Source organism: Scleropages formosus, chromosome 9 (assembly GCF_900964775.1).
Source record: "Scleropages formosus chromosome 9, fSclFor1.1, whole genome shotgun sequence".
Taxonomy (NCBI): Eukaryota; Metazoa; Chordata; class Actinopteri; order Osteoglossiformes; family Osteoglossidae; genus Scleropages; species Scleropages formosus.
In genome coordinates, this window is record NC_041814.1 from 4956534 (window position 1) to 5100712 (window position 144179).

Here is a 144179-nt window from a genome sequence, read left to right on the forward strand (position 1 = left end):
AGTTAAAGGTTACACATATAAGAATAAGAATATGCTACTCAGTATCTGAAGCTGATTTTTCCAGCCAGATGGAGGTATCAGACAAACAAGCTGTGCTCTGATAATTCCAGTGTCTGGGTCAACAACTCTTTGTCTGTTGTTAATGAACTTTTCTTTACTCTTGAGTTGCGTGTCTCTTTGGAGAAAATAAATGTAAATGCAGGGAGAAAGTGAATGACAACTATCAACAGAATCCAGTAACTATGCATTTATATCTCTGTAAAATGTTAACAATCTCAGGTCTCATGAAACCTTGTAAGAAGTAATGAGTAATATATTGACAAATTAAAACTTTCTGAATTTCGATCAAAAAGTATAGAAAACAGAGGTAATATTAGAACTGATTTCCTGTTGTCAAAACAAATTGATATTTGGATATGAAGCTATTTTCCCATCACGTATGATGTATATTACATTAGATTGTAACAAACGCTCTTATAATGTACACAATCAATTACTGAAATAGACGAGTGTCCCATCCAAGGGTGTACCCTGCCTAGCCCAGTGCCTTGTGATTCCTGGATAGGCCTTGCACTAACATGACCCTGCACTGGACATGTGATTAAACGAAAATGAGTGTTTGACTACATAGTAAATTAGATGATAATGAACTTTATTTACACACTTCACAAGAAGCAAATTGTCTTTTTGGTTATGATGTACCCACATTTTTTAATTGAAGGTTAAATTGTAGAGAATACTAGAAAGGTACTGGAAAGGTACTTTTCAAAATGATGATATACTTCCAAACTAAAGAAACTTGGTCAAACACAGGAGTACTTGGAGCAATGCTGACTATTCCAAGAGCTACACACACACACACACACAATGTCTACAACCACTTGTCCCGAGTGGGGTCGTGGTAAGCTGGAGCCTAGCCTGGCAACACAGGGTGTGGGGGACACACCCAGGATGGGATGCCAGTTTGCTGGAAGGCACCCCAAGCAGGACTTAAACCCCAGATGAGCCACCCAATGCATCGCTGCTGCCCCCCACCCCCGCTCAAAGGAGCTACCGGAGGTCATTTCTACTAGCAGCAATGAGGCACTACAGTGAGTCTTGTCGCTGTGAGGGGGTGAATGACTTCTTACTAACCGAGTGACACAGTGTTACCCTGCTGTCTCAATACAACTTATAGCAAACCTCTCTTACGTAAATACACTTGCTCTCACTTTTCCCAGTTGCTGAGAACAGTTGATAGTGTAGTGGTTACAGCTGCTCTTGCCTTTGGACCCAAAGGTTGCAGGTTTAAATCTTATGTCTGGCTATAGCACCCTTGAGCAAGGTGCTTACCCTAAAAGCGGTCCAGTGAAAAGTTGCCCAGCTGTATAAATGGGGAGGTAATTCTAAATGCCTTGAAATTGGAAGCTGCTTTGAGAAAAACATCAGCTCAATAAATAGATGTTTATTTATCTACATCCCTTATATTCATTAAGTTATCTTCCTGTTTGACTGTCTTTAATGTTGTTTTGTATGTATATGTATGTATGTTGTACAGCAAAAAAACATAGCTTCCCTTTGCGATCAATAGTTTCATTAGCTCAGCTCAGTTCAAACACTAGCTGCCCATGCAAAGACCCCCGCAAAAGCCAAGGGCTGTGTATAATGGCACTTTATTTCAGAAGTCAACTCTTATTGTTTGCCCTGGGGCGCCATTTGCATTTTCTCCTCTCACACATCCTCTCAATAGAGAAACCGGGAACAACAAAACAGAGCAGTTTAAAAACTAAAAAAATCTGCAGTGCCCAACGGCGTTCTACACAAACACTGGGGGACGCAACAATCTAGCCTCAACATGTGGAACACGCCCCTTCCCACGAGTTTCTCTCAGCGGGGTTAATTGAAGAGCTCAGTCACGAGGTCCGCTATAAATACGGCGCCCGCGTCAGGACGCTACAGACTAATGTGCTGTAGATTGCGCCCCAGGTGGACGGAGTGTTGTTGTTAACAACTTCAGTGTTCCGTCAGTTATAGTGCTGGTTGTCGTTAGTTCGTACTCTGTGTAAAACTGGTAAACATGGTCTGAGCCCGGGAAGACAACTATCATCCTTTTCCATTGACTTAATGCAGACGCGGTTTAAGTCCTCAACCGTTATTAATGCCTACAGTCATTTGCAGACGGCTCAGGCCAACTCTCCACAGTGCCCCGACTATGGATATTGTGTATGTGTGCCCTTGGCACTCCTTCACACAACAGTTTTTTTAAAGCTTTTTCAATGGATTGTAACGTACTGTGTTAGTGTACAACGGATAAATTTGCTTTGGTGCGGTATGCATCTTTTTTCCCTTATTCTCCTGAAACCTTGCTTTGTCAAGGATGACTCTTCTTGTATTATATTAAATGTATGTAAATAAACTGTGTTGTCTTGGCTGACTGCTTTCGGTAAAACGGACACGCCATCACCGACGGGATAATCCTCACAGTTCATCATGCTCAAGTTAGTATAACTGCCGAGCCAAAAACTTGTGCAAGTAGCAGTCGGCAGTAAAATCACCAAAAGCAGCTGATATTTAAAGAAAAAATGAAAAGGAAATCGAGTAAGCCATACAACAACCAAGGCTTGCTTTTTAGAAGGCAGGTAAAAGACTTCTGTGTATCCTAAACAGATACGAAACAATTGGCAGGTGTTTCCCCAGCCTACTCCGCCTTTGCTCGGACTTCTGTGACGTAATGGCCAAGGTCGCGTAGTAATGACATCACAAAAAGCGACAACTGGGGTTTCACAGAGCGAAACATGGCGATATTGGGGCTCTTGTTGTTTTGTATGTGGATGGATAAACGGTACTTCTAGACACCCCATCTCGTATCGACACAGCTCGAACGATATTTGTGCACTCCGTGTCGGTTCAGCGGGTATGAGGAGTGCTTTCCTCGGGGGACGATGCTGAGATCCACCGGTTTCTTCCGCGGGATTGACTGTCCGTTTTCCACGGAGAGGAGTGACGGAAGCCGATGCGATAGACCGTACTGTCACTTCAGGCACAGTGGGCACAGGAGGGACTCGTGCAGCACCAGCAGTAACCGAGGCGCCAGAGAACCGTTCTCCCAGCACAAGGGTGAATTCCTGCCTCCGCCGTTTGTGTGGAGTGTCAGTGGCGCAGCGCTCGCGAGTGCAATTCACGAAGAACGTTCACTCTGGACAATGTGTCCATTTGTTATTTTAAGTACATTCTGGTGGACTTAATGCGAGATACGTGCTCGTTTTCAGACACAACTGCAGCGCGACACAAACACACTGAACACTTACACAGACACCTTGTCACTTACATCTGATGTACAAAATCAGTATTCGTGTCATCATGTCATTTCTGTTTCAGAGCTATTTATCATTTGTATCATGTTATTTAGGAAATTTGCACAACTTAATGACATACATGATACAAGTAATAAGGATGGCATGGTGAAGAAATGCTGTTTGAAGTGAACAAGTTTAGTAAATTTTGCTCAGAAAAATTATTTGTATTATAACATATTTAATAAAGATTGTGAAATAACTAATTAAAGCAGTTTTTGACTGGTTTTGTGGTGTTTGAATAATTCAAGTAATACTCTGTCTTCATACTTACTACAGAGCAAGGCTACCCTTACAACCCAGAGGTTGAGGACCAGCAGAATGGAGAGCCAGTGTCTGACCCCTTGGCTGGAGTGCTGGAGCTGGAGCTTGTCAACCGAGCCATTGAGGCTATGCGCAGTGAGGTTGAGCGTGAGCAGAAGAAACTGTCTCGTATTGGGGACCAGGAGTATGATCCCACCACCAGTAGAATGCAAGCAGGTGCCAAGAGGCTCAAGGCATTGGCGGTTGCCTCTCCATTTGAGTATGATCCTGGGAGCTACCAAATGACCCCAGCTGCCAACTACAATCCAACGCCCTGCTCCAGCAAGTACACCTTGGACTCAGATGAGCAAAACAGTTATGCAAATGCCCTGGAATATGTCCCCACTACTGTTGTCAAGCCAGCCACAAAAAAGCTTCCCCCCTTCTCTCAAACTCCTCCTTCCAGCCCCCCATCCTTCCCTGCCTCTTCCTCTAAGTACACACTGGACAACTCCAAACCCCCCACAGACCTAGAATATGACCCCCTCTCTAACTTCTCAGCACGGCCAGGGAGCAAAAACAGCAGAAGCCCAAAGGAGCCCAGATCAGTGGGTGTTGTAGGAGCTGGAACTCTGGCCAGTAACAAAAGGCTTCACTCTGCCATTGTGGAAAATCAGACAACCGATGAAGGATATGTGCTGTCTCCCAAGAAGTCAAGGCAACAGCCACTGCCACCTGCAGTCATAGACTGTAAAAAGTATTCTGCAAGCTTTTCTGAGTCTGACGATGAGAGCTCTGGAACAGAGTACCGCCCAACCACCATCAGTCGTCTGAAACAGAAGAGGATCAGCACAGAGTTAGCAGAAGACCCTTTAAGAAAAGGATGGGAGACAGGAGAGTTTGCAACAGCTGCTAAGGTAAAGCGACAGCTGAGTTTGGAAGATAGAGAAGAGAGGTCTGGTTTGTGTGTTGTGGAGGAGTCTGGGAGCAGTGATGTTGGCTTACCAGATGACCAAGTGGCAGGGAAAAAGCAATATAAAAATTGTGAAAAGAAAAGCAGCAAAACATGCAGTGAGCAAAAGGAGTCCTACAAAAAGAGTAGCAGCTTGAAGAATAAGGGAGGACATTCCGGAGGTGATGGGAAAAAAGCCGACACATTCAAGAAACCAGGCAAAGCAGAATTTAAAAAGGACGGTAGGAGTGAAGGAGGGAAGGTGGAAGAGAAGGCTCGGGTGAAAGACTGTGATAAGAACAAGGGAGGTAAGGGTGTGAAGAAGGCCAAGAGTGATGTAAAGGTTGAAAAAGGAGAGAAGCTGAAAGGGGACCCTGGGTCGAAGGAGAAGGAAGGAGGGGGAGGAACAACTGGCCCTAAAAGGATCAAGGTGTCTGATAAGAGTGGAAAGGACCCCTCCAGACTTCGTGACCAGAAGAATGGGAAACTGGAGAACCATCGAATTGGGAAAGACAAGAAAGTCACAGGCCATTGGACTGAAAGCAGCAAAGATAAAAAGATGCAGCCAAAGAGCTGTTTGGATGGTAAAGTATGTAAACCTGAGAAGCAGAGGTCTTTGAGTCATGCCGACCTGTTCGGAGATGAAAGTCCAGAGGAAGAGGAGCATGTTGTGAGGAAGTCAGCAGCTGCTTTCAAGAAGAGAAGTTCACTTGATAAGAGGACAGTCTCTGAAGTCACTAGCTCTTCCTCAGATGATGAAAGCAAGTCAGAGGACAGGACCGATGATGAGGATGTATATTCAAACCTACAAGGGGACTTGGACTTTGACTCTGATCCTATGGAGGAGTGCCTGCGGATTTTCAATGAGTCAAAAGATGTTAAGACTGAGGACAAGGGGAGGCAGGCAAAGCAGGTACTTTAATCATCTGTCTGCATCATCAGGAAGTTTTTGACAATTAGTCCTGTTCATTTATTACCAGTTGCAGCTAACAAACACTTCTAATTTTTTAAATATTTACTAAATACCTTTTCAAAGAAAATGATTAAGACTTGGAATGAAAGGCACGTTTGGGCTTCAGAGTGAATTGATTCACATTTATGGAGGGCATAATTCCCATTTCAGGTTTACAGACTTGAATTGGTTCTGACTGTGAGTTCTTTGTTACTGACCATATTTATTTGTGGACAGGATAGTGTAGGTTGGTGAATATCTGATCTCAGCTGTTGTAAAGCAGTTCCTACAAGCCAGGAGTAAGGGAAGCTAGCTATGTGTTAACTATTCATTTGGTAGTATATAGTGATAAAGCTTGATTGGGTGCCCCTCCTGGGACTTGAACCTTCAGGTTATGCTGCAGTTGCTGAGACTTAGAATGGAAAAGAACTCAATGAGCAATGAGCACTGCCTTTGATATAGAATTTTAACAGCTACGTGAAGGTAAAAATACAGTAAGTCAATACAGTCCTCCCCTCCAGGGTATAAGGATTCTAAAATATCAGAATTTTATATTAAGGCTGAAGAACCAAGAAATTGTGAAAAATAATTAACTTTAAATCATAGCATTTGTAGTTGTGTCATTAAAGGTAGTCTTGTAGATTTTATAGTAAAACTCTGTTTAAGATGTCTGCTAATTTTCTCTTTCCATTTTGGCTCAAATCAGCTAACTAAGGAGGCAGAAGATGAAGAAAACACAGAGAGCACATTAAGCACCCTCTTCCCTGGACAGAAGAAGAGAGTCTCCCACTTTATCACCAAAGGAAATGTGAGTGATAACAGCAATGCCAAGTATCAAGTGCCACATATCACCTGCAAGTATTAATCGTTGTGCAGATTTCAAAAATGAATGTTCTCAAATTAATAATGTACATAAAATAGTTACACAACACATTTTCTTAGCATTTCATTTTGCAGTATAGCTTTCATGACCAGTGCTTACCAACTGGTAGATGCCCATAAACTACACCCATATAGAAAAGGAAAGAAAATGTGGGGTCACCTTAACTGGATTTGCTTCCACAGTGTATACAGCTCCTGACTGTTGTTTTTAGTGTTAGTTAATCTAATCAAACTACAGATAATAAAAAAGCAGAAACTTTGAAGATGATGAGGAATGTTGTACATGAATCGGAACTTGAGTAGGAGTTTGTAAAGATGACTTTCATTTTCAGTAATTTTAATGTTTTTAATGTGGCAGGAAGTTAACAAAATAATCTTGGGACATCTATATTATTAAGCTTTTATTAAGTGCGACTTAGTACTAAGATTGAGTTACCAACAAAAGGAATTGTGAACAGTCTTCCGAATCCAATTGTGTTTTCAAGTTGAGGAGTCTGTGTGTGTGTGTGTGCGTGCGTGCTCATGCATATATATAGTTGTGTTCTTTTTTTTTGAAAATATTCAAATAGCTGGATTGATATTATGTATGAACTGAAAATAGAATCTGATATTTTTTTCTGTCAGGTTGAACTGACATCCAAACCTGTTGTGAGGCCTTACCGGAGACCAACGCCACAGGAAATCTGCTATCAGCGCATGCAGATAGCTCAACAGCAGGCTGCACAGTTGGCTGCAGCTGTCAAGACATCAGATGTTCTAGCTGGGCCCATCTCCAGCTTCAGTGGAGAAAAGAAGAGGGTGGCACACCGCCCCTACCCAGTGTCCTCAGCCGCAAACTCTGGTAGGAGGTTTCAGACATTTAATCATCTTTTTTCCATCCATAAATTGGAGTTCACAATACAGTCTTTGTCTTGCAGCTGTATACTGTTTATGTGGGTGCATTTCTGTCTGCAGGTGCTGCGGCGGGGAAACAGACAGCTGGCCCATTGTTCTCCCCCAGTCAGGCTGGCCTAGCGATGCCCTCTGTGAAGAAACAGACATGTGCTGGTATCCTTTCCAAAACCACTACCACGGTGCCGCAGAAGAGAGTAGCGCACACACCCACTCTGAAGGTAAACAGAGCCTGTTAACGAAGAACATACGCTAAACTTGCAAACAGTTCTTCAGGACCCCTGGATAGATACCTGCTGTTCTGCTTTTAAGAGGGATATGTACACTTTTCTTGTCAAGCAAAAATACCTACATGTGTAAATGAAAAACTGAGTAGTTAGCAGTATATACAATGCCATGCAAAATGATTCAACCCCTTGGCCAGTTTTCTCATTTTACCGAATCACAAATTAAACAAAACACCGAAACTCATTGTTTTAAGGTGATATTATTTTTATGAAAAAATAAAAAGTAAAATATTCTGTTTCTAAAAAATAATACTTCTGGGATAATTATGTACCAGCTTTGCACAATGAGTGACTTTTAGACCATTCTTTCCAGGTTGATTGCCATAGGTTGTTCAGATTTGTTGGATGGGGTTTGTGAACTGCCATTATCGAACAGTGGCAGAGATACTCAGTGTGTTTGAGATCTGGACTTTGTCTGGGCCACTGTACGACGTTCACCTTTTTATTCTTTAGCCACATTGTAAGCTATTTTGCCATTGTACTTTGTCCAGCTAAAAGGTGACCTTTTTAACCAAGCTTCACATTTTTTCTTAGCAGACTAAAGTAGGTCCTCTTGCAATATTTCTTTATATTTTGCTTTTTGTTTTAACAAGATGCAGAGTCCCTGCTGATTAAACGCAGCCACACTTCACTGTAGGGATAGTGATTTTTGATAGAAGAATTAGTTTGGATAAAACTGGATTTTGGATATAGAAATAGATTATTTTGCCAGGCACCGTATGTAGCTTTGTTTCAAGGCAATTTTAAGCATCTAGAATAAAAACATACTCAATCAAGTAATGTTCCAACCTTCAATTGGTGAAACGACTTCTCCATGTAGTTGGATTGAACAAATATAAGGGAAAGTTTGGAACCCCTTGACAAATGCAATAAATAGTTTGCCAGAGACATGTACAACAGCTTGACACATTTAGCTTTCAGCATTGACCTATGAACTTAGAATGCTGCTGCTTGTCTTTCCCCTCAGAGTTCCTCCATGAAGCGGCCCGTCATTCCCACAGAGTTTGGCGCTAAAGTGCCAACCAATGTCCGACAGCGATACCTCAATATTTTCATTGACGAGTGCCTTAAGTTGTGTCCCTCTGAAGAGAGTGCCTTCCAGATGGTAAAGTGCTTGGCATGGGAATCGCTATAGAGCGTCATTCACTGATTTAAAATATATATTTAATAAGGGTACTAAAGTTTAAGGATACGTTAATTAGGCCTTTAGGGTATAAGTTTGTGTTCTTTGTAGTTTGTGTGTAAGGAAAACAGTTGTGAGCTTGACAGTGAACTTGATTAATCCCATGTTGAAATGATTTGGAACTAAATCGGGCAAAAATCGTTTTTCAGGCTCTGGAAGAGGAAAAGGTTGCGTATGACCGCAGCAGCAGCAGGAACATCTATCTGAATGTGGCCATTAACACACTGAAGAAGCTACGTAGCAAGAGCAGCTCTTCTGCTCCACCTGTGACCAGTATGTTGCGCGCGTACACACATAGCACATGCATGCAGCAGATGCAAAGGCATGCAGATGTGAAAGCTGGATAGGTTAGGCACCCTTACACAAAATAGATGCGTTAGTTTCTTCATACATTTTAAACTCATGCTATTTATCTTATTTGCAATTAATTGAATGGGGGGAACGGTGGCGCAGCGGGTTTGGCCAGGACCTCTTCTCTGCCGGGTCTGGGGTTTGAGTCCTGCTTGGGGTGCCTTGTGATGGACTGGCGTCCCGTCCTGGGTGTGTCCTCTTCCCCTCTAGCCTTGCGCCCTGTGTTGCCGGGTTAGGCTCTGGCTCGCCGCGACTCCACTCGGGACAAGTGGCTTCGGCCAGCATATGTATGTGCGTGTGAATGATAGTGCCCTGCAACTGCTGGAAATCTATCCAAGATGTAGCCCAGCATATGCTTATCTAAATGGCAACTAGTGCTCATATCTAAAAATTATTATTCAGGCTGAAGTGTAAAACACCCTTGACTGGAACACTACAGGACAGATTTGGGCCACCACTGATGTTCGTTACTCTTCAGAAATAACTGAAACTCTCCTTTTAACTGCAGTCTGAAATGTGGTTTGCCTTCCCCCCCAGAGAAGCTTGCTGTGAATGCCAATAAGAAGTCTCTGTCACATGAGGAGGTACTAGGGGGCCGCTTGGCAGCCAAGACCAGTTTTACCATCAACAGGATGGGCAAGCAGCAGGAGGAAGAGCTCACAGGTGATATTCATCTGCTTTGTCCATGGTCTGAGATTCGCACTGCTACCTTTCTGCATTGGCTTCCATCAACCCCCTGATGTGTTAAAAGGTCACAACCATTAGGGCCTCTATAGTATATGGCCCTCTGAGGGTATGCTGAAGAGGGAAATTCATAGAATCTTAATTGACTGTAATTATAAGGAGTTTAGATTGATAAGGAACAAATCCGCATCAGGGTTTGCTATGTTTTAATATATGACTAGGTTTGCTTGAGACTATCATGTCTGCAGCTATGCCTCCTTCTCTTAATGTAATGCATCAATTGTACTTTTGCTGAGATGTACGTCGATTTGGACAAAAGCGTCTGCTAAATGAATAAATGTAAATATATTGTTGTTTTAGCTGACCATTTTTATCCATTTATGCAGATGTTTCACTGGACCAAAGTACATTAAAAAGCCATGCTCAAATGTATTACAGCAGGGTGTTTCCTGGATCTTGGCTGTGTCCTCACTAACTGTGCTTCCCGCTGCCTTGCTGATGCAGACATGTGGTGAGAGCACCATTTTGTTGTTTGTCTCAGATGCCACGCTATACCGGAAGCTGAAGGCTTATGTGATGACAGAGGACCAGTTGCAAGAGCACGGCTACCCCAGACCCCACCCTGATCGTCCAGGCCGAGCTGTAGTCCATAACCTGCCAGAAAAGAAGAACACAGACCGTGCGTCTCTGTTCTCACCTGAGGACCACCAGGGCTGGGTACTGCCTGTTGTGGCTCTCACGTTTTCCTTGACCTGCTTCTGTCCCCTTTCCTGTCTGTTACCCTAGCCTTCGCCAGAGTCTGCTCCCGCTGTGGGACAGAGTACAAGGTCACGACCAATGGCAACTGCGTGAGGAAAGAGGAGTGTACGCATCACTGGGGGCGCCTACGTCGGCAGCGGGGTGAGCCTGTATGTGTGTGTGTGTGCGTGCGCACACCCACATGTGCATCTCTGTCTGTTTATTGAAGCCTGGGTTCTCAAAATCCACTCTACAGATTTCATAATGCATTTCAATTAGTACTTGATGTGCATTTGAAACACCAGATATGCATTACTTGCTTATAAATAATATTCGGGAACACTGAGACCTGGTCAAAACCAACATATCCTACCTAACTGGGGCCTCCTGTGGTTAAAATTAATGACAGTTGTGCCCAAATTCTCAGAATTGTTAACATTTCTCTTCCACTAATTGGGAAAATCAGTGTGATTTACACTTTTTTAGTTTCTAAGACCCAGCTATTAATTGTCTCTCACAAATGGCGCATACTACAATGCTGAATTTTAATGCCTCTTAAAGAGACATTGTATGCTTTTTAATATTTTTCAGAAAGCAGACTTGGTCAGCTTTCTAGAAATGCATCCAAAATCCATTTTTTTGCATCACAGAAGGATATATTCTTAAGTTTTGAGAGTTTCATGTTTCCTTGAAGTAATCATCAGTATTTTAATGAGCATTTTAATATATTTTCCTATGTTTGAATGTATAAAAGCAGGACTCTTCCATCCCTTTTTCTTTATGATCAGTCTCTAATTCTATCGTGCTCTGTATTCACCAGTGCCGGGAGGCTGGGAGACCCAGTACAGCTGTTGTTCTGGTGTGGTGGGTTCCCCTGGTTGCCAGGTAGCCAAGGTAACTCAAATTTAGCTCTGTGTTCTTGGTCCATGATTCAAAGTGTTTTCAGTCACTGAAAGCCTACCATGAAATCTTGTCATCTTGTGATAATGACTTGATGATGCCAGTCTGAATCCTTTGTGTGTTTAATTTCTTTTCTTAGGCTTTGGCAGTACCTCTGAAAAATACTTGCTTTATTCATGTTGTCATCAGAATTTGACACAATGTTAGAACATGTTTTCCTCAGAAGTGTCTATTTACAAACACAGGGGGGCAGTATTATGGCAGGCTTTATATGGCTGTGTATCTTTGTGCTTAGCCTAAGGGACACCAGCAATTTGTAATACATTTTATTGTAAAAATCCTCCAGTTTATTTATTTAACGGTTGTGTTTTCAGTCTGTAGGTTGATGGGTGAATGTCTCTTATTAGGTTGTGGTGTCTGGAAGTCCTTGTCTTGTTGCTTGAGGAACTGGACTTGCTCTGTTGTTTTGCCTGTAGCAACATGTGCAAGATGGGCGAAAAGAGGCCCTAGATGGCTATGTGAAGACTTTCAGCAAGCCGCTGCCTGTAGATGGAAATGCTGGTGTCTATGCCCTAGACTGTGAAATGGTGAGTAGCATTTTATAAAATCTCTCAGCGCCTACACCAACAAAAGTGGAGTGATGATGGCATTGTTCCTCAGGATTTGTGTACAGGAGTGCCCACTATATCGATCTAAAATTGAGCGAAAAATACTGTGCATTACAAAATTAAATATAGTTATTATAGTTTTCCCATAACAAGTAAGCAAAACGTGGACTGATGTGACAAACATTTCAAAAGCACACAACTGTTCAGATTTTCATCTTTTTTGCAGTAGTGCATTACATTTTCTTTGATCATTTGTTTATTTAAAGTTTGGAATGAAAGATCAGAAGAAGTGGAAAAGCTGGGTCATACAGAATAAATGCACATTTAGCTTGCACATCTGATGCAATCCGTATACAGAGTGAACTGACGCTAAGGTGGAAAGCATGGGATTTGGGGAACAAGAAATCAACTCACCTTCATCTTATTTGTCCTGGCTTATGTTATTATTGCTGTTTTCAATAACTCTGTCCTTACTCTTAGTTTACTGTTTTGTTTGATATTAAATTGGTTCTCAAAGCGTATTTTTAGGGTGCTTGTATGTGCATTATGGTTTCAGAATGAATCTGAGGTAGAAGCAGAAAAAAAACATCTTGTCATTGATTTAGAAAACATGTAGTACTGTACCGTGAGCGATATTTACATTCTACTGCCTCACCAAAGTTCTCTATTTTTGCAGACTGAGTGCCGTATGTGTTATTTTTCTTTTATATTTGATAGTAAAGTGTTTTGTCACTTTAAACAAGTCTCTCTCTCTCTAGTATTTCCTTTAAAAACACTTTAATTGTAAAAGACTAATCTTTAAAAACATGTAAACATTGTTTTTGTAATATTCAGTTTTGAGTTACAACGTCCCTCTGCGGGTCTACTGAATATGGGATAATGAACCCATGTATTTAAGATGTAAATGTAAGATACCAGGATGTCATGCAGCTGGGACCATCTATGTTTCATAGTACAGAGAGGCTGTCACAGTAATATTTGCAATATTTTAAACACTTAATTCCTTCTTCATATGCAGTGTTGTGGATACTTTTCAGTATATGTATTTTAGTAGTTTTGTATAGAAGCTGTTGATTCAGATTAAACTTTGAGTTTGAGTAATAATTAGTGATAGGCCTTTATCTGAACAACATGTTTGCTTCCTCTTCCTGTGCAGTGTTACACAAAGTTGGGACTTGAGCTAACCAGGGTGACGGTCGTCAACTCAGAGCTGAAGGTCATCTATGACACGTTTGTCAAGCCCGAGAGCAAAGTGGTGGACTACAACACACGGTGCGCCATGCAGGAAATGGGTTCTTCTCTGCTGATATCAGCAAACTGAGACAACTTGTGGGGTGGGGTTGGAGCATGTAGGGTGATAGTTGTATGCTTGTCACAGTGACTTCAGAAGGCTCTAGAAGGTTTTCACAGAATGGCTTTTTTAAAATCTGAAGTTACTTAGCTCTCACTTGAGTGGCCAGGTTTATGCAGGATTTTGTCACATCGTGAAAACTAATCATGCTTAATAAAGCACTGTGGCCATGGGCGGCACGGTGGCACAGTGAGTAGCGCTGCTGTCTCACAGCACCTGGGTGGTGCGAGAGGATATGGGTTCAATCCCCGCTCAGTCTGTGTGTAGTTTGCACGTTCCCTCCGTGTCTGTGTGGGTTTCCTCCAGGTACTCTGGTTTACTCCCACAGTCCAAAGGCATGCTGGTCAGGTTTCCCCATAGTGTGTGAGTGACAGAGAGGATGTCTTCCATTGATGTATGGATGAGTGACCCATTGTAAGTAGTGTATCTAACAGTGTAAGTCAGTGTGTGGGCTGATAACACTACATTGAGTTCATTGAAGTCACTTTGAAGAAAAGCGTCTGCTAAATAAGTAAATGTAAAGCAGACAATGGCTTTCTTTTCTCTGTGTCTGCATGGGTTTACTCCGGGTGCTCCGGTTTCCTCCCACAGTCCAAAGACATGCTGTTCAGATGGATTGGAGACTCTAAGTCACCCATATTGTGTGAGTGACACAGAGAGTGTTTCATTGATGTATGGATGAGTGACCTGTTGTAAGTAGTGTATCTAGCAGCATAAGTCACCTTAGGTGAATAAGGGGAGTGGGATGATAACACTACATAGTCTTCATTAGAAGTTGCTTTGGAGAAAAGTGTCTGCAAAATGAAGTAACGAAAAGTAATATAAAACCACTCAAATTTAAATAAAAGGATGTATTTATCTACGAAAATCTACAACTTGTCTTTGCAAAACTAAACTTTTTTTTTTTGTACTGAAATTGCTTAAATTACTGTATAATGAGGACAATAGAGGGTGGCACCGTGGTGCAATAAGCAGGGTTGCTGCCTCTAAGTACCTAGATGGTATGAAAATGTGGGTTCAGTCTCAGCTTGTGGGGGCTACTGTGCGATAGACTTGAATTCCATCCAGGGTGTAGCCTGTAGCTTTGTGCCTAACAATTTCAGAATAAGCTCTGGATCACCATGACCCTGTTCAGGATAAGCAATTTATTGAAATTGGATGGATAAATGGATGGATGAGGACATTACTTCCTACAAAGGCATATACTGGGGCTACAGGAAGGGCAGTTAAGTACCCTTACCCTAGACATTCTAATTGATAGCTACAGCTGGTAACATGCTTGTGGGATTTTTACTTGTGGGGTAGTCCTTGAGTTATGACATGTGCGACCTACAACAACCATTCCATTAAACTTTTATTACGGTCATACCATTTAACACTGGCCACGCTGTCTGTTGTATGATAATGTCGGCTATGCTGCCGCATGGCATATTTCTTATTATCTGGGTCTCAAATCAGTGTTTGGGTGTCTAGCAGTGATTGCATTTTGTTTATAAAACTTTTTGTTGACTATTTACTTCAAGTCACCTTTTATTTAAGAAGCCTAGCAAGTCCAAAGCAAGTGTTCTGGTGGTACTAAAGTAGCAGAACACAATAGATTTAAAAACAAAGGTGAAAATAATAGTGCAGCTTGAAAATATAATATTGTATTTATTGTAATATTCTAGATTAGTATTATTTTAACATGAATGTGTGAAATAAGTTTTCAAAATATAGTGAAGCTTTGTTATACAAAGTAGCATTTATGCATGTTAGTTGTTTATAAGGGGATTTTTGACTTGTGACAGGGTTATTGGAACAGAATCGCCTGTATTTTTGTTTTGAAACTGGAATAAATACCCTGTAAATCCCATGAATGTAAATCAGACCCATTGGTTTCCGTGCACATGCGTGTTCAGTTGGTTCATGTATTCTCTCCCCAGGTTCTCAGGGGTCACGCCGGAGGACTTGGAGAACACCACCATCACCTTGCGGGATGTTCAGGCTGTGCTGCTTAGCATGTTCAATGCTGACACCATCCTCATTGGACACAGCCTGGAGAGTGACCTTTTTGCACTTAAGGTACATTCAAGAGAGGAACTGTGTGCTGTTAGACAATGGAACTTGATTAGTTAGCACACAAGATATTGCTGGAATTCTACAGAGGCCTGGGCTTTAATTTTTCTTTGGTGTTTTTAAAATTAGTCCCTTTATTTCTCAATCTATCCATATCTCCCTGTCTCTCTTGTCCTCTCTCTGTCTGCATGTTATGTTCCCAGCTCCTCCACAACACTGTAGTGGACACAGCCATAGTGTTCCCTCATCGCCTGGGCTTGCCCTACAAGCGAGCGCTGCGGACCCTTATGGCAGACTACCTCAAACGCATCATACAGGACAATGGTGAGGTGCTTAGATGTGACACAGTGGGGTGATGGTGAATTTATTTGTACATATTCATTTTATTGCATACATATACAGTATATGGAACTTATTAGACATGGGTTGGAAAGAAGGCAAATGCACAACTTGAGTCCTGAAAGATGCTCCTTTGTTCTTCTTGCCAGTGGAGGGGCACGACTCGAGTGAGGATGCCTGCGCTTGCATGGAGCTGATGATATGGAAGATTCGGGAGGATGCTAAGGTAAAGAGATGACCACTGACCCTAACAGCCCTGCCCTTGCTCCGCCAGAGAGGAGGACTGACAGCGTGTCATTATGTGCCTAGCCCTGAGGAACTGGGACAGTAGCAGATGGTGGGAATGCTGTAAAAATGGCCATTCCCAGATCAGTTGTGGGAACCCTGCACTTGTGACTTTGCACAACCCGTTGCTGAAGAGTCCTGTGGAGGAAGGGCTGGAATCAACAGTGTTTTTTCGATTGTTGTATTACTAGAACCATGCACTATTGTTGTTAAGTATTCATTTTTTTTTTTTTTTTTTTTTTTTTTTAAAGAAAATTGGTTCAGTTAAAGACTGAGTTCCTCTGCTAAAAATGAGAGGAGAGAGTGAAGACGTTTGGGTTGGGTGTGCACAAAGAAAGCCTCTCTGAAAACCCAAGATTTATCAGGGCATTTGTTTGTTTCTTTTGTTTGTATGTGAGAATTCCAGCTGTGTTACACAGAAGTCCCTCTAGGAAGTAGTGTGTTTGCTTGAAAGCAACAGGTAAAACGTAGATCACCAACAAAAACGCAAGGCTCTTGCGTTGAGTGGTATCCAGGATTGCACAGTAGCTTTTTGTCTCATTTTGCTTGTGATTTTTTTACATCAAAGCAAGAACCACATGCTGATTTGATTGTAACCAGTTTTGTTGTCAGGTGCTACGGCTGCTACATTCTTGACCTGCAGATTTGTACCCAAATTGCACTAGAAGGGACATCTGTGGGACAGTAATTTGTGAGAGCTTTCTCTGGAAAACAGCGTGTGGTCTGCCTACAAAAGTGACTTCTGCCAGTTCTCCAGCCAGATCACACAAAAGTCAGTCTTAAAACTAGCCGTAAACGGGGATTAGTTCTTGAAGCGTTACAGTACATTCACAAGGAGTCGCCTTGTGGCTGACAGTGATATTGAGCAGGACTGGGAGGAGAATAAGAAATATTTGAGCAAGATGATAAGTTTGGTGTAAAATAATTTTTGCTGAAAAAATGATTTTGGAAATGGCACATTCCCAAATGTGTTTTCTCCCCCTTTTTGTTCTGTCATTTAAACAGCACTGAAGTGGCACACCTGACTTTATACACTAACTTCCACCTGTATTCCTAGTCCTAGAGGTACCACTGCATATATAATGTAGAAATGCAATAAAGGCAGACATGAAATAATTTCTATAAAATATTACTTGAGAAGTCTGTACAGTCTTGTGTAAGGTACAGTAAAATCCACCACCGTAGATACTTTTGCTGTGTGTGTGTGTGTGTGTGTGTGTATATTATATATGCGCTATAATGTCAATTTTTGCATTTTTTGTTTTTTTTCTATTAAAACAGTAACATTAAAAAATTAACATCTTATTTTTCTGGATAAAGTCAATTTCGAGTTTAATGAAATCTAGCACTGCTATTTTATTGCACCTTGCGGTCATATGTGTGTTGTGTGCTCTGTCCCAGGGCTGTTTCCTCTTCTGTGTGTGTGTGCAGCCTTGTGTCCATCGCTCCTTTCTGGTGGTCCACACAGCCCATTCCTTTCTAACAGCTGCTCAGCTGATCAGTATCTGCTTCTCAGCAGATGTTAAATTGGGAGACAAGATGGAACACACAAAAAAAGGCAAAACTGGGGAGTCCCATTGTGGTCCCCCCACCAAACGGCAGCCCACTGAGTTGGACCTGTCACTTGTCAGCATGCATTTCCTTGGCCTGGCCCAGGGACCCCAGGTATTAAAGATCCAGTTAGTGAAGATCAATACTGGCACAATGTTAAGGTGGTGGGGAGGGGAGAAGGTTACTTGTGTTTGCTGAAATGTGAGCATGTGGTGCGAAACAGCTTAAAAGACCTTTCTCCTTCATTATCAAATTCGATCAGCTTGCTTCCCTCTTATCAGCTTTGACTGCTGGGGGTCGCTAGGGGTCGGGCCAGTGCATACAGACACAGAGAAAGGACTCGACCCCATGCTGTGACAGAGCCATATTATCCCTTATGGGCGAGAACAGCAGCTCCACTGCAATCCTTCTCAGACTTGCATATTTTCAACTTTTTACTGTATTGTTTTTCCACATAAACCCCTGTAAATCCTAGCATATTGTCTTATTTTCAGCGCAGAAATATAGTCTTTTTTTTAGGTGGTATAAATATTTTATTTTTTATCGTAAGAAAGAAGGAAGCAATAAAGTACACCACAAAAAAGAAAGGAGTAATGATTGAACCGTAGTGATATAATGCATACTACTACTAGTAAATGCTGTAGGTAATGCTGTGGTTAGTCAGCACCTTATATTTGAAGGACAAGGGCTTTGAATCCCACCTTCCTGCTGTAGTACCTTTATGCAAAGTACTGCAGATTTGCTCCAGTAAAACTTACCCTGCTATATCAATCATCATTGTATCATTTGTCTCATGTACTGTAAACTATGCAATAGTCTACCAGTTACTGTCAGAAATGCCCCGTCTGTCTCAGTCTTCAAATCCAGGCTAAAGACTTACATGTTGACTTGCGCATATCACTACAAAATGTAATTTCACTTGGCTGTGTTTGTTTTCCCACCTCTGTATCAAAACATATTAAACTAATTTCTTTAAGTTATAAACACTGATAATGTATTACACTAGTCTGTAGTCAATTGTCTTATGTGTTTCTTTGGCTGATGTTTTTCTTTGTCTTATGCCTGTGTTCAAGTGCTATGTGTCACTGCGTGAGCAGAGTGCGCTATAAAAATGAATTGAATTGAATCATTGTAAGCAGCTGAACATTGTAAACTGCTTTGGAGAAAAGTTTCTGCTAAATTAAAACTTATTAAATAGCTTAAAAGAACTTGTTGCGATAACATTGCTGCTGTTTCTGAATGGTACTTTCCCAAAGAAGCCTTTATTCAATTCAGTTCATTTTTATAGAGCACTCTTCTCACACAGTGACACACAGTGGGATAAGACAGATAAACAAGACAGTTATATATACTAGAATAATACATTATCCATGCAGTTATTAACGCTATAAGTATGCCTGCTGGCTACGGAAGAAAAAATGAAAAACTTACAACTGAAAGTCAAGGGAGAAAAAAAAAAACCTGGGGGTCCAAGTGCCAGTGGTTCCCTACACCCCCTGGCCATTCTAGATTAAAAAAGACTGAAGTCAGTTAACTTAACATTGTAGCTGACTGTTAACTTGATGTCCCAGTTCACATAGGTGTGTCTTGTTCATCATGGCAGGCAGTCAGCTTTAGTCAGCATGAGGTGCTTGTATGAAGTTCACCCAGCCTCCTTGGGTCTTATCATAGGGAATTCTCTCATTAAATATATCGTGTCTTGGAGCCCATTGTTAATGTAATCAATTCTTTGTTAATTAATGGCTGTGTCCGGATCACTTTTAAAATTATAGCTATAAGACTGTTACTAAAGATAATGGATCTTGACTTTAATGACCCATTTAATTACAAGAACTAGGAAGTAGAACCAGAAAACACCAGTACCTAAATTGCTGCATTGGCTTTCAGTTATGTTTAGAGTTGACTGTGAAATCTTACTTTTGACCTATAAGGCAGTAAATGACATTGCTCAGTCTTACTTTTGTGAGATTATTGATTCTTATGTTCCAAGACATCTTCTTTCATTGGATGTGGGTTACCTTAAAGTACTTGTGATCAGTAAGATCTCAGTAGGAGGTCATGTCTTTAGCTATAGAGTGCCTAAAATTTGAAATAGTCTGCGTGTTATTGTCAGGAATGCCCCATCTGTCTCAGCCTTTAAATCCAGGTTTAAGACTTAACATGTTCACTCTGGCATATTAACGAGCAGTGTAATTCCCATTTGTTACGTTTTTTGTCCTTTTTTTTTTTTTTATAAAACTATAATCTCATTAAGCCATCAGTTACTAACCTTTTATTTATTGTGGAGCATTGTTTCCTCATGATGACACCTGCATAGACTGGCCTTGATACCAGCATTCCATGTTGACAGAAACTGATGACTGCATGCCATGGTGGATGAGATGTACCTGTGAACCAGGACATCAGGTTATTAGCATTTAGCTACAATGTCATGTGTTTTTTAATCTAGAATGCCCAGAAAGGATGGGCAGCCACTGGCACTTGGATTTGCAGAGGTTTTTTCCTCCTTTGTCTTTTGGTTGGAAGTTTTATTGTTTCTTTCCTCTGTGGCCAGTAGGTTTACTTACAACTTTAATAATTACATAGTTACTGTAGTTTTAATACATAGTCAGTCTTTTTTTTGTAATATGCCTCTAATCCTTTGTTCAGGGCTCTGTCAGCATGTGAGAAGACCACTTTATAAAAATAAATTCCTGGGATGAATTGAATTCTGTATGACATTTCTATAAATTCACTGACTATAAAGCTGTAACTTTTTGTATTTATACCTACTATGTATTATTTTTTGTTCTCATTGCTAAAAAGATACTCATTTATGAAATGTTAGGTCTCTTAGATGGGTGTTCTGTTTAATTCTGTCATTGCTCCCCTGTGACTTGCAGCATCCTGGTCCATATCAATCTGTCATTAGCTCTGTGTCCTCTCTTCATGACCAAGCTGAGATCCAACAACCTCTTGTTACCCAGTTAAGGGGCTGATCTTTATTCGTCAATAAGTCTGCAGCAGACGAAAGGACTGGGTTCAAGACGCAGTTATAAGGGAGATATTGTATGAAATGGATATGTGTGCACAATGACCAATAACTGAGAGGAATTCTGGGCAACTTTTGTTCTGATAAATATTATCATGAGCCTTAACTATTCTCTGCAGGGGTTTTGACAAGATGTGTGAAGTTTAAAATCATGAAGGATAGAGGATCTGTGCCAGAGCTGCATCAATAAAGACAACTGTTGCAATGGAACCTGGCTGCCAGTGCAGTCAGACTGCTTGAACAGAAGCATAGAGGTGGGGAAAAACAGTTGGTTGAGTTGTGTGTGTCACTGATTGTCACTGTATGACAGCTTGGTCAGTGTGTTTGTGTACAAGTGTGTCTGCTTGCAACATGATCTGCCACTCTAAAAGTGGGGCTTGGGGAGCACTAGTGACCCACTGTTTAGTCTTGGGCCATAGGTCAACTGGCTTCATCAATTTACCATCACCCCCAGTGAAGAATACTTTATCCCCCCCTGGCATCCCAGCACCCTACCCCAGTCCTAATACAGCAGCCATTGGACAGTCTCAGTTGTGTTCTTCTGCGATCGATGGATCTGGTGTCCAAGGGGCCTTTGCTTTAAGCGGCTCTTCCACCAGTAACTGACAGCTACAAAGCTCCTCCTGACAGCCACTTGTCAATACAAATTTTCACTATTGATAAGTAATTAGAGAGAATAAGAGAAGCACGGGGAGGGAGTACCTGCTGTCCTCCACTTAAACATCTGTTAAACAGCCATTATGAGGTATATTATAGGAAATCTTTCAAAAGACAAAGTGAGCAAGTTACACCTGCTCCTGCACTCCATTGCTTTTAAAGGCAGTCAAGAATATTAAATACCACTGAGGAGTTTAAATAGGCTTTTCAAAGAAATAGTTATTTCTATATATTCTGTTAAACATAATCAACATGGGGCTGTCCTGCAAAATTTATATCTCACATTTTTCATAATTCAAGGGGTTAGTAATTTTAGCCAGTGAAAAGTTTGTTTTGAGATATTTGAAAAAACGATAACAGATCTTTCTAGCTCTGAAACTTTTAATCTCTGTCACCTTTATGCTGAAGGAAAAAGAAAATCAGATTACTGATAGTACATGCATTTTCAACCTAAAGTTTGTTTTCGGGGGAAAAAATGTACCTGTTGCACACATATATAAAGTACTTATAAGTGGAATATAACCATGCCTACATTTGAGAGATCAAATATTTAAACATAAAATGTATCACTTAGTATTTCTCTCTCAAAATTCCTAGAAGAGAAGTGCTATCACAGTATAGATGATGTAATTTATCTCTAAGCAGGTTTTCATCATATTTACTGAAACTTGGTCAGCTGTCCATTCGTAGAACTGATCCTTTCCGAATATGGTTAACAGGTCTGCCTTTTGTTTTTGTCGCAAATAATCCCTGCATGTGTAAGTGGATTCATTTGAAATGGGATAAACTCCATTAAGCTTTTTTTAAACACGACAGGGGGAAAGAATGAGCCAGAATACTCAAAGTACTTTCTAAAAGTAATGTTTCCCTAATTACACAGAACTCGTACCACATCAGTTAAAAAGCACTGTAGCAGTTGTCCAATGCATCAACTGCTGTCTTCAATGTCATAAAATTACCAAGTACAGTACATTCTACAGTTTGCTTTACTATAGCAAAAGCTGCAATTGGGTTCTTCCTCAGAGATTAAATGAGTTTAAGGTGGTTTAAGAAATGTCAAAAGGATGTTATATTGCTTGGAAGAATGCAAATGATCAAAGACAATCCTTGTTTACAGCAAAACTAAAGCGATGTGGGTACTGCAGAGGAGACAGGAGGGTGGCAACGGTATGGATTTTTGGAGGGGGGCACGTTGTGCTGGGGGAGGGGAAAGGCTTGTGCACAACTAGCCTCTTTGTGTGTTTTAATCCCCCAGCCAACACAGCTTTGGCCAGGTTTCGTGATGAAAGTGCCATGAAATAACTACTTTTTTTTTTTACTGGTAAATCTCTCCTAATCCTGCAGGCTGAAGAGACAAAGGCCTCTGGGTCTTAATCCTAGAGTTTTTAATGGGGTTCAGGGGCTGTGCTACAGAGCCTCTTCTAAATGACTTATTTTTATCGGACACTAATACAGCTTGACAGCCAAGAGTGGGGAAAAAAAAAAAGAAGCAGGAAGAAAAACAAATCTTTACACTTCTTTTAGCTGAGGACTGCTAATATTTCTGTGTCCATTAATACCGATGAATGTCGCTAAATATTAAGTTTGAAATTGTTTTGGAAGAAATATCCATTCAAAAATGCAGGTGCACTGTTTGTGGTGTCCACCTGTAAAAAACCTAAACAATTTGAAGTAATTCATTTTTGAAATGCAGGAGTAGGGTTGACAAAGCATTCATTGAATAATAAATATTTACTCAAAGAATGAACTTGCACTTATGAACTCCAGGTGAGGGCAGGTGCTCCAGAACCCAAACAGGACTTGTGCAATTCCTATTCAGTTCACATCAGCTGCAACCCTTATTCTATGATATTCTGAGGTCTTGAACTGAAAAATAGGTTTGTGCATATGCCCACTATGAAATGTGAAATATTTATGCTTTTACTTATACTATTAAATCAGAAAGAAATAAGAACTACTGTCCATCATGATTCCTTAAGGCACAAACATAAAGAAAGGCAAATGACAATTCACTGCTCAATACTATACTCAGCACTATATACTACCATCTTCACTAGGCTTTCTAAGGCAGGAAATGCTAACCAAAAAACTGTTCATGTCAAATACACACACACAGTCTGAAGCTGCAAATCCCAGGCGGGGTCATGGCAAACCGGAGCCTAACCCAGCAACACAGGATGCAAGGCTGGAGGGGGAGGGGACACACCCAGGACAGGACACCAGTGTGCCGCAAGGCACCCCAAGCAGGACTCGAATCCCAGACCCACCAGCTTGCAGGACCCGGCCAAGCCCACTGTGCTGCCACGCCACCGCACCCCCATTCACCTTGAATAACCATGGTAAAATGTCACTAATAAAATGGATGAGCAAGAAACTATTACTGAAACTTGGATTCTTTCAGAATTAAACATGCAGACTTCACACACACACACACACACACACACACACACACACACACACACACTTTCTGAACTGCTTGTCCCATACGGGGTCACAGGGAACCGGAGCCTAACCCAGCAACTCAGGGCGTAAGGCTGGAGGGGGAGGGGACACACCCAGGACAGGACGCCAGTCCATCGCAAGGCATCCCAAGCGGGACTCAAACCCCAGACCCACTGGAGAGCAGGACCCAGCCCAGCCCAGCCCAACCCACTGTGCCACCACACCCCCTATGCAGACTTCAGCTTTGCAAATATTAAGAACAAAATCATGAAATGTGCACATTTTACACACATTTTACAGCAAACATTTATTGAGGTGGTCATATTTGTCCTTCCAGATTGTTGCTAGTTTGGTGTTACTGTTATGTTGCTGAAAATGAATTTCCCCCAATGATGCATTGTTTGTGCAGCTGTAAATGGGGATGCACAGCTTGGCCAGATTGGTTTTATCCCATCGCCCCTCCTTTCTGCTTGACTGATGATTTTAGTCCTGGTATAGTCAGCTAAAGGGAAGAAACCATTCTGGGACTCTAGAACACAGCACTGATACTCGTGGGAAACAAGATCTTCCACTCCACATGCTTTACCTTTCTGCCTTAAGCGCCACAGAATTGGTCCTAAGTGGAATTTACATCATTGAACCATAGAGCCGAGAGCCAGAGCTGTTTTTACTGTAATGATTTTGTTTGTCACTGGGCCAATTTCCAGAGGTACTATCATAGCAGGGTGCTGAACTGAGCATAGTAGACTGTGAAAATAGACCTTTTATTTACATATATACCAAATGCTTCATTTGATTAAACATGTGCAGAACTTGAAGCTTTCTTAATTCAAGAGACTGCTTGTCCTGAGAGCCTGTAGCTCACAAGCTATATGACATCATTCTATTTCCATAAATTTGTTGGATCAGAAATGTAGATTGTCTTTATTTTCTAGGATATTAAACAGGGAAATATTAAGGCCTGAGACTTCCAATACCACACAATAAATATCTAAATGTAATTAAGATTTTTTTTTTTTTTTAAATTAACAAAATGTAGGTATTTTGTATAGTGGCATGGTTGAAGGTCTATTTTTATACATTTAAAGAAAGAAAACAACTCTTTGAGGAAGGCTAAAGCTGGCAGCACTGGACTTGGGGAATTGAAAATCAATAGCCAACCTCCAGTTTGCATTTCATGGGCTGACAGTCTACAGGCAAAAATACGGTGGCTGTTAGCAAAACAAACCATCAGGCAAACCCCCTCACAGTACTTAGACAGAGGAGAGAATGCGAGAAAGAGGTGGGGGGAAGTATCCGAACAAGGGACAATCAAAGGCTGTTATTTTAATCTGCCAGGCCTCAGAGATTTACGAACTGCATTGTTTTAATTGTTTTAAACAGGAGGGAGTGGAACGCTTGTGCATTGAGGGGAGATCCTTGCCCTGAACCGTCCAAGTTCAATAGTTTCAAAAACCTGAGCCCTTGGATCCCCCCCCCACACCCAGTCCGCAAACCTTTTTTCTTCTCATCCCACCTAATCCAGGCTAATACCTTTCTTTCTATTGGCTAATGGCTGGGGGAAACTGGAGTTAATGCTTCTTAAATAGTTCAGGGCGAGAATGGGTAAGGAAGGGCATTAATTCTGGCCCGAAATACACAGCAGGCCACTCAGGAGGAGATGCTCAAGACCAAGGGCCGACTTGCAGGACTCCTATAGCTGGGCTGCATCGAACCTGGAACAGTGGTCGTTTGTCTTCCAGTGTTGCCAAACTCAGTATGTATTTCCTTTTTCTAATGCACCACCAGCTGCTTATAATAACAGTTAAAATGAAATGCTGTATACAGATGATGTTTTTTCTTATGTGTTATTGTTGACTCCTTTTGGTAAAACTAGTTTTAAAAAATTACTCTGACTGTTACTACAGTGTAAAAAGCGGAAATACTGTGACATCTAAACTAACTGTGTAAGATCTTAACCAATTTGTAGCAGTATATTGCACGTAATTTAAGGATTATGCTGGGATGGGTTATTCAAGTAATTGTCCTAATTATGTTCCCCATGAAAAACAATTATAGACAAAAAAAAGCATAAAAACACATACTTTAAAAACACATGCAAACAACAAGGTAACTGTAATTACCTTTTGAAGGCTGACATATAAACTTTTCTTGTTTCACAACGTTATATTCCAGGTATTCCATGCAGGGCACGGAAGAAAATTTTACGGCACAGCGCACTGTTACTAAATTTTACTAAATATAAACCGTATTTTTTGAAAAATTAATATCGTTGGCAAGAAAAAGCTGCACTTTCAAACTATTAACTCTAATATATCTCTTTTTTTCAGAAATTTTCTCGAGGGTTATCATGTACTCGTACTTGTGCAGCAGTATAAATGAGCTTCCCAGCGCGTGTCCGCCGCTTGCCCCTGTGTACGCGCAAGCCATCACACTCAGCCTGCACGGCCTCGGCCCGCTCGCTATCCTGCACGAGCTTCAGCAGCAGGTGGCGGAGCAGCACCACGCAAGCACCGTGCCCAGACCCGGGTCCGTGGCAGAAAGGCTGGCAGGTGCGTCGCATTGAAATGAAGTGAAATGGGTGTGTGAGAAGCAGAATTTCTGTGACATTAGATTTTAAAGTTATTTAAAAAACCTACAAATCTGTGGTTGGTACCTCAGATTATAGAACAATTAGTTTATATCTATAAACAATATTGTGTGCTCATGTAGACAGTTCAGGAGGAAACAGCAGCCTTCTTACAACATGCCTCAATATTTACCCATTCTTTTCCTTTAACATACCCCTGCAAAGTATAGTTAGTGCTGAATATACTTAAGTAGCTATATTAAAGACACGTAGTTTGTGATGATTTGAAATTGAATTCAGTTTAATTATAATTTATGTCTGTGGTGTAACAGTTTGTCATATACTGTATTGGGGAACTAAAAGCATAATCAGTAATACTCAGAGGAATTATACACGAATTAGGCTTGCTGAAAGTGCTGGAAATGTTCCAACCTTCCTGTTATTCCTGTGACTGATAGCAATTGTTTGTTTTTAGACATTTATTTCATTATGCATAAAAGGTTAGGTTTGATGTGTTCGGGTCAGTGTACATACCATTTGGCTCCATAGGCTGTGTCCTTGCCTCCAGAGCTCATCCTGGAGGCGCGCTATGGAAACCCGCAGAAGCAGCGCCGCAGCCGCACAGCCTTTACTGTTTCCCAGCTCCAGGCTCTGGAGAAGGCCTTCCAGCAGACACAATACCCTGATGTAGGAATGAGGGAGCAGCTCGCTGTCTGCATAAACCTGCCAGAGGCACGCATACAGGTCAGTAGCTGCCCCATTCCTCTAAGAAAGTCTGTAGTATTTGTTTATGTTTAAGTGTGTATGTCAAATAACTGGTGGTGGCCTTATTGAAAGCATAATGTAAAAAGGAGAAACTTTATGATGCAGTCGGTGGCAGAGTAGTAAGAGCTGCTGCCTCCCACTCAAATGACTCATATTTGAATCGCCTCCTGCTATGATACCCTACCCTTCTTACCCTGTATTGCTCCTGTAAATATTACCTGTTGCTTTGGAGAAAAGTGTCTGCTTAATATGTAAATTAAATGTTTTCTAAGTACACCTTGATCTGCTTTTGTGGTTCCAGGTCTGGTTTAAGAACCGGCGGGCTAAGTTTCGCAAGGGCCAGCGATTTGGTCCCCCACAAAAGGAGGTGAACTTGGAGAATCTGCACCAGATCTGTGAAGGAAAAGAGGAGAAGAAGACTGGAGACAGGGACCCAAAATCAAAAAGCAGATTATCTCATCTCAGAAATACCAGCAGTGGCCCTGCTGCCTGTATTCCTGTAAACCCCAGGACCACCCACTCATACCCAGGATTGCACACATCCCCAGTGTCATCATTTGCTGGTGGGCACCATTGTCCCCAACTGCTGAGTCATCGTTCAGTAGGAGATATGTCAGGTGGTATACATTTCATTCCTGCATTCTGGCCAGGGTTCCAGCCACAGACCCCAGTCTTAGGTATAGGCCCAGTACATAATGACAGCAACCTCATGCTTCGGGTTGCACCCCCAAATACAGTTCTGTCTGTCCCCCAGCTGGCCATGTAGTGGCCCTCCAGGCAACACAAACTAAAGGGCAGATGATGGAAAAGATTCCACTCTATGAGGGAGACTATGAGCACCAGTCCTGGAATCTAGCCAGTTTTTCCCTCACAGAAGACTTCCACAGGGTATTGTTTTTAAACTCCTCTGACAGATTTTTTTATATTCCACATAAACCACCCTTATTTGGAATAAGTATGCACCATGTACTCGTCTGTAAACAAATCTCACACACACACACACACACACACACACACACACACACACACACACACACACACACACACACACACACACACACGCACCCCAAGCAGGATCACAGTGAACTGGAGCCTAACCCAGCAACACAGGGCACAAGGCTGGAGGGAGAGGGGACGCACCTAGGTCAGGATGCCAGTTTGTCACAAGGCACCCCAAGCAGGATTTGAACCCCAGACCTGTTAGAGAGCAGGACCCAGCAAAGCCCACTGTGCCACTGCGCTGCTACAGCCCCCTTTAATTGAATAATAAAGAGCAAAATACGTAGTTTTGCACTGCTTGATTTTTGGCACTTTTATGTGTAGCTTGCTTAGCTTACTCTTGCATTAATAATGCAGTTATGAAGCAACTCTCTTAAAACCCAGCCTTGTCTCTCACTTTGTAATGTAATGGAAATCAGAGCTTATAGCCCTGTTGAGTTCACAATGCACTGATAAACAGATGCAATGTAGACTTTAAAGAATAAAGTGTAACATGATGCTATTACAAATTTCTTATACTGTATAATACCAACTGTTTGCATTCTAAAAGGCAAAAATGCAGTTTGTACATTTCATCCAAATAATTTTTTACTCAATGAATTTGTATTTTTGCAGTATTTTAACTAAACAATTTTTGGGCTAAAATAAATAAATTATCACCCATGAAACATTGCAGTTTACAATATTTCTTTATTTTAGCTACCATATATGTCCAAGTCATTTTACAACTTTTGGTTTGTACACTAGACTACTGGCAATTTGCAGTTTTGCTACTAGCCATTTATTTGACTTATTTTAATGTAATATCTCAGGATAAGTACCTTGAACAAAGGGAATATAGCGGATTCAGACCTTTTGACTACAAGATAACAACTCTAAAGTCCTATGCTACTTGCTGTCCAAAATGCAAAATCCTGTTTTGGTGATATACTTGTTGAAAAATTATTGCACCTAAATAATACTAAAAATCTGCTGAAGTTACTGTGATTCAAATTTGCATTTACATTTACTCATTTAGCAGACACTTTTCTCAAAGCAATGTACGTCTCAGAGAAAATACAATTTGTGCATTACATTATAGCAAAGAGAGACATAGTTGCAGACATGTGAGTCTTAAGTAAACTTAGTTTCTTTCCACTTTACGGACCGATGTTCATCACACAAATTTTCAAATGAGGTTTTTATCAAACCACTAACAAGGTTACAGTGACTATAGTTTAAAAACATGGAGAAAAAGAATTCTAAATATATTTTCAATAAATTAAATCTGTTGTGTCAATTAAATTTGATATTTTCAGTCAGACAGTCCAAAAAATACAAAACAAAGATTGCTATTTCTGTCATTTAGCTAATGCCTTTGTTTGAGGCAACTTAAAATGTCAGAGTTGTTTACTAGGCAACTTATAATTATTTACTATTTTTACAGCTGGGTAATTTTTATTGCATAAATTCAGGGTTTGAGTATCTTGATCAAGGGTCATATAGGAGAAGCAAGGATTCAGACTCATGTGCATTGATAGCAAGGGGATATCAGTAACCTCTATACTACCTGCAACCCTGAATGAACATTTATTGTAATAAGACTGCCACTTAGCTGGTCCCTTTATCACAAGCAATTTAACAATGTTTATATATTGCTGTTTATACAGCAGGCTATCTATTCTGGAGCAGGTCAAATCAACTGCATTACTCAACAGCAATACAGCAGTAACAGGAACAGGAATCTAACAAAAAACTTTTAAGTTACAAATCATTATACCAAAATACTGCACTAGAGTCCCATAAAAAGAAAACCAAGACACAAATTAACACTATTCAAACAACTAACAAATGAAAAATTTCAGTCAGCTCACATGCTCAAAATCACAAGAGACATAAAACTACAGCTAGTTAGATTCTACAGACCAAGTCAAACTAATTTGGTAGTAAACTAGCAAGGCAACAGTTCAATTTCAGTTTCAATGTATTTTTATAGAGGCTCTTCTCACGCAGTGACACAGGCAAAGAAACAAGTTATATAACAAGTAGCAAGTAGCGTGATACAAATTTTTATAAAGCTACTGTATATCTATACCTACTGGCCACAGAGGAAAGGAACAAAAACTACCAACTGAAAATCGAAGGAGAAAAATACACTTCTGGGGTCCAACTGCCAGTGGTTGCCTACCCCTCCTGGGCATTCTAGGTTAAATAAGACTTCTAAGTCAGTTTACAGGTAACAATGACATTGTTGCTATATGGTAGCTTGATTTCTGAGTTCAGCAAGGTACGTCTCATTCATCATGGTGATTGCTCATCGTCTTCAGTCAGCATGGGGTGCTTCTGTAACGGCTGGCCAGCCTCCTCAGGTCTTATTGTAGGGAAACAATGCTCAACAAGAAGAAATTGTTAGTAATTAGTAACTTAATGAAAGAAATGTAATACATTTTGGTAAAGTGGATTTAAATTTCACAGTGATATGCTTGATTGAACATGTAAGTCTAGATTTGAAGACTGAGCCAGACAGGGCATTTCTGACAATAACTGGTAAACTATTTCACAGTTGGGGGGGGGCGGTGGGTTGGACCGCTGTCCTGCTCTCCGGTGAGTCTGGGGTTCGAGTCCCGCGGGGGGGGTGCCTTGTGACGGACTGGCATCCCGTCCTGGGTGTGTCCCCTCCCCCTCCGGCCTTATGCCCTGTGTTACCGGGTAGGCTCCGGTTCCCCGCGACCCCGTATGGGACAAGCGGTTCTGTGCGTGTGTATTTCACAGTTTAAGTGCTCTATAGCTCAGTTCATTTAGAACATCAAATTACGACTGAAATAAGCATAGGTTTGAACACAAGGTATAGGTATATACTGTAGCTATTTAATACAGCTGGTTACATGGTATCTACTTCAGCTATTTTGGTGATATTCCATTCCTAATATTGAAAATGAAGTTTGACACAGAAACAGAGCTTATTAGCTAACCAGTAAACAGATAGCAGGCTAGCCACACAAAAGAAGAGCAACTACTTCCTTAAATGATTTTTTTTAGATTAGATTAGATGTGCAGTTTGTGGACACTGAGATAAACATCGTTTGGCAAACAAGGATGATTATACAGGTGTACAGTGTCGGTGGATATGTGACCAACATAGCCTTTCAGAGTTTGGATAAATGAGTATTCAGTATACCTTTTAGGCTGGACAACCCACACATACTCAGATTGCTGGTCCCAGTGGATAGTAGTGGTGCGCCATAACAAGGAGTAACAGGACTTTAGTGGAAAAAGCTATTCCACTTCAGTACAAAAATAGGCAAAATAATTCACAGTTTTCAAATGTTCCATTCAGCATTCAGTTACTAATGGCTAATGAAATCCACAGATGTCAGTTAACTGTGAGGAGATGTCATTAATAGTGCAGTCTGCAATAAAACTGAAAATTAGCTTTAAGGAGACAATGCTTGAGTGCTGAGTGACATATATGAGAAATTAAAAAGTATGCAAAAGAGGTTGAAAATCTATCCATCTTCTTCCATCTTCTGTCCTGCTTGTCCTAAAAGGGTCGCGGTGGCAGCAGGGAAAGCAGAGAGGCCCAGCCACCCCTGTCCCCTGCAACTTCCTCCAGCTCAACCTGGGGGATCCCCAGCTGTTCCCAGGCCAACTGTGAGATATAATCCCTCCAGCGGGTCCTGGGCTGACCTTGGGGCCTCGTCCCAGTTGGCCGTGCCTGGTATACCTCCAAAGGGAGGCATCTGGGGGCATCCTTATCAGATGCCCGAACCACCTCAACTGGCTCCTCTCAATGTGAAGGAGTAGCGGCTCTACTCTGAGCTCCTCCTGGATGTCTGAACTCCTCACCCTGTCACAGAGAGTGAGTCCCAACACCCTGCAGAGAAAACTCATTTCAGCCGCTTGTATCTGTGATCTTATTCTTTCAGTCATCACCCAGAGTTGATGACCATAGGTGAGGGTAGGGACGTAGATCGACCAGTAAATGGAGAGTTTCGCCTTATGCCTCAGCTCCCCTACACCACTACAGTCTGGTATAGCGACCGCATTACTGCTGCCACTGCTCCCAGTCTGTGGCCGATCTCACGCTCCCTTCTTCCTTCGCTCGTGAACAAGACCCCAAGATACTTGAACTCCTCCACCTGGGGCAAAAACTTTCCCCTTACCTGGAGGGGGCATACCATCCTTTTCTGTGAGAGAACCATGGACTCAGACTTTGAGGTGCTGATCCTCATCCCCACTGCTTCACACTCGGCTTGCAAACCGTCCCAGTGCATGCTGGAGGCAGCCATGTGACGGTGCCAAAAGGACAACATCATCCGCAAAAAGCAGAGGCGTCACCTTCCAACTCCCACACAGAATGCCCTCCTGACCTCGACTGCACCTTGATATCCTGTCCATGAACACCACAAACAGGAGTGGAGACAAGGCACAACCTTGGCAGAGTCCAACACCTACATTGAACGAGCTTGACTTAATGCTGAGTGTGTGGACACAGCTCTCACGCCGTGTGTACAGGGATCGAATGGCCCGCAGTAGTGGCCCCGTTACCCCATACTCCCTAAGCACCTCTCACAGAATTTCACGGGGAACACAGTCATAGGTCTTCTCCAAGTCCACAAAACACATGTAGACTGGATTAGCAAATTTCCATGCCCCTTCAATGATCTGTGAGAGGGTAAAAAGCTGGCCCACTGTTCCACGGCCAGGGTGGAATCTGCATTGTTCCTCTTCAATCTGAGGTTCAATAATCGGCCGGAGCCTCCTCTCCAGCACCCCAGCATAGACTTTCCGAGGGAGGCTGAGAAGTGTGATGCCCCGATAATTAGCACACGCTCTCCGGTCCCCTTTCTTAAAGATAGGGACCACCTCCCCAGTTTGCCAATCCAAGGGCACTGTCCCTGAGGTCCATGCAACACTGCAGAGGCGTGCCAACCATGACAGCCCTGCAACATCCAGGGCCTTAAGCATTTCCGGGCGGATCTCATCCACCCCCGGTGCTTTGCCACTGTGGAGCTTACCAACTACCTCAGTGACTTCATTCAGGGAAATAGACTCTGATAGCCCGAAAACCTCTGGCCCTGACTCCTGTAAGGGAGGCATATCACTCGGGTTTAAGAGTTCTTCAAAGTGCTCCTTCCACCTCCCGACAATGTCCTCATCAGAGGTCAGAGTTTCTCCACTCCTGCTAAACACAGCCTGAGCGAAACTCCTCTGACCCCTTCTGAGCTGCCGGATGGTTCTCCAGAACCTCTTTGAAGTCGACCGATAGTCGTTTTCCATGGCCTCTCCAAACTCCTCCCATGCCCGGGATTTTGCTTCTGCAACCGCAGCCGCTGCTGCCTTTTTCGCCTGCCGGTACCTTTCTGCTGAGTCAGGAGTCCCCAGAGCCAACCAGGCCCTAAAGGCCTCCTTCTTCAGCTTGACGGCTTCCCTCACCACCGGTATTCACCAGCGGGTTCTTAGGTTGCCGCCCTGGCTGGCACCAATAAGCTTTGGCCACAGCTGTGCCTGGCTGTTTCCACAATGGAGGTTTTGAACAGGGTCCATTCAGACCCCATGTCCCCTACCTCCTCCGGGACATGGGAGAAGCTCTCCTGGAGGTGTGAGTTAAAATCATTCCGGACAAGGTCCTCTGACAGTCGTTCCCAGCACACCCTCATTAAACGTCTGGGCCTACTGGGTCTGTCCATCAGTTTTCCCTGCCATCTGATCCAACTCACCACCAGATGGTGATCAGTTGATAGCTCAGCACCTTGCTTCACCTAAGTGTCCGGAACATGTGGCCTCAAGTCAGCAGAAACGACTACAAAGTCGATCATTGACCTTTAACCTAAGGAGCTCTGGGACCAAGTACACGTATGAGCATCCTTGTGTTTGAACATCATGTTTGTTATGGACAAACCATGACTTAGCACAGAAGTCCAATAACATTTCACCATTCGGGTTCAGATCGGGCAAGCCGTTCTTCCCAATCAGCCCTCGCCAGATTTCCCAGTCATTGCCAACATGAGTGTTGAAGTCTCCCAGCAGGACTATGGAGTCTGTAGGTGCGGCCCTGTCCAGAACCCCTCCCACCTTCTCCAAGAAGGCTGAATACTCTGAACTGCTGTTTGGTGCATAAGTACACACAACAGTCAAAGTTTTCCTCTCTGCAACCCTAAATTGCATTGAGGCGACTCTCTTGTCCACCGGGGCAAACTCCAACTGTATGGCAGCCAGCCGGGGACTTGTGAGTATCCCCACACCCTCCCGGTGCCTCTCACCTCGTGCAACTCCTGAGTAGGAGAGGGACCATCCCTTATCGAGGAGTTTGGTTCCAGAGCCAACACTGTAAGTGGAGGTGAGCCCAACTATATCTAGTTGGTATTTCTCAACCTCCCGCACCAGTTCCAGCTCCTTTCTCCCAAGTGAGGTGACATTCCATGTACCAAGAGCCAGTTTTCGTCGCGAGGGGCTGTGACGCCATGTGCCACCCTGCCTCCTCCCACCGCCAGGCATACATAGCACCGGAACCCCATGCTGGACCTGTAGGTGGTGGGCCCACATGGCCCCCCCACGATGCCTTTTCGGGCTGAGCCCAGCCGGGCTAGGTGGGCTGCCCGGCCACCAGGCACTCGCCTAGGAACACTACCCCCAGGCCTGGCTCCAGGGGTAGGTCCCGGTGACCCTATTTCGGGCAGGGTAAACGTTCTCTTGTTTACTTTTTTCATGGAGGTTTTTGGATCGTGTTAGTCTGGATCTTCACTCCAGACCTGTTCGCCTTGGGAGACCCTACCAGGAGCATAATACTCCCGACGACATAGCTCTGGAGATCCCTAGATCACGCAAGCCCTTCTGCCACGCCAAGGCCCTGATCCAGGAAGGGGAGGTTGAAAATACTCAATAAAAATACTCATGTAAAAAAACTACTCTGAAAATTACAACTCCTCCAGAAATGTACTTACATGTAAGTACACGGAACAGTCACTACCCACCTCTGCACATACTTTTCTATATTATGAAATGAAGCGACATCACACAACCTCATTGCTTCGTAAAAAGGCAATAGTTAGTGGTCTTCACAATATAATGGAATGGTGTGATGAAGTCAAATGTAGTGAGGAGAAAAGTTTTCTTAATACTCATTCATTAATTACACACACACATTTTCAGAACCGCTTGTCCCATACGGGGTCACGGGGAACCGGAGCCTACCCGGTAACACAGGGCGTAAGGCTGGAGGGGGAGGGGACACACCCAGGACAGGACGCCAGTCCGTCGCAAGGCACCCCAAGCAGGACTCGAACCCCAGACCCACTGGAGAGCAGGACTGTGGTCCAACCCACTGCGCCACCGCACCCCCCACCAATTCATTAATTAATTTTTCAAAAATCAAAATTAATTTTTATTGAGCACTCTTCTCATGCAGTGACACAGAGCACTTTAACACAGGCATAAAGCAATAAAAGCAAATACATCAGATAAAGAAACAAAGAAGACACTTGACTACCGACTATCATAATATAATGCTTTGATAGAGCTATAAGTATGCCTACTGGCCACGGAGGAAAAGAACAAAGACTCCCAACTGAAAATCGAGGAAGAAAAAAACTCTGGGGGTCCAAGGGCCAGTGGCTGCCCACCCATCCCGGGCATTCTAGATTAAGTAACAATTCTAAGACAGTTTACAAGTGATAATGATATTGTTGCTATATGGCAGCTTGAATCCCCAGCTCAACATGGTACGTCTCATCCATCATGGCAGTTGGTCATCATCTTCAGTCAGCATGGGATGCGTCTGTGACCACTGACCGGCCTCCTCAAGTATTATGTAGGGAGACAATGCTCAACAAAAAGAAAGACCAGTTAGTAATTTGTAATTTAAACAAGTCAATTTAATATGCATTGGACTAAAGTTGGTAAAAACAAACACAGGCAAGTGGAATTACATTTTGAGGTGGAATGCCTGAGTAAACATGTAAGTCTTTAGTCTGGATTTGAAGACAGAGACTGACGGGGCATTTCTGACAGTAACTGGTAGAGTATTCCACAGTTTAGGTGCTCTACAACTAAAGGTGTGACCTCCTACTGAGGTGTTATTGATCACAGGTACTTTAAGTTAACCTGCATCCAATGAATGAATATTGTCCTGGGATATAAGAATCAATTATCTCACAAAGGTAAGCCAGAGCAATACCATGTACTACCTTATATGTCAAAAGTATGATTTTTTAATAAACTCTAAATGCGACTAGTATTTGAATCTTTATAATCATGCCTGCGGAGTGAATATTTACTTTCATTATGAATGAAATAATTTTCAAATATATTCTGACTTTACTCTCAGAATTTACAACTTTTTGAAGCTGAGATAAAACCATGCTAAAATAGCCCAAACACTAATGATTTAATTCTTCTGTAAAAACGGCTCAATGGAGACACCAAGGTACAACAGTGGTGGTGCCAGCTGTTTCTGTTGAAGGCTGCCAGTGGTGCTAACCATTGTGCATATTGTTCAGTGAATATGCATGAAATCAAACACAAATAAGCGCTGTGAATACTTACATAAATTTCTTTTACAGAATGTCAGATATTCTTCAGTAAATCTGTACATTTGACAAGTACGTGCAGATAATTATATCTGACAGATGTGATCTAAAAGGTTTAAGCGTTCCTGTAGAAATTAATGTATAATATTGTAAATTATCAACTGCTTATCCATATGCTATATATATATAAACACTATATTATTACATAACTTGCTATAATTATAGACCTACTTAAAGGAACTTTGTAACATTTATTTATTACAGTACATATATATATGAGAACAGTACATACATGTAACATGTTGCAAATATAATATAGTTCCTGTTCTGCAACAGAATTTCCTTGACGTAGGTTCCATACAAGATGAACTGAAATTTCTTTAATTGTTTTTATAAACAGCACGGCCTCAGTATGACATACAATTAGAGACAGTACACTGAGTAATTGAAAATATTTCCGTATTCACAGAAAAAAATTACCCCGTTATATATGTAAATGGGTAAATAGTTGTAGGCAGTTTAACATTGTAAGTTCTTTTGAGAAAAGCATCAGCTAAATGCACACACACACATTTTCTGAACCGCTTGTCCCATACGGGGGTCAAGGGGAGCCGGAGCCAACCCGGGGTGTAAGGGGACACACCCAGGACGGGACGCCAGTCCGCCGCAAGCGGGACTCGAACCCCAGACCCACCAAGAGCAGAACTGTGGTCCAACCCACTGCGCCACCGCACCCCATCAGCAAAATGAATAAATGCAAATATAAATGTACACAGAGTGAGGGCTCAGGGTCAGAACATAAATTTCCAATGATAAAGACAGTGATTTGTGACAGGGAAATTTAAATTGAACTGTACAGTATGACTTTAATTACTGTATTCAATGCTGTTACTATAGTCATTATAACTAATAGCCATGATCTGCCAAATTACTAATTGATGGTTATATTTTTTAATCAGTTTAATGGTACCTTGATTAAATTCGTTCAAAAACATAATTTCTTGGTGATTCTAAACTTTTGAAGACCAGTGAGTGTGAAACTTTCAAAATCAAGCTAAGTAAGTGGATAAGAATAATTTATGGATAGCCTTGGATAAGAACTAGACTAAGGGCAAAGTAAATATACTGAAAGACAACAAATGAAAAAAACTGCCAGTTATTTACATTCAAATAACTTAGTGGTAGTTTATTTGGAAAAATGTGCTTGGCAGAGCAACCCACTTGTTGTTGGGACCCAGCTGTGAGACTCGGTAACTGCACAAAATATAAACTCCCGTTTAATAAAACGTTGTTTTTATACTAACCTAAGCATATTCGTAAGAAGTTACCGCAAAACAGAACATTCTCTGAATTAGGTTTAATGCTGGACTTGGAGAACACACACACACACACACTTTCAGAACCGCTTGTCCCATACGGGGTCACAGGGAACCAGAGCCTACCCGGCAACACAGGGCGTAAGGCCGGAGGGGGAAGGGGACACACACCCAGGACAGGACGCCAGTCCGCCGCAAGGCACCCCAAGCGGGACTTGAACCCCAGACCCACCAGAGAGCAGGACTGCAGTCCAACCCACTGCGCCACCGCACCCCCTACTTGGAGAACACAAAATGAAAAATACATTAATGATATCGACACATTTAAAATTATCTAGCATGACACTGACTAACAGAAAAAGCCTTACTCAGAGAGACTGTGTGCACATGGACGCAGCTGAGAAGCTACACACGCCCTGAGTGAGTCTCCTGGATCTGGTTGGAAAATACATGATTATACAACGTTGCAACAGACTCTACAATTTTCTGCAGTTGCACTGTATAAAAGTGCAACGTTGTTTAAAAGTGTTGTATTCGGTGCAGTCTGTTCTAGTGGCATAGTGAAGCCTGAGCCTCAGGAACCAAATGAAACAACACAGTACTGTGTGATTCCGCATGCCCGATTGGCCTACGATAATAGCGCCGGATTTCACCAAATCGCCATTCCCATGACAGCGTTACGTTATCTCCGCAAGGGAGCCCCGTTGAGCGTGTGGGCGGCCAGTACGTTGATACGTCGTACTACAGCTGCGCACGACTTTCTCCAAACGGCGGTAAGGCTTTCCGATTCGTTATTCTCTAAACTAGATACGTTAATTTGTCGCCGTAGCGATAGCTATGGGACTAGGGGGGAACGACGAATGGCTGCTCGGGCACTGGTGAAGCTTAAAGAGACAACAGCGAGATTGAGCCAGGCAGGAGGATAAGAAATCGCGAAAATATTAGTACAGAGGGCAAAATGGGGATCTGCGTATGCTGATCTCGCATCAAGACAGGTAAACCGACCGTCTTATTCAATAGCTTGGTGTGTTGGAGCGCGCGCGCGTTCGTCAACACTACCGAAAGGCAAATTACGGGTCTCTGATGAAGGAGTTGCCCTCGATGTTGTGGTTTGTTCTGAACACAAACGCGGCATTTCGGCGCAAGAACCTGGTCCGCTCGGAACGTCTGAGCGGAAGCGCCGCGCACTCCCTGTAAATTTGTCGGTTCGGCAGGCCATTGTTGGCGGTGGGCACCGCGGAGTCGCTGGATTTTCGCCGTTGCCTGTCCTGTTTCAACTTGTTCCGGCAGCGACGGCGGCTCTGTGCGCATCATTAGGCCACGGGAGATGCTCCGGCTGCTAGCTTTAGCTTAGCGTGTGGAACGGAGCGAAACGGTGGAAGAACTGTGAACATGGCCGAGGAGAACAGAGGATGAGGCGTCCGTTAGCTCTAGTCTTGGTAGCTACTAGTCCACCTTCTTCCTGTAGTCAAGTAGCCGTGCCGCTGGCTTCTCGGGCGAGTTGTCCCTACTAAAACGCTTTTCCTTAATTTTCGCCGAACCGTATTCAGAAATGGCTCCGCTTGTGGTGTGTAAAAGTGCAGACACATAGTCATAGAGCTGCTACTTGGAAATGAATGCAAACTGGATATCGTGGTGTGGGACCGATAGCTCCTCGTAAGAAAGTTGCTAACAAAAGAGCTAACTGTTCGCTACCGGTCGGACTGCTCAGTCTGTTGCCTCCAAAAGTTAACCAAAGCCACGGGAACGTTTGAAAGTGGCATTATAGTAACGTGTTGTCGTTGGGCTCCGACAACTTCGCCGCGAGGTGTTTTTGTGAACTTTTTCTTTCTTTTTCTTTTTTTTTTTTTTTTACTCGAGCCGAGGGAAGTTCTTGCTTCATGCGACTTTGTTGGGAGACGTAAAACTTTGTGTCGTTGACGTTGTTGGGAAAATTATCCGATTGGAAATTAGCCATTTCAATTGATTTGTCAAAATTCATTTTGAATGCTTATTATGCGAAATAGTACTGGGCGGAAAGCTGAATTTTGATTGGCTGGCCTAAGGTTGCTGCATGAGATATAAACTAAATAATTAATATATTATTTGTATAACCTCCACAGCAGTTTCATTGATGAATACCCATTGATGGAGCTTACCGTGAAGAACAGCTGTCATGATTTGTTCAGTAACGCGAATGTGTGAACAGGCGGGGGTTCCACCGTGCGAGGAGAGTGAGGAGGTGTGTGCCCGTGCTGAGAAATTGAGGTAACTCCAAGATATTATTCTCTTTTAATTTTAAGAGAACTGAAATTTGATGTGTTCGTCGTTCGACATTAACATACAAAGTGCTACTTAGTGAAACAATGTAGAGCAGGGCTCTCTTTTCCCCATAACATTTAATGGAAAAATATTACTTGCTTAACTTGTCTTATGAACAGTTCTTAAGGTGGACGGATGTGACCATTAAATGACTCACATGTACACTGACCCATACCATTTACTTAGTGTTACGCTAGGTGTGGAACACTAGTATTTGAGCATGAAGGTTTCTTGAGTTTACAGTAATGTGCTTAACAATGTATGTATATGTAAAAATGTCTTAGCTGTACTGAGAAAATATTGAGCATGGCTAAATGACTTGTCGTCATATTGCTGTGTGATATATTATCAGTTAAATGAAAAATCAGAAAACCCACAGTTGCCTAGTTAAGCATTATGTATATACAAAATTGGAGTAATTTCACTACAAATTTAAGTAACTATGGGGTGAGTTGCTGATCTTTGTTTTCCATATGACTCAAGTGATTTTAGTTCATTTCAAATTGTGAATACTAAATTCTTTCCTGCCTCCTTTCATGAAAAAGGTGGTGATCCTATTTCTATGTAATCTGTTTCTTAATGGAGCAAGTCTTGCATTAAAAAGAAACTGCAGGGTAATTTTTAAAAATATATTCACTTTACGTTTTTAGAAAATTGGAGCAACAGGTGGTTTGTGCTCTGCAGGTGCTGAATTCTTGAATAACTTATTATTTATCTATTTACAACTAACCGCAGCCACAGGAGTGTAATAGAACGATTGCGGTCCACATGGAAGACCCAGGTTTGAATCCCATCTTCTACTGTGGTACCCTTGAGGAAGTTGCTTTCTCTGAAACGCTGAAGTAAAAGTTATCCAGCTGTCTAAATATATAAATAATTGTAAGTAGCTTAGTATATAAACCCAGCACTGTAAGTTGCTTTAGAGAAATGTCAGCAAAGTTGATAATTTAGCATTTTGTCTGCAAAACATGATCCACAGAATATAGAAGTGGATTGTATTTAAAGATTGAATGGCAGTGCTGATGTGTGTTGCCTTGATGGATAGGTACTGTTTTGCTTTTTAATATGTACTTATGAAGTAATTCATGGGTATTAGGAACATGCTGCTTGTTCTTGTAGTTGTCTTTTGCAAAATCAAGTTAGAATACAAAAGTAACTACCTACAGGTTTCAACTAATGTGTAAATTGCTTGCTTTGCACCTAATGGTGAGTTAAATTTGTATTCAGATTATATTTACTGTGTACTGTCCACCTGATAGCTCATGAAGTGTTTCCTTTGAGTCATGGGTTCTATGTTTATATGAGATGTGAGGAAGTACATTTATTAATTTAGCAGATCCTTTTCTCCAAAGTAATGTACATCTCAGAAAAAAAAGTGCATTGTATCAGCAGAAAGAGAGACTTAGATGCAGACATGTGATTCAACCAAGGTACATCACACGAGTAGCTGCATGAAGTATTGTAACATTTGCATGCATGCAAGGTGCCGAGTTGGAGCCGACTCATAGCGACCACTTGCGTAGTTTCCAAGGCAAGTCAAGGGAGGAACAGAGGTGGGTTGCCAGGTCCTTCCTCTGCAATTGTAAAATTTGGCTGTTGACAAGTTACACGTGTGTAAGGTGTGTGCATCTATCACATTGTTTGTACTGATGAGGTTTTTCAGTGGATGGATTGTGTCAGATGTGAATACTAGTTTTTTGATTTGTTTCAGATCCTTTATATTTAAATTTACTGATTTAGCAGATGCTTTTCTCCAAAGTGATGCACATTTCATAAGAAATACAATGTGTGCACTATATTAGCAAAAGGAGAGACATAGTTGCAGATGCAGGATTAAGTACAGTTAGTTTTTTCTCCATATGAACCAAGGTACATCACACGAGTAGCTGCATAAAACTTTGTCTGAATATCAACGATTCCTAGTCACCATCCTACTAATAATAGTTTTTTAAAATTTATTTAAACAGTTACGTTAAATTACAGGAGCTCCCTACATGACATTCATTTAACTCCAAGGGTTCCATGCCTCTTAAAAGTAAAATTATTGTACATGGATATGCTTATAAATGTGAAAAATTTTCCAACTTTGTCATAGACATAAACTAAAGAATTGTGTGTGGTTGAAGGAAAGGTTGTGTAGTAATGTCAGAATGTACTTGTACAAAACATGAGTTTGTAAATTGCTGTTTTTGGCCTTCATGTTCTCCCTGACTGAGAGCTCAGCAATTCAAGACTGCCTTTGTGACTCTTATAATTATAGTTTCATCATGAGCTACTTTCAGTTTTTGTTTGTACAAAAGGTCCTCTCAGCAGGTGGTTCACTTTTTTTTTTTTTTTTTTTTAAAACTTTTTACATGTGATTAAGGTTTGGTATATGTAGTGAGATGTTTTAAGTTGTATTACATTTTAAGGTGGATGTGGTATGCCTTTTTTTCTCTCCTCACAGGAAGTTCTTTGGTGGTATTCTAAGGTTTCTATGATGTATAATTAGTGTAGAAAGTATAATGTAATGGTTAGAGCTGCAGCCTTTGGACCCAAATCCCACCTCCAGCTGTAGTATTCTTGAGCAAGGTACTTATCCAAAATCCTCCAGTAAAAATGACATAATTCTAAAAAGGTAAATGGTTGTAACTAGCTTAACACAAAGTTGCTTTAGGGGGGGAATCAGCTAAATGATAAATGTAAATTAGGATACGTGTAGCCTTTTCAAAAGTCATGGAGCAATGTAACGAGTGTTTTGGAGGCTGGCTTTCAGATTTTCTTTTTGAGTCTCCAACACTACTCCTCCTTTTAACCAAATTCCAAGTGTTGCACTTAAAACTTGCCTTTGGCATCTGAATAATGTGAACAGTCAACCTTAAAATAATAGTACCTACCAAAAGTGGTCCAAGGGAAGACAGCCAGTGAATTGGTGACAGGGTCATGGCGCCCCGGACTCACTGATGCACGTGGCGAGTGAAGGCTAGCCCGTCTGGTCCGATCCCACAGAAGAGCTACTATAGCACAGATTGCTGAAAACCTTAATGCTGGCCATGAGAGAAAGGTGTCAGAACACACAGTGCATTGCAGTTTGCTGCCTAGCCGCAGACCTGTCAGAGTGCCCATGCTGACCCCGTCTACTGCCGAAAGCATATACAATGGGCACGCAAGCATCAGAACTGGACCATGGAGCAATGGAAGTAGGTGGTCTGGTCTGATGAATCACGTTTTTTTTTTAAGATCATGTGGACGGCCGGGTGGGTGTGCATTGTTTATCTGGGGAAGAGATGGCAGCAGGATGCACTATGGGAAGAAGGCAAGCCAGCAGAGACAGTGTGATGCTCTGGCCAATGTTCTGCTGGGAAACCCTGGGCCCTGGCAGTCGTGTGGATGTTACTTTGACACATAGTACCTACCTAAAGATTGTTGCAGACCACATACATCCCTCCATGTCAACTGTATTCCCTGATAGCAGTTGCTCTGCCACACTGCAAAAATTGTTCAGGAATGGTTTAAGGAACATGATAAAGAGTTCAAAGTGTTGACTCGGCCTTCAAATTCCCCAGATCTCAGTCCAATCGGGCATCTATGGGATGTGCTGGAAAAACAAGTCCGATCCATGGAGGCCCCACATTGCAAGTTACAGGACTTAAGTGATCTGCTGCTAACATCTCGGTGCCAGATGCCACAGGACACTTTCAAAGGTCTTGGGGAGTCTATGCCCTGACGAGTCAGAGCTATTTTGCCATCATGAAGGGGACCTACATAATATTAGGCAGGTGATTTTGATGTTTTGGCTGATCGGTGTGTTTGCGCTATGTTTATGTTTATTATTTGACTGAACAGAATGGTCATACTTTTGTAATAAACTAGGCTACTCCATCTATCGATTATCAATAACTACTTGTCCACTGCAGAGTTACGGATCCAGAGCTTGTCACAGGGTATGAGGTTGGGAACACCCTGGATGGTATGCAAGTCCATCACAGGGCATTTATATAAACACACTATAGACAATCGTGAGTCTCCAGTCCATGTGAAACATGATTTTAGATCATGGGAGGAAACTGTAGCACAGGGAGGAAACCCATTTAAACACTCGGAGATACTCCAAACAGACAGACTCACAGCAAAGGAGCATTGTAGTAGGCTGCTGATTATTCAAAATACAGCGAATCAATCATAACAATACATTCAAGAACAGAACTGAAATGTACATGTACACAATGTAAGCATGTGTGACTGCACGACTGAAAGCGTCGTTTAATTGCACCACTGCAGTTCTATGACATTCATGCATGCCATAGAAGTGCAAGTCAGTGCTAAAACTTAACCATGTGGTTGATGCTGTGACCAAACTAGTTAACTTGATTTGGGCAAGGTCATTGTTTAAGTGTAGTAACTGATAACTGAGGGGGGGAATTGTATCTCTAAACTTCTAAAGATGTGTTCTTATTATTTTTGTTCAGAAAATGTATTTCCTTGGATGAGTACAGTATAGTGGCAAAGCAGGGTTATTGAAAACCTAATGACAAAGTACCTTTCGCAGATTTGGTACGGTAAACTAAGTAACCAGATTCAGTTTGACATGTCTTTGTGAGGAGAAATTTATGTGCTATGTAGAATATAATATTTTTGATGACAGAGCTCACAAGATGTATAGTATCTGCATGTGTTTGGTTTGGATTTCTGATTTGGCCCTCTGTTTAAAAAAAAAAAAAAAATTATATATATTGCCCACCCCTATTCAAAAAGCTGAAAAAGTACATTCATTGTTTTTGAGCTTTAATCAGACTTGTCATTTGGTAACTCACCCTTCTGTGTTTGTGTAATCTGTCGTTTATCAATTTGTGTATGCATGGGTTTTAAAGCTAGAATCTGTTTTAACTACATTTGATTGTTCCTCATTATAATATTAACAGTGGGATACCACACCTTTTCCAAAGTCCCTGTATTTTTAATATCAGTCACTGTGTTACTGTGGGAGAAGAGCACTCTATAAAATAAATTGACTTGAGTTTTTGTGAATGACTGAATACTAGTCATTTGCAACATGTCCCCAATGTAAATAAATATACTGTTTGCTTGTACACTTACTTTGGTGGTAGCCATTGTTCAACTGAAGCAGACAATACTTTTATTCTCGAAACAATTAAATTCAGAAGCTCCTTATCCAGATCTTTATGCATCTAAAAGTGTATGGAAGGTGGCCAACAAGCCCACAAGTGTGTTTTAAAGTTTCATATGACTATGGCATACATGAGGGCTGCAGCAGAGGCTTTGTCCACCATGACAACATCATTCCTTCTTGATTTGATTCTTCATTTTGTAAACCCATTTGTTTCACCTTGTTACATGCGTACATACTTTTATTAAATATTTTTTTTTTGTATATTTAGCAAAGCATCCTTGCAAGAAAGCCATATAATTCTTGAAACAAGAGCACTAAATTAAGGAAAATTATGTTGAATAGTATGAAATGAGACCAAGGGAACAATTTTAATATGGGCATATTTAGGTTACAGCATTTGGATTAAAAATAAAAACAGCTGGGATATCAACTTCTTATTTGTGTTAAAACAATAAATTAATGTCTGAATGTCTGGAACTTTCTGCTTCTGCATATCATTCACAGGAGATGTTGATTAAAATATGAGTAACTTGACTGGTTGACTCAAGGAACTTGTAGCCTGCAGTTGCACATGAACTGATAGGCAGCCTGCTGTCCCCCGTTCCTGACAAACCCTTAGCAACTGTACTACCCTCAGGACTCCTGTGCTTCATCTTATTCTCTCAAATTTCTTTCAGGCTGATGTCAGCTTCAGTTGAGTCACATGGTGACATTAGAGAGAATGTAACAGCTTGTATTTTGTGAACTCAATAACATGTTTTAAATTTTTTTGTGAGGTACTCTAGTCTTACTTTCAGTGTCACTGGATTTCATTGTCAAATTCATAAAACATCCAAAGCAGAGCATGAATAAATGGGTTGGTAAGCCTGAATATAAGCTCTTATTTTGCAGTATATTTCCTTTGTGCCAAACTGATAGCAGTATATGACTGATCTACAAGCAGAAATGATTATTGATCAGGCTAAGCGCAAAGCCTGTTCATATGACTGAGATTACCACCACTCTTCCTGCAGGATACAGGACAGTGGGGCAACTGTATTTTTTGCTCACCTCAATCTGTCACATACTCATTCCTGCAGGTGTGCTGAATTTTTTTCAGCAAGGATACAGCAGGATACTGCTGAATTCCCCCCGATTACATATCTATTTCACTATAGTGGGTAAAATGTCTTTGTAAAACTTTGATGTAGCTTTTACTTAATTTTTGCCATTATCACCTAAATGCAACAAATGTACAGTAATAAAAGATAGAATTTCTTTGCATAAGTATGTACAAAGGCACATACACCCAATGGTAGATAGCGATGGCTGACTAGAAAGAAATATTACTGCCTAATACGTCACACTTCAAAGCATGTGGGCACAGCTTCTTCTGTTAAAGACTCACCTACTGTATATACTTCTTATTTTTCACATTGACCATCTCAACCAATCACAACCCTTGGTTAAGGTAAATATCACAACTCCTACTGTATTTTCAGAACTACTGTTTATTTAGCTGACACTTCTCTCCAAGGCAACTTACTGTTATGCTGCTTAGTTATTTATGTGTTTATACAATAGGGTAACTTTACTGGAAGAATTCATGGTGAGCTCCTTGCTGAAGCAGAGCATTTTTTGGGACTTGAACCAGTGACCTTTGGGTTATGCCTGTCTTCATCCAGTAGGCTACATGCAGAGTTACTGTACTAACTGAGTTAAGAGGCAAATACGTCATAGAGACATCACTGATTACACATTATCTGTAATCAGTGAAATGCGTGCAGCAGAGAAGAGGATTCTGGTTGCCGTTTCAGTATTACGCACTTTTCAGGAGTTCTTGTGGAGAGGATGGAGTTGTTGAATAGAGCCCTCTTGGTCTGGCCTGCAGCAGCAGAAGTAGTGTTTCAGTTTGTGAAGATGCATGCACCTCTTTGCAAGACCCCAGCCCTCACCTGATGTATTCTTAGACCTTGATTTCATGAATGGAGGAGAGAAAGTTTTCTGGAAGGGTGTTTCTGGCAGTCTTGTTCTCTTTCCGTTTGTGTGTTTTTTCTGTTTCTGTCTGCCTGCTGGTATGTTGGACCACTGATAAACCAAAGAAAAGCAGTGGCAATTACTTCTCTCTAGGAAAAATGTTGTCTACAGAAGACTAAAGTTCTGTTACCTTAGATCATTTTTTGGCAGATTTTCCTGTTACGGGGCACCCAGAGGCTGGTGCTTTTGGGTTATACTAAGTCAGCAAGTTGTTCTTTAATGCCTTCAAATTCTTGACCTCAATAATAAACTCCTTTCCATAGAGACCAGATTTCCAATAACATGATAAAGGTTGTTTATGAATGTGTTCTATAAAACAGTACAAATGTGCAGGTCATTATTTGGAGGCAGCAGCTGGAGCAGTTGTTAGAGCTGCTGTATTTGGAGTCAAAGGATTAAGGTTGGAAATCTTTTAGAATCACTCTTCTGCATCCTGATCTCTCCTTCTGTTGTATTTTTCTGTGAGATGTATGTACTTTGCTTTGGAGAAGAGGGCCTACTAAATGAATAAATGTAAATCAGCTTCTTGATGTAGTGCCCTTGCACAAGGTAGTTCCCCTGAACTACAGTAAAAGTTACCTAACTATGTGAATGGTTATTATACAGTATAGATGATACATGGTAAGTTACTTTAGAGGAAAAACTTAAGCTAAATTAATGAATGCCTAAATAATTTATGTTCCATATTGCCATTTTGAATGAATATACTGTCTAACTTTGAGAATGTATTCAACATACTTTTAAATATATAAAACCTTGCTGTTTTGTATCCAGAATCTGGTCAGGTAAATAAAGTATGTACTATGTGCTGGTAGTGTTAGAGCTATTGCCTTTGAACCCAAACGTCGCAGGCTTGGTTCCCACCTTCGGCCATAGTAGCCTTGAGCAAGGTACTTACCCTAAGTTACTCCAGTACCATTACCCTACCTTAACATTGTAAGTTACCTTTGAGAAAAGCATCAGCTAAATGAATAAATGTATGTGTATGCTAATGGTGTATTTATTTGTTATGAGGGAGAGTCAGCTTCAAGCCTGTGGGGAGATGCTATTAACAGAACTGCATCAGTTGGAGTTTATTTTTGACTGACAAACTTTCCCATTGATGTGTGGCACCTTCAAACAAGTGAGGTCCATCTGGTTACTCTTCAACCACTGTTGGAAAAGGACAGGCAGCCTTGGTGCCAGAGTCCACCATCAGATCATTAATTAACAGCTGAATTCTAGTATGAATAACAGCTGGAGTATCATGCTTTCTGTTTTTCTTTCATAGACTCATGTTAATATGTTTAATGGTTTCTGTCAAGTTCTATCTGCAAGTGTATTTTATTTTTTTTTTCTTATTACAAATGCAGGTAGTTCAAGGTTTTATTAATGTATTTGTTTTTGGTATACCAGATTCCCTGCTCTGTGATATTAATTTGGATCAAAGGTGATGAAATAATATATTTGGGCTATTTTTTTTCCCTATGCTAAACAATAGGAAACATTGCTGATAATGACCCAGCATAGGTTGTCCTTCTGGTCTTTTGCTGAATGTTACCAGTCGATACCACAGAAAATTTCAAAGGTATTTTTAAACATTTTCTATTTTTTTTTTTTTTTCTTTTTTCCTTTTCAATGAGAAATGAGTTTAATGGAGTAGTAGGAGGCATAAAGCGGTATTTTACTGTGAAAGATGTGCACCTTTTACAGTCATAAGAATATTTCTGATGTATTTGTTTTTCTTGCCTTATGCCTGTGTTAAAGCACTCTGTGTCACTGTGTGAGAAGAGCACGCTATAAAAATAAATTGGCTTGAATTGTAAGTAAAAATTCCAATTTTCTGGAACTCTTCACTCCTTATATTTGACGTCTGATTTTAAGACTCCTTCACCCCTGCATACACACCCAGAGCAGGACCCATACTGAGATGCATTTTAACTTGAGTTTAAAAGTTAAAACAAAAGTTTGAATTATTTACAAATTGAATACTTAAATTATAGTTTCTACACATTTATGTATTGGGCAAATGGTTTTTTCCAAGGCGAGGTACAGCTCAGTTAATTCAGCAGCAGGTAAAGAGCTTCAGATACAGACACATGACTCAAATTATTTAGTAAGAGATTGAATATAATTTCATAGGTGTGTGTGAAAGTTAATTGCACTTTGTCAGGTGGTACAGTGCTGTAGGAGTAAAATAGTTACCTTTGGTTTGGAATTTTATGTGGGAAAACTGCTGTCGAGGTGTTTTCAGTCCACTAACAGTTATTTATCATGACTTTCTCTCTTCCAGGTCTTTGGTAACAAAAGGAACCCAGACTTTCTCTGCTGTTTTGGCTTCGATTCGTCATCTCTGTGGCTGTGTCTGTCTACTACGTCTAAACATGAGACGCGTGGCACTCTATTGATGAGTGACCAGCCCAAGGGTCATGGGAAGAATCTCGTTGTGAATTTGCTACTTCTGAAGCATCCGCGCAGAGGCCTGCCATCGACAAGGGTGAGCGCGCTTTTGTTCCAGCGCGACCTGCCCGCACCGGTGGGAGACATGCCTCTCTGAGACTCAGGTCAGAAAATCACAAAAGAGAAAACTGTGGAAAAATCTTTCACTGTGGAAAATCACAGGGAACAAACAATTTGTCAAATTTTGGGTGCTTCCCCTTTTGCTGACTTTTTTTTCTTTTTGCACTGCACACATATATAAATATATGTGTAAGAAGTATCTCTCGTCTCATTTGATATCTATACCCTCCCTCCCCCTGACCGCCCTGGAAGTTGTTTTGGTGGCTTTGTGATTTGAATGGCCGTGGAGTAACCGTGGAGAGGCCAGGGTATCACAAGCTTATGGATTTTGAGAAGAGAGGAGGGAAGGGGGAGGCCGACGAGGGGAAAAGGATGTCCAAGGTGGCCGGGAGCAGGACTGCACATGGGAGTCGGAGCACAGGGACCAACTCCGGGGTGCTTATGGTCGGCCCCAACTTCCGCGTGGGGAAGAAGATTGGCTGTGGAAATTTTGGAGAGCTCAGGCTGGGGAAGAACCTGTACACCAACGAATATGTGGCTATCAAACTGGTAAGGCAGGCCTGGTGGTGTAGAGTGCATTTGAAGTCACTAGGGCCAGTACTCTTCTGTACCAAGTCCAGTTGGACTTACTGTTGCTTCTTTTTAATTCTCATTTCCATGTTTCTTTCAACCTTCTTAATTTTCAGGTGCATTGCTATTTTCTGAAAGACGTGTTGCAGCTGAAATTGAGACTGTCCATTTGTGTGTGTGTGTGTGTGTGTGTGTGTGTGTGTGTGTGTGTGTGTGTGTGTGTGTGTGTGTGGAAGGTTGTGTGATCAACTTGTGATGAATAACCATCTTGTCCAAGGTACACTATGCCTCACACCTTCCAGGATAGGCTCTGGACCACCAGGACTCTGCATTGGACAGTAGGTCTTTGGTAATGGACATATGTAGTATTAATGTTTTACATAAATAAGTTTGGAATTAGTGGGGTTTTTTTTTTTTTTTTTATAAACTTAAGTGCACATCTTGCATTCAGTGATGACCAACAGTCTTTGTGTCCACAAGGTAATCCTGCATTGCCCCCTCTGTTGGCAGTAGCAGTTGATGAATAACATTGTTTTTATTTTGCATAGAAAATTGTGATTGTTTATCTGGGGTATAGGCTCATGTTCACAAGTGAACCATACCCAGTGTTTACAAAAATGCAGAAAAAAATTGTTCTTGAAAGGAGAAAGTGGACCTGTGCTTATGATATGCTGCAAAATTTCAAGGCACGCAGTACTGTTTCAGCATCTCTAAAGGATACCATAACCACTTAAAAACAAACTGGCCTATTTGTTATGTTCTGGACTGTGAATGAAGAATGGAGGTCTCCTAGTTTACAGGAGGACTATAGCTTCTTACATTTATATGTTCTCTGGGTTTCAAGAGGACCATACATCCTTTCAAATTCCATCAGCAGAACCTCATGTTTTTTCTCTGTCAGGCATCAGCTTAAATGTCAGACATGGAATTGGCCTCTTAAATGATTAATGATTCTTGTTGGGCATATCCGTTGGACTCTGACCCCTGGAAATACCTCTGTAGTGCTTTGACTCATGGGCAGACTGAAGGTGATGAACTTTACAAGTTTCCCAATGAGATGACATCCACCCTCAGAATATTGGATGACCAGTTGCACTATATCAGAGGAATTTACTTTAAATACATAATATATAGAATCAAAATAAATATTACAACCCTAATTTCAAAAAGTTGGGGTGGTATGGAAAATGCTAAAAAAACCAAAAAGTGGTTTGTAAATTTACTTTGACTTGTATTCAAACAAAAAAAGCAATAAGTATTCTTACTGGCCATGGTGGAAAGGAACAAAAAACTCCCAACCGAAAAGCAAGGGAGGGGAAAAAAAAAAAAAAAAAAAACCTCTGGGGGTCCAAATGCCAGTGGCTGATACCACCCCTCCTGCGCTTTCTTAGATTAAATAAGATTTCTAAATCAGTTTACAGGTTAATAATGGCATTGTTGCTGTATGGTAGCTTGATTTCCCAGTTCAGCACGGTACATCTCATTTCATCCTCTAGAGCACAATACAATGAAAAGATTCAAAGAATCCAGTCAAATCTTGGTGTATGAAGGGCAAGGGTGAAAACCACTTCTGAATGTACATGATCTCTGATCTCTCAGAAGTCAGTCTTTAGTATCATGGGTCTGTAATGGATATCATTTTACATTTATTTATCAGACGCTTTTCTCCAGAGCGGCTTCCAATGAACTCTGTGTAGTGTTATCAGCCCACACACCTTTTTCACCAAGGTGATTTACACTGCTAGTAAATCTACACTGCTAGTAGTATGCTACTTACAATGGGTCACTCATCCATACATCAGTGGAACATATTCCATCACTCACACACTATGGGTGAACTTGAAAAACACACTTTTGGACTGTAAGGGGAACCCCACACATACAGGGGGAGAACATGCATACTCCGTACAGACTAAGCAGGGATCGAACCCATGTCTTCTCATACCACCCAGGCGCTGTGTGCCACCGTGTCACTGTATCATGATTTGGGTTCAGAAATACTTTGGTAAACCTTTGTCAGGCAATACCGTTTGCCGCTGCACCCACAGACACAAGTTAAGGTTTTACTGTACAAAGCAGAAACCATATATCAACACTGTCCAGACTTCTATGGACTTAGTTTCATCTGAGATGGACAGTAGCATAGTGGAATTGTTCTTCGTGGTCCGACGAGTCAACATTTCAAAGAGTTTTTTGCCAAAATAGCCATCATGTTCCCTGGGCTGAAAAAGACCATCCAAGCTGTTATCAGTGTAAGGTCAAAAAGCCAATGTTTCTCTTGGTATGGGGTGTGTCATTGCTGAACTTCCATTAATGCAGAAAGATATCTGCAAATCTTGGAGCAACATATGCTGCCACCCAGACACACTTTTCCAGGGACATCCCTGCATTTTCAAGCAAAAAATGCCAAATCACATTCTGCCTGGATTACAGGTGCATGACTGCGTAAGCAGGGATTGCGGGTCATAGACTGGCCTGTCTGCAGTCCTGACCTGTGTCCGATTGAGAATGTGTGGCACATTACGAAATGCAAAATACAGCAACAAAGGCCCCGTTCAATTGTGCAGCTGAAGACCTGGATAATGGATGAATGTGGGAAAATTTTGTTTGCTAAACTTGCTAAATCAGCTGGTGTCTTCAGTACCCAAGCACTTCTTAAGTGTTATTAAAAGACATGGTGATGTTATACAGTGGTAAACACTCGAATGCTGCAACTTTTTGGAATGTGTTACAGGCATCAATTTCAGTGTAAGCGTATATTTTCAAAAACAATGCGGTTCATTAGGTAAAACATGAAGTAGCTTGTCCTTATGTTTTTGTTTGAATACAAGTCAAAGTAAGTTTAGAAATCACTCCCTTTTTTTTTTTTTTTTTTTTTAATGAGCATTTTCCATAATGTCCCAGCTTTTTTGGAATTAGGGTTGTAGATTAATTTGTAGGATGGTGAGTGTTATGTATTTGAAAATGACATGAAGTGGTTTATAGATAAAAAGATGTAATGTTAATACTAGGGATATGAACTGGTAATGAAGAGATGTTTAAAGCTTTTTTTTTTTTTTTTTTTTTTTTTTTTAATAAAATTTAAATGCATCTCTTGCAGTAGATAAAAAGTCACTTTATTCACTATGGACACTCTTCTGGGGAAGATCTGGTACAATTTGCATCACGGTCTGATTCAGCCACAGTTAAGAAGTAAGATTTGTCTTCAGAAGTTTCTGTCAAAGACATAAATTGTTAAAGACGTTGCACAAAATATTCATGCTGGTCAGTTTTTCTTCGTCCTTGAGAATGCTTTTTCCCTTCTGTTTTCTTTACATTTCAATTACTTTTACATTTGTTCATTTAACAGATGCTTTTCTCCAAAGCAGTGCACACCATAGAAGATACAATGTGCGCATTACATTAGCAGAGACTTACAGACGTGTGATTCTTAAGCCACTGTATGAATCTATTTACATTACGTTAGTAGCTCTCTAAAACTTTATCCAGTTCTCAAAAATTCCTTACTAGTAATTACAAAAAAAAAAGGTTACATTACAGAAATAGTTGTATGAAGGTTTTTCCATTAACAGCCATGATCTCGAGGTTATAGTGCATGAACATTTATTCATCAATTACACTTTTTTGTTACACTGATGCCTTTGCCACATCAGCTCATGTTGTAAATCAACTTTATTTTTCTTCATGCACACTGTATATAGAGCATTGTGTTCTTTCTGTATCAGTTCTGTCAATGCCTTGTGTGGGGTACTGAAGCAGGACTGGGCTTTGAGCCTAACCACTATGCTACCCACTGGATTGTATATATTTTACAGTGATACACTACTGCACCACTGTCGTAAAATTTATTAATTAAATTGGCATCAAAATTAGTGAGTCATCAGATGCCCTGATTGTGTGACTTCCCATTTTTATTTCATCATACATGACATTTAGTTTAGCAGTGAACATGGCACAATGATCTGTCAATCTTTCTAAACTCTATTTTTTTTACTTTCAAAATTTCTTTCCATGTTTTTGAAACATTATGTTTAGGTTAAGTTTAAATGCTGAACCTATGCTTGGTCAAATTTGTATTTTTAAACAACCCTTGACAAACTCATACTTTTGTTGACAGTAAATATAAGATTTTTTTCTCTTATGAAACCAGTTGCATTTCATAAATTAAACTACTTAGCTTGCTAGGTACTGTAGAAATGTAACTAGGACTATTTCTGAATGCTGGTCCATGATTTTAATTGCTTGCTGTGCAGAACCCATCAAAATTAATTTGTTTCAGCTTGTCCGATATTTAGATTTAGTGGGCTGAATACCATGTGAATACCATGAAAACCAACAAATTTTATGCAGTATAGAGGCAAGGAACATTACAGCTGGGAGCGCTCTGAAGCCTTTCTTTGTGGCTACAAGCACAAGATTCTGGGATGTTTGCAGTCAGACTGAGCACCCCAAGAGTTGACAGTTTAATGAAGTAGATGTGTGTGTCTGCCATCTGCTAAATTGCTCTTAATGAAGTCATGAAAAGAATTAAAATAGTAGACTTGCTTTTTTGGATATATAATATATATAGTTAAGTAACAAATTTTCAAAGGTACAGTTTACAGTGGAAGCATAGAAAGTTGATAGTGGCGAGATGACAAACGTTGCACACGCTGGGATGATGGGATGAATCAGGATTCGGTAAATTTGTGGAAGTTCTGCATTTTTGTTTTAAGCAATTTTATATTAGTTTAAATTTTGCAGTATATTGACATTTAAAAAATGGAAAGATTTAGCTACTGTATAACTGCATTCTTTTATTGAACCTAACCCATGATTAAACAGGGATGCCTGTCTGAATTTTTTTTATCATGTATGATTTTTTTTTTTTTTTTTTTACTCAAATTTGGGGGCAAATATTACTTTAGAGTTTGGGGATGAGTCATTAACAGTTTTCCAGTCCTTGTTCATAAGTTGAGGAGCCAGTGTATGAGTTTTTTCTCTGCATGTTGCATAACCATGGAAAATACACAAATTTTTAAACAACATCTGCTCCTCTTCTTCAAAGTTGGGCCTCTGCTTTCATATTTAACTGAGACCTAGAGTTGATTTGACACTGTAATTGTAGTGTAACATGGAATGAGTGGGGCGGTTAATCATGAATTCTGTATGCAGATAGTCTGCAGATAGAATGTATACCGGTCAAAATGGTGTTATTGGGCAAAGTATTGATTATACTTTGAGAACCAGTATTTGTCTGTTGGTGAAATGCACTTTTTACTGTGTTGTACATTGTTTTGGAGAAAAGTGTCTGCTAAGTGAATTAATGTAAATGTCAGCAATCCTGACATCTCCACAGGATTGATGGATCCTGCATGCACCTGGGAATTCTGGGTCCCCTAGCAGAGCTATTTATGACACGGTGTAAATAAGAAAGTAAAATAAAGAACCATTCCCTGAGCTACATCAGGGTTTGTGCTCATCTGTGGCTCCAGGGTCCCTTGTTTATGCCACACATCACACAAATTGTCATAATAAAAATAAAAGCACAATTATAAAGAAATAAAATAAGTTGTATGTTTACCTTGAATCACAGACATCTGTACCTCAGCTCCTAGCCAGAGTTACTGCATGAAGGTGGAAGATGATGGCGGGTCGAAGCTTTACCAACAGGCTAAAAACTGGCATGTGTAAAAAGCATAGGGTCATCTACAGCTTGTTCACCTTCTATCTCTACTCTTGAGAAACACAAGTCAGTGTTGACTGTTTATAAATTCATTGGGCATTTGGTAAGGCTTTGACAAATGATTCAAATGGGGGAAAATAAATACTAATCATTTTCCAAAAAAGTTTAATGCAAAAAGTTTTGTTCGAGAGTTTAGAATTTCGGAACCGTCTGTACTTCCATTCCTCTCTGGCATGCTGCCACCATCACACGGAGCATCACTTTTCTCAGCACACCACCAACAGTACTGACTTTGTACTTTGACATGCATGTGTGCACAGAGTGAACTGTGTGTAAGAAATATGATTTGTGTGTGCTTTGCCTTTACACCAGCATGTAAAATTGGTTCCTTTAGCAGGCTTTTGATTTGGGCTTTGACTGGTCCTGGACCTCTTGGTCCAGATGCTTTTGGGCTAGGTGCCAGTGGATTTTATATGCCCCTGCATGCAAACTGCATATTAGGGGCTGGGCAAGAGGTGATGCCTTAGCTTCTCTGTCCCATATTAGCGCTCAGACTTCTTTTAGAATGAAGCTAAAACTGTAGGTTTATTTTTGGTTACAGGAGTGGTGTGCCTAAAAATGAGTAAATCAATGTAAGTAGCTTAATGCTACAAATCATTTTGGGGACAGGAATCACTTAATTAAATATAAATCCAATTCAAGTGTTAAGGAATTTACATAGCTATTTTTCAGTTTTTTTATACTGTTGAAAACTTAAATTTATAACTTTTCAGTGCAGTGGGTAAATAGGAAGACTGATGGAAATAGCAGTCATGATGGTACGTTTTGTGTTGGAAGTCATGTTATACAGTCGTTCTTTCCTGGTTTTGTCTCTAATGCAAGCAGTTAATTGCGGTGGGCACAGTACATCCATCCAACACTATTTGTGTTCAGTCATTAATTTAAGAAGTAACCATGTTTCTGATATAAAACTGACATTTGACTAATATGTTTCACAAAGTAAATGAGACCCACTGATGTTGGGAAGCAGACTTCTGTGTAATGAATAAAATGTTAACACTTTATTCATTTTCTCAGTCTTATTAAAGGAGGGATTTAGCTCAAGCTGTAAAATGAACTGGATGGGAGTTTAGATGAAGTGCTTTAGTGAATTCCTCATGTGGATTATGAGAATAAAATCTGTTACCCGTGGCTGTGTATCCTCCATCTCAACACAGTGATAGCCTATCTTATTACCGCTGATGTTGGTCACTAACAGGGCCGGATGAAGCGGTCGTGCCCACAGATGTGCTGTCATATTGGAGAAGCTGCTCTCACCATCTGGGGATTGAAATTTGACAGAACTGGGGGCCCACTGGACACTGGCCAGCCGTTGCTTTCCCACTTACTCCCACTTGATGTCCTTAATGCTTCTGGTTATAAGACTTGTGTTCTGCCCACTGAAATGTCCCTTCTTCCATTGTTTCTGTCTTTATGTACAGGGTGGTGCTGTCAATCAAATTTTATTTGGTATGTTGCCTGAAACCAGAGAATTTTTGGAGCTTTTTCTGTAGGTCAGCGGTGTTAGGGATGGTTCTTGTATGGAAAAATAATGCATGTCTGAAAAAATGTAGGTTGTAAGTGAGCATGGGATAGTTTAGCTAAAGTATTGAATTGGAGTATTGAATAATTGCTGGAAATGATACACTGGACCAGGTATATTAGTGCTCTTAGAAAAATTGAGTCTATGTAAAATGGCTGTGACATAATCTGAACAATTTAAGATATTGATAACACCACATAGTTTGTTGGAAGTCACTTTGGAAAAAGCATCTGCTAAATAAAGAAATGTAAATGTTGAAGTTGTGAATTGGCTGTATCAGTTTTAAAATAAATGGTCTAAGACATTCAGAGTTTTCAAAAGACATGCCACAAGCAACAGAGGAAAGCCCCCCTGTGGGAAGAAAAGCAATGCAGTAGATGGAGTCTGGAGGAAGAGATCTTTTTATATGCGATTGATAGGGCCGTACTGGGAATTGACAAAGTGTTCTATGTCTCTCATTTGACCATTATTACAAAATCGGTAGTTCTTGCTGGAGAGCTATGAAAAGATCTGTGGACCTCAGCTATTGTTTCAGCTTATGAGGACCTTAGAGGCAGGGGTGGATTCTGGATTTGAATAAGAAATGGATCCTGTTCAAGAGGGGGGAAAAGTTGGAAATGGTTGGAACTTGGAGATTTCTTATGATGTATATTTTTTTTTTAATTTTTATTAACAACTTAAAGGTGCTCCAGACCTTAAAGTAGATCATCAAAGATGTCCCCCCCCCCCCCCCCCCCCCCCTTATGTTAAGTTCATTCATGGCTTTAGGAAAATAGTTCCAGTCTTGAATTTTGGAATTATTTTAAGTGATTTTCATGTTGTTTTTTGGGCCTTGTTATACTAATGTTGCTGATCATATTGCCTTTCTAGTCTTTTTTGGGTTTATTCCTGTTAACCTTTCTTTTAGGTGGGCTATTCTCTGCATTGTATGACATGACATGAATTGTGCATTACATCAAAATCCTCCCACAATCTGAAGACATGCTTTTCAGGTTCACCCATAGTGTGTGGATGGTAGAGAGAGTGTGTTCCACTGAATGGATGAGTGACCCATTGTAAGTAGTGTATCTAGCAGCGTAAGTCACGTTAGGTGAATAAAGTGTGGGCTGACAACACTACACAGTATTCATTGGAAGTTGCTTTGGAGAAAAGTGTCTGCTAAATGAATAAATGTAAATGTGCTCGCATGGTTGTTATAAAATTATGCTGTTCACCAACTACTGGCTTTTTATTTTGTTTTCTACCATGACAATCATTTAAATTCAGTAGTTTCTCCTGGGATTTGTTAAAATATTAATATATCTGTATTGAGTATATTGCTAGATTTGGGTTGACCTCTGTCGGCTGGGATGGATTAGTCAGATTTAGATAAGCTCAGATCGGCAGTCGGATACAAGTCGTTTTCTGGCGCAAATGGGCCATCATGGAACTTGAATGGTTGGTGCTGGTTGTCCCCTTCATAACTGCATGCATGAAAATGGGCAAATCTGAATCAATTTAACTCATCTGTTTAGATGTGAGTTACAGCTGGGAGTTGAATAGAAAAGGCATCAAGCATGGGAAACCTCAGGAAAAGATGAGTTGCAGCATGTTTCTCCATATGGTTCCGGAGGGATGAGAAATTGAAGTGCTATTCTTTTTTGCTAACTCTTTACCTTCTTCATCTTATTAGTTTTTATCACCAGCTTTGTTTGTTCTGATCTTTATCATGCCTCTTTCATAAATGGGCAAAAAATGCAATTTGTCCACTTGGATTACAGCTGCAAGTGTCTTTTGGTTAAAAAGCAAAAGTTACCAATTGTGAATAACTTACCATTTATATTTATTTAGCAGACACTTTGTTCTGCAAAGTGACTTCCAATGAAGTCTACGTAGTGTTGTCAGCCCACACACCAAGATGACTTACACTGCTAGATACACTACTTACAATGAGTCACTCATCCATACAGCAGTGGAACACACTTTGTCACTCACACAACATGGGTGAACGTGAACAGCATGTCTTTGGACTGTGGGAGAAAACTGGAATAAAGCCATACAGACACGGGGAGAACATGCAAAATTCACACAGACTGAGCAGGGATCAAACGCAAATTCTCACACACCACCTAGGTGCTGTGAAACAGCAGCACTACTCACTGTGCCACCATCCTGCCTTATAAATATATCCCTTTTTTTGAGTAATTCAGGGAAAGAATCTTGCTCAAGACGACTACAGCTGGGGTTGGACTTGGGTCTTTCAATATCAAAGCAATAGATCTAACCACTATACCACGTGCTGCATCATTCATGCTTTGATCAAGGTTGTTTTGTAGCTACGTTACTTTGTATAATTCTCCTTAACTTGTAATGTTGCTATATATCTGAAGGCTGGTGGGTTTGGTAAGACTTAATAAATCTTTATGCGTAGGGGTGATGAGCCGTTATATGGCTCTAAGTGTGATTCAGCAAATTGGTCCATTCTGAATTCCCAACAACCTTTCTGTCTTTGAAATGTCTTCATTTGCATTAGTGTGTCCTTGTTTGCAGTTTGGTCCCCAGACTTCACGTTGTCAGCTGGTTCTCTGCTGGTTATTGATAAGTTTTACAATAAATTTTAAAACCTCAGACCTGAATTTCATCCATGTAATGTAGTAAATGTTAATGAAATAATTTAAATTACTGAGATTTTATAGAAGATATTTGCAGGTCTTTCAAACCAGCCATTTGTGGTAGAATTTTGCTAAACTTTTTAATTTGTTACCACAAAGTACCTTTCTGTGTTCCTGATTTTAGATGTTAAAAATTGTTTTACATAATTTGACAAAAGATTTTCTTGTCCTCTTTGCCAGTGATGCTGTGTAGAACATCAGATGGACCTTCTATTGTTTTTAATGTGTTTAATTTTGAGTAGAAGATAAATCCAGTGAAAGCCATTTAGGTAGCAGTTTGATGCGTTGTGTCAGCTGTCAAATGGATCAGTTACATATTTTTGATTAGTAGTGTAATTTAGGGCTGTTACTATCGATTATTTTGGTAATCGAGTAATCAGACAATTCTTTTGGCGAGTAATTGAGTAATTGTTTTTTATTCACCATAAAAATAGAATCAAGTGAGCAATAACATATCATGCTTTGCATTTCAAAATTGAAAATAGTACCAAGTACCTGGTTTAAAAAAATCCTTGAGTACAATTTGCCGTGTTGAGTACTCGGCGAAATGGCGGAAAGGCGGTGGTGCACAGATGAGGGTCCGTGCAAAAAATGTCAATGGTGTGGGAACACTTCACGTTAGAGGAAAAGATAACATAGTTGTCTGCAGTCTACAAAAACCAACTTAAATACAATAACAGCACATCTACAATGCTACAGCACCTGAAAAGGTGACATTCAGGTGTAACAGATGTTCCGCCAACACGGTAAGTTCACTACTAGTTTTACTTTAATCATTTTGAATACTCGTAATCTGCACGCTGTTTTAAACACAAGACCAAACATGATATATGTATGATATATTTGCATTATAAAGAGTTTCACCACTTAAACACCCGTCAGAGAGCACAATTTAATGGGATGATGATAAACTCTGACAAAATGTGAAGTTAAGTCGTGAATATATCCATGTTTCAAAATGTTCACATTACTTTTCATCGTGATTTCATAACTCATAAACTCCTGCTTGGGTTAGATGTTTGATGGTTACAAATCACACAAATCAAGGAATTATAACCCTTACAAAAATTAACCATGGCTTTATTTTTCAATTTTGAAATGCAAAGCATGACATGTTATTGTTCACTTGATTCTATTTTTATTGTGAATAAAAAAACAATTACTCGATTACTCGCCAAAAGAATTGTCTGATTACTCGATTACCAAAATAATCGATAGTGACAGCCCTATTTTTCTTTTTTTTAACCGTTACTTCTTGTAGATGGTTTAAAAAAAAAAAAAAAAAAAAGGTTCCTGGAAATCACAGCTGATATAACACCAATATAAAAGGTATTTTAATGCATGACAATGTTAACACCAGCATATTTTCTAATATACCACAAATTATTTATAGTTTCCTGGTACCGTAGTCGTTAGAGCTGCTTCCTTTGGACACAACAGTTGCAGGTTCAAATCCTAGCTGTAGCAAACTTGAAGTAGAATTACCCAGCTGTGTAAATGGGTGAATAATTGTAAAGTATCTTAACATTGTCAGTTGGTCTGGAGACAAGTGTCAGGTAAATGATATCTTAAGTCCTCATTCATTCTTTTTCAATAATGGCTTGTCCAATACTGGGTAGTAATACAGAATAAAATACTTATCTGTGCAAGTAAAATGATCTTGTAACTGCAAACATGCCATAGTCCTGAGTAGTAAGGTAGTTGTGAGGGGAAAAAAGTGTGTGTATGTGTTTATTTTTATGAACGGTTGTAGCAATGTCTTTTGTTTCATGGATCTCCTTATGTATGGTACACGTGTATTTTCTTACATGTTGATTATGAGGTGCTATGTTCATAATCATTGATGCACCTGACTTTCATACTTTATGTGGTACTATCGAAGTTCTAAGACAGGCGGTTCTGTGGCAAGCCATTGGCACATGTGGCAAAGAGCTATCACATTGGAGGCCATTTTTAGAAATATTGGCTGTACCAAATATGAGTGTTTATGTAGGGCAACAAAGAAAACAGTATGATTGGTTATAACATTTTCATAATTGCTCCCTGTAAGAACCATGTACCTTAACTGCTTAGTTTTTTGTGTTCACTCTGTTTTCTTTTTTCAGGAACCAATAAAGTCCAGGGCCCCTCAGCTGCATTTGGAATACAGATTCTATAAACAGCTGGGAAATTCAGGTAAAAGGAAATACTGTTTTAACTGTCTTTTTTTGCTGCTGTTTATTATGATCATGTACTGTAAGCAGTTAAAATGGCCTCTGTTTTTTGTACTGTTTTCCTGTTCTCATTTATGTATTGCTGGCATGGGCAATGCATTTTGGCTTATCAGCTTTTCACTCCTACCATTTTGCTTTCTGAGTTGAGAGAGGGGTAGTAGTCGTCTTTGTCATAATCTTGAACAAGGGCCAAATTGTGACTGCTAGACGACTGGGTCAGAGCATATCTAAAGTGGCAGGTCTTGTGGGGTGTGCCCAGTATGCAGTGGTTAGTATGCCTTTTTTCTCTCCTCACATGAAGTTCTTTGGTGGTATTCTAAGGTTTCTATGATGTATAATTATAATAAGTGTAATGTAGTGGTTAGAGCTACTGCCTTTGGACCCAAATCCCACCTCCATCTGTAGTACCCTTGAGCAAGGTACTTATTTGAAATCCTCCAGTAAAAATTACATAATTTTAAAAAGGTAAATGGTTGTAACTAGCTTAACACTGTAAGTTGCTTTGGGGGAAAAAAATCTGCTAAATGATAAATGTAAAATAAGATACACGTAGCCTTTTCAAAAATCATGGAGCAATGTAACACGAGTGTTTTGGAGGCTGGCTTTTAGATTTTCTTTTTGGGTCTCCAACACTACTCCTGCTTTTATTCGGATGCCAAATGCAAGTTTTATGTGAACAGTCAACCTTAAAATAATAGCAACTCCCAGAAGCAGAGAGCAAAGAGCATTTATGCATTTACACTTAAGGTGCTTGTGGGAGTATGTGAAGTGGAAAAAAATGTTTGCTCTCAACTTCATGCACATAAAAAAAAAAAAAAATGTGTGCAATTGTGGATGTGGCTCTGTGGGTGCCAGGTGTGACCATACCTGCATTTGTGCCACAGTTTGTGTGTACCACACCGAGGCACACAATGGTTGTGGTTGTTTTGGGCATTTAAAGATATGTAGAGAAAAAGGAAAAGTTTTTCCAAAAAAATGTGCTTAACCTATTAGTCTTGATGAATGAGAGGAACGGAGTATGTTTTGAATATCGCCCAGTGTTCCTCATATTTAGAGCCAGTACTTGTTGGTCATGTGTAAGTGTCATTTTCTTGTTTAAGTAAATTTTGCCTTATTAAGCTTCTGTTATAATTTTACTTAATATCAGAACATTTTGTGGATATAGGCATAGTGAGTGATATATTATTTAAGTGCCTTCCTGTGGTCATAGTACAGGTTGTAATTTAGTGCATTTGGTATCATCATTATACACCAATCAGCCAAAACATTAAAACCACTGACAGGTAAAGTGAATAACATTGATTATCTCATTACAGTGACACCTGTCAAGGGTGGGATATATTAAGCAGCGAGTGAACAGTCAGTTCTTGAATTTGTTGTGTGGGAAGCAGGAAAAATGGGCCAGCGTAGGGATCTGAGCGACACTGACAAGGGCCAAATTGTGATGGCTAGATGACTGGGTCAGAGCATCTCCAAAACGGCAGGTCTTGTGGGGTGTTCCTGTTATGCAGTGGTTAGTACCTACCAAAAGTGGTCCAAGGGAAAACATCTGGTGAATTGGCGACAGGGTCATGGGTGCCCCAGGCTCATTGATGCATTGGGTGGCACGGTAGCACAGTGAGTAGCACTGCTGCCTCACAGCGCCTGGGTGGTGCAAGAGAACGTGGGTTCGATCCACATTCAGTGTGTATGGAGTTTGCATGTTCTCCCTGTGTGTGTGGGGTATATTTTGGGTGCTCTGGTTTTCTCCCACAGTCCAAAGACGTGTGTGAGTGACACAGAGAGAGTGTGTTTTACTGATGTGTGGATGAGTGACCCATTGTAAGTAGTGTCTCTAGCAGTGTAAGTCACCTTGGTGAATAAGGTGTGTGGGCTAGTAACACTACATAGTATTCATTGTAAGTTGCTTTGGAGAAAAGCGTCGAAGTGAATAAATGTAAATGTGGTGAGCGAAGGCTAACCTGTCTGGTCCGATCCCACAGAAGAGCTACTGTAGCACAAATTGCTGAAAACCTTAATGCTGGCCATGATAGAAAGGTGTCAGAACACAGTGCATCGCAGTTTGCTGCATAGATGCAGACTGGTCACAGTGCCCATGCTAACCCCTGTCCACTGCCAAAAGCACGTACAATGGCACGTGAGCATCAGAACTGGACCATGGAGCAATGGAAGTAGGTGGCCTGGTCTGATGAGTCACGTTTTTTTTTAGATCATGTGGATGGCCGGATGGGTGTGCATTGTTTACCTGGGGAAGAGATGGCAGCAGTATGCACTATGGGAAGAAGGCAAGCTGGTGGAGGCAGTGTGATGCTTTGGCCAATGTTCTGGGAAACCTTGCGCCCTGGCAATCATGCAGATGTTACTTTGACACATAGTACCTACCTAAAGATCGTTGCAGACCACGTACACCCCTTCATGGCAACCATATTCCCTGATGGCAGTGGCCTCTTTCAGCAGGATAATGCATTCTGCCAAACTGCAAAAATTGTTCAGGAGTGGTTTGAGAAACATGACGAAGAGTTCAAGGTGTTGACTTGGCCTCTAAATTCACCAGATCTCAATCCAGTTGAGCATCTGTGGGATATGCTAGAAAAATAAGTCTGATCCACGGAGGCCCCACGTCACAACTTACAGGACTTAAGTGACTGGTTGCTAACATCTTTGCGCCAGATGCCACAGGATACTTTGAGGTCTTGTGGAGTCCATGCCTCGACGGGTCAGAGCTATTTTGCCGGCCCGAAGGGGCAGCAGGTTTATTAGGCAGATGGTTTTAATGTTTGGCTGATTGGTGTACACATGCTATTAGTGACTTTAACATCACGAAACCACCTCAGTACCAAATATTTTGACTGTAAGAAGAAACTGTAATACCCAGAGGAATCCCACGCAGACATGTGGGGATCAAACCCACAATCTCTCGCTCTACCCAGGTGCTGTGAGACAGCAATACTACCCGCTTTGCCACTGTGCCCTAATATTAGTATAATATTACTGATATTTCTATTATTTTAACTTGAATAATAGCATCCCTGCATCTTAATTGTTTATATATCTATATGGTTCCTACTAGAGGATTTTGACTTGCAGTAAAGCCAATTTGTGACAAGATCATTGATGCAGAACCCCAATTATATACAGATGACTTGAAATTGTATGCAGAGGACTAGGAAATGTGACTGAGCTTGGAGACCACATCCTCAGTGTCATGGCTGGAACAAAGGAGATTTATAAACATCTCATAAAAGGAGTTGTTAATGCTCAACAGGCTAGAAAAGGTTACATAACCATTTCTAAAGAATTTGGACTCCACCAGTCCACTGTCAGGCAGATTGTGTGCAAATGGAGTAAATTCAATACAACTGTTACCCTCCCAAGGAGTTCTTGACCAACAAAGCTCACACCAAGAGCAAGGCATCTGGGAGGTCATGAAGAAACCCAGGGTATCGAGAGAAAGCCACTACTCTCCAAAAAGAGCATTGCGACCTGTCTAACGTTTGCTGAAGACCACAAAGATAAGCCAGAAGGCTATTGAAATAATATTCTTTGGACAGATGAGACCAAAATCGATCTTTTTGGCTTGAATGAGAAGTGTTATGTTTGGCAAAAGGAAAATGAGGAAAATGTCAGATGAGGAACCTTATCCCATCTGTGAAACGTGGTGGCAGTGTCATGGTTTAGACCTGCTTTGCTGCCTCTGGACCAGGATGGGTTGCCATCATTGATGGAACTATGAAGTTTGAATTGTACCTGCAAATTCTACAGGAAAATGTCAGGACATCTGTCTGTGAACTGAAACTCAAGAGACACTGATTCATGCAGCAAGAAAACAGCCCTAAACATACAAGTCTTTCGACCAAAGAATGGTTAAAGCTGAAGAAAGTTTAGTTTTAGAATGGCTGAGTCAAAAGTCCTGACTGACATCGTACAAATGTTGTGGAAGAACCTGAAGTGGGTAGATCATGCAAGGAAACCCAACAAAATGTTTGAGCTGAAGCTGTTCTGTATGGAGGAATGGGTCGGTATCCCTCAAAGTCAATGTGCAAGCCTCAACAGTTACTGGAAATGTTTAGTTGCAGTTGTTACTGGACAAGGGAGTCACACCAGTCAAAGCAAAGGTTGACATATTTTTGCCACACACAAACGTGTAACATTGGATCATTTTCCTCAATAAATAAATGAAGTTTTGTTTTTTTTCTCATTTAATTGGGTTCTTTTTTCTAGTTTGAGGACTTGCATGACAATCTGATTACATTTTAAGACATATTTGTGCAGAAACAGAAAATTCTAAAGGGTTCGCAAACTTTCAAGCACCACTGTACCACAGGGTAGAGTGTTGTCTGCGTCCCGCATCTTTGCCACAAAGATGCTGTATATTTTCCACAGGTTTTGTACAGAGATAAAAATATCATACAAATTTTCGTAAATGCTGTTTTCATGGTAAACTCATGATTGCTAAATACTTCAAACATACTTCTGGAGAGCATAATGTATGACAGCTATTAAAGGTTAAATGTGTTTCTTACTGCCAGTCTGACACTGATATAGTCTAGGCAGATAGTTTTTGTACGTGACACTGTAGATTGTGGTTTGCAGATTGTAGTTGGAGTTACCACATCATCGCCAAATGAATCCCTTTTCACTGTGCATAAAAGAAATCATACAGTTTTTATGCCAGCATCAATTATTTAGCTGGTCGATTCACCCTTGCTGGATGAGCAACACACAGGCTGCTTTTCCACAAGAACGCGGTGCATTTAAACTCAGATGTGCTGTGTTTTTTTATTGGTCACACTTTAGTATTGACATTTCTGTGAATGCCTAAGTCAGATAGTTAACTTCCTAGTGCTATCATATCCTGTATTGTCCTACTTTAAATATGATTTAAATGGTAAAACATGAATGTTAACCACCCAGTTTGACATTTAATAACTGCTTAGGCTTATGGGTGGCAATCTTATTTTATTTTTTAGTACACTTTGCTGACTTTTTGGTGTGCAGCCATGTCGATACTGGTGTTTAGGACAATTCTGTAAATGCATAGGCACTTCAATACTTAAAATTTCTGCTTGGATGCTTCCAACACAGTGTAAATTTTTTATTTATTGCATGGTTATATGTCAGCTTAGCGCTACCTCAGGATGCATGCCTCATGATATCAAGATATTGTTTTTGTGATCAAATACACCCTCTGTTCTGAATCTTTTATACTGATCTCTGTCTCATTGTACACTTTGACATTTTATAAACTTCAACATGTATTTGTGTGAAGGAATTATCTGGATCACTTGTTGGAGTGGAGTTCTGTGTGTCACGCTAACTTTAACTGGAGAGTGCTTTCAGACTGGTCCTGCAGTCATATTCTGCTGATATGACATGCAGGTTTGATCCCCACCTCCAGCTGTCATACCCTTAAGCAAGGTACTTATCTTAAAATTACTCCAGTAAAATTACGCAGCTGTATAAATGGGTAAATTATTATCTTGTAATAACTGTTACTGTAACAGTTAAATGTTAGGCGACACGGTGGCACAGTGAGTAGCGCTGCTGTCTCACAGCGCCTGGGTGGTGTGAGAACGTGGGTTCAATCCCTGCTCAGTCTGTGTGGAGTTTGCATGTTCTCCCCGTGTCTGTGTGGGTTTCCTCCGGGTGCTCCGGTTTCCTCCCACAGTCCAAAGACATGCTGTTCAGGTTCCCCCATAGTGTGTGAGTGTCACAGAGAGAATGCAGAGAAAATGTTCCACTGGTGTATGGATGAGTGACCCATTGTAAGTAGTATATCTAGCAGTGTAAGTCATCTTGGGTAAGGTGTGCGGGCTAGTAACACTACATAGTGTTTTTTATAAGTCACTTTGAAGAAAAGTGTCTGCTAAGCGAATAAATGTAAATAAAAATATTTTGATAAGCTGTATTAATGTCATCTGAGGGAGTGGTTCAGTAAACATGGTGCAGCTGGCTTCCCATTGTTGTTTTTAATTTTCTGTAATGTGAATAAAAATATGAAAGTACATAATTTGCAAAAGTGAATGACAAACGAGCAACATTATTAATGGATACACAACTCCTTGTGAATTTTCCCGCACAAAGTTTCTGATAGCACAAACATTTTTCCATTTATTTAATTGTATTCACTTTTCTTTTTCAGAATTTTCATGCCTGCATTTCTTTGTCCAGGTATTAGTTGCTAGTAAAATGCATCTAAATGGAGTAGGAGTGTAGGTCAGGGGACATAAATGTACTCAGTATGAGAGGAAACTCATTTTGCTGTGATCGACAATGTTTTCTAAAACTATTTTAGAGACATTTAAGTATTGTAAATAAAGTGGCGTTCATCTGTCCTCCCTCACATTGTCCCCCTTGACAGTGAGTCCGTGAGTGGCAGTGCACTGGAGCTTGTGGCAGTGCACTGGAGCTTACACCAGTGTTTTTAAGGAGACAAGTATGCAGTTTAGTTGTAAAGAACCTCTTGACTTAATTGTCTGCTTTAATGCACCACATTGGAAATTGTTCCCAGTTGTTTTTATGCCATAATTCAACCCAAAAAAAAATCATTGCCCCGATAAATAATTTTCAATGTCACCAGTTCCTTTGCTTCAGTTAACATGTTTAACTTCTTTGGGTGTGAACCCGTCTGTAGTATATTGTAGCAGTGTAAAAAATTGACATTTTTCTTTGCGATTTTTTGGACTTTATAATTAATTTTTCAGTACATTTTGGAGCATTTTAGGGACTTTGAGAAACATGGATGGAAAAGAGTACACACACACACACACACACACACACTTTCAGAACCGCTTGTCCCAAACGGGGTCACGGGGAACCGGAGCCTACCCGGTAAGACAGTAATTAACCCTTAATTTTATTATATTACTACGAACTAGGAAGTTGTGCAATATTAACTTGAGCAATTAACATGTCAGTAGGTATGTCAAGATATCAACATTATTAAATATCAACACTATATAATTAGTGCTTTATTTATTATATATTTATTTTATTTTTTATAAAGCGCTCTTCTCACGCAGTGACACAGAGCGCTTTAACACAGGCATACAGCAAGAAAAATTGATACAAACAAAGAAGACAGTCAACTAATAGCTACCATAATGAAGAACTTATTATACAGCTACAAGTATACCTACTGGCCACCGGGGAAAGAAAAAAACTGCCAACTGAAGGTTGAGGGAGAAAAAAAAAAAACCTCTGGGGGTCCACGGGCCAGTGGTTGCCCACCCCTCCTGGGCATTCTAAAAAATAACAATTTGTAAGCCAGTGTTTAACAAGTAATTATAATGTATAAATGGCATCTTGGATCCCCAGCTCGGAATGGAACATTTTGATCATCACAGCAGATGGACATCGCCCTCTGTCAGCACGGGATTCGTCTGTCACCACTGGCCGGCCTTCTCAGGTCTTATGTAGCGAGGTAGTTCTCAACAAGAAGATAGGACAGAGTTAGTAATTTGTTACTTAAGTAAATTTAAAATGCATTTTTGTAAAGGTGATAAAATAAATAACCAAGGCAGGTTGAATTACATTATGAGGTGGAATGCCTGAGTGAACACATAAGTCTTAAGTCGGGATTTGAAAACAGAAACAGACGGGGCATTTCTGACAGTAACTGGTAGACTATTCCACAGTTTAGGTGCTCTATAACTAAAGGCGTGACCTCCTACTGAGGTCTTATTGATCACAGGTACTTTAAGGTAACCTGCATCTAATGAACGGAGATATCGTCCTGGGATATAAAGATTAATGATCTCACAAAGGTAAGCCGGAGCAATGCCATGTATTGCCTTATAGGTCAAAAGTAGGATTTTATAATCAACTCTATAAGAGACCGGGAGCCAATGCAAGGATTTAAGTACCGGTGTTATATGGTCGTACTTCCTAGTTCTAGTAACAATTCTCACAGCAGCAGCATTTTGTACCAACTGTAGCCTGGATACAGTCTGGTACGGACAACCCGACAATAAAGCATTACAGTAATCCAGCCTGCTGGAAACAAAAGCATGAACCAGTTTCTCAGAATCCCGTCTACAAAGGAATCGCCGTATTTTAGCTATGCTTCTTAATTGAAGGAAGCACGACTTAGTCAAAGCATTTACATGCGATACAAATAACAGCTTTCCATCCAGCAGGACACTCAAATCCTTGACGCAGTCCGGACGCTTGAAGGTAATACCATTTGTTGTATAGTGTACAACATTCATGCCTTAAAAGCAGGCTCCCATCCCAGATTAAGAAAAATCACACATACCTGTATATGTATGCTTAGAACCTGTTGTACATATAAATAGGGAGCAATGGGTGGTGTGATGGTTAGATCTGCTTCCATATAAAACCCCAGGTACAAATCCCACCCCTGTCGTAGTACCCTTGGTCAAAGTTTTTACCCTAAATTACTGCAGTAAACATTACCCTGCTAAATTAGCAGATCGTTGAAAGCAGCTTGAACACTAAGTTGTTTTAGGGGAAAAGTTTCTGCTCAATAAATAAATGTAATTTATTTTACATTTATATTTATTAATTTAGTAGACACTTTTCTCCAAAGCAATGTACTTCTCATAGAAAATACAATTTGTGCATTACTTTAACTCAAGTAGTTAGTTTCCTTCACCATATGCACCGACATTTATCACAGAAGTAGCTCCGTAAAACATTACCAGAATGTCACCGATTCCTAATCAGTTGCCCAGTAGTTTGTTTTTTTTTTTTTGAGATACATATAATCATTTACGTTAAATTGCAGGAGTGGCTCAGTAAAGGATTGATCCGAGCATGATCATGAACATTTGTACCTTACATGAACTTAAAAGCTTGTGGGTGAAGTGAGTCAGGAAGAGATGAGTTCTAAGACCCTTTTTAAATGTGGACAAAGATTCAGCAGTTCTGAGTGAGAGGGGAGGTCGTTCCACTACAGCGGAGCCAGAACCGAGAACCTCCATGCTTTACCTTTCCTGCGTGGGACCACCAAACGAGCAGGTGTGGAAGAGCGTAGCAGTCTGGTTGGTGTGTAGCAAATGATCAAGTCTTTTAGATTGCTGTAAGCAGTTCTATTGATGCATTTGCAGGCCATAGCCAGGGTCTTAAACCACACTGACACATTTTTTTATACACTGCCTTGGGTTTTTTTTTAAAGATGCATGTTTCTCCAGTATCTTTGCAAAAAACACCTCTCTATTAAGCAGCAGTTGAAACTAAATTTTAATTTATTTATACATTTATTTATAAATTATTAGTGATTGTTCTGCCCGCAGATTTGTTTAGTTCATGTGATTAATTGCTTTGTTGAGCGGAACCTTTATTTCCGTAAGTTATACGCAATTTGTGCACATGCGCTATTTCCATGATGCGCTACTGTTGCGATAGGCATAGTGGAAGCGTCTTGAGTTCCGTGTGCTTTTCCTACGCCCGTGGAAGCAATAACTGTAAGTTGTGAAGTTCTTGCAGACATTGGCTAAAATGTTTACGTGCTTTTAAGTTTGACCTTTGTAATGTAAATTCTGTTTATTCAGCCGTAACTCCACGTTACTGTCTTGTAAAACGCGTGTGTGAGTTCGCGCTGTGTCATGCTAAGTGTGCTATCGGCAAACGATTTAACTAGTTATTATGACGATTGTTGTAATTAGACTAAGTTTCCTTTACTGTTTCTGTTTATTATAGTTTCACTCGCATTTTCACATTTGGAGACAATAAAGGAGCAAGACGCTCATAATCCTGGCTCGTGAGAATCGAGTTTGGCTTGCTGTTAAACTGCGTTAACGTACTGGGTGTGCACAACACGCAGGGAGAACAGTACAGTGAAAAGTTACACCAGCGGTGGGTGCCGGGAAAAAATACAAGAACGCAAGCATGCAGCGTCCATCTTCACCTAACTCTTCAGTCCATGCAGCATCAAGAGCGAGCTCTAAGCGCTCATCTTCTTCCAAGTCATCTATCATGGAGGCTGCTGCCAAGGCTAGAGCCTCAGCTGAAGCAGCTCTTACCAAGGTGGCTTATGCTAAAAGACAGCTAGAAATAAAAAAGCAGAGAGCTAGGCTAGATCTAGAATTAGAAGCATTGGAGATTGAAAAGGAAGCGGAAGCTGCGCGGGTAAACGCTGAAATCTTAGAAGCAGCCGCAGCTATGGGAAATGAGGACATGCAAAGTGTGCGGAGCGCTGTCCCGCCACAAGTAATTCAGCAGCGCACGGAAGAATATGTGCGGTGCCGGTCACAGGTCAGTACTCAGACTCCTGCTTTATCGCATCACGATGAAATCCGGCACGCTGCGAACAATGATACTCAGCAAACAACACCTGTAGCTGCAGAGGAGAAGCCTCCGCTCAATCTCTTCAGACCCTCAGCAGATCAGCACGCATGTGCAACTGAACGCATACTTACTTCACAACCATCGGATTACCCACGCAGAGAACATGGTCAGCATCCTTCTCATGCTAACACTTCAACCATGTTAGACTTTGCCAAGTTCCTAGCACGCAGAGAATTAGTGACCACTGGTCTCTCCAAATTCGATGACACGCCAGAGAACTTCAGAGCATGGCAGTCCTCATTCCTCAACGCGACACAGGGCTTGGGGCTCACATATAGTGAAGAGTTGGACCTTCTCGTGAAATGGCTGGGTAAAGAGTCATCTGAGCATGTGAGAAGGATCCGTGCCGTTTATGTTACTGACCCCAGAGCTGCCCTCCATCTGTCCTGGGAAAGACTTCGGGAATGCTATGCTACACCAGAAATAGTGGAAAATGCCCTATTTAAAAGATTGGATAGCTTCCCCCGTCTGTCGGCTAAGGACAACACAAAACTGAGAGAGCTCAGCGATCTTCTCATGGAGCTGCTCGCAGCTAAAAATGATGGCTATCTTCCTGGCCTGGCCTACCTCGATACTCCTCGTGGGATAAAGCCCATAGTGGAAAAGTTGCCTCCAGCCCTGCAAGACAAATGGCTCTTCACCGGCTCACTATACAAGGAACAGCACAGAGTAACTTTTCCTCCTTTTTCATTTTTTGTTGACTTTGTCTATGACCAGGCTAAGGCCAGAAATGACCCAAGTTTCATCTTGTCTGGCAGCGGTCAGTCTTATAACAAAGGTGAGAGAACTCAGTCAAAGCACAGCGGATTCAAGACTGCTATATCTGTGCAAAAGACAGACGTGTCTGCCACAGTTGACGCAGACTCCACAAGCACTACAGAGGCTGAGAGAGGAGACAATGATCTAGCCCGATACTGCCCTGTGCACAAGAAAACTCATCCTTTGGAAAAATGTAGGTTATTCAGAATGAAAACATTGCAGGAACGGAAAAGCATCCTAAAGGAACACAAACGCTGTTTTAAGTGCTGCTCTCCAAGGCACCAGGCCAAGGATTGTCAAGCGACTTTGAAATGCGGCGAGTGTGAGAGCGAAAGACACTGCTCTGCAATGCACCCTCTCACCTCCCAACCTCCTGCTCCACTGACCACTCTGGAACCAGACGCAGAAGCACGAGGCAGTCCTCCACTTGAGGTGACATCACGATGCACCAAGGTCTGTGGAAAGGGCAGCCTCATGCGGTCCTGCTCAAAGGTGTGCCTGGTGCGTGTCTTCCCCCAGGGTCAACCGGAGCACTCCATCAAAATGTATGTCATCATTGATGATCAGAGTAACCGCTCACTGGCCCGCTCTGAATTTTTCCACCTGTTCCGGGTTGAGAGCAACCTGTCACCATACCTGATGAAGACATGCGCAGGCACCACGGAGATGACTGGAAGAAAGGCGGTAGGCTTTCAAATTGAAGCAGTGAATGGAGGTGTGTGCATGGACCTTCCACCACTCATTGAGTGCAATGAGATAATGACCAATAGATCTGAGATTCCAACTCCAGAGGTCGCTCTCGCACACGCTCACCTAAGGCACGTTGCTCCCCACATTCCCAAGCTAGATCCTGACGCGCAGATGATGATCCTGCTAGGGAGAGACATGATACGTGTGCACAAGGTGCGAGAGCAACTCAATGGACCACATAATGCACCCTTTGCTCAGCGTCTAGACTTAGGCTGGGTAATTGTAGGTGACGTGTGTATTGACAATGCTCATAAACCAACTCTGAGTGTCTTCAGAACCCACATCCTACAGAACGGACGCCCGTCTCTCCTCACTCCTTGCCATAACAGCATCAGGGTAAAGGAAAAACCGTGCTACGGCGGGGAGCGCAGGTATGGTCTCTCTACATCCACGTCAAAACCTATGCAACCTGAAGACAAGCTCGGGCTTATGGTCTTTCAGCGTACAGACAATGACAACAAATGTGCCATGTCCTTCGAGGATGAGATCTTTCTAAAGATTATGGAGAAAGAAGTCCATCAGGATGAAAAGAACAATTGGGTGGCTCCCTTACCGTTCAAGTCACCTCGTTCCCCCACTCCCGAACAACAGAGAGCAAGCACTGTCCCGCCTTAGGTCTTTAAGACGCACTCTGAGCAAAAACGCGGAGATGAAGCAACAGTTTTCCTCCTTCATGGAAAAGCTCTTCGAGAACAAACATGCAGAGAAGGCACCGCCCGTCCATGAGAAGCAAGAATGTTGGTACCTGCCCATTTTCGGGGTGTACCATCCGCAGAAGCCAGGGCAGATACGAGTCGTGTTTGACTCAAGCGCCCAACAACACGGTGTCTCCCTCAACTCAGTGCTGCTTACAGGCCCCGATCTGAACAATACTCTCCTGGGTGTGCTGTTACGGTTTAGGAAGGATCTCATCGCAGTCACTGCTGATATCCAACAGATGTTTTATGGATTCCTGGTAAAGCACGACCACAGAGACTACCTGAGATTCCTGTGGCATAAAGACAATGACCTATCCAAAGAGATAGAAGAATATCGCATGCGAGTGCATGTCTTTGGCAATAGCCCATCCCCGGCGGTTGCTATCTACAGTCTGCGGCGAGCTGCTCAGAAAGGAGAACCAAAGTATGGAGCTGACACAAGGCACTTTGTTGAAAGACACTTCTATGTGGACGATGGGCTCATATCCCTTCCTACAGAGTCTACAGCTGTAGACCTACTGAAGCGTACTTGTGCATCACTTGCAGAGTCTAACCTGAAGCTGCACAAAATCGCATCAAACAGCATCACTGTGATGAAAGCCTTCAAACCAGAAGAACTGGCCTCAGGCATCCAAGACCTGGGTCTAGATGATGAGACTCTGCCGGCCCAAAGGAGCCTAGGCCTATGCTGGGACATCAGCACAGATATGTTCACCTTTAAAGTAGCTGTCACTGACAAGCCTTACACCCGTCGTGGGGTGCTATCAGTCGTCAACAGCATCTTTGACCCCTTGGGTCTGGCAGCACCAGTGACGATCAGAGGCAGATTGCTGTTGCGGGAGCTGTCCAGTGGAGTTCAGGATTGGGATGCTCCTCTGCCAGATGAAAAGATGAGCAAATGGGAAGTGTGGAAATCGTCACTCGAGGAGCTAAGCAGCCTCCACGTGCCTCGCTGCTATATACCCAAGTCACTCTCAAGACCTATGTACACGGAACTGTGTCTTTTTTCCGATGCCTCAAACTGGGCCATAGGGGCAGTAGCTTATCTAAGAGCTGTCACTGAAGATGGCCTCCTGAGGGTCGGAGGGCGTCTCAGACATGCTTCCCTTGAATCAGAGGTAAAAAACCCAATCATCCTCTCAAAGAATAGCCATGTTACCAAGCTGCTTGTGAAACACCATCACATGGAAGTGAAACACCAGGGGCGTCAGTTCACAGAAGGGGCCATCAGAGCGGCTGGACTGTGGATTGTTGCTGGCAAGAGGCTGGTGAGTTCTATCCTTCATCGCTGTGTAATATGCCGAAAGCTCAGGGGGAAGGTAGAAGTGCAAAAGATGGCTGACCTCCCTCCGGAGCGGCTCAACACATCTCCACCCTTCACGTACGTGGGGCTGGACATATTTGGACCATGGTCGGTGGTCACTCGACGCACTCGTGGGGGTGCAGCGCAAAGCAAAAGGTGGGCCATTCTGTTCACATGTATGAGTACCAGGGGAGTACACATCGAAGTTATAGAGTCTATGGATGCCACCAGCTGTATCAATGCATTGCAGAGATTCTTTGCAGTTAGAGGCCCCGCAAAGCAGCTTAGGTCAGACAGGGGGACTAACTTCGTCGCTGCCAGCGCGGAACTGGGCATGGGGTGTCTTGATGAGAGGCAGACCAGCATCCTGAAGTACCTCCACAGCAACGGCTGCACATGGAAGTTCAATCCCCCGCACGCCTCCCACATGGGGGGAGTGTGGGAGCGTATGATTGGAGTGACACGCAGAATATTAGACTCTATGCTTTTACAAAACAAACGCACTCACCTGACACATGAGGTTCTGTGTACCCTGATGGCAGAGACCTCAGCAATAATCAACGCAAGGCCGCTGGTCCCCATCTCATCAGATCCCTCCTCACCAATTCTGCTATCCCCTGCCATGCTCCTAACTCAAAAGCCAGGCCTACATGCTCCACCAGGAATCTTCACTGGAAAAGATCTCCTGAAAGGCCAGTGGAGGCAAGTGCAAGCGCTTGCAAATAAATTCTGGGGCCGTTGGAGAAACGAATACCTAAGCACGCTCCATTCAAGACGCAAGTGGCACAGAACGCATCGGAACCTGCAACCTGGGGACATTGTGCTGTTACACCAAAGTCAAGCGCCTAGGAATGAGTGGCCAATGGCTCTGGTCACGTCAACCTCTCCAAGCAGCGATGGAAAGGTCCGCACAGTTGAAGTACGGACGTCATCTCAGGGCACCTCGAAGACTTACCTGCGGCCCATCTCCGACGTCGTCCTCCTGCTGGAAAATGACTGGGAAGAACGGGATTGAAAAGGACAGAGAGAAAACAGCTTAAATTTAGTGGCATTAGTCATGCCAGACGGGGAGTGTTCTGCCCGCAGATTTGTTTAGTTCATGTGATTAATTGCTTTGTTGAGCGGAACCTTTATTTCCGTAAGTTATACGCAATTTGTGCACATGCGCTATTTCCATGATGCGCTACTGTTGCGATAGGCATAGTGGAAGCGTCTTGAGTTCCGTGTGCTTTTCCTACGCCCGTGGAAGCAATAACTGTAAGTTGTGAAGTTCTTGCAGACATTGGCTAAAATGTTTACGTGCTTTTAAGTTTGACCTTTGTAATGTAAATTCTGTTTATTCAGCCGTAACTCCACGTTACTGTCTTGTAAAACGCGTGTGTGAGTTCGCGCTGTGTCATGCTAAGTGTGCTATCGGCAAACGATTTAACTAGTTATTATGACGATTGTTGTAATTAGACTAAGTTTCCTTTACTGTTTCTGTTTATTATAGTTTCACTCGCATTTTCACATTTGGAGACAATAAAGGAGCAAGACGCTCATAATCCTGGCTCGTGAGAATCGAGTTTGGCTTGCTGTTAAACTGCGTTAACGTACTGGGTGTGCACAACACGCAGGGAGAAAGTACAGTGATCCTTATCCTTTTCTGAATTTTTTTTCTCAGTCCTTCCAGTCATAAACTAGTCTTAGAAAGGAGTTATTTCTGTATTACATATCATTTTATCAAGTAGTGGTACATAATGCAGAAATGTCATGTGACACTGACTTTTTTGACACACTGAGGGAAACTTGGGAACAGGACCTTGATCTATCTTATAGCAACCATGAAAGGTCATCTGTATGTTCTAAAGTCTTCCTTACCTGCATCTCCCTCAGCATCCAGGAATAATACTTCAAGTTCATTCACAGAATCTATCTCACTGCAGTGTGTCTTCACAGGATGTTCCCAAGGAGACCTCAGATATGCTTTAAATACAAAGCCTCTCCAAGCACTTTGACACATCTAGTATTCTGGGAATGCAATAAGAGACAAGTTTAGTGGACTGAGATATACGTAAGTCTCTAAGAAACCTTTAATAAAAAAAATGTAATTTCTCCTCAACTATTCTCTTGTTAAATCACATTCCAAACTTCTGTCTTGATGATGTTATGGTATGTAGACTATCCACTCTTACATATTAGGCAAAGAAATGTATTTTAATGTTGTGGTCTACACTACAAGTTGCATCTGTAAACCTGGATGACTGAAGTATTTAAATTTCTCTCATTTAAACATTTGAAATTTGATTTGCATGACAGTTGAAGTCTTCTGGAATATCTGGACAGTCTTCTGCAAGTTATTACAAAGTCTAGCATTATTCTAGCTGTAATAACAGTTTAACCTTGAGTTGTTGCACATATTTTTAATTTTTTAATCTACTAACACAAAACCATGGTCACACTTATGTAGTAATCTGTTTCTACCCTGGAAGAGTTGCTTGTGGTCCTACCTGTGAGTGACACTGCTCAGGTTATGAATATGTTCTCCAGTAATCCCCTCCCTTATGATGCTGAGTTCCCCTTGGATGACAGTCTTACGTTACGCATGGCTCCTGTGTTCATGTAGAGGTTAGACATGGGTGGTGTGTTCTAATAAACTGCCTAAAGCTGCAGATTTCATTGATTGGATATTTTAATTCCATTTTCAGCAAAGCACATTGGCATTTCTGTGTGATGAGTCCTTAATACAACAGATGGAGTAGAGGTTAGAGCCATTTCTTTGCACTTAGACGACTTACATCTAAATCACCCTCCTGCTGTAGTGCCCCCAAGCAAGACACTTATCCTGAGTTGTCACAGTAGATCTGGGCTATCAGAGGCAAAACGCAACTACGCAAGAAGAATCCACCGTCATTTTCTAAACTCCCAGGATACAAAGCGCATGTGGCAAGGCATTCAGGCCATCACAGACTACAAAGCTACATCACTTGTCTGTGATGGCGATGCGTCACTCCCAGATGCGTTGAATGATTTCTACGCACGCTTTGAAGCACAGAACAACATGCCAGCAGGTAAGGACACCCCAACTCCCACCGACCGGGTACTTTGTCTGCCTGCAGCAGATGTCAGGAAGACTATTTACAGAGTCAACCTACAGAAAGCTGCGGGTCCTGACAACATACCTGGCCAGGTACTCGGGGAATGTGCGTTTCAGCTTGCAGATGTCTTCACAGACATCTTCAACATTTCCCTGAGCTATGCAGTTGTCCCTGTGTGCTTCAAGACGACCACAATCATCCCAGTGCCAAATAAATCATCGGTGTCCTGTCTGAATGACTACCAACCGGTTGCACTCACACCTATCGTCATAAAGTGCTTCGAGCGGCTAGTCTTGAAACATAAAGAGCAGTCTTCCAACCACACTGGACTCATTCCAGTATGCCTACCGTCCCAACCGTTCAACAGAAGATGCCATACCTGCTACCATCCACCTTTTTCTGACCCATCTGGACAAAAAGGGCAACTATGTAAGGATGCTGTTCATTGACTTAATCATCCCTCAGAAACTGATTACAAAACTGAGCCTGCTGGGTCTGACTACCGCCCTCTACAACTGGATCCTGGACTTTTTGACTGGGAGACCACAGTCCATCAGGATTGGAAACTCCACCTCCAGCATCACCACACTGAACACCGGCGCTCCCCAGGGCTGTGTGCTCAGTCCACTGCTGTTTACCTTACTGACTCATGACTGTGCTGCAAAGTACAGTTCAAATCATATCATCAAGTTTGCTGACGACACTACAGTTGTGGGACTTATCAGCAACAATGATGAGTCAACATACAGAGAGGAGGTGAACCAGCTTGCAGAATGGTGTAAAGACAACAATCTATCTCTAAATATTGATAAGACTAAAGAGATAATTGTTGACTTCAGGAGGACCCGAGTAGACCACTCACCTCTGCACATCAATGGAACAACTGTGGAGAGTCAAAAGCTCCAAGTTTCTTGGTGTGCACATGACGGAGGACCTCTCCTGGACCCTGAATACCACCTGCCTAGCCAAGAAGGCCTAGCAGCGTCTCCACTTCTTACAGAGGCTAAAGAGAGCCAAACTCCCCCCTCTCATCCTCACTACTTTCTACAGTGGGACGATAGAGGCTGTCTTGACCAGCTGTCCTACCGTGTGGTACAGGAACTGCACAGTCTCCGACCTCAAGACGCTACAGCGAGTGGTAAGAACAGCTGAAAAGATCAGCGGCGTTCCCCTTCCTGCCATCGACCCCACATACAAAAACCGCTGTATCCGCAAGGCCACCAGCATTGTGGATAACCCGTCTCATAGACTCTTTGCCCTGTTGCCATTTGGCAGGAAGTACAGGAGAATCCACGCCATCACCAGCAGATTCTGCAACTGTCTCTTCCCTGAGGCAGTCAAACTACTCAACACCCAGCTGCCTCCTAACTCTCGCCTGGCACCATCGAACAATTAACTCAGCACTACACTACACCACAACTGCCTACAGCTCGCAGCCATATCCACATCCACGTCCTGTCCTGTGTATTTATTTGTTGCCTTGTGCTATGTTCTGTGTTGCACCATGGTCTCCGAAGAAACATTTTGTTCCACTGTACACAAGCTGTATAGAGGAATGACAAAAACTACTTGAACTTGAGATATTATCCAGTTGTATAAATGGTTAAATAATTATTAGCTTATACAAACCAAATTTTCTAATTCACTTTATTAAAAAATGTGTCAGCTAAATGAATAATAAGAAACACCTGTAACAAAGAAACAATCAGGATGGGGTCACAATGTATACAGTGTGTCAGATGTGAGTAAGATGAGGATTGCCTGGCACAGCTGTGTCAAATTTCATCAGGCTGATGGATAGGGGGACTTACAAGGGGGTATGCAGGTGAATTGTTGCTGAAATCTTCAGGGGTTGGTGGTGGCATTTGAAGTCTCTGCAGTCACCCACTGTATCTGGCACTGAATCTCAAGCAAGCGTTTCATAATTCCAGTTGCCTGGCTGTCTGTTTGCATGCACTTAAGTCTCCATGTGTTGCAGTTCATGAATTTCTCTCTGATTGTTGTGATTCTGCATCATATGTATAATGAAACACATACAAATTTTTTATGAAATAAACATAGCAGTAAGCACTAATGATCAGTGTATAAATGAACTGTTCTGTAGTTGCACCTGCTGAAATTGCACCTTCATGTTTTCTCTACTCTTTCAGAGGGTATTCCTCAGGTGTACTACTTCGGCCCATGTGGGAAGTACAATGCCATGGTTCTGGAGTTGTTAGGGCCCAGCCTGGAGGACTTGTTTGATCTCTGTGATCGTACATTCACTCTCAAGACTGTCCTAATGATAGCCATACAGCTGGTAAGTGCTGGTAACCTAGTTGTCCTCCTCTGACTAAAAATTCTATTTTATTCCAGTCATGCATCGCGGATTAAATGTTTCTAGTAGTGTCTTGAACATATATATATATATATATATATATATATATATATATAAAAAAATATGTCCTGAATTACCATGTGACTAAACCTTAACTGACTTGCTGGATGAAATTCTTTTTATCCTAGATAACGCGGATGGAGTATGTCCACACAAAGAGCTTGATATATAGAGACGTGAAGCCAGAGAACTTCCTGGTAGGTAGGCCAGGAAGCAAGAGGCAGCATACAATCCACATCATAGACTTTGGGCTGGCCAAAGAATACATCGACCCTGAGACCAAAAAACACATCCCCTACCGGGAGCACAAGAGTCTGACGGGTACGGCACGATACATGAGCATCAACACGCATCTGGGGAAAGGTGAGAGCTGTGCTGGATGAAGTTAACTATATCTTCTGCCATAGTGTAGATATGGTCAGTTACCTGTGTTTGAACTTCTGTAAGATAAATCTCTACTTTCCTTTAAAAATATGTCACATGTGCTGTGACCTTAGTACAAAATAAATGTTTTAATTTCTACAGAACAAAGCAGAAGGGATGACCTGGAAGCTCTTGGTCACATGTTCATGTACTTCCTGAGAGGCAGTCTACCTTGGCAGGGCCTCAAGGTATGTAGCCTGGTGTTTGTTCTCAAGTTTTGCTGGTCCTGTTTGACCCCCTTCATACACAGTACTTTGGTTCCACTTCTTAAGACTGCTTATGTGCTTCTTAAAGGTGAAATATCTCATTTTTAAAAAAGTATTTATTCATGTACATTTTATACAAAAGGATTTTAATTTTGTTTTTAATATTTGTGATGTTTTTCTTATGTGAAGTTATGTCTTTCACAAAATACACAGCCACCACCTAACGGCAGTGAATGTTACTTTCAATCTGATCATTTTTTCACCTGTTTTCATTTCCAAGTAACTGAGAGACAAACAGAAAATGCTGAAGTTACTGAACTTCTCTGACAGTTTACAATTTAATTCTTTTCTTTAGCTTCTTCGTAGTAGTGCGGCACCAACCAAAACTTAAGTCACTAAAAAAATATGCTTTTATACTTTTATTTCTCTTAAACGTAAGGCAGTGTATTGTCACTGAGTTAGCCCGCTGTCTCCTTTAACTATATACGATTAAACAAGTCCACCCAAATATTCAGGGAAGTCTGTGTCCCTTTTTTTTTTTTGGTTTTTTTTAAAAAAAAAAAAAAAAAAAAAAAAACCTTGATTACTATTGATGTTTTTCACTCTCTACTTGATCTTACCTATGTATACAGTAAGTACTGAATACACATACAGTGCTTATGAGAAAGGCACATTGCAATGGAATACCTTTGGAGACAGCCTCCATAACCCTGTGTTGCAGTCCAACCCTAGACTGGGCTGTAACATTTTTTTCAGTAATTAAGCCAATTTTAGTTGTTGTACGGACCACATGTAAGAGGTAGTTAGTAATCTTAGAAGAAACAATACAAAAACCACACGACTTTTCCATAAATTTCTGTTACTGAAGGGTCCGTGTACGTTTCGTTCATTCGTTTTTTTGATTTGAAATTGAAAACAGAAAATGAAAAAAAGACTTTTTATTGTTTCTGAGTACGAAATTTATTAATTTTCTTTTTTCGTTTAATCATACAAAATGTAGGAATCAGAATCTCACAATACCAAATGTGATGAATGCCCTAAAGTGCACAATATTTCCAATCTAACAAGTAGCCTAACCTAGAATGGGCAGTATGGTGGCACAGTGAGTACTGCTGCTGTCTCACAGCGCCTGGGTGGTGTGAGAGGATGTGGGTTCGATCCCCGCTCAGTCTGTGAGGAGTTTGCATGTTCTCCCGTGTCTGTGTGGGTTTCCTCCAGTGGCTTTGGTTTCCTTCCACAGTCCGAAAACATGCTGTTCAGTTTCACCCATAGTGTGTGAGTGACAGAGAAAGTGTGTTTCACTGATGTATGGATGAGTGACCCATTGTGTGTAGTGTATCCAGCAGTGTAAGTCACCTAGGTGAATAAGGTGTGTGGGCTGATAACACTACATAGAGCTCATTAGAAGTCACTTAAGAGAAAAGTGTCTGCTAAATAAATAAATGTAACCTAGAACTTTACAGTGCTTTTAACACCTGTGCTTAATTAGTAATAAGATTCTTAAGAAGTAGCACCTGAAAAATTCTGCCTGTTTTCTTGGTGGACATACCATGCTCCCTTACTGTCACTCTCTTGCTGCTTGCACGTTGTGATCCATATTAACTTATGAATAACTCGGAGCGAAGCCAGCATGTTGAATGAAGTCACTGATGGATTGTGTGCGATTTCACACACACATTTTCTGAACCACTTGTCCCATACGGGGTCGCGGGGAACCGGAGCCTACCCGGCAACACAGGGTGTAAGCGGGTTGTTCAAGAATACCACAAAATGAAATAACTCAAAGTCAAAAAATAAGACAGCAAGAAACTATAAAGAAGGCATATTTTAAATATTTACATTTATTTAGCAGATGCTTTTTTGGTTTTGAATTAAAAAAACGAATGAACGCAACATACATGACTGACGGTTTTGATGTTTCAGTTTTGTTTTGCGATTGCAAGAGATAAATTCTGATTTTAGGAATTTGAATATTTTGAGTTGATCGTTATTTTGGAAGCTGATGTGCTGTATTCAGGGTTTAGCCTAATTTTTTTTATTCAGTGTTTTCCTTTGGAAGATGATTTTTTGTAAATTTTGCTATATGATTACAAAAATGAAAGTAATTTAGTGTTTAATGGAGTTGTTGAATTAAGTTTAACTTGGCACTGTAATAATGCTGATACCAACATTTATTGTATGATCTGTTGAGCAGTAGTTAAACCACATGTCTACTTGTACACATCATCATTTTCCAAAGATACTAAAAGTAATTGTGTCATCTACATTGATACATTACCCTAGGTTCTGTATAACCTGGCTGCCGACTGTTGTTCTGTATCGTTTTCAGATACATTCCAGTGACCTGACGTGATCGTTTCACAACTGCTCTCCCACAATAGTGTTTGTGCTTGTGTTTGTTTACAATGCTACCAGAAGAGCCATCAATCATGACTGTTTCTTCATTGACAGGAGTGTATTACATAATCGATTAAATGCTTACATGATTGATATTTGTCTGGCAGACTAGAGCATGTACCCAGAAATTTGGTGACATTCTGTAAAGGGCTTACATTCAGGGAGAACAATGGCTTTTTTATCTGCCATCTGCGTCTCTAATCTCAATCATCCTGCCTTTTTTGGGCAGGTGGAAATTGAGTGAGCATGTGGGATTTTCAGTTTTCCTCTTTGAAAATGAGAGGAGACATCAACCAGGTAATGGTTCCTATACTGGATCATAGCTTACTGTAGGGCTGATGTGTGCCACTAGTCTTAGTTGATATCTGAAGTTTGCAGACCTGTCTAGGGAATTATGTACGCTTAATTGCTTGTACTGCAAAAGTACAATCGGGATTGCTTCCATTTTGACGTTATATTTTTTAAGTACTTTCTTGTCCATGCTGTAGTGCTGCTCCACTAGTAGTTTTTTTTTTAAATAAATACTAGTTTTCTAGTAAAAACCCTTATCTGCCAGTTGGAGGCTTAATTGTTGCCTCCTGCTGACACCAACTTAAAAGAATCCCTAAAAGCTCAGATTAACCTGTTTATAGAAGCTAAACTACCTTCTGTCTCTTCATTACCAGAAACCATGGGGTTCCTTGGGACCCTTCCCTTGGAGCAGCATTATTAATTTGTATCCAGTGTGGAGGATAAGGCTATCAGATGACGAGACGTCATGTTGCCAGGAGCCAGGCAAAACCTTTACATAAAACATAGCTACTGGAAGTTAAAGATCTCTGGTTCTAATGATTATATTCCTTTCATTTTGTAATCTTTAAGGGTAGTGTTCAGGAAGAAAGGCCATAGGCTTTCTCCTGAGTGCAGACTGCAGCTCAGGCCCAAGTTCAATCCTAAAATAATGTCATTTGCCAAAGAAAGGTGAATGTGGCCAGCAGACCCTTCTACAGTCTTACTAACTGTTAAACTGGGAATAAAAATTTAGATTTAAAAAACCCATATGATTTTAAAATTGAAAAATAAATAATTGCTTTCCCGCTTTCTCCTCCCATGAAATTCTATGTAGAATATGGGTATTGCAAATTTAGTTCTTACATCAGTGCTTTACTTGCTATGTTGAATAGATTAATGGTCTGCACTTGGATTTTATACAGGTGCTGTGTAAAAAAAGGTTGTTGTCTGTGTTACTGACCTGGGGTTTGGTGGTGACATGCTCAGATAGTAGTATAGGAAATGCTGGACTCCACTGCTGTGATTTGTAAACATTTCACAAGTGAGCTGATTTCAGTGCTTTATGCTAGAAGCTGCATATTTCCTGTCTTTGGTTCTGCTGAATTCTAGTAGAACCTCACAGTTCAAATGATTATTGACCCATCTTAATCAACTGTGAGGAATAGTCCACCTGACATTCCTGGAAAGTAGTTGGAATGTCTGAAACACTTTCATCCATCCATATCACCCTGAGTTCAGAGACAGTAGAGATTAATCAAGCAGTATTTGATACCTTATTAATGTAGACTCAGCTGCTTCATGACAAGAGTTATCCCTTGTGGCACCCTTTTTGTAAGTACTGAGGCTGCAGACACCTCTGCGGAATACCTGTGTCTGGCTCTTTTTGGAAAAGCTATGTATTAAAAACTCATTCTGTGGAAGACACAATTTCATATTTGAAGGTGACAGTAACATTTGTCCTAGTGTATTGGTATTGCTAGTTTCCCGCTAACACCTACTCATTTATACAACAGGGGAACATAACACACAATTATTTGTTCACACAAACACTCGCTACAGGCAGTTCACAGTGACGTTTTGGTGGCCTGTGACCATCTGAAAATTTGATTCATTATTCCAGCCTTCTCTAGTCCTATTTATTTCAGGTCAGAGCCCCACAGAAAGCTTGTATCACTTAAAATAAATACATTAAAAAAGCAGTACTTGTGGTTGTACAGATGATGCCAATCTGGCTGACTAACCTGAATCTTGCGCAGCAGCCAGATGTATAAATCTGCCCTTATTCAGCACAATATTGTTTGCAGCCATTATGTTTTGATATTAGGAGTTCTCGTTTGGATTAATTATCCCAGTACCTCTGTGGTGGTTTGGTCCAACCAGCTGTGATGTTGAGGGGAAGTTAATTGCCACGAACTGGAGGCCTGCAGTTACACTAGTATGGAGCTGTTTTGTCTTAATGGGCAAAATATCTTTAATTCATTTAAGTACAATGGGTATAGAAACTTAATAACTCTCAACTGGTTTATATGAATAACAGTTGTGTGCCGTCTTCATTTTCATTCATTAGTCATCAACATTTCTTATTTGATTTCCTTGTTTTATGCTTTTCAGTTTGGTGCTGCTGTCTTCACAGACATGCTTCATGAATGTTATTTGACTGTTGTGATTGTTCTTTCTTTGTTTACCAGGCTTTTGTTTAATTTAAGTACTGTGATATTCTTGTCAGTACTTCTAAGTTTAAAAAGTTCAGCCTAAGAAGTGTCTCAATCAGGAGATTTGTTTCTTCTGAATGTTGGATTTCATCAGCTAGTAGTTAATGTTAAGTTGCATCCTTCATATCTCCTTGCTGTTGTAGCACTTGACTGTAAGTGGGTCTGTGTATAGTATTACTGTCATAATTCAGGACAAATTTCATAAATTAAAACTCTGTCCTTTCTATGTTTAGTATACATTGTTTGGCAGAATTCATACAGCAAAATTGAAAAATAATTGTTACATACTGAGCTGTGACAGGCATGCTGGTAGCAAAGAATCAGTAAGATGCTGGCAAAAATACTATCAATGAAATACTGAATTTTGTTGCTGCTGCTGCCTGTTCACATGCATTTCATTTTGTATTGTTATACTGCTTGTTTTGGTCCAGTATTCCACTTAACATTTTCTGTTTGATCCAGGTTGGGTGCCGGGAAAGGCCTACCGGTATCTGTTCATCATTAACTATTAACATTTCTCTTATTGAAGTATGATAAGTACATGCAGTTGGTTGTTAAAAGTAAACACATTTATTGCAGTTTTCAAAAATAATTTCTGGAATCATTTTGCTTACCATTCAGCTGTTTGGCATTTTGTTGTTGTGCTGTGTAGCTTGTATTGCAAACCAGATGGAGTGAACCATTTGGGGTATTTCTAGGTGGGAGTCCTTGGGCACAACCCACTTGACAGGGATGTTTTACTGTGTAATGGGATAAATGTTTTTGTATGTTGTAAGATAGGGGTATTTATAATGAACAAATGTTTTGTATGGCTTGTATGTTTTTTGTATTTATGTTGGATGTTATTTTTGGGGAAATGTATGTTGAAATAGTTGTTGAGGCTGTTATGGTGTAGCCAGGAGGGTGGAGGTACTGCTGTAAAGCTGGGGTAGACTCATGCAAACTTAGGCAGACAGGCACTCACACAGCAAACAGGAGAGCTGTGTATTGCTGTTGGTGCAAGGGCCCATGGCTCATAGGCCTTATGTTCTTTTGTAACTTAATGTTTGTTTTTTGTATTTGGCTGGGGTTAATGTGTTTTAAAGAACATCTTTTTAGTGAAGAAAAATGAACCTTTTTGGTCCAACTACTTCAGTTCTCTGCTGCTGCCTCCATCCATCGTCCATACCCTCACAGTAATCATTTAAACTTTTTGCTGTAGGGCTGTTCAGTCCCTGCAGAAATGTTTGCAGCTATTTGCGGGGGGGAAGCAAAGCAAGACTTGTATTTTGCCCAAGTACCACAGCCAATTCAATAAATTAACACATTTGGTTAAATATAATTTAAAATTTGTTAAAATCCCACCCAAAGCTGGGTGACAGTTCAGTTGGAACAAAGAATGGCCTGCCAGACAGAATTGCCCAGCAGTACTCTAAATCAAGAACCATTTCCTTGTATATAAAATACACACTCATACATACTTCACTTACTTGCCAACACACATGTACCAGGCCATTCAGGTGGTGGAATCTCTTGCCTCCAGCAAAATCTTGACTTCAGAACATGCTGGAATCACTATGTTCTAAATTGCTATGCGGGCTCAGAGCTTTGGGAAGGTTGGAATGCAGCAAATTGAGTTTCTCTCCATTCTAGGCAGATACACTGAAGGAACGGTATCAAAAAATCGGAGATACCAAAAGAGCCACGCCAATAGAAGTTCTCTGTGAAAGCTTTCCAGGTCAGTTCAATGTGTGTGCCCCCTTCATCTTGTCACCATATAAACCAACAGGTTACTACCATTTTTAACTTCTGTTTAAGTGCATTTTTCCTCTCCTTTCTTCTGTAGTTTCAGAATAATAAGTTTTGTTTTCTTGTGTTTTCTGCTGACAGAGGAAATGGCTACCTATCTGCGCTATGTGAGGAGGCTGGACTTCTTTGAAAAACCTGACTATGACTACTTAAGGAAGCTCTTCACTGACCTCTTCGACAGGAATGGCTACATTTTTGACTACGAGTATGACTGGGTTGGAAAGCCACTTGTGAGTCTTTTTGGTTACATGCCACTTTGTTTTGTTGTTTTCCTGGCCTTCTTTTAGACATGTTTTTGGAAGAACCAGTTTATTAATGAGACTGCTTGGCTGTCCAGCCATTTTCAAAGTTATTCCCACCTTCCTTTTGTAATGAAATTTTTACCAGGTTTGCCTATATTCTGTAGATTTGTGCACAGTGATTCTTTGCAGACTTTTCATGCATTGTCTGGTGATAGTCTTGAGAGTTCGTAGCTTAATTTGTAAGATACAATAAACTTTATTGTAACGTTAAACTTTTAATTTTTTTTTTTTAATTTTGGCAAATGAAATCTCTCTATATAGATGAAATTCTGCAATAATTGGTTATTCATAATTCAAAATACATTTTACCAGCACCCGATATGTCGTCTTTGTCAGTTTTATTGGTATCGGCCTTTGATCTTACTTTAGTGACCTCATTGTACAATTCATATTGATACCGCTGGAGATGGATTCCGTTATCATGTCAGTTGTCCAAAGCAGACTAGTCTCTTTGAAAACTCCAGTTTGCCAACACCTGGTACCCCAAAGTTGTTTTTTTAATGTTCAATACCGTTTTCTGTATTTCCTCTGTTGCCCCCATAGCCCACCCCGATTGGCCCAATCCCCAGTGACACGCCCCTTCAGCCAAGCAGAGAGAAAGCACAACAGCAGACCAAAAATCCGGTGAGCACCTGTGACCTTCCTCTCTCAAGACATTGGCACAAACATGGCAAGGAACAACAGACACCGGGGACTGCCACACTGCTTAAACCTCTAGCCCCAAGAGTATTGCCCTATAACCTTTCTGTTCTGAAACATAGTTGAAAACTTTGACCTGGTTCATACAAGTAGGGCAACTAGATTTTCATGTTCTTTCTTTTATAAAACTTAAACTTCCTTTTTTAAATCACTTTCAGTGTTAAACATTGTTTTTAGTTGCCTCTCTATTTAAATTCCTGTATCTTTCCTGTTTGCTTCACAAAGGTCAAAGTGACACTCTCTTTCAATACTGCTTAGGTTCACCCAGTGTGTGAGTAATAGAGAGAGAGTGTGTTCCATTGAAGGGTGACTGACTCATAAGTAGTGTATGTAGCATTGTGAGTCACCTGGGGTGAATAAGTTGTGGGCTGAACACTACATAGTGTTCATTGGAAGTCATGTTGGAGAAAAGCTTCTGCTAAATAAAGTAATGTAAACGTAAAAATACGAGTGCATTACATCAACAGAAGAATAGACTTGCATGTAGCCACATGATTCTAAAGTACAGTTAATGCAGTTACAGTTGTAAACACACACACACTGTCTGAAACCACTTGTCCCAAGTGGGTCGGGACAAACCGGAGCCTAACCCGGCGGCACAGAGCGCGCAAGGCCTAAGGGGGGAGGGGACACACCCAGGACAGGGCGCCAGTCCATCGCAAGGCCCCCCAGGCAGGACCCGAGTCCCAGTCTCACCACACAGCAGGATCCGGCCAAGCCCGCTGCGCCACCACATCCCCCCTTCCAACTTGTAAAATAGTTTTTTATTCAGCAATAAAAGTGCTATTACAGTAACACTTTATACCTTTTTTGGTTTAGGCTTTCATTTTTTTCTGCATGTTAATGTGTGTTTTTTTTCCACTTTGGTTTTTATTCCTCATCTTTATTAACTGCCTACATCAGCATGTGATGTGTTTTCTGCAATATTTTTTCTTCTTATTTACTCCTAATCCACTTCCCTCGTGACTTCACCTCTGGCTCCACCTCTGACCCTTCCTTCTCACTCCCATAACCCCATTCCCTGTGCGGCTGCACCAGTTCCCTGAGCCCAAAGGAAGTGAGTTGCAGCCTACGCCAGTGACCAATAGGGAGGTCTTGGCATCTCAGCTGGCTGCAGATAGGCTGGGGGGTTCTGTCCAGGTACTGCTTGCTGCATGGCCCTGTCCTCTCTTTCTCACATTCATTGTCACTGTCATTTTCACGTGCTCTTTCTCTCAAATTGATATTACACTGGGTCCTCCATTTCTGAACACAATAGGGATTGCAATTTGGTCATAACCAAAGGTGGGATGTCAGTCTGCCACAGGAATTTTATTATCTTTTATTAACTTGAAACATGCAACATTTGTCAGCATCTGACCCACTTTCTGATTGTTTCATTCTCTATGCAATCAGTAAATACATAATAATTCTTAATTTATTTGCTGTGTAGGTTTTGTAAAAGTCTTGGATGAAGCTTTTGACATACACATACACAAACTTTTAATATTTTATTAACTTCGAGCTACATTAAAATTAATACATATTTTATCAGTAGTCCTCACAAACACCAGATGTGGCTTGTAAACACTGAAAGTTGAAATAATCTGGTCCCACATCCTCAGTATATTTGGGTGCGTTTCACTGCCAACTAACAACTGTTTACAGAAATACGTACTGCGTCTTCTGCAACAAATGCATTTTTTCAAAACTGATAAGCAAAAAAATACAATTAAAAACAAAAAGTGAAAAGTGTGTCACTTTGACAATTTGTCTTTGAACATTTGTGACAGAAGGACCCAGAATATATATCTGTCACTTTCACACACTGCATCTTAAACACGTTGCTGACACATACTAGTTGGGACTGATTGCCTGTTGGACAAAGATATGGCCAAAGTCAGTTGCTCATAGTTTGTTGTATGAACTTTTTTTGACATGGTGAGCAGTTTTGACTAGCAACCTACTCAGATAGGTACTTTTGTTAGCAGAAGCAGTTAAGTTCAAGCTGGCATGCAGCAGTGGTGCTCTGTCTGTAAGAAGGACACCGGTTCATTCTGGTGTCCCTTTATGACACAATTTAACAGTGAGATCTGAGCTGCAGTAGAAATGTAATCATTCCTTCCTGCATTTTTTTTCTGTTATGTAAATGGATTTGTTTGATATATATTGGGCTGTAACACATTGGGAGAATTTTTTTTCAGATTAATTTGTAACATATTTGGAAAAAATGGTGAAATGAGCTTCATAAAGTATAGTGGTGTTAAATGCCGAATGACAGGTTATGACAGTTCTCATCAAACACTTAAAATCCATTCTCCCAACCGAAAATAAATTTGTGCAATTGTGTTCTTTGCATCTTTCAACTTTGTGTAGGAAGTTACACTGTTCTGATAAACTCAGGACAGTACCTCAACATTTGACAGCCTTTTGGAAGTTTAGTAAGTCGCTGTATTTATCAGAGTTTACACAGTTGTCTGTTCCAGCTATTGCTACAGAGATAGGTCAGCTCTTCAATCTTTGGTTGCTCCAGAGACCGTGCCTGGATGTTGCAGTGTGGCTATAAAGGGCTTCTCTGACACATCCTGCTCATGTGCCCATGCAGGTGATGAGCTCGACGAACGGGGAGCTGAACACCGATGACCCCACAGCGGGACACTCCAATGCCCCCATCACTGCACCTGCTGAGGTGGAGGTTGCTGATGACACAAAGTAAGGGGTCTCATTATTAGGCATAAGAGCATTAGTAATGAAAGTGTACAGCTAGATCAAAATCAGAATCCGATTTATTTGGCCAAGTATGTACACACATACAAGGAATTTGGCTTCAGTTCCCAATGGCTCATACTGTAGAGTAGACAAAAAAAAAAAAAACAAACACAACATTCATGTACACATATATACAGAAAATGTACATACATACAGGGATTTGTTTTGGGGGAGGAATAAATAATGAGGTAGGGAATAAGTAAGAGGGAAAAAGTATTGCACAGACTAACAACAATTAGCTCTTCCCAGACATAACAGTGTGGGAAAAAACTTTCTGAGGTTAAGTATTGTGAGGTTAAGGCTTTGTTTATGCTAGTGTTATGGCAATCACATTGTAAAAGCTGTTTTTATTAAATATAAATAATAGTGGTTAATAGTCTTTTTACAGTAGTAATAGTTATATTTATAGTTTATTTCTACAGAGTTGAAGAACCCAGATTCAAATCCCATCTCCTTCAGGATAACCCTAGTTACTGTAAATTTCTCCAATAAAAATTACTGTATAAATGGGTAGATTATTGTAAGTAGCTTTTTAAAATCATTTTCACCACCCAGTGTATGTTAAAATAAAAGAAAGAAATCTGATTATCCCAACTTGCTGAAGAATGCTATCATCATAACAAACTGTAGTCACATTATAAAAGTACTTGTAAAAATATTTATTTTTTATTGTTTCTTACATACCACCAGTGCTTATTTTTTATTCAAATGATCAAAGTCATTCCTCTTATTCCTCTTAACCTCTTTTCAGATCATGATGTTCTCGCTCCTTTTTTAAAGGCCACTATAACTTCCCTTTCAGGTGCTGTTGTTTCTTCAAGAGAAGGAAGAGGAAAACCCTTCAGAGGCACAAGTGAAACAGGCCTCGGATGGAAGCTGAAACGTTCCACTTCCTGCCCAGTTGTAAAATGGGAGCTAACACAGAACACCAGTTCTTTTTCTGTCTTTTGATGGCACATCCCTTCCTAGTGGTGTACAAAGGAACGTTGTCATCCTAGTGGTCAAGTGGGACAAACAAAAGACTCTATGGTTTATTTTGCAAATAAAGAAAAAACAAGAATGCATATATTAAAACATGGGATTCAGTAAAAAAGTAAATAGCAAGACACATCTTGAAGTGAATATAAGATGAACTGTTTGAAGCAGTTATTGTATCCTAGATTTAATGCAGTGCTTGCTGTTGACCTGGTTGAAAACACACAAGCAGGTCAAGTGCAGAAGATGTGATCCATAGAAGGTGAGATCCATAGAAATAGTTTTTTTTTTTTGTGGGATCAAGGTCAGAGGCTAAAATAAACAGTATAAATAGTAACCCCAACATTACTGAGAGCATCAGGAAGCATTACACCAGAATCAAATTAATTATGTAAATTATCCTCTTTTTGTAATTTAAATTTAAGTTGTTTAAAAGTCTGCTTTCTTCAACTTTCACGTTGTAGCGTTATGGAATGTATCATTTGTTTTTATTTTCCTTGGTTTTTTTTAGTTAATGTGGAGTTTGTAGCACAGTCACTGGTCCAGTGTACTGTGGAAGACTTAAGAGGGAGCCAAATATTAATCTCTCCTCTTTAAATTGCACTTTTTGGGAAAACAAAAACAGTGTAAGTTTAGACTTGAATTTAGCTGAAGAAAAAGGAATACTAAATAAAGACTGATTGAGGAAGATTTCTTTAGAAGGCTCATCTCTGTACAATGGCCAAATGTCCATTTAAACAGGAAAAATGTCCTTTCACTTTTATCACATCACAATGATTTACCAGAAAAAATAGTTTGTGCCTTTCCAAGTAAAATGTTTAAAGCTTAAGTGTCCTGCAGTCAGATTTTATCAGACTTATGTCTCTCATTACTCTGATATGAAAGTGTGTGCACACATGTAGATGAGTGCATGTGCATTCATCAGTAACATTTCTGTTGGTTCCACATAATGTCCTCAATAGGTGCCCACCATTTCACATAGTCCTCTTATGCGTCTGCTCCGATAGTCATGGAATGTTTCAAATTGTGTTGTATTTGCTACTTGCATTTTTGGGTGACAGTAGTAATGACACTTCTGCTGGGTGGAGGTGCTTGAACCCTTGACAATCACATCGATCTTTACCACCCATAGTTTAAGCTTCACACTTACAGAGCTGGGTCTTTTGTTGGATGGAAACCTGCCATTTGTGTCTCATGTTGCTACATTGACCAGGTTCTGCTTCCTTCAGTTAAAAAATACAGCTAAATTAAGGCGATTCCTATGTAGGCAGGATGCTGAGAAATTGGTTTATGCTTTCATTTCAAGCAGGTTGGACTTTTGTAATGCTCTATTATCGGACTGTCCTTACCAGACTGTATCCACGTTACAGTTAATACAGAATGCTGTTGCCAGAATCGTTACAGCAACGAGGAAGTACAACCATATAACAGTGGTACTTAACTGGAAGCCAATTCAGCAATTTAAGTTTAAATAGTTCGCACTGGCTTTGTTACATTTAGAGTTGATTATGAAATCTTACTTTTGACCTATAAGGTTGTAAATGTCATTGCTCTGGCTTACTGAAATATTGTCATGTTCCAGAACGTTGTCTTCATTCATTGGATGGGGGTTATGTTAAAGTACCTGTGACCAAGAAGATCACCATTAGGAGGGCGTGCCTTTAGGTATAGAATGCGTTAACTTTGGAATAGTCTGCTTGTTACTGTCAGGAATGCCCTGTCTGTCTCAGCTTTAAATCCAAGCTTACATGTTCACCCTGGCATGTCAATGATTAGTGTAATTCCTGTTTGCTGTTTCCGTCTGTGTAAAACTTTATAATCCCATACTAACAATTTATTTCTTGTTGAGCATTGCTTCCCTATGAGACCAGGGGTCAGCCGGCCGTGATACCAGCACCCCATGCTGACTGAAGCTGATGACTGCCTACCATGATGGATGAGACATGCCTATGTGAACTGGGACATCAAGTTATTAGCGCTCAGCTAAAATGTTATTAGGTGTAAATTGACAATCTTTTTAATCTAGAATGCCCAGGAGGGGTGGGCAGCCACTGGCACTTGGACCCCCAGAGGTTTTTTTTTCTCCCTTGCTTTTCGTTTGGGAGTTTTTTCTTCCTTTCCTCCGTGGCCAGTAGGCTTGCTTACATCTTTAATAACTGCATGTATACTCTAGTAATTTAATATAAGCCAACCATGTTTCTCTTATCTTTTTCTGTTTGTCTTATTCCTCTATTCGGCACTCTGTGTCACCATGTGAAAAGAGCGCTCTGAAGAAAAAAATTTAATTGAATTCATAGTGCAAGAAAACCTTGTGGTTATGGTCAAACAGCTGACTACAGAGTGCAATGTTTTGTACCTCATTTCAAAGTCAAAAACGGATGAATATTGCACATTTTATACCTCAACATGATAATATTCTGTATAATAAAATTTAATTTTTGTATGACAAGACATTCTTGAGATATAATGGAATAGATGATCAGATATCCCAGCAGGGAAGCAATATGTCCCTGCAAGCTTGCGGTCCCCTTTGCTCCACTTAGTGCACGATTCTCCAGCCGCTGGTCACCCTGGCAGCTGTAGGACCCTCCCCCTGCTCAAAAGAAAGTTGTGCTTGTCCTCCATGAAAGATGATGTCGAAGAGCGTGGAGGCATGTGAGGTATGTGTGCAGGCCAAGATCCCAAATCAAAAACCCGCCGGGCTCCTGGAGCCCCTCGCAATGCCGTCCAGACCTTGGTCCCACATAACAGCTGACTCTCTGACAGATCTGCCACCCTTCGAAGGTAACAATGTTGTCATCGACCATTTTCTAAGGCCTGCCACCTGATCCCCATGCCTCGGCTCCCCACAGCCCTAGAAACCACAGAACACCTTTTCCACCATGTATTCCGCCTGTACGGTCTACCAGAAAACATTGTCTCTGAGCAGGGGCCCAGTTTGTCTTGAGAGCGTGGAAAGCCTTTTGGCAGAAGTTGGGCATGTCCATCACCCTCACCTCGGGGTACCACCCCCAGGCTAATGGGCAGGTTGCGCGCCTGAACCTGGACCTGGGCTGCTTCTTAAGGAGTTACTGCAACCAATGGTCAAATCAGTGGTCGAGATTCCTGTCTCGGGTGGAGTACACCCATAATTCCCTCTCTCACTCGTCCACAGGGCTAGCTCCATTTCAGTGTTTGTTAGGTTGCTAGCCACCCTTGTTTCCGTGGTCCCAGTAACGTCTCCACGGTGGGCTCCTGGTACTGGAAGAGCAAAGAAGTCTGGTGGACCATCCAGGAGCACCTTCACCAGAGCACCCAGCGTTAAAAAAAGCAGGCGGACAAGCACCGTCGCACCCTGTCAACCCAGGACATTAAGTTGAAACTACCGTCCAAGAAACTCAGTGCCCAGTTCATCGGGCCCTTTAAGGTAATCCAACGTGTTACTTCTGTCACATATAGCTTACAACTCTCCCCTCATCTTTGCATATGCCCCACATTCGATGTGTCCTTGCTCAAGCCTGACAGGGCCTAGCTTCTCCAGGCCACTTGAAGAAGTCTAAAGCTCCTTCCTATGGAGGTGGACGGGGCACCAGCATAACAAGTTTGTTCCCTCCTGGATTCCAAGCGCTAGCGCAAGGGGTATGGGGTGGAGGAACGTGACTGGGTGCCTGCATGAGATAGCCTTGATCCATCACTTATGACTTACTTCCACAGCGATCATCCAAATCAGCTGTCACCACATCTCAGGGGTTGCAGGGTGGTGAGAACCACTAATGAGGAGGGGGGGTACTGTCACACCCACACCACACCTCAACCGCAAGCATCTGGTCGCAATCAATGCAGCCAGGTATAAAGGCCATAATTCCACCGCTTTCTGGTTGTGGAATCTCTTCAAGACAACCATCCCCTTTGCACTTAACTGTACACTCACCTTGCTTGTCCAGGTCCTTATGTCTGTTTTCCTTGCCCGTCTCCTTGTCCCTGTATCCTGTCTTTTACATCCACAATCATTGCTTCTTTCTTTGACCAGATCTCTGGATTGTCCCTGGAGCAACATTTGCCCCTCTGATTTGAACCTTTGCCAGTCCCAACCACGAGCTTTGCTTCGCCCCTTCAGCAGTTGAATGAACAATCTCCCACTGGGTCCACTCCCCAGTTCCCTGACGTGCTGGCATCACACTGCCCTGACAGTTTTTAAATGGCAGAAGTTATAGAGAAATTTTACGTCAAAACATTAGTGGGAAATCGAGAGAAAACCCTTGTGGATTATATCCTGCAGATGCTTACGCAGTGCAACATATTTTAACCTATTTCAAACCCAAAAATTTCTTTAATACCCAACACTGTCCAGATAAAAATGAAGGAATCAAATTCATCACTGTGGAATCAAATTCTGTTAGGTTTTTAGTTGTAGTAATAAGGGCATTTATGAGGTATTGTGCAAAAACCCTTGTGGTTGTTATGGTAAAGCTTAAGTGTGATTTGTGTATGTGACCTGAAACTGACCCAGGCAAGAGTAAACACAGCTGAGGTATATGCCCTGGGCTGAGGGTAAGTTTAAACCGGTAACAATCAATCAAGAGGATCTCTTGAAGGCAGTTTTGCCTGTAAAACATAATAGTGGAGTAATGAGAACAGCACATGAGGAAGTAGAACCCCAAAGTAACGATCCGTGTCAAGATAAGAATTAGGCAGACTATAGTAGGCACCACTGTGACTGAAGGACCATTAACCAAAATAGCTGTAAAAAATAGTGGCCAGATCCAAGGGGGATCTGGACCACATAACAAAGGGAGTGTCTGGTTAATCCAAAATTGTATAAAGGGTACTGTTTGCGAGTTGTCTGGCAGTTGCTCTGCAGAGCAACTCAGCTTTGTTACTCTGTAATAAAGTCTACTTGCATTTACAAACTCATCCAAGAGTCTGGTGCATCGTCTCTGGAAATCATGACATTGTAATCCAGCATGTGACACAAAAGTACTGCATTGTATGTATTATACCTCATTTCAAATGCAAAAACATCTAAAACCCACACAGTTTCTACTTAACATGAGAATGGTAAGCTGTATAATTAAATTTTGGCAGAACATTTGTGAGATATCAAAAGAACAAGCGATGGTCAGGTGATCGACAAACATAAACAGGAATCATACAGGAAACAGGCAAAAGGTCCGGAAGTCCAAGGAGGCATGTAATGTAGGGAATGGTCGGTTAGACACAGCATTTGCTCTTCCAAGAGGTTCCGCATGGATGAACCTCTGGAGCTGCCTTTTATCTGTTGTTCCATCATTGAGTAGCAGGTGTTGCCAATGAGCTGGTCATTGGATGGCACCAGATGCCCTACATTGAGAAGGAGGACTTCCCCGCGGGCGAGGGGCCAGCCACTCTGGATGGTCCCTGTGGAAAGCAGTTATCAGATCGGGGTCCAGAATTTCATGAGCACCTACCCAAGACTGCTCCTCTGGGCCATAGCCCTCCCAGTCGACAATGTACTGCAACTGTCCATGTCTCCAGTGGGAGTCCAGCAAGGACTATGTAATGGAGGTTTAATTTTTTTGAGGGCAGTTTCAGCTGGAGGTCCCGTGTCGAGAGCCAAAACTGTTGCCAAGGTACAAACGAAAGTGTCGGTGGCAATCTGCCTGTCGTTTGTACAGCTCCAAGCTCTCTCATAGGTGGGTCTGGACGGTGCACCACACGTTGTTGCTGTTCCGATGCCAGTCCTTCACTGCCAGGACCTGGCTAGGCGGGGTCTGCCAAGGGAATAGCACTGGCTGGTATCCCAACACACACACTGAAAGAGAGATGGTCCGGCAGCGGTGTGGGGAGCGGCGTTGTGTGCATACTCTGCCCAAGGTAGGTACTGGACTCACTAATGTTGTTTCTGGGAGCAATAGGATCCTAGGTACTTGGAAATCTGTTGCAGCCTCTCCACTTGGCTGTTAGCTTGTGGGTGGTACCTGGAGGTAAGGCTTACCTGGACTCCTAAACGTGCCCCGAAGACCTTCCACAGCCTTGAGGTGAACTGGGGGTCCCTAGACTGAGATGATGTCCTCCAGCAACCTGAACAGCTGGAAAACCTGGTGGAAGAGGATCTTGGCCACTTCCAAGGTGGATGGTAACATGGGAAGAGGGATCAGACTGCAAGCCTTAGAGAACTGGTCCACAATTGTCAACACGACAGTCTTACCCTCTGAGGCGGGGGGATCCACCAGGAAGTCAACTGCTACGTGGATCCAGGGATGGGAAGGCACAGGCAGTGGTTCCAGGAGACCTGCGGGTTTCATGAACAGGGTCCAGGCTTGTGAGCAGGTGGCACAAGCCTCCACGTAGTCCCGGACATCGTCAGCTAAGGATGGCTACCAAAACCGCCCCTGCAAAAGGGATAGAGCGCGCCAGACGCCAGGATGCCCGGACTCAGGAGAGTCGTGTGCCCTCTGCATCAAAGAGGAATGCAGGTGGGCAGGCACATACTCCTTTCCTGCTGGTTTTCCCGGTGGCACTGTTTCGGTGGCCTGAGCTGCCTGTGTATTATGGAAAAACTGCCAATGGACGGGGGCCGCTATGCACCCCTTTGGTAGTATGCACTCAGGTTGGTCTTGTGTGGGCTCGAGGTCATAGATCTGGGACAAGGCATTGGCCTTTGTGTTCTTAGACCCTAGACAATAAGAGACTGTTAAATGAAACCGAGTGAAGAACAAGGCCTAACAGGCCTGGCCTTCTGCCAGTCTGCGGGCCTTCTTAAGATTATGATGGTCTGTGAGCACCAGGAACAGATGCACTGCACCCTCTAGCCAGTGCCACCACTCTTTGAGCTCTAGTTTAATGGCCAGGAGTTCTTGGTTTGCAACATTGTAATTGCGTTTGGCTGATGAGAACTTATGGCAGACGTAAGCACAAGGGAAAAGTTTAGGTGGGTTCCTCTGCCGTTGAGACAGCACAACCCCTACTCCCAAGAGCAAGGCGTCTACCTCAACCACAAACGGCAAGTTGGGTTTGGGATGCTTGAGTACCGGAGCGAAGGTGAAGCATGCCTTCAGATTCTGGATGGCCTCCTCGGCAGCTTCGCTCCAGGGCAGTTGGGGTCTTTTTGAAGCAGTGAGTGCCGTGAGTGGGATCACCAGGGTGCTGAAACCTTGAATAAAGCGACGATAGAAATTTGTGAAGCCCAGAAAGCGTTGGAGTGCCTTCACTGTGCTGGGTCTGGGCCAGGTTGTCACTGCCCTGACCTTCTTGGGGTCCATGGCTACCCCTTGTCGGCTCAGGATATACTCCAGGAAGGAGACCTGAGTCTGATGAAAGAGGCATTTCTCACCTTTGACATACAGCCAGTGGTGGAGAAGTCAATGCAAAACCATCCGTACCTGGTCGATGTCGTCCTCTTAGGTTCGGGGGAAGATCAAGATGTCATCCAGGTAGACCAACAGGAATCAGTTGATGAAGTCCCCTAGAACGTGGTTAACGAAAGCCTGGAAGACCGAGGGAGCATTCAATGAACCAGAAGGCACGACCCAATACTCATAGTGGCCTGGGGAGGTGCTAAAAGCCATTTTCCACTCATCCCCTTTGCGGATGAAATTGTATGCACTTCTGAGGTCTAGTTTGATGAAAATTGTAGCCCCATGGATTCTCTCAAGGGCTATGGTGATCAGAGGTAAGGGGTGTGGATATCGGACGGTGATGGTGTTTAGACCTCGTTAATCGATGCAGGGCTGGAGGCACCTGTCCTTCTTACCCACAAAGAAGAAGCCTGCAGAGGCCGGTGAGGTAGAGGACCTGATGATGCCTGCATTCAGTGCCTCTTTGATGTACTTCTATATGGCCTTTTGCTCCGGTAATGACGGGGTACACTTGGCCCTGGGGAGGTGTCGTTCCCAGCAACAGATCAATTGCACAATCCCATAGTCTGTGAGGGAGAAGTTCGGCGGCGCAGGTCTTGCTGAAGACCTCCCCGGAGGTCCTCATACTCCCATTTGATGTCCACTGGTGGGAGCCCTGCAACTCCTTCCATGGACGCGGCCCAACACGGCAGCAACAGGCACGAGGGCCTACACCTGTCGCCCCAGGACACCAGCTCCCCAGTGCTGCACCAGAACATCGGGTCGTTGTGGGCCAGCCAAGGGAACCCTAAAATAATCGGGGTGTTTGGGGCTTTGATCAGGAAGAAGGCCAGGTCCTCGTGGTGACACACTCCTATCATGACACAGAGAGGCATTGTGCAGCTGTCAACAATGCCTGACCGTAGGGGTTGACCATCAAGGGCACTGATGAGCAACTTAAGAGCACAGGTCTGGCTTGTGATGTGGTGTACCTGAGTGAACTCTATGTCCATAAAACAGCCCGCCACTCCTGACTCCACCAATGCACGGACGTGTAGTCGGTTCCCCTTCCAGGTTATGTCTATTGGCAGTGTCAGTTGACCCGTGTAACCCCAGGGACTCACCTGCGATCCCCGTGGGTCCCTCGGGGAGACCGCACCAAGTAGGCAGACCAGACTTGGCCTGAGGCGCCACAGTAGAGACATAAGTGCCCCTGGATATGATGCCTCCTCTCCTCCGGGTCAAACTTGCCCTGCCCTAACTGCATCGGCTCTCTTTCTTCACCCAGTGGCGATAACTTAGGGACGAGACAGCCGCCCAGCTTGGCGGGGTCCGATCCTGGCCAAGATGTCCATGGCGATCGTGGTGTCAACGAAGCAGTCAAAGGTCCAATTTTCTCCTCGATATGCAAGCTCAGCTTGTAGCCAGGATTGGAGCCTGTTTCAGAAGCAGGCGAGGACGGAGGTTGGATTCCAACCACTCTGCTCCACAAGGGTCCAGAATTCTAGTGTGTACTCGGCCACGGTCCAGGTTCCCTGTTGCAGTTGCAGGAGGCGATCGCTGGCAGCCTCAAACACCACCTCAAACTTCTTCCGGGAGCTGTAGGTGGTCTTCGGAGGAGCACGCTACCCCGCCATAGCCCATATACGCGCCAGGCCAGTAAGCAGCGCCACCAAAAAACCAATCTTTGCTTCATCGGACTGGCGAACAGCAGTTTACACTGCATCAAGAACCCTTGGCAGCGCTCTGGTGTCCTGTCATACCTCTCTGGAGTGGCGAGGCGAGTTCCTGGAAACGGGGCGCTCAGAGGCGCTGGAACAGCCCCCCTTCCAGGGGAACCGGCTCAGCCTCCTCCGCAGTTTGAAGGAGCCCACCGGCTTGGACAACGGCAGGCCGTGCATTTCACACCTAGGCCTTCAGTGGTGTCCTACCCGAATTAATCCACCTCTTAATACCATCATTATGACGCCACGGCTATAGAAACCATCAATATTATACAGAAACACAGTATAACACGGCATTGCATCACAGAGATAGGTACCTCATGCAGCGAATGAAGGCCATTACTAAAGCAAGAAACCCAATTAACACAATTCAACGTCTCCTTTCACTGCTGCCACAGCTGCGCCACATACATCATCTCTAGCAGAAGCATCAATATTAACCTAATAAAATGACAAAAATACAGTCCACCATACAGTTACTGAATTGAAAGTGGCGGACAAACCCTTTCCCCGGCTGGGACAGGCTTGCTAGCTTCGGGGTTGGCTGACCTTTCCTCACGATGTCCAGCTTTTCTTGAAAAGTTCGTCTTGAAAATGGCTTTGTAAGTATATCTGAGATCAAAGCAATTTCTTCTCCTCTGTCAGCTATTGTGGGTTGAAAAAAACAGCTATTAAATCTACAGGAGTATATTTTAGCTTGTGCAGTTTGCTACAGATGCGGTTTGCTAGCTCTGACTAGTAAGTTCTCTGACCATCCAATCAAAGGATGTGAAAATGCCGACGTTATTGTACGCCTGCTATATGGCCCCAGTGTCGCCAACTTGAAATCTGATTGGTTAGAGCAACAGTTTCATTACCATTTATTTTAAGCTACAGGTGCCCGCACAGTTGATTCTGAAGGCCTCAAGGCAGATTTCTTTGACCCTGGCAACACACGATGGCTGAAATATGATTGGATAAAAGCTCTAACATACACTACTGGAAGCAGTGCAACCAAGAAAAAAGCTATGAAATGAAGAGAATAGACTATTGGGAATAATGGAAAAAATATATTAAAATGTAAGTCAGTGTTTCTGATTGTGTTTAGCCCAGCAGAGAAGGCCTTGCTGGCTGGCCCTGACGGTTTGCCACTGGGCGTTGATCAGCCCATCGAGCATTTCATCAATGCGCATGAGGAATTGATCCTCTGCGCCAAGAAGGGCACCTTGTGACATCAGGGCGCTGTGCATCTGGGCAAGCTCTGGAGGCCAGAACCTTCTGTCATGTATGCCGGGTTCAAGAAGGTTACAGACTCATACGCAGTGCTCGTGAGCTGGTTTTATTCTCACGAAAAGGGTCAGGCACAAGAGTAGTCAAAAGAACAGGTGAGGGTCAGGCGATCAGCAAACGTCGTAAAGAGGGAGAGACAGGAATTGTAGTCAACAGGAAACAGGCGAGAGGTCTGGAAGTCTAGGGAAGTGTGTAACTTAGGGAACGGTCGGTTGGATGCAGCAGTTGCTCTTTGCAGAGGTTCTGCCTTTTATCCCTTGTTCCACCATTGGGCAGCAGGTGTCACTGATGAGCTGGCCAATGGGGGCGCCACAGCAATGGTGTGTAAAGCAATCGGTTCAACATTAATGTCCTTTAGGCTATCGGCCGTACTATTAGTTATTTCATCAAGCTGGTTCATGCTTTTGTTTCTAGCAGGCTGGATTACTGTAATGCTTTATTGTCAGGTTGTCCGTACCAGACTGTATCCAGGCTGCAGTTGGTACAAAATGCTGCTGCAAGGATTGTTACTAGAACTAGGACGTACGACCATATAACACTGGTACTTAAATCGTTGCATTGGCTCCTGGTCTCTTATAGAGTTGATTATAAAATCCTACTTTTGGCCTATAAGGCAGTACATGGCATTGCTCTGGCTTACCTTTGTGAGATCATAAATTTTTCCATTATTAGACCATTATTTCTGGTGATATTCATAACTGTGACATCAAATAGGCTCCCTCTCCCATCAAAAGCATTCTGGGTCCTTGTAAAGACTTGTTTTATTTCAGTGTGTTTAATTACAGCGCTGCGTCCACTTAGATTTTTTCGCTTGTTTAAAGTACTTGCAATTGTTGTAACATTTTGATAAACAGTCTCCTCCTGGAACGCTCTGAGCTGGGTATGTAAGATTAGTTTGAAGTAATCATTTTTTTTCTCATAAGATTTCCCAAAAACGATTAGTTTGTAGTTTTTCCAAATACGTCCTAAAGTTGTATTTTTCATTGTCATGCCTGTAATTTTAACTATAGGTTTGTAGGGAGATGTCACTGCTGAAGTTGGCTTCCAAACATTAAATACAACTTGCTGCATGGTAGCTTGATTTCCCAGTTCAGCAAGGTACATCTCATTCATCATGACAGTTGGTCATCATCTTCAGTTGGCATAGGGTGTGTCTGTGACTGCCAGCCGGCCTCCTCAGGTTTTATTATAGGGAGACAATGCCCAACAAGAAAAAAAAAAAAAAAATTAATTGGTAACTTAAACAAGTAAATTTAATATGCTTTGGTAAAGAAGTGGGAAAAACAAACACAGCCAGGTAAAATTACATTTCGAGGTGAAATGCCTGAGTAACCACATAAGTCATTAGTCTGAATTTGAAGACCGATAGCGATGGGGCATTTCTGACAGTAACTGGTAGGCTTTTCTACAGCTTAGGTGCTCTATAACTTAAGGCATGTCCTCCTACTGAAGTGTTATTGATCATAGGTACTTTAAGGTAACATGCATCCAATGAACGAAGATATTGTCCTTGGGGTATAAGAATCAACAGTCTCACAAAGGAAAGCCGGAGCAATTCCATGTACTGCCTTATAGGTCAAAAGTAGGATTTTATTATCAACTGTAAAAGTGACTGGGACGCAATACAACAATTTTGGTACCGGTGTTATGTGGCTGTACTTCCTAGTTCTAGCAACAATTCTTGCAGTAGCATTTTGTACCAACTGTAGCCTGGATACAGTCTGGTATGGACAACCTGACAATAAAGCATTACAATAGTCGAGCCTGCTTGAAACAAAAGCATGAACCAATACACAGTCATAGGCCTTCTCCAAGTCCACAAAACGCATGTAGACCAGATTAGCAAATTCCCATGCCCCTTCAGTGATCTGTGAGAGGGTAAAGCTAGTCCACTGTTCCAGGGCCAGGGCGGAATCTACATTGTTCCTCTTCAGTTTGAGGTTCAACTATCGGCCAGAGCCTCCTCTCCAGCACCCCAGCATAGACTTTCCCAAGGAGGTTGAGCAGTGTGATGCCACGATAGTTGGCACACGCTCTCCGGTCCACTTTCTTAAAGATAGGGACCACCTCCCCAGTTTGCCAATCCAAGGGCACTGTCCCGAAGGTCCATGCAACATTGCAGAGGCGTGCCAATGGTGACAGCCCTGCAACATCCAGGGCCTTGAGCATTTCCGAGTGGATCTCATCCACCCCTGGTGCTTACCAACTACCTCAGTGACTTCCATCAGGGAAATGGAGGCTGACAGACCGAAAGCCTCTGGCTCTGACTCTTGTAAGGGAGGCATATCACTCGGGTTTAAGAGTTCTTCAAAGTGCTCCTTCCACCTCCTGACAATGTCCTCATCGGAGGTCAGTTTCTCCCCTACTGCTAAACAGAGCTTGAACGAAACTCCTCTGACCCCTTCTGAGCTGCTGGATGGTTCTTCAGAACCTCTTTGAAGCCGACCGATAGTCGTTTTCCATGGCCTCTCCAAACTCCTCCCATGCCCAGGATTTTGCTTTTGCAACCGCAGCTGCTGCTGCCTTTTTCGCCTACCGGTACCTGTCTGCTGAGCCAGGAGTCCCCAGAGCCTAAAGGCTTCCTTCTTCAGCTTGACGGCTTCCCTCACCACCGGTGTCCACCAGCAGGTTCTCGGGTTGTTGCCCAGACTCCATGTTCCCTACCTCCTCCGGGACATGGGAGAAGCTACCCTGGAGGTGCGAATGAAAATCATTCCGGACAAGGTCCTCTGACAGTCGTTCCCAGCACACCCTCATTAAACGTCTGGGCCTACCGGGTCTGTCCATCAGTTTTCCCTGCCATCTGATCCAACTCACCACCAGATGGTGATCAGTTGACAGCTCAACACCTCTCTTCACCTGAGTGTCCAGAACATGTGGCCTCAAGTCAGAAGAAACAAATACAAAGTCGATCATTGACCTTTAGCCTAAGGAGCTCTGGTACCAAGTACACAGCCTTGTGTTCAAATATGGTGTTTGTTAAGGACAAACCATGACTAGCACAGAAGTCCAATAACATTTTGCCATTCGGGTTCAGACTGGGAAAGCTGTTCTTCCCAATCACCTCCCTCCAGATTTCCCAGTCATTGCCAACATGAGTGTTGAAGTCTCCCAGCAGGACTATGGAGTCTGTAGGTGGGGCCCTGTCCAGAACCCCTCCCACCTTCTCCAAGAAAGCTGAATACTCTGAACTGCTGTTTGGTGCATAAGTACACACAACAGTCAAAGTTTTCCTCTCTGCGACCCTAAGTTGCATTGAGGCGACTCTCTCGTCCACTGGGGCAAACTCCAACTGTATGGCAGCCAGCCGGGGACTTGTGAGTATCCCCACACCCGCCTGGCACCTCTCACCCTGTGCAACTCCTGAGTAGGAGAGGGACCACCCCCCTATCGAGGAGTTTGGTTCCAGAGCCAACACTGTGAGTGGAGGTAAGCCCAACTATATCTAGTTGGTATTTCTCAATCTCCTGCACCAGTTTTGGCTCCCCCCCCCAAGTGAGGTGACATTCCACGTCCCAAGAGCCAGTTTCCGTCACGAGGGACTACAACACCATGCACCACCCCCCAGCCCCGCCTGCCGCCAGGTATACGTTACACCCCACGCCATGCTGGACCTGCAGGTGGTGGGCCCACATTGCCCCCCCCCCCCACTATGCTTTTTCGGGCTGAGCCCTGCCGGGCTACATGGGCTGCCTGGCCACCAGGCGCTCACCTAGGAACACTACCCCCCCAAGGCCTGGCTCCAGGGGTAGGTCCCGGTGACTCTATTCCGGGCAGGGTAAACAATCTCCTGTTTACTTTTTCCATGGAGGTTTTTGGATTGTGTTAGTCTGGATTTTCACTCCTACCCTACCAGGAGCATAGTGCTCCCAACGGCATAGCTTTGGAGATCCCTAGATCACACAAGCCCTTCCGCCACGCCAAGGCGCCGATCCAGGAAGGAGCTATACTTTATGACTTTGATAAATGCGTTGTTAATGTACGTTTTATTCTAGTCTATGGTCCGCTTGTCATGCTCGCCACCTCGGCAACCAGGAACTCCTGCGGCTGATCAGGGTCTGGGCACATAAAAGGACAACCCAGAGTGCAGGAAGATGCGGAACCTTATTCAGCCTTTCTCTTCGCTCATGCTTCTCGGCTTGAGTTGCTCTTCCCTGACCTCCTTGTCCTTGTTCCTGTTTCCGTGTCCCTCCTTCTCCTTAATCTCCTCATCCCCCTTGACCCATTGCCAGCTCTTTGACTCATGGTTTTCAGATTCTCCTCGTAACAACGTCTGCTCCTCGGTGACCTTCGCTAGTTTCTCGACAACAACTTTTGGATCCTCCCCACAGTCTGCGCTGCACTTGGGTCTGATGACCCTCTTCCCGGACGGCATCATGACACCGTTTTCTTTGTTGTATTTCTTTCCCTTATGCCTTTGTTTAAGCACAGTGTCACTGCATGAGAAGAGACCTCTATAAAAATAAATTGAATTGCTATCTCACAGTCTTCTCTTACAGAAATTGAACTTGATAAAACAGCTTGTTTTTCTCATGATGAGCTATAACCTGCTATTTTCACCTGTTCTGAGGTTTGAAATGAGGCACAATATGTTATGCTCTAAATTCACATGCTGGAAGGGTCTTTGCTTGATTGCTTATGAATGCCATGTAGTAAAACTAAAATCCCAATTGAATTTGACTCCTTGGATTATAGCCTTCATTTTTATGTGCACAGTATTGGGTGTACATTTATTCACTTTTCTGACACTTTTCTCCGTCCAACTTACAATGTTAAGGTATTTACAACTATCTGCCCATTTACATAGCTACTGTAGGTAATTTTTACTGGCGCAATTTAGGGTAAGTACCTTGCTCATGGGTACTGGAGCTAAAGGCAAGGCTTAAACCTGCAATCTTTGAGTCTAAAGGCAACAACACTAGCCACTACATTATCAGTTGCCCCTAAACCAGTTTCATTTTCTGGTTTGAAATATTTTGCAATGTGTAACCACCTGTGCAATATACAACACAAGGATTTTCTATTGCTTCCTCATGAATATCTTTGTTGCTGTCTTTCTGCGCACACACACACACACACACGCTGAAGTCGCTTGTCCCAGCAGGGTGCGGGGAGCCGGAGCATAACCTGGCAACACAGGGCACAAGGCTGGAGGAGGAGGGGACACACCCAGGATGGGAACCTCTGAGTACCCCAAATGGTACTCAAACCCCAGAGACACCAGAGAGCAGGACCCGGCCAAGCCCACTGCGCCACCACACCCCGTGAAACAATGACACAGGCAGACATTTATTAAATTCAATTCAAAATTCAATTAAATTCATTGTATTTTTATAGAGTGCTCTTGTCATGAAGTAACACAGAGCGCTTTAACACAAGCATAAGGACAGGAAAAACAAATACATCAGAACAAAGAAACAAAGAAGACAGTTGACTACAGACTATGATAATATAAAGCTTTTACAGGGCTATAGGTATGCCTACTGGCCACGGAGAAAAGGAACAAAACCTCCCAACCAAAAATCGAGGGAGGAAAAACCTCTGCGGCTAGCGGCTACCCACCCCTCCTGGGCATTCTAGATTAAATACCTTTAAGCCAGTTTACAAATAATGGGATTGTTGCTATATGGTAGCTTGATTCCCCAATTCATCAAGGTACGTCTTGTCCATCATGGCAGTTGGTCATCATCTTAAGTCTGCATGGGGAGCTTCTGTGACTGCTGGCCAGCCTCCTCAGGTCTTATTGTAGGGAGACGATGCTCAACATGAAAATAATGATTGGAAAGAGTCTCAGGAATAATATTGACATAGGACTGTTAACGAGTAAAACAGATGAAGTTTGAGAGACATTAACTATTAGTGAGACTTTTTGATGACATGTCTATATGAATATTGAAATTCCCCATCAAGATAATTTTTTCTTGCGTAATGACTAAATCAATTATAAAGTTACTAAATTCCTTGCGAAAAGAAGAGTGCAGTCCAGGTGGACGGTAGATAAGAGACAATTACTTTATGACTTTAAATCTAGCTGCAGAACTTCAAACGAGGTAAACCTGTCATGAGCTTGGGCTTGATTTCCCAGTACATCTCGTCTCATCCCTCATGGTGGTTGCTTAATCTTCATTCAGCATGGCGTGTGTTCTGTAACGACTGGCCGCATGGCCAGCCTCCTCAGGTCTGATAGTAGGGAAACAATGCTCAACAAGAAGTGCGTAGCACTGTTGTCTCACAGCATCTGGTTTGATACCCGCTCAGTCTCTGTGAAGTTTGCGTATTCCCCCTATGTCTGCGTGGATTTCCTCCAGGTGCGCTGGTTTCCTCCCACAGTCCCCCAAACTCTGGACGTGAACTGGGGTCCCCTGGCTGACATGGTGTCTTCAGGCAACCCAAACAATCAGAAAACCTGCTGAAACAGCACTTTGGCAGTTTCCCAGGCTGTAGGCAGCTTGGGGAATGGGACAAGTTGACATGCCTTTGCAGATCAATCGCACAGCTGCTCGTGCTTTACTAAAAAGCTCCTGTAGGTCCCCATATTTGTGGGGTATGGCGGCCCCTACCACCACCGCCACAGAGGTGGCATGACACGGGCGGTGCAAACAAGAAGGCGCACATTGAGCTTCCCAAGAAATGAGCTCACCGATACTGCAGCAGAACAGTGGGTCATGCTGCACCAGCCAGGAGAAGCCCAGAATGACTGGCTTGTTTAGAGAGTGAATGAGGTAGAACCCAATGTCTTCTTGGTGACATACCCCTATGGGTTGCATTGGTTCTGGGTCCGCCTCCTGGGAAGGGGAGGTTTGGTGGCTCTGCGCACTACTGAGGGTTATGGTCATGGGCCAGGTTGTCCACTGCCATGGCAGTTTCTGTGAAGTGGTCCAGTGTCGTCTTCACCATGATAGGCCAGCTCGGTTTGTATGCGAGGCTAGAGCCTGTTTCAGAAACTCGCTAAAAGGGAAGGTGTGTTCTACCCACTTTGCTCAGCCAGATTCTAAACTCAAGTGCATATTCTGCCCCAGAGTGGTTACCTTGTCAAAGACCCAGCAGGTGGTCGCTGGCAGCTTGCACAGAGAGCAGGGGGGCAAACACAGCTTCAAACTTTTTGTGGAGGATGGCGTATGTCATAGAAGTGCAGGTGCGCCATGCCGCTGTGGCCCAATGCTGTGCCGGCCCGGTCAGAAGCACCAGGACGTAGACGATCTTTGAGTCATTAGTCTGATATACCTGGAGGGAGCTAGTGAATGCTAACTCACATTGCATGAGGAAACCCTGGCAGTCTTCTGGTAAACATCAAACCTCTTAGGTGGCCAGGCTGGGCTCCGGGCGTGAACTTCCAGGAGCTTCTAGGGACACGCTGCCAGTTCCTTGCGGTGCTGGAGTACCGATTCCTCTGTGTCCCCAGAGGTGTGGATGATCTCTCTCTTTCTTGCAATGCCAAAAGAAGACTGTGAAGCGTGTCCTAGATATGCTTTAAGGATTGTTCCTGAGCCCCCAGTCAGGCGCCTTGGGTCAAGACAGTATGACGTAGGCATTGAAGCTCCCCTGTGTATGTGGTGTTGGCGGAACCTTCTGTCATGGCAGGATCTGGATTGCGTGACAGACACAAGTGAGGATTTTCAGGTTTTACTTGGAGGGCTGGAATTAAGGAGGGTCTGAGTTCAAGCAAAGTAAGGAGAGTCTGACCTTCCTTCCTGAGACGGTTGGGTTGACTAAGGAAAATATCTATTTCTTGGGAGTAAAGGCCTTGGAGGGGAGTATAGTAATGGTAGACACTTTTAAAAGATGTACCACAAAACATGAGAGGGTGCTGGCTTTAAGAGGGAGGTCACCACTGGACTAGGGAGGGTACTTGGCCTGCTTTTTTGCATGTTGACTATGCATTCTGTGCAGTCGGTGTGGGTTTCTTTTTTTTTTTATTTTGATATGAGACCGATAATACCTGTGTATAACTTTTGAATGGTCTCATGAGGATTTCCCCAGCCTTAGCTTGGCCAAAAAAAAAATAACTGGGAGCCAAATGCAAAGATTTCAGTCCTGGTGTTATATGGCTGTACTTCCTAGTGCTAGTGACAATTCTTGCAGCAGCATTTTGTACCATACCTGTAGCCTGGATACAGTCTGGTATGGACAACCCTAAAATACAAAAAAGCATTACATTGCTTGAAACAAAAACATGAACCAGTTTCTCAGCATCCTGTCTATACAGGAATGACTTTAATTTAGCTATGTTTCTTAACTGAAGGAAGCACAACTTAGTCAAAACATTTACATGAGCTACAGGTTTCCATCCAATAAGACACCCAGACTGTATGCTTGAAGCTTATACAGTGCTGTGCAAAAGTTTTAGGCACCTGAGGAAAAAAGATGTAACGTGAGCAAAATAATGTTCTTAAAATAAACTTCCTACAAGGCTTAGTAACCATCCATTGTCAACAACCACTTTGTGACATGGGCTTGGCCGGGTCCCCCCCCTCTGGTGGGGCTGGGGTTCAAATCCTGCTCGGACTGCCTTGCGATGGACTGGGATCCCATTCTGGGTGTGTCCCTTGCCTCTTCTAGCCTTGTGCCCCGTGTTGCTAGTTTAGGTTCCAGTTTGCTGCAATCCTGTTTGGGATAATTGGTTTCAGACTCTGTGTGTGTTCTTTCCTTATTTAATGACATACAAAACTCTTACTGTAATACTGTAACTTTTTGCAAAAGGAATGCTTGGAAATCTAAAATATGCTTTTTCCTATTGACACAAATGCAGAAGACAATAAATAACCCTCTAAAACAAATATTTTTGTAACACATCTTAGTGCCTAAGACTTTTGCCAAGTACTGTACCATTCGTGGTGAAGATTGGGTCAGGAGTTTTGGGATAACCATCCACCGTAAGTACTTTTGTTTTAGTGGCATTTAGAGATAAAAAAATTTCCTCATCCATAGTTTTATATTGGTAAAACAGCTAAAGACACCACATGTGACAGGTCATCAGGCTTAAACAAAACATATAGCTGTGTGTCATCAGCACATGAGTGGAAACTTACATTGTGTTTAATATCACTCAGTGGTAACATATAGCATGAGAACAATAATGGACCTAACACAGAGCCCTGCAGCACATTATATCAAACTGTAGTTGAAATGGAGGGGGTGCATCATCAAATTTTAAAATAAATTGTTCAAATTGATTAGCTAAATATCAGTCAAACCACTTCAGGACAGTACCTCTTAGCTCAACCAGGTTTTCACATCTGCTCAGTGGGATACTATCGTCTACAATATGAAACGCAGCACTCAAGTGTAGTACCATAACAGAGATCTGACCAAGAAGAAATGAGAATATCATTAACAACATGTATAAGCACCATTTCAGTGCTGTCACCAGTGCGGAAAACAGATTGAAATTTTTCAAATATATTATGATTAAGATATCTTACAACTTTGGAATCTACAATCTTTTCTAAAATTTTGGATAAAAACAGTAGCTGAGTGTATAATTACAATCCAGATCCGATTTCTTTAGTAGGGGTCTAATAATTTTAAAAGCTTTTGGAACACAGCCATTAAGCAATGATCCATCCATCTTCGTCTGCTTTTATCCGGGGCCGGGTCGCAGGGGCAGCAGTCCGAGCAGAGTCCTCCAGACTTCCCTCTCCCCGCACACCTCCTCCAGTTCCTCTGGGGAAACCCCAAGGCGTTCCCAGGCCAGCCAGGAGACATAGTCTCTCCAACGTGTCCTGGGTCTGCCCCGAGGCCTCCTCCCACTGGGACAAGCCCGGAACACCTCTCCAGGGAGGCGTCCAGGAGGCATCCGGAACAGATGCCCGAGCCACCTCAACTGGCTCCTCTCGATGCGGAGGAGCAGCGGCTCTACTCCGAGCTCCTCCCGGGTGACTGAGCTCCTCACCCTATCCCTAAGGTGCGCCCAGCCACTCTGCGGAGGAAACTCATTTCTGCCGCTTGTATCCGCGATCTCATTCTTTCGGTCATAATCCAGAGTTCATGACCATAGGTGAGGGTAGGAACGTAGATCGACCGGTAAATTGAGAGCTTCGCCTTACGACTCAGCTCCCTCTTCACCACAACAGACCGATACAATGACAGCATTACTGCGGACGCCGCACCGATCTGTCTGTCAACCTACCGCTCCATTTTTCCCTCACTCGTGAACAAGACCCCGAGATACTTAAACTCCTCCACTTGAGGGAGCAACTCCCCCCTAACCCGGAGGGGGCAATCCACCTTTTTCCGACTGAGAACCATGGCCTCGGATTTGGAGGTGTTGATTCTCATCCCCGCCGCTTCGCACTCGACTGCAAACCCCCCCAGTGCACGCTGCAAGTCTTACTTGATGAAGCCAGCAGGACCACATCGTCTGCAAAAAGCAGAGACGAGATCTCGCGGCCACCAAAACAGACACCCTCCGTTCCCTGGCTGCACCTAGAAATTCTGTCCATGAAGATAATGAACAGAATCGGTGACAAAGGGCAGCCCTGGCGGAGTCCAACATGCACCGGGAACAGGTCTGACTTACTGCCGGCAATGCGAACCAAGCTCCTGCTCTGGTCATACAGGGAACGAACAGCCAGTAACAGCGAGCCCCGAACCCCATAATCCCGAAGCACCTCCCACAGGATGCCACGAGGGACACGGTCGAATGCCTTCTCCAGGTCCACAAAACACATATGGACTGGTTGGGCAAACTCCCACGAACCCTCCAGCACCCTAGTGAGGGTATAGAGCTGGTCCAGTGTTCCACGGCCAGGGCGAAAACCGCATTGCTCCTCCTGAATCCACGGTTCGACTATCGGTCGGATTCTCCTTTCCAGTACCCTGGCATAGACTTTCCCAGGGAGGCTAAGGAGTGTGATTCCCCCTGTAGTTGGAACACAATCTCCGGTCCCCCTTCTTAAAAAGAGGGACCACCACCCCGGTCTGCCAGTCCAGAGGCACCGTTCCCGAACTCCACGCGATGCTGCAGAGGCGTGTCAGCCACAACAGCCCCACAACATCCAGAGACTTGAGAAACTCGGGGCGGATCTCATCCACCCCCGGAGCCTTGCCACCGAGGAGTTTTTTGACTACCTCAGCAACTTCAGCCAGGGTAATGGACGAGTCCCCCTCCGAGTCCCCAGCCTCAGCTTTCTCTACGGAAGGCGTGTCGGAGGGATTGAGGAGATCCTCAAAGTACTCCTTCCACCGCCTGAGGACATCCTCAGCTGAGGTCAGCAGCGCACCACTTCCACTGTAAACAGTGTTTGTGGAACACCGTTTCCCCCATCTGAGTCGCCGGACGGTTTGCCAGAATCTCTTTGAGGCCGACCGAAAGTCTTCCTCCATGGCCTCACCGAACTCCTCCCAAGGCCGAGTTTTTGCCACGGCGACCGCCAGAATCGCGCTCCGTTTGGCCCATCGGTACCCGTCAGCTGCTTCAGGAGTCCCATTAGCCAGCCAGGCCTGATAGAACTCCTTCTTCAGCTTGATGGCATCCCTTACCTCCGGTGTCCACCACCGTTTTCGGGGATTGCCGCCGCGACAGGCGCCGGAGACCTTATGGCCGCAGCTCTGAACCGCCGCCCCGACAATGGAGGCGCGGAACATAGTCCATTCAGACTCGATGTCCCCCACCTCCCTCGGGACCTGGTTGAAGCTCTGTCGGAGGTGGGAGTTGAAGACCTCTCTGACAGGGGCCTCCGCCAAACGTTCCCAACAGACCCTCACTATGCGTTTGGGCCTGCCAGGTCTGTCCAGCTTTTTCCCCCGCCATCGAATCCAACTCACCACCAGGTGGTGATCAGTTGACAGCTCAGCCCCTCTCTTCACCCGAGTGTCCAAGACATATGGCTGAAGGTCAGAAGAAACGACTACAAAGTCGATCATCGACCTCCAACCTAGGGTGTCCTGGTGCCAAGTGCACTGATGGACACCCTTATGCATGAACATGGTGTTCGTTATGGATAAACCGTGACTAGCACAGAAATCCAATAACAACTCACCCCCTCAGGTTCAGATCAGGGAGGCCGTTCCTCCCAATCACGCCCCTCCAGGTGTCACTGTCGCTACCCACGTGGGCGTTAAAGTCCCCCAGTAGAACGACAGAGTCCCCAGTGGGAGCGCTTTCCAGCACGCCCTCCAGGGACTCCAAGAAGGCCGGGTACTCTACACTGCCACTAGGCGCATAAGCACAAATGACAGTGAGAAACTGTTCCCTGACCCGAAGGCGCAGAGAGATGACCCTCTCATTCACCGGGGTAGACTCCAACACATGGCGGCTAAACTGGGGGGGCCATTAATAAGCCCACACCCACCCGCCGCCTCTCACCCTGGGCAACACCAGAATAGTGGAGAGTCTACCCTTGATCGAGAAGAGTGGTTCCAGAACCCAAGTTGTGAGTGGAAGTGAGCCCGACTATATCCAGACGGTATCTCTCAACTTCCCGCACCAGCTCAGGCTCCATCCCCGCCAGTGAGGTGACATTCCAAGTCCCAAAAACCAGAGTTGGCGCCCGAGGTTTGGGTCGGCCAGGCACTCGGCCCCGACCACCGCCCAAATCACAGTGCACCGGCCCCTTACAGGCTCTCCGGCAGGTGGTGAGCCCACCGAAGAGCGGCTCCACATCATGGCTTCGGGCTGAGCCCGGCCAGGCCCTGTGGGCATAGCCCTGTCTACCAGGCGCTCGCATGTGAGCCCCTCCCCCAGGCCTGGCTCCCCGGTGACCCCCATACCAGGCAGGGAAAACGAGAGCCTTGATTTTTCAGTCATAAAGGGGTTTTTGAACCCCCTTATATATATATGGGGGGTGCGGTGGCGCAGTGGGTTGGACCACAGTCCTGCTGCCCGGTGGGTCTGGGGTTCAAATCCCGCTTGGGGTGCCTTGCGACGGACTGGCGTCCCGTCCTGGGTGTGTTCCCTCCCCCTCTGGCCTTACGCCCCTGTGTTCCCGGGTAGGCTCCGGTTCCCCGTGACCCCGTATGGGACTAGCGGTTCTGAAAATGTGTGTGTGTGTGTGTGTGTATATATATATATACTGTGCTTGCAGAAAGTGTGTAATCCAGATTGCAAAACAAAAGGTGTTGACATATTGTTTAAGCCCAGAAAACTTGAGAAGAGTACTTTTAGCATGCACGAGAGATTAATGTCAAAGCAACACTGAAAAAAGGGAAACACCTAGTTGTGATATGTGAAAAGAGGAAGACAAGACATGGCATGAAACAAGATGAAAGAGCACATGTGTAAAACAGAACTGGGCTTGCAAAATACCCATTAATGAAAATGTAAATGATTGCAAGACTTAAAAAAGCTGCAAGAGACAGATCAGGGAGACACCCTATTTCTGGGCCTCTCCCATTGGCCAATGTTGCCATGAAAAGTCTGGTTGTATTTTTTTCAGTGTCTCCTATGGTTGAATGGGAAAAAGGAAAATTTCGTTCACAACATGTACCCTAACAAACCACAAGTTCACTTGAACAAGTAAATAAATTTTAAAAAATCGACACCTGCACCAACACACAACTGATTGCTTCTATCAAACCATACAACGGCAATGCGTGTCGGTATACAATGTGAGCAACAAATAAATTTACCGTAATCAGAACGAAGCAGCAGAAGCACAACACAAGAGAAAAACAAGCAAATATTTAACACAGCATTTTAGGCTACAGCTTGGCTTTGGTGGTAGGTTGAGAGAATTTGGTTTAATGTATTTCAGGTTTCCGGTGCAAGCATTGTGAGGCGAAAGTGTGTGTGTAGTCCCAGCTTGGCAAGCAGGTTGTGACCTAGGGCAGCTGTCACTCACCAGGACAGAATGTTTAAAAATAACAGATTGATTTAAAATACCAAGTGTTAAAGGAACTGTCTCTCTCAGAATCTGGGGCAGTCATGATGCTCCAATCACATGCACATGTTGTCCATTAGTGGGGACTTCTGGCAACTCCTTTTTCATCAGGGTGGAACGTGTGGCCCCTATGTCTAGAAGAAAAGGGATTTCCTTACCACTCACTACTAGGCCCATCATCGGATCTGCTTCCAGTCACCACGCGAAGACAGCAAACTGACCCTCATTGCTCTTTATCCCCTCCTCATCCTAGGAGATGGGTTGATAGCCAGTCACTCTGATGGGTAGAGGCCATGGCCATGCTCCTGACAACCCTCTGCCAGCTCCACACTGTACACCTTCGGGGCTGTTCCAGGTATTCATTCTTCCAGTGTCTGGATTTGCCACAGTTGTAGCACCTTCTATTTCCAAGAGAACCTCCACCTCTTCCTTGTCCATGACCAAACCCCAGCCTTGTGCCTGCTGGGATTGACCATTGAAATAAGAAAGTTGAACAGACAGTTTTGCAGGAACTCTTCACTGCTTTCTGCAACACAAATCACAACCCATTAACAGGTATTTGTATCTATTTTATCCTCCTTCTGTCTGGCGTGGGTGAATTTGGCCCAATCAGTTCATCTCATATTTTTCTTCATTGTGAGTTTTACAGTCCTGCCATTCAATTTACATTTACTTATTTAGCAGATGCTTTTATCTCTAGTGTTATCAGCCCACACACCTTATTCACTAAGGTGACTTTGCTAGATACACTACTTACTCATCCATACATCAGTGGACCACACTCTTTCTGTCAGAGGGAATCTGAACAGCATGCCTTTCAGACTGTGGAAGGAAACCGGAGCACGCAGAGGAAATCCCATTTCCATTGTTACATTCCTGCATTAAGCTCTCAAACTCTGTTACACCTTCCAAACTAGATATGAGGTAAGGGGTTTGCTATCAGACTTTCCCGGTGATGTTTTTTTTGACTGTCCAAATCCTGCAACTTACTTTTTATTGGTTTCAATTGCTATATAGTCATGAGAATAGTAAATTTGGATGTGAGGTCCAATCTTGTATTTTCACTATGTACCTCACTTTGGAGAAAAGCTTCTGTGTCACAGACTGAGCTGTGACAAGCAAGCTGGTTGCAAGGAATCAGTAAGATGCCAGCAAAATACCATCAATGACGTGCTGAACCTTGTTGCCTGTCACATGCATTTCACTTTGTACTGCTACATTGCTTGTTCTAGTCTAGTATTCCATTTAACACTTTCTGTTTGAACTAGATTGGGTGTCAGGAAAGGCCTATCAGTATCTGTCTGTTTGTCATTAATAACATTTCTTTGTTATCAAAGTATGACAAGTACATGTAATTGATTGTGAAAAGTAACTGCATTTATTGTTTTTAAAAATACAATACATACAGCTATCTGGCATTCTGTGGTGTTTGATACCTTGTATTGTAAACCAGATGGAGTGAACAATTTGGGGTATTTCTAGGTGGGAGTCTTTGGGAACAACCAACTAGATAGGGGTGTTTTATTGTGTAATGTGATAAATGTTGTAAGAGGAATTTATAGTAGAAAATGTTTTTGTAACACACGGTGTAATGTTTTGGTCAAGGCCAGTAGGGTCGTCTGTGGAGGTGTAAATAAAGGACCACTCAATTTGGCAATTATTAAAATTAACTAAAAACTGTGTTTCTCATACACATTATTTTTGGTAAACCATTACCTTAAATAACATGAAACTGAACTCATAACTTAAAGCAAGAAGGAATAAAAAAATAATTTGCTTACACACCATACAAATTGTAGCAACTAAGGGTGCACCCCAATATTATAACTATTAAGCATACCCAAGCTAACACTTGTTTGACAATTGGAGTTTAACACACCAGTGGAACAATCAGTATTTATGGTTCAAATATTAATTTCTCAGTGCTTCCAGTTTCAACACAGCAGTTCAATCACCGAAGTTTAAATTAGTTCCAACAGGGGGAATCGTGTCCATCAAGTAGTGATAGTGCTCATTATAACACAAAACTCCACACGCGAAGATTAGAAATCGAATCCTTTTCCTACAGCAGTGAATACGCCATTCATTTCAGAGCTATTCCTACCACACTCTGGAAATCACGCCATGGGTCACAGTCTTCAAGGCTCAGTTCTTTGGGTGGCTCGCCATCAAGTCCTTCGCGTAAAAATTCGTTATTGCGCCAAAAAAAAAAATTGAAACTGACCGAATCTGTGTTCAACGGAAATAGCAGTGGAGCGATTTTCTCAATTTCTTAAATTTTATCAGTCAGTCAAAAAAGTTTCGCGTGTGCGCTCTATTCACGACGTTCAGTTACAAGACTGAATCAGTGGCGCTCCTCACAGAACTGCCACGTGGGAAGGCGGGACTTCCAGTTGTGCTGTCACCCTACTGGATGATTGGCCCAATCAATCAACTCTAAGAAATTAGGAAAAAATAATTTCTCTCTATCATAAACTTATTTCCCTTAATTTATGTTAAATCTGCTAATCGTGCAATATATTTACAGGGTTACATTTTGAATCGTTTCTATGTTTTAGTATTTATGTTGGATGTAATTTGTGGCGAAATGCATTTTGGAATAGTTGAGGCTGTTATGGTATAACCAGAGGGTTGGAGTTACTGCTATATGTTTGTATTAGGTCACTAGGAGTGGTTGCCAATTGATACAAACAGAATCTCATGCAGTAAATAGGAGTGCTATGCATTGTTGTTGATGCAAGGGGTTAAGCCCATGGCTCATAGGCCTCATGTTCTTTGAAACAATATTTTTGCTTTGTATTTTGCTGGAGTTAGTGTTTTTTGAAGTACACGTTTTAGTAAAGAAAAATAAACCTTTTTTTTTTGGTCCAACTACTTCAATTCTCCACTGCTGCCTCCATTTGTCTTCCACACCCCCACAATCTGCTAAATGAATAAATAAATATAAATGTAAAGTAAATAACAGAATGATAAAATACAATGTTGATTACAGCTCGATAAACAGTTATTACAATTAACTTCAGCCCTCGTCCACTGACACGCCTGTGGGGTGGTTCTTCCCAGACAATATTTGACATTTATTTATGAATCTCTAATCTGCACAGTGCAGAATAACAAGTACCTTTAGTTACCACACAAGACATTGAAAGGAGTCTAAACACTTAACAGGAACACAACAGACATATAAATACCTTCACATGATATCATAGGTTCATGGTCTTAGATATTTTATTGGCACATACATCCTAACACGGCACTCCATAATCTGTGGTCCTAGATTTTTTCCCGTAAAGCAGAAATTTCTCCGCAGAGGTAAAGAATTTGGTTCTGATGGTTTATTCTATCTACAGTGATCCACTACTCACAGTGACAGAACGTTCCTAACTTTTGGACGCGGTCCCAGCAAGCATACTTATTTCTTCTCCCGTAGAATAATCCTTGGTAGTGGGTTACCAATGACAGAAGTTCACATCCCAGATGAGCCCTCGAATCTGTGGAAGAAATTCAACAAAAATCCAATGGACCCAAGATAGGAGAGAGTATCTTATTTTATTTCACCCGAGCAGGAGGGAGAGCCCATTGTTACCTGTGTTAGAGTCTAAGGAATCTCCTTGCAGAGGCAATTCCAGTATTTTTTTTTAAATGAAGTGGCATGAGGAGGGCCAAGAACGAGTCAGGGAGGGCACGGGAAATCTGCTGAAGTTATTTTAGCTAAGATAACTAGCTACATAATATTTTAATAGAACTAAAATCTGATGACTGTACCCCGTCCCTCTTAACTATGTTTCAGTATGGTGTGCCACAGGGCTCCATTGTGTTGGGTCCATTTCTGTTCATGTTACCATTGGGTAACATTATTTGGAAACACAATATGAATTTCCATTGGTATGCTGATGACGCATAGTTATATGTCATTTATGTCTGCTGATCCAGTACATGTGGTGTCTTTAGCTAATTGTTTTACCAATATAAAATTAAGGATGAGTAAAAATTTTTTAATCGCTAAATACCAGTAAAACTGAGGTATTTGTGATGTCAAAGCTCTCGACATAATCACACCAATCTTTACAACAAATGATATTAGCTTCAAGTGTACAAACAGCTGTACTGTTGGATGGAAAGCTATCAAATGTAAATGCTCTGCTTAAATTGTGCTTCCGTCACCTAAGAAACATAGCTAAATTACGACAATGCCTATGTAGACTTCGAGAAATGCCCCATCTGTTTCTGCCTTCAAATCCAGACTAAAGACTTACATGTTCACGCAGGCATTCCACCTCTAAATGTATTTCCACTTGCCTGTTTGTTTTTAACCATCTTTATACGAATGCATAGTAACTACGTTTAAATTACAAATTACTATTTTTTTTCTTTTTACTGAGCATTGTCTTGCTACATAAGAGTTCAGGAGGCCGGCCAGTGGTCACAGACGAATCCCACACTGACTGAAGAGGATCACCACCTGTCATGATGGATGAGATATACCATGCTGAGCTGGGGATTCAAGCTACCATATAGCAACAATATCATTATTACGTGTTAACTGGCTTAGAATTGTTATTAATCTAGAATGCCCAGGAAGGGTGGCAGCCACTTGCTCTTGGACCCTCAGAGGTTTTTTTTTCCTCGCCCAATTTTCAGTTGGGAGTTTGTGTTCCTTTCTTCCTTTGCTGGTAGGCTTACTCATAGCTGTATAAAAGCATTACATTATGACAGTCATTAGTCAGTTGTCTTCCTTGTTTCTTATCTGATGTATTTGTTTTTTGTCTTACGTCTGTGTTAAAGTGCTCTGTGTCATTGCGTGAGAAAAGTGCTTGATGAACACAAATTGAATCTAGGGTGCTTTTGAAGCCATTATACCTGCCAGGGTTGTATTCAAAAGAGCAATCGAGGCTTCAGTAACCTTCTTCCCTCGGCTCACTATTGTTGCCGTTATCTGGAGTTCACCTATGCATATTATTGCAGCAGGGAACGAGAACACCCCAGTCCACATCTTTCAAAAGATAATTGAGTGTGTACATATGAGTAGAGACGGTCTGTGGTCGAGTAGTGTTTATCCTCCTGTTTGAGAAATGTGGTACTGTGATTCTGCATCCCAAATCAGGCGGTGATTGACAGCGATCTGATCCAGTCGTCTTGAAAATGCTCAGCTTTTACAGTACTCTAGCCCAGTGGTGTTGGGGGTTCACCCGGGGGGGGGGGGGGAATCAATGATATTTCAGGGGAGCCCGTGACACGCCCCTGTCTCCTCAAGAGATTATTTACTCTTATATCCCAGGATGATAGCTTCATTCATTAGATGCAAGTTACATGTGATCAATACGACCTCAGTAGGCGGATGTGCTTTTAGTCATAGAGTGCCTAAACTGTGGAATAGGCTACCAGTTACTGTCAGAAATGCCCTGTGCGTTACTGTTTTCAAATTCTGACTAAAGACATCACTCAGGCATTCCACCTCCAAATGTAATTCCACTTGTGTTGGTTTTACCACATTTAAAAATATACTAATTAAATTCACTTATCCTGCGCTTTCTTCGTTTTGAGCACTATCACACAGCATAAGACTTGAGGAGGCCAGCTGGTGGTGACAGACGAATCCCATGCTGACCAACTACCATGATGACTGAGACGTTTCATAATGAGCTGGAGATTCAAGATACCATATAGCAACAATATCTTTATTACTTGTGAAATTTTACGTTATAGAATGCCCAGGAGGGGTGGGTAACCACTGGCTCTTGGACCCCCCCCAACGTTCAATTGAGAGTTTTTGTTCCTTTCCTCCCTACCCATACTTATAGTTCGATAAAAGTATTCTATTATGGTAGTCATTAGTCAACTGTCTTTGTTTCTTATCTGCTGTATTGTTTTTCTTGCCTTATGCCTGTGTTAAAGCGCTCTGTGTCACTGCATGAGCAGAGCGCTCTATAAAAATAAATTGAATTGCAAATACAATTTGTACATTACATTAGGAAAAGAGAGACATAGTTGCAGAACTGTGATTTGTTTTTAGTAAAGTTAGTTTTTTTTTACCATATATCACACAAGTAGCTGCATAAAACTCAGAATAGACGATTCCTGGTTCACCTTCCTACAATGTTTTTTTTCCCCTTAGGATACACCAGCATTTACATACAGCTAGGGTTGCAGCTGTGTAAAGGCTTACCCGGGCATAATCATGAAGTTTATGTTAACGTTAATGCGCAGTTACACGTTACAGGATCGTAAGCACTCATGGGCTAAGTGAACCTAAAAGAGGTGGGTTCTTTGCTGTAGTGTTATGTTACATAAACCCTGCCATATGCGTCTGGGATATGGCAGTCTAACCTTGCTCTGTAGCTATTGATAAATGTTCCCATTTCTCTCACTATTTTATACATTCATTTACTTTCATTATATAATGATTCATGTTTCACTTTCAGTGGGAGCATGCTGGTGCAGTGGGCTTGGCTGCTGTGTGGTGGTTTGAGACCCGCATGAGGGTCTTCATTTTAAGGTTCTTGTTCCTTATTAAAAAAAAAAAAAAAAACTCCAAAGAATCTCAGTGAAAAAAAAAAAGCTCTGGGTATTTTTAATTATTTTAAAATATGTTTTGTTGCAGAACCCAACCTGTATCTATTTTGCATTGATCGAAGCTCAACGGAAAAAGTAACTTTAAAGCTGCTGTTCTCAGTGGTTTGCAAATTGAGGGCCCAATATAAAATGCTTTGAAGTAGTTTTACTATTAATTAGTGTGGTTAGCATTCTGTACAATCTAACTCGCAGTACCATTGCAATTTGAATGTAAATTTAATTTATATAAAAGTTATGTAATTTACATACAATTTAAATGTGCCATTGCTTGGTAGGCAACTCAGGAGAGTTTTGAGTAGAATGGTTAAATTTCAGTTTTTAAATGTTTCAGTTATAGGATTTAAGCAATGTCAGAGTCTCTCATTGAAACCTCACAAAAGATGTTTTTGAGCTCATCTGGGGGGGCGCGTACAACTACATGAGGAGGGAGGTCATGTACCTTCCAAAGGAGAAGGGACATTCCTCAAACTCGTTTGTTTCTTTCTCTTCCAGTTATGTAAACGTCTAGAAGCTCTGTTTGAGCATCCACACCAGTACTATGTGCATCTTTAGTTGGCTCTTCAAATGAGCCAGTTGGTGAAGTCCTGGGCTGAATGCTGACACATGGCCATACTATACTGTATGGTAGCAAAAGACAACAGCAACCATAGTCAAGGCAGAGACCCTCCGTGAGCACAGGGCTTTGTATAAGGTCCTGCTTGAGAGGGGAGGAACTCCGGTTCTTCTAGGGCTTGAGGAAGGCATGTGGGCCAGGATTCAGTCAAAGGAGGTTGATGCAAGATGCAAGATTTGAAGTGGTGTTGCTTACAAAGCAAGTTTCGAGTCAAAGTAGTCCTGTAGAGACATAAACTGACCAGCTACGCACTCCAGTGTGGCAAGAGAGAAACTCTAGCACACGCCTTTTGGGACCATGGACAGTTGCCGGAGGTCAGGTGTTTGGTAACCCACCTGTACAGGAAATTGATCTGCAGATGGTTTTGATGCACTTCAGTCTTGAGGGGCTGGAACCCTGGCGCTCAAAAGGCAGTAACATGACTGGTGATCATTTTAGCCAAAAAAAAGGCTTTGGAACACAAGAACCCAGCTGTACCAGCCAGGGGTAGACTTGGGCGTCCAGGGTATCATAAAATGTGGGTCGACCTAACATTTATGCTTGCGAAAGCTGTCATGCAATGGGGTTTCTTGGAAGCCAAGAAAAAGTGGAAGAGCCTCTTTTGGCTGTAACCCCACAAATTTGTGCTAGATTCCCCCATCTATGGATGAGTAACATGTCCTTTTGCACTTACAAAACACCGCATCCCCTATTTTTGGTGCATGTAAGTGTTTTCTTGTGTGTATGTGTTTTATGATAGGTATAGTTTTTTTTAATGGCACTTTTAACATACATTGCACAATTTTTTTTTGAAATTCATGGCACCTATTGTACTTTCTATTGCACTAATTACTTTTTTAAATAACACGAGTACTCCACTTTGTATTAATTTATTTATTTTTATGAGTTAGTATAGGTTCATTTACTGTGTGTGGGTGTTTATTAATTTTCTTAATTGCATATATGTATGCAACCCCAAGAACAGTAGTGTCACGCCCCCCAGGAGCATAACCAGGTATAAAGGGAGCACTGTAACCGCACAGGGTTGCGGAATCTTACAACGCTTTTTTTACATGGCTTGTGATTCAGCGGTCTATTCCCTGCACGTTATCCCAAGCTCTCCTGGCTTCTGATCCCTGCTTACTCACCCGGTTATTAAATTTTGCTTCGCCCTGGAAATGGTCTGCGCCTAGGAAGACCCAAACCTTCGTTCTTTTGTCTGACATTGTGAATGCACCCACACTTGGCTCTAAAACCTTACCTCTTGTCTCCCATCCCTGTTGATGAGAGGTAGGTAAGGTGTATAGTAACACACTAGGAACAGGCCAGGGGGCTGCCCCTCTTGAGCAATAAGGGTAAGTTCCTTTTATTAGTTTTAGCCTTTTAGTGTTTTCAAGGTCCGGTCATGCAGGTTTTATATTCGATTGTTATGACTGTTTAGGATTTATTTATAGAATAAAATTTTTGTCGGAAATGAATGGAGAAATTTTTATCTGTTGGATAGTATGTGAAGCCAGGCACCTTTGGTGGGCCTGTAATCGATAGAAAAAAAAAAATCTTGCCGTGCAAGTCACATTGGGTGAACAAGATATGGGCTGTTAACGCTACACAGTACTTACTAGAAGCCGTTTTGGAGGGAAAAAAGTGTCTGCTAAGTGAATAAATGTAAACCTTGTACAGAATCATGTTAGACAGAAAATAACATAAACCTCTTATGTCTCTCTCTATTCACATCCTGAACTGACCTTCTTTACTTTCTTCAACTCCAATCGCCTAACCGTGTGAACAGGGCTATGCGAAATGAGGGGAGGTCATAATGACAAACAAAAGAAGCATAAAATATACCAAACTTGTGGTTCAGTTGACCAGTGAGATGTAATCCCTCCATGAAGTAGGACGCTCTTCATAAATATGTGGTCAGGTTGAGCAGTTACAGTAAACACCTCACACGTTGCATAATGAAGGGAACATACAAAAAAGGTGTTTCCCCAACCCTGGTGCAGCTCCTTCCTTTAGACAGGAAGGTCACAAGTTAATATTGCGCAACCAGCTATACTCTCAGTTCTACCTGTTAAACAAATAACTTAGCTTAACATTGTTAGGTGCTCCAGTGGCAATGGGTAGAACTGAGAATGTAGTGGTTAGCAGTCCTTCCTTTAGATCCAAAGGTCAAAATGTGTAATCCCACCTCCTGTTCTTAAATAGAACTGCATAACTTATTAGCTTAACACTATAAGCCACATTACAGAGCACAGGTAAAGCTGACGGAATTGTGAGTAGTGCTTCTACCTTTGGTCTTGAAGATTATAGGGTTGGATCCCTTCATAATCTAAATTGATTTGAAGGTTTCCTCTCATAGAGGTTACATATTAAAACCAGTCGGCTTCTGTGGTGGGTGTCAACTGACTGGGTGTTTTGTACTTCTGGATTAAACTGCGTTGTGTGGGACATTGGTTCCAACGTTTCATTTCTCCTGTTGGAAGCATAGCCAGGGAGGTGCGACATTAAGGTTAGATGTGGAATGGAGTGTTTGACTAGGATGTATTTATGGGCAGGAACGGCGTCGGAGGCAGTAGCGAGTGGTCCTGATAGGTGATGCCCCGGCTGTGTCTTCCACTTGCGCTGTTACTTTCATTTTACAGGTCTGGTCTCTGCAATGAGTTTTAATAAAAAGTAGTCGGGATGTTCTGGAACTGGCGCGAAGATGTGAGATCGGCGAACAATCAATAAACTGATTTGTCCCACTTTTTCACTTGACAATAAAATGTTAGTACTTTGTAGCACACCGAGGCCACCTAGGGAGCGGGGTGGAGGGGAGCAAAGCAGCCACAGTTGGGGCTGATAAAACTCCCTATTTCTTGCCCAGTAGTAGAGAGAAGAGACACAGGAGAATGCGCTAAAGATGAACCCAAGCGCGAACCCGATCCCAGAGATGACGCCCGCGTACCAACCAACCCGACACTCACAGCCCCCCTGACCCACATGAAACCTCATCCTACCAATGCCTTGGTCTCCCTTTCCGTATTCCTCCAGTAAGGGCAAATAAAAGAATTCATTAAAGGGTTACTGCAGCTCGTGTCTCCTGCCTCGTCTCTTACATACGTTAACATTATTAGCAACGCCTGTTAGAACACATGAGGTTAGTGGGTAGCGCTAGAATGCTGGCCCCTGAAGGTTATAAGTTCAAATCTTTTCCTTAGCGTTTAAAAAATAGAAAGCCACACGTTTGAAAAATGGCCAAATATCTATGAGTTTAACATCGTGATCTGCATATATTGCAGTCATTGCCTCGCCAAATAGGGAAAACAAAAGTGTATGCCAAAATGACTTCTAGGAACCCGAATTGCTTATTGCGCTGTGCTCAAAAAAGTGTGTTATTGCATCGCTAATTGGTTTCGTGTCGCACTAGTCAAAAAGTGTATCCCATGATGAGTTTAATCCCAAATTGCTTAGTGTTATTGCATCGCTAATTGGTTTCGTGGAGCACTAGTCAAAAAGTGTATCCCATGAGGAGTTTAATCCCAAATTGCTTAGTGCTCAAAAAAGTGTCTTATTGCATCGCTAATTGGTTTCGTGTCGCACTAGTCAAAAAGTGTATCCCATGATGACTTCTTGCATCCAAAATTGCTTAGTTCTCTACGTGCTCAAAAAAGTGTCTTATTGCATCGCTAATTGGTTTCGTGGAGCACTAGTCAAAAAGTGTATCCCATGATGACTTCTTGCATCCAAAATTGCTTAGTTCTCTACGTGCTCAAAAAAGTGTCTTATTGCATCGCTAATTGGTTTCGTGGAGCACTAGTCAAAAAGTGTATCCCATGATGAGTTTAATCCCAAATTGCTTAGTGCTCAAAAAAAGTGTCATTGCATCGCTAATTGGTTTCGTGGAGCACTAGTCAAAAAGTGTATCCCATGATGAGTTTAATCCCAAATTGCTTAGTGTTATTGCATCGCTAATTGGTTTCGTGTCGCACTAGTCAAAAAGTGTATCCCATGATGACTTCTTGTATCCCAAATTGCTTAGTGCTCAAAAAAGTGTCTTATTGCATCGCTAATTGGTTTCGTGGAGCACTAGTCAAAAAGTGTATCCCATGATGAGTTTAATCCCAAATTGCTTAGTGCTCAAAAAAAGTGTCATTGCATCGCTAATTGGTTTCGTGGAGCACTAGTCAAAAAGTGTATCCCATGAGGAGTTTAATCCCAAATTGCTTAGTGCTCAAAAAAGTGTCTTATTGCATCGCTAATTGGTTTTGTGTCGCACTAGTCAGAAAGTGTATGCCATGATGACTTCTTGCATCCCAAATTGCTTAATGCTCTATATGTGTTATTGCATCGCTAATTGGTTTCGTGTCGCACTAGTCAGAAAGTGTATCCCATGAGGAGTTTAATCCCAAATTGCTTAGTGCTCAAAAAAGTCTTATTGCATCGCTAATTGGTTTCGTGTCGCACTAGTCAAAAAGTGTATCCCATGATGACTTCTTGCATCCAAAATTGCTTAGTTCTCTACGTGCTCAAAAAAGTGTCTTATTGCATCGCTAATTGGTTTCGTGGAGCACTAGTCAAAAAGTGTATCCCATGATGACTTCTTGCATCCCAAATTGCTTATTCTCCGTGCTCAAAAAAGTGTGTTATTGCATCGCTAATTGGTTTTGTGTCGCACTAGTCAAAAAGTGTACTCCATGATGACTTCTTGCATCCAAAATTGCTTAATGCTCTATATGTGTTATTGCATCGCTAATTGGTTTCGTGTCGCACTAGTCAGAAAGTGTATGCCATGATGAGTTTAATCCCAAATTGCTTAGTGTTATTGCATCGCTAATTGGTTTCGTGTCGCACTAGTCAAAAAGTGTATGCCATGAGGAGTTTAATCCCAAATTGCTTAGTGCTCAAAAAAAGTGTCTTATTGCATCGCTAATTGGTTTCGTGGAGCACTAGTCAAAAAGTGTATCCCATGATGAGTTTAATCCCAAATTGCTTAGTGTTATTCCATCGCTAATTGGTTTCATGGAGCACTAGTCAAAAAGTGTATCCCATGATGAGTTTAATCCCAAATTGCTTAGTGCTCAAAAAAAGTGTCATTGCATCGCTAATTGGTTTCGTGTCGCACTAGTCAGAAAGTGTATCCCATGAGGAGTTTAATCCCAAATTGCTTAGTACTCAAAAAAGTGTCTTATTGCATCGCTAATTGGTTTTGTGTCGCACTAGTCAAAAAGTGTACTCCATGATGACTTCTTGCATCCAAAATTGCTTAATGCTCTATATGTGTTATTGCATCGCTAATTGGTTTCGTGTCGCACTAGTCAGAAAGTGTATGCCATGATGAGTTTAATCCCAAATTGCTTAGTGTTATTGCATCGCTAATTGGTTTCGTGTCGCACTAGTCAGAAAGTGTATCCCATGAGGAGTTTAATCCCAAATTGCTTAGTGCTCAAAAAAGTGTCTTATTGCATCGCTAATTGGTTTTGTGTCGCACTAGTCAGAAAGTGTATGCCATGATGACTTCTTGCATCCCAAATTGCTTATTCTCCGTGCTCAAAAAAGTGTGTTATTGCATCGCTAATTGGTTTTGTGTCGCACTAGTCAAAAAGTGTACTCCATGATGACTTCTTGCATCCAAAATTGCTTAATGCTCTATATGTGTTATTGCATCGCTAATTGGTTTCGTGTCGCACTAGTCAGAAAGTGTATGCCATGATGAGTTTAATCCCAAATTGCTTAGTGTTATTGCATCGCTAATTGGTTTCGTGTCGCACTAGTCAAAAAGTGTATCCCATGAGGAGTTTAATCCCAAATTGCTTAGTGCTCAAAAAAAGTGTCTTATTGCATCGCTAATTGGTTTCGTGGAGCACTAGTCAAAAAGTGTATCCCATGATGAGTTTAATCCCAAATTGCTTAGTGTTATTCCATCGCTAATTGGTTTCGTGGAGCACTAGTCAAAAAGTGTATCCCATGATGAGTTTAATCCCAAATTGCTTAGTGCTCAAAAAAAGTGTCATTGCATCGCTAATTGGTTTCGTGTCGCACTAGTCAGAAAGTGTATCCCATGAGGAGTTTAATCCCAAATTGCTTAGTGCTCAAAAAAGTGTCTTATTGCATCGCTAATTGGTTTTGTGTCGCACTAGTCAAAAAGTGTACTCCATGATGACTTCTTGCATCCAAAATTGCTTAATGCTCTATATGTGTTATTGCATCGCTAATTGGTTTCGTGTCGCACTAGTCAGAAAGTGTATGCCATGATGAGTTTAATCCCAAATTGCTTAGTGTTATTGCATCGCTAATTGGTTTCGTGTCGCACTAGTCAAAAAGTGTATCCCATGAGGAGTTTAATCCCAAATTGCTTAGTGCTCAAAAAAAGTGTCTTATTGCATCGCTAATTGGTTTCGTGGAGCACTAGTCAAAAAGTGTATCCCATGATGAGTTTAATCCCAAATTGCTTAGTGTTATTCCATCGCTAATTGGTTTCATGGAGCACTAGTCAAAAAGTGTATCCCATGATGAGTTTAATCCCAAATTGCTTAGTGCTCAAAAAAAGTGTCATTGCATCGCTAATTGGTTTCGTGTCGCACTAGTCAGAAAGTGTATCCCATGAGGAGTTTAATCCCAAATTGCTTAGTGCTCAAAAAAGTGTCTTATTGCATCGCTAATTGGTTTTGTGTCGCACTAGTCAAAAAGTGTACTCCATGATGACTTCTTGCATCCAAAATTGCTTAATGCTCTATATGTGTTATTGCATCGCTAATTGGTTTCGTGTCGCACTAGTCAGAAAGTGTATGCCATGATGAGTTTAATCCCAAATTGCTTAGTGTTATTGCATCGCTAATTGGTTTCGTGGAGCACTAGTCAAAAAGTGTATCCCATGAGGAGTTTAATCCCAAATTGCTTAGTGCTCAAAAAAGTGTGTTATTGCATCGCTAATTGGTTTCGTGTCGCACTAGTCAAAAAGTGTATCCCATGATGAGTTTAATCCCAAATTGCTTAGTGCTCAAAAAAAGTGTCATTGCATCGCTAATTGGTTTTGTGTCGCACTAGTCAAAAAGTGTATCCCATGATGACTTCTTGCATCCAAAATTGCTTAGTTCTCTACGTGCTCAAAAAAGTGTCTTATTGCATCGCTAATTGGTTTCGTGGAGCACTAGTCAAAAAGTGTATCCCATGATGACTTCTTGCATCCCAAATTGCTTATTCTCCGTGCTCAAAAAAGTGTGTTATTGCATCGCTAATTGGTTTTGTGTCGCACTAGTCAAAAAGTGTACTCCATGATGACTTCTTGCATCCAAAATTGCTTAATGCTCTATATGTGTTATTGCATCGCTAATTGGTTTCGTGTCGCACTAGTCAGAAAGTGTATGCCATGATGAGTTTAATCCCAAATTGCTTAGTGTTATTGCATCGCTAATTGGTTTCGTGTCGCACTAGTCAGAAAGTGTATCCCATGAGGAGTTTAATCCCAAATTGCTTAGTGTTATTGCATCGCTAATTGGTTTCGTGTCGCACTAGTCAAAAAGTGTATGCCATGAGGAGTTTAATCCCAAATTGCTTAGTGCTCAAAAAAGTGTCTTATTGCATCGCTAATTGGTTTTGTGTCGCACTAGTCAGAAAGTGTATGCCATGATGACTTCTTGCATCCCAAATTGCTTATTCTCCGTGCTCAAAAAAGTGTGTTATTGCATCGCTAATTGGTTTTGTGTCGCACTAGTCAAAAAGTGTACTCCATGATGACTTCTTGCATCCAAAATTGCTTAATGCTCTATATGTGTTATTGCATCGCTAATTGGTTTCGTGTCGCACTAGTCAGAAAGTGTATGCCATGATGAGTTTAATCCCAAATTGCTTAGTGTTATTGCATCGCTAATTGGTTTCGTGTCGCACTAGTCAAAAAGTGTATCCCATGAGGAGTTTAATCCCAAATTGCTTAGTGCTCAAAAAAAGTGTCTTATTGCATCGCTAATTGGTTTCGTGGAGCACTAGTCAAAAAGTGTATCCCATGATGAGTTTAATCCCAAATTGCTTAGTGTTATTCCATCGCTAATTGGTTTCATGGAGCACTAGTCAAAAAGTGTATCCCATGATGAGTTTAATCCCAAATTGCTTAGTGCTCAAAAAAAGTGTCATTGCATCGCTAATTGGTTTCGTGTCGCACTAGTCAGAAAGTGTATCCCATGAGGAGTTTAATCCCAAATTGCTTAGTGCTCAAAAAAGTGTCTTATTGCATCGCTAATTGGTTTTGTGTCGCACTAGTCAAAAAGTGTACTCCATGATGACTTCTTGCATCCAAAATTGCTTAATGCTCTATATGTGTTATTGCATCGCTAATTGGTTTCGTGGAGCACTAGTCAGAAAGTGTATGCCATGATGAGTTTAATCCCAAATTGCTTAGTGTTATTGCATCGCTAATTGGTTTCGTGGAGCACTAGTCAAAAAGTGTATCCCATGAGGAGTTTAATCCCAAATTGCTTAGTGCTCAAAAAAGTGTGTTATTGCATCGCTAATTGGTTTCGTGTCGCACTAGTCAAAAAGTGTATCCCATGATGAGTTTAATCCCAAATTGCTTAGTGCTCAAAAAAAGTGTCATTGCATCGCTAATTGGTTTCGTGGAGCACTAGTCAAAAAGTGTATCCCATGATGACTTCTTGCATCCCAAATTGCTTATTCTCCGTGCTCAAAAAAGTGTGTTATTGCATCGCTAATTGGTTTTGTGTCGCACTAGTCAAAAAGTGTACTCCATGATGACTTCTTGCATCCAAAATTGCTTAATGCTCTATATGTGTTATTGCATCGCTAATTGGTTTCGTGTCGCACTAGTCAGAAAGTGTATGCCATGATGAGTTTAATCCCAAATTGCTTAGTGTTATTGCATCGCTAATTGGTTTCGTGTCGCACTAGTCAGAAAGTGTATCCCATGAGGAGTTTAATCCCAAATTGCTTAGTGCTCAAAAAAGTGTCTTATTGCATCGCTAATTGGTTTCGTGTCGCACTAGTCAAAAAGTGTATCCCATGATGAGTTTAATCCCAAATTGCTTAGTGTTATTCCATCGCTAATTGGTTTCGTGTCGCACTAGTCAGAAAGTGTATGCCATGATGACTTCTTGCATCCCAAATTGCTTAATGCTCTATATGTGTTATTGCATCGCTAATTGGTTTCGTGTCGCACTAGTCAGAAAGTGTATCCCATGAGGAGTTTAATCCCAAATTGCTTAGTGCTCAAAAAAGTGTCTTATTGCATCGCTAATTGGTTTCGTGTCGCACTAGTCAAAAAGTGTATCCCATGAGGAGTTTAATCCCAAATTGCTTAGTGCTCAAAAAAGTGTCTTATTGCATCGCTAATTGGTTTCGTGTCGCACTAGTCAAAAAGTGTATCCCATGATGACTTCTTGCATCCAAAATTGCTTAGTTCTCTACGTGCTCAAAAAAGTGTCTTATTGCATCGCTAATTGGTTTCGTGGAGCACTAGTCAAAAAGTGTATCCCATGATGAGTTTAATCCCAAATTGCTTAGTGCTCAAAAAAAGTGTCATTGCATCGCTAATTGGTTTCGTGGAGCACTAGTCAAAAAGTGTATCCCATGATGAGTTTAATCCCAAATTGCTTAGTGTTATTCCATCGCTAATTGGTTTCGTGTCGCACTAGTCAAAAAGTGTATGCCATGATGACTTCTTGTATCCCAAATTGCTTAGTGCTCAAAAAAGTGTCTTATTGCATCGCTAATTGGTTTCGTGGAGCACTAGTCAAAAAGTGTATCCCATGATGAGTTTAATCCCAAATTGCTTAGTGCTCAAAAAAAGTGTCATTGCATCGCTAATTGGTTTCGTGGAGCACTAGTCAAAAAGTGTATCCCATGAGGAGTTTAATCCCAAATTGCTTAGTGCTCAAAAAAGTGTCTTATTGCATCGCTAATTGGTTTTGTGTCGCACTAGTCAGAAAGTGTATGCCATGATGACTTCTTGCATCCCAAATTGCTTAATGCTCTATATGTGTTATTGCATCGCTAATTGGTTTCGTGTCGCACTAGTCAGAAAGTGTATCCCATGAGGAGTTTAATCCCAAATTGCTTAGTGCTCAAAAAAGTCTTATTGCATCGCTAATTGGTTTCGTGTCGCACTAGTCAAAAAGTGTATCCCATGATGACTTCTTGCATCCAAAATTGCTTAGTTCTCTACGTGCTCAAAAAAGTGTCTTATTGCATCGCTAATTGGTTTCGTGGAGCACTAGTCAAAAAGTGTATCCCATGATGACTTCTTGCATCCCAAATTGCTTATTCTCCGTGCTCAAAAAAGTGTGTTATTGCATCGCTAATTGGTTTTGTGTCGCACTAGTCAAAAAGTGTACTCCATGATGACTTCTTGCATCCAAAATTGCTTAATGCTCTATATGTGTTATTGCATCGCTAATTGGTTTCGTGTCGCACTAGTCAGAAAGTGTATGCCATGATGAGTTTAATCCCAAATTGCTTAGTGTTATTGCATCGCTAATTGGTTTCGTGTCGCACTAGTCAGAAAGTGTATCCCATGAGGAGTTTAATCCCAAATTGCTTAGTGCTCAAAAAAGTGTCTTATTGCATCGCTAATTGGTTTTGTGTCGCACTAGTCAGAAAGTGTATGCCATGATGACTTCTTGCATCCCAAATTGCTTAATGCTCTATATGTGTTATTGCATCGCTAATTGGTTTCGTGTCGCACTAGTCAGAAAGTGTATACCATGAGGAGTTTAATCCCAAATTGCTTAGTGCTCAAAAAAGTGTCTTATTGCATCGCTAATTGGTTTCGTGGAGCACTAGTCAAAAAGTGTATCCCATGATGAGTTTAATCCCAAATTGCTTAGTGTTATTGCATCGCTAATTGGTTTCGTGTCGCACTAGTCAAAAAGTGTATCCCATGATGACTTCTTGCATCCAAAATTGCTTAGTTCTCTACGTGCTCAAAAAAGTGTCTTATTGCATCGCTAATTGGTTTCGTGGAGCACTAGTCAAAAAGTGTATCCCATGATGAGTTTAATCCCAAATTGCTTAGTGCTCAAAAAAAGTGTCATTGCATCGCTAATTGGTTTCGTGGAGCACTAGTCAAAAAGTGTATCCCATGATGAGTTTAATCCCAAATTGCTTAGTGTTATTCCATCGCTAATTGGTTTCGTGTCGCACTAGTCAAAAAGTGTATGCCATGATGACTTCTTGTATCCCAAATTGCTTAGTGCTCAAAAAAGTGTCTTATTGCATCGCTAATTGGTTTCGTGGAGCACTAGTCAAAAAGTGTATCCCATGATGAGTTTAATCCCAAATTGCTTAGTGCTCAAAAAAAGTGTCATTGCATCGCTAATTGGTTTCGTGGAGCACTAGTCAAAAAGTGTATCCCATGAGGAGTTTAATCCCAAATTGCTTAGTGCTCAAAAAAGTGTCTTATTGCATCGCTAATTGGTTTTGTGTCGCACTAGTCAGAAAGTGTATGCCATGATGACTTCTTGCATCCCAAATTGCTTAATGCTCTATATGTGTTATTGCATCGCTAATTGGTTTCGTGTCGCACTAGTCAGAAAGTGTATCCCATGAGGAGTTTAATCCCAAATTGCTTAGTGCTCAAAAAAGTCTTATTGCATCGCTAATTGGTTTCGTGTCGCACTAGTCAAAAAGTGTATCCCATGATGACTTCTTGCATCCAAAATTGCTTAGTTCTCTACGTGCTCAAAAAAGTGTCTTATTGCATCGCTAATTGGTTTCGTGTCGCACTAGTCAAAAAGTGTATCCCATGATGAATTCTTGCATCCAAAATTGCTTAGTTCTCTACGTGCTCAAAAAAGTGTCTTATTGCATCGCTAATTGGTTTCGTGGAGCACTAGTCAAAAAGTGTATCCCATGATGACTTCTTGCATCCCAAATTGCTTATTCTCCGTGCTCAAAAAAGTGTGTTATTGCATCGCTAATTGGTTTTGTGTCGCACTAGTCAAAAAGTGTACTCCATGATGACTTCTTGCATCCAAAATTGCTTAATGCTCTATATGTGTTATTGCATCGCTAATTGGTTTCGTGTCGCACTAGTCAGAAAGTGTATGCCATGATGAGTTTAATCCCAAATTGCTTAGTGTTATTGCATCGCTAATTGGTTTCGTGTCGCACTAGTCAAAAAGTGTATCCCATGATGACTTCTTGCATCCAAAATTGCTTAGTTCTCTACGTGCTCAAAAAAGTGTCTTATTGCATCGCTAATTGGTTTCGTGGAGCACTAGTCAAAAAGTGTATCCCATGATGACTTCTTGCATCCCAAATTGCTTATTCTCCGTGCTCAAAAAAGTGTGTTATTGCATCGCTAATTGGTTTCGTGTCGCACTAGTCAAAAAGTGTATCCCATGAGGAGTTTAATCCCAAATTGCTTAGTGCTCAAAAAAGTGTCTTATTGCATCGCTAATTGGTTTCGTGGAGCACTAGTCAAAAAGTGTATCCCATGATGAGTTTAATCCCAAATTGCTTAGTGCTCAAAAAAGTGTCTTATTGCATCGCTAATTGGTTTCGTGGAGCACTAGTCAAAAAGTGTATCCCATGATGAGTTTAATCCCAAATTGCTTAGTGCTCAAAAAAGTGTCTTATTGCATCGCTAATTGGTTTCGTGTCGCACTAGTCAAAAAGTGTATCCCATGATGAGTTTAATCCCAAATTGCTTAGTGCTCAAAAAAGTGTCTTATTGCATCGCTAATTGGTTTTGTGTCGCACTAGTCAAAAAGTGTATCCCATGATGAGTTTAATCCCAAATTGCTTAGTGTTATTCCATCGCTAATTGGTTTCGTGTCGCACTAGTCAAAAAGTGTATGCCATGATGACTTCTTGTATCCCAAATTGCTTAGTGCTCAAAAAAGTGTCTTATTGCATCGCTAATTGGTTTCGTGGAGCACTAGTCAAAAAGTGTATCCCATGATGAGTTTAATCCCAAATTGCTTAGTGCTCAAAAAAGTGTGTTATTGCATCGCTAATTGGTTTCGTGTCGCACTAGTCAAAAAGTGTATCCCATGATGAGTTTAATCCCAAATTGCTTAGTGCTCAAAAAAGTGTCATTGCATCGCTAATTGGTTTTGTGTCGCACTAGTCAAAAAGTGTATCCCATGATGACTTCTTGCATCCAAAATTGCTTAGTTCTCTACGTGCTCAAAAAAGTGTCTTATTGCATCGCTAATTGGTTTCGTGGAGCACTAGTCAAAAAGTGTATCCCATGATGACTTCTTGCATCCCAAATTGCTTATTCTCCGTGCTCAAAAAAGTGTGTTATTGCATCGCTAATTGGTTTTGTGTCGCACTAGTCAAAAAGTGTACTCCATGATGACTTCTTGCATCCAAAATTGCTTAATGCTCTATATGTGTTATTGCATCGCTAATTGGTTTCGTGTCGCACTAGTCAGAAAGTGTATCCCATGAGGAGTTTAATCCCAAATTGCTTAGTGCTCAAAAAAGTGTCTTATTGCATCGCTAATTGGTTTCGTGTCGCACTAGTCAAAAAGTGTATCCCATGATGAGTTTAATCCCAAATTGCTTAGTGTTATTCCATCGCTAATTGGTTTCGTGTCGCACTAGTCAGAAAGTGTATGCCATGATGACTTCTTGCATCCCAAATTGCTTAATGCTCTATATGTGTTATTGCATCGCTAATTGGTTTCGTGTCGCACTAGTCAGAAAGTGTATCCCATGAGGAGTTTAATCCCAAATTGCTTAGTGCTCAAAAAAGTGTCTTATTGCATCGCTAATTGGTTTCGTGTCGCACTAGTCAAAAAGTGTATCCCATGATGAGTTTAATCCCAAATTGCTTAGTGTTATTGCATCGCTAATTGGTTTCGTGTCGCACTAGTCAGAAAGTGTATGCCATGATGACTTCTTGCATCCCAAATTGCTTAATGCTCTATATGTGTTATTGCATCGCTAATTGGTTTCGTGTCGCACTAGTCAGAAAGTGTATCCCATGAGGAGTTTAATCCCAAATTGCTTAGTGCTCAAAAAAGTGTCTTATTGCATCGCTAATTGGTTTCGTGTCGCACTAGTCAAAAAGTGTATCCCATGAGGAGTTTAATCCCAAATTGCTTAGTGCTCAAAAAAGTGTCTTATTGCATCGCTAATTGGTTTCGTGGAGCACTAGTCAAAAAGTGTATCCCATGATGAGTTTAATCCCAAATTGCTTAGTGCTCAAAAAAGTGTGTTATTGCATCGCTAATTGGTTTCGTGTCGCACTAGTCAAAAAGTGTATCCCATGATGAGTTTAATCCCAAATTGCTTAGTGCTCAAAAAAGTGTCATTGCATCGCTAATTGGTTTTGTGTCGCACTAGTCAAAAAGTGTATCCCATGATGACTTCTTGCATCCAAAATTGCTTAGTTCTCTACGTGCTCAAAAAAGTGTCTTATTGCATCGCTAATTGGTTTCGTGGAGCACTAGTCAAAAAGTGTATCCCATGATGACTTCTTGCATCCCAAATTGCTTATTCTCCGTGCTCAAAAAAGTGTGTTATTGCATCGCTAATTGGTTTTGTGTCGCACTAGTCAAAAAGTGTACTCCATGATGACTTCTTGCATCCAAAATTGCTTAATGCTCTATATGTGTTATTGCATCGCTAATTGGTTTCGTGTCGCACTAGTCAGAAAGTGTATCCCATGAGGAGTTTAATCCCAAATTGCTTAGTGCTCAAAAAGTGTCTTATTGCATCGCTAATTGGTTTCGTGTCGCACTAGTCAAAAAGTGTATCCCATGATGAGTTTAATCCCAAATTGCTTAGTGTTATTCCATCGCTAATTGGTTTCGTGTCGCACTAGTCAGAAAGTGTATGCCATGATGACTTCTTGCATCCCAAATTGCTTAATGCTCTATATGTGTTATTGCATCGCTAATTGGTTTCGTGTCGCACTAGTCAGAAAGTGTATCCCATGAGGAGTTTAATCCCAAATTGCTTAGTGCTCAAAAAAGTGTCTTATTGCATCGCTAATTGGTTTCGTGTCGCACTAGTCAAAAAGTGTATCCCATGATGAGTTTAATCCCAAATTGCTTAGTGTTATTGCATCGCTAATTGGTTTCGTGTCGCACTAGTCAGAAAGTGTATGCCATGATGACTTCTTGCATCCCAAATTGCTTAATGCTCTATATGTGTTATTGCATCGCTAATTGGTTTCGTGTCGCACTAGTCAGAAAGTGTATCCCATGAGGAGTTTAATCCCAAATTGCTTAGTGCTCAAAAAAGTGTCTTATTGCATCGCTAATTGGTTTCGTCTCGCACTAGTCAAAAAGTGTATCCCATGATGAGTTTAATCCCAATTGCTTAGTGTTATTCCATCGCTAATTGGTTTCGTGTCGCACTAGTCAGAAAGTGTATGCCATGATGACTTCTTGCATCCCAAATTGCTTAATGCTCTATATGTGTTATTGCATCGCTAATTGGTTTCGTGTCGCACTAGTCAGAAAGTGTATCCCATGAGGAGTTTAATCCCAAATTGCTTAGTGCTCAAAAAAGTGTCTTATTGCATCGCTAATTGGTTTCGTGTCGCACTAGTCAAAAAGTGTATCCCATGAGGAGTTTAATCCCAAATTGCTTAGTGCTCAAAAAAGTGTCTTATTGCATCGCTAATTGGTTTCGTGTCGCACTAGTCAAAAAGTGTATCCCATGATGACTTCTTGCATCCAAAATTGCTTAGTTCTCTACGTGCTCAAAAAAGTGTCTTATTGCATCGCTAATTGGTTTCGTGGAGCACTAGTCAAAAAGTGTATCCCATGATGAGTTTAATCCCAAATTGCTTAGTGCTCAAAAAAAGTGTCATTGCATCGCTAATTGGTTTCGTGTCGCACTAGTCAAAAAGTGTATCCCATGATGAGTTTAATCCCAAATTGCTTAGTGTTATTCCATCGCTAATTGGTTTCGTGTCGCACTAGTCAAAAAGTGAATGCCATGATGACTTCTTGTATCCCAAATTGCTTAGTGCTCAAAAAAGTGTCTTATTGCATCGCTAATTGGTTTCGTGGAGCACTAGTCAAAAAGTGTATCCCATGATGAGTTTAATCCCAAATTGCTTAGTGCTCAAAAAAAGTGTCATTGCATCGCTAATTGGTTTCGTGGAGCACTAGTCAAAAAGTGTATCCCATGAGGAGTTTAATCCCAAATTGCTTAGTGCTCAAAAAAGTGTCTTATTGCATCGCTAATTGGTTTTGTGTCGCACTAGTCAGAAAGTGTATGCCATGATGACTTCTTGCATCCCAAATTGCTTAATGCTCTATATGTGTTATTGCATCGCTAATTGGTTTCGTGTCGCACTAGTCAGAAAGTGTATCCCATGAGGAGTTTAATCCCAAATTGCTTAGTGCTCAAAAAAGTCTTATTGCATCGCTAATTGGTTTCGTGTCGCACTAGTCAAAAAGTGTATCCCATGATGACTTCTTGCATCCAAAATTGCTTAGTTCTCTACGTGCTCAAAAAAGTGTCTTATTGCATCGCTAATTGGTTTCGTGGAGCACTAGTCAAAAAGTGTATCCCATGATGACTTCTTGCATCCCAAATTGCTTATTCTCCGTGCTCAAAAAAGTGTGTTATTGCATCGCTAATTGGTTTTGTGTCGCACTAGTCAAAAAGTGTACTCCATGATGACTTCTTGCATCCAAAATTGCTTAATGCTCTATATGTGTTATTGCATCGCTAATTGGTTTCGTGTCGCACTAGTCAGAAAGTGTATGCCATGATGAGTTTAATCCCAAATTGCTTAGTGTTATTGCATCGCTAATTGGTTTCGTGTCGCACTAGTCAGAAAGTGTATCCCATGAGGAGTTTAATCCCAAATTGCTTAGTGCTCAAAAAAGTGTCTTATTGCATCGCTAATTGGTTTTGTGTCGCACTAGTCAGAAAGTGTATGCCATGATGACTTCTTGCATCCCAAATTGCTTAATGCTCTATATGTGTTATTGCATCGCTAATTGGTTTCGTGTCGCACTAGTCAGAAAGTGTATACCATGAGGAGTTTAATCCCAAATTGCTTAGTGCTCAAAAAAGTGTCTTATTGCATCGCTAATTGGTTTCGTGGAGCACTAGTCAAAAAGTGTATCCCATGATGAGTTTAATCCCAAATTGCTTAGTGTTATTGCATCGCTAATTGGTTTCGTGTCGCACTAGTCAAAAAGTGTATCCCATGATGACTTCTTGCATCCAAAATTGCTTAGTTCTCTACGTGCTCAAAAAAGTGTCTTATTGCATCGCTAATTGGTTTCGTGGAGCACTAGTCAAAAAGTGTATCCCATGATGAGTTTAATCCCAAATTGCTTAGTGCTCAAAAAAAGTGTCATTGCATCGCTAATTGGTTTCGTGGAGCACTAGTCAAAAAGTGTATCCCATGATGAGTTTAATCCCAAATTGCTTAGTGTTATTCCATTGCTAATTGGTTTCGTGTCGCACTAGTCAAAAAGTGAATGCCATGATGACTTCTTGTATCCCAAATTGCTTAGTGCTCAAAAAAGTGTCTTATTGCATCGCTAATTGGTTTCGTGGAGCACTAGTCAAAAAGTGTATCCCATGATGAGTTTAATCCCAAATTGCTTAGTGCTCAAAAAAAGTGTCATTGCATCGCTAATTGGTTTCGTGGAGCACTAGTCAAAAAGTGTATCCCATGAGGAGTTTAATCCCAAATTGCTTAGTGCTCAAAAAAGTGTCTTATTGCATCGCTAATTGGTTTTGTGTCGCACTAGTCAGAAAGTGTATGCCATGATGACTTCTTGCATCCCAAATTGCTTAATGCTCTATATGTGTTATTGCATCGCTAATTGGTTTCGTGTCGCACTAGTCAGAAAGTGTATCCCATGAGGAGTTTAATCCCAAATTGCTTAGTGCTCAAAAAAGTCTTATTGCATCGCTAATTGGTTTCGTGTCGCACTAGTCAAAAAGTGTATCCCATGATGACTTCTTGCATCCAAAATTGCTTAGTTCTCTACGTGCTCAAAAAAGTGTCTTATTGCATCGCTAATTGGTTTCGTGTCGCACTAGTCAAAAAGTGTATCCCATGATGAATTCTTGCATCCAAAATTGCTTAGTTCTCTACGTGCTCAAAAAAGTGTCTTATTGCATCGCTAATTGGTTTCGTGGAGCACTAGTCAAAAAGTGTATCCCATGATGACTTCTTGCATCCCAAATTGCTTATTCTCCGTGCTCAAAAAAGTGTGTTATTGCATCGCTAATTGGTTTTGTGTCGCACTAGTCAAAAAGTGTACTCCATGATGACTTCTTGCATCCAAAATTGCTTAATGCTCTATATGTGTTATTGCATCGCTAATTGGTTTCGTGTCGCACTAGTCAGAAAGTGTATGCCATGATGAGTTTAATCCCAAATTGCTTAGTGTTATTGCATCGCTAATTGGTTTCGTGTCGCACTAGTCAAAAAGTGTATCCCATGATGACTTCTTGCATCCAAAATTGCTTAGTTCTCTACGTGCTCAAAAAAGTGTCTTATTGCATCGCTAATTGGTTTCGTGGAGCACTAGTCAAAAAGTGTATCCCATGATGACTTCTTGCATCCCAAATTGCTTATTCTCCGTGCTCAAAAAAGTGTGTTATTGCATCGCTAATTGGTTTCGTGTCGCACTAGTCAAAAAGTGTATCCCATGAGGAGTTTAATCCCAAATTGCTTAGTGCTCAAAAAAGTGTCTTATTGCATCGCTAATTGGTTTCGTGGAGCACTAGTCAAAAAGTGTATCCCATGATGAGTTTAATCCCAAATTGCTTAGTGCTCAAAAAAGTGTCTTATTGCATCGCTAATTGGTTTCGTGGAGCACTAGTCAAAAAGTGTATCCCATGATGAGTTTAATCCCAAATTGCTTAGTGCTCAAAAAAGTGTCTTATTGCATCGCTAATTGGTTTCGTGTCGCACTAGTCAAAAAGTGTATCCCATGATGAGTTTAATCCCAAATTGCTTAGTGCTCAAAAAAGTGTCTTATTGCATCGCTAATTGGTTTTGTGTCGCACTAGTCAAAAAGTGTATCCCATGATGAGTTTAATCCCAAATTGCTTAGTGTTATTGCATCGCTAATTGGTTTCGTGTCGCACTAGTCAAAAAGTGTATGCCATGATGACTTCTTGTATCCCAAATTGCTTAGTGCTCAAAAAAGTGTCTTATTGCATCGCTAATTGGTTTCGTGGAGCACTAGTCAAAAGTG

The 144179-nt window shown here is 42.0% G+C and overlaps 3 protein-coding genes across 9 annotated transcripts; all 3 read left to right on the forward strand.

Annotated features, from left to right (window-relative positions):
• Positions 1-2752: 2752 nt before the first annotated feature.
• On the forward strand, positions 2753-26068 carry rexo1 (REX1, RNA exonuclease 1 homolog). 3 transcript variants are annotated; one of them, XM_018728278.2, is made up of 17 exons: positions 2753-3096; positions 3612-5440; positions 6186-6287; positions 6986-7202; positions 7316-7473; positions 8507-8644; positions 8872-8995; positions 9611-9736; positions 10299-10436; positions 10544-10657; positions 11316-11389; positions 11872-11982; positions 13160-13275; positions 15277-15415; positions 15613-15733; positions 15898-15974; positions 25357-26068. In XM_018728278.2, the coding sequence occupies exons 1-17, from the start codon at positions 2922-2924 to the stop codon at positions 25411-25413; spliced, it is 3816 nt and encodes a 1271-aa protein (XP_018583794.1). In that variant the 5' UTR covers positions 2753-2921; the 3' UTR covers positions 25414-26068. The 3 variants fall into 3 exon arrangements, with proteins under 3 accessions (XP_018583794.1, XP_018583797.1, XP_018583795.1); XM_018728281.1 differs by lacking the exon at positions 25357-26068 and adding an exon at positions 16058-16268; XM_018728279.1 differs by lacking the exon at positions 25357-26068 and having other exon boundaries at positions 15898-16268.
• Positions 25446-28087, forward strand: dmbx2 (diencephalon/mesencephalon homeobox 2). The gene is made up of 4 exons (XM_018728282.2): positions 25446-25470; positions 26045-26266; positions 26852-27027; positions 27350-28087. Exons 2-4 carry the CDS (start codon positions 26065-26067, stop codon positions 27812-27814), a joined length of 843 nt encoding a protein of 280 aa, XP_018583798.1. The 5' UTR covers positions 25446-25470; positions 26045-26064; the 3' UTR covers positions 27815-28087.
• A 10170-nt stretch (positions 28088-38257) lies between these two features.
• Positions 38258-95840, forward strand: LOC108919885 (casein kinase I). Of its 5 annotated transcripts, none has more exons than XM_018728231.2 (12): positions 38258-38865; positions 39973-40117; positions 49570-50345; positions 62370-62439; positions 81526-81674; positions 81881-82115; positions 82278-82363; positions 88894-88978; positions 89131-89279; positions 89895-89975; positions 92635-92741; positions 93601-95840. In XM_018728231.2, exons 3-12 carry the CDS (start codon positions 50118-50120, stop codon positions 93653-93655), a joined length of 1245 nt encoding a protein of 414 aa, XP_018583747.1. In that variant the 5' UTR covers positions 38258-38865; positions 39973-40117; positions 49570-50117; the 3' UTR covers positions 93656-95840. The 5 variants fall into 5 exon arrangements, with proteins under 5 accessions (XP_018583747.1, XP_018583749.1, XP_018583746.1 ...); XM_018728233.2 differs by having other exon boundaries at positions 40059-40117; XM_018728230.2 differs by lacking the exon at positions 39973-40117.
• Positions 95841-144179: the final 48339 nt, after the last annotated feature.

Excerpts from the sequence above, each read along its gene's own strand:
- dmbx2 (XM_018728282.2), top strand. The coding sequence starts at position 26,065 with ATGTACTCGTACTTGTGCAGCAGTATAAATGAGCTTCCCAGCGCGTGT. Across the intron at positions 26,267-26,851 it reads CGTGGCAGAAAGGCTGGCAG|AGCTCATCCTGGAGGCGCGC; the intron begins GTGCGTCGCATT and ends CCTTGCCTCCAG. Across the intron at positions 27,028-27,349 it reads TGCCAGAGGCACGCATACAG|GTCTGGTTTAAGAACCGGCG; the intron begins GTCAGTAGCTGC and ends TTGTGGTTCCAG.
- rexo1 (XM_018728278.2), top strand. The coding sequence starts at position 2,922 with ATGCTGAGATCCACCGGTTTCTTCCGCGGGATTGACTGTCCGTTTTCC. Across the intron at positions 7,474-8,506 it reads CGCACACACCCACTCTGAAG|AGTTCCTCCATGAAGCGGCC; the intron begins GTAAACAGAGCC and ends CTTTCCCCTCAG. Across the intron at positions 8,645-8,871 it reads AAGAGAGTGCCTTCCAGATG|GCTCTGGAAGAGGAAAAGGT; the intron begins GTAAAGTGCTTG and ends ATCGTTTTTCAG.
- LOC108919885 (XM_018728231.2), top strand. The coding sequence starts at position 50,118 with ATGGATTTTGAGAAGAGAGGAGGGAAGGGGGAGGCCGACGAGGGGAAA. Across the intron at positions 81,675-81,880 it reads TAATGATAGCCATACAGCTG|ATAACGCGGATGGAGTATGT; the intron begins GTAAGTGCTGGT and ends TTTTTATCCTAG. Across the intron at positions 88,979-89,130 it reads TCTCTGTGAAAGCTTTCCAG|AGGAAATGGCTACCTATCTG; the intron begins GTCAGTTCAATG and ends TTCTGCTGACAG.